This window comes from Gymnodraco acuticeps, unplaced genomic scaffold (genome assembly GCF_902827175.1).
Source record: "Gymnodraco acuticeps unplaced genomic scaffold, fGymAcu1.1, whole genome shotgun sequence".
NCBI classification, from domain to species: domain Eukaryota; kingdom Metazoa; phylum Chordata; class Actinopteri; order Perciformes; family Bathydraconidae; genus Gymnodraco; species Gymnodraco acuticeps.
Genome location: NW_022989819.1, coordinates 740,655 through 878,088, shown reverse-complemented (window position 1 = coordinate 878,088; position 137,434 = coordinate 740,655). Strand labels below are relative to the sequence as shown.

Genomic DNA, 137,434 nt, shown 5'->3' with positions numbered 1-137,434 from the left:
AGACTTTCAAAACCTTTCAATGCTCACCACTGTTTTAATCAACACTCTAGTTCAACTGCTGAAATAAACACACTGAATAATTGACACCTTGCCATGCATTTGGACATACTAAACCATAATGTGCCCTCTCAAGTGTCTACTGTACCGTGACTGAATGTACAGTATGCATTATAGATGTGTTTATAGGTATAACTACATGGTTTATGTGGTTTGTCTATTCACAAACGTTTGCCGCAAGCATTTGTGGGACATATTTGTTGTCGGGACGAGGGAGATCGCATTTTTTCAAACACATCATAATTAGCTTGAACACCTGAAGTCAATCTAGGTTGTGAGCGAGCAACTGTTTTCTCAGTTTCATCAGGAACATGTGTTTGTGATGCTTCCTCTGTTGTTGTTTTGGTCTCTAAAGTGCACATATGAGTTCCATCTAATGTTTTCAGAGAGTCCACATTCTGAACAGACTGTCCTCTAGTCTCAAAGACATTTAAAAAACAAACAAAACAGGAGTGACAGAAGGAAGGCGGGTCACACTGTGAATTTATTCTTCTGCTCTTACTGTGTTGACTGAAATATTTCCAGTCCCCTTCACTTCCGAAAAGTAACAACTTCACCTGGAAAAAATTAGTCTGCTTTAACCCAAACACATTTTAGCTGCACCTTCATATGTATAACTTCAATCCAACTACAAGACACATAAGGCTCTTCTGCTTCTGAAGAGGGAAAAATAGTTACTTGTTAAATGATTTCCTTTCATTTACGTGATGGCAAAAAGGGAGTGATCTCACTTTATGCCCATTCAGACTGGTGCCAGGGAAAATGGTTTGAATAGGCCCTCTGTTCTGCTCTCTTCTGTTCTGCTAGAAGTTGGATCCAAACCTACTTTTGTGGCTTTTGGTTAAGCTCCAAGATTTGGGCTGTGTTGTATTTCCCCCTTTTCCCCTTCTCTGTCTGATCTGAGCTGCAGACACATGCACGGTCTGTATGTTCACGCTGTTGAACATAATGCAAAGAGCAGCCGCATTTGTCACACATGTTCCATCACTCCGACTGTTGTTGACACACACCCAACAACTTCGATCTCCCGACGGGCCAGGACGTTCACAGTTTCCTCGCTGCTCTGCAGAGGGACCGTTTAGGGGCAGAGGGGGGTGGAGAGAGAGAGAGCTATCTGTCAGCATTACATACAAGGCTGTAGGGCTGAGAAAGCTCTTGGCTTTCAGGAATAGCAAATGTTGACATGCTAAACCTTTGTAAACTCGCAAGGCACTCTGAAATTGTTCCTCTCATAAACAACCTAAAGCTTTGAATGATGAAAACATATCTGGTTCATTTAAAGGGTGCAGACTTTCTTAAATGGTCTCACCCCTGCATCCATTAAATACCTTTCTTCTATGACCTCAAATCAACACATAAGCATGGCTAATTGTTGCTCAACATTTTATTGCCACAATAAGTAAAAGCATTTGTAGTTGTATTGCAAAAAAAGTAATGAAATCTTTGATTTTTATTGCATTATGCAACAATGTGTGAATTCACATTTGGCCAAAAGGAGCCAAAACATGCAATGGTCATCTGCCCAATGCAACTCGACCATACTATGAATCATCTCTCTGAATGTATCTGAAGAGATCTGGCTTTGTAACATGTGCAGATAAACATGAATGTGGTCTTCCTCCAGTTCTGAAACTGGGTTTCTTTTTCCCTCGGCCCCAATTACACCCACGATGTTGCACAAGTTGGACTTGTTCTCTGCATTCGTCATTATACAAGTCTTTTGGAAATATTGTTTTATGATCCTTGGCTTTGCAAGATAAGGAAGTACCCTGGCAACGGACCCATCAAAGTGTTCTCACAGTTGTTGTTTTTCTACCATCCCTAAGCTCCTAATGTGATTGTCATATTTAAAAAAAACTTTGATTTAGTGCGTTTTCACACCAGATGAAGAACACGTGTTGAGGACTTTTTGGTTCTGGTTTCCTCTTTCTATGTCTTTTTAAAGGAAAATAATAAATGGACAGAAATGGACAATTCTCTTTGGTGCAAAACGGTGAAATAGCTTTATCATCCATTAAAAGGGGAATAAATAAACCTCAATTCAAGTTATTTGGACTGATTTCTAACAGACACAACAGGGTGCTAAATCAATTCCTGCATCCTCCTGACTTTGATGAAGGATGCCATGCGAGTGTGTTGGTAATAGTTGGCTTAGTTAAAAATAAAACTATTCTATTCTGCACCCAGGGTACGAACATGTTAGAAGCTTGCATAAACTGAAATCCCCTACTTCTTGCTTTTAATTTGGTGTTGGCCTTATAAGGGGAATCACATTCACATGGGAACACATTGTGCTCCTCGTGAATCACTGCAATGTGCACCGTCTACACACAACATTTTGACAGCCATTATTGCACAGCAGGTTACTCCCTTCACTCTTTGACAAAGCAAAACACAATGCTCATAATGCCTGATTCTCTGTATAGCTTATGTACCCCTGTGTTAAGGATGCCTCTATAAGAACATGTGTGTGTGTATATAGTATGTATATAGGTGTGTGTGTGTGGCACCAGTTCTCTGGCACACTGCGGCCCGTCTTGGCTGAACCGATTGTTTTTGGTTCTGAGTTATGCAAGATCATGAGTCCAAATCAAGTCCAAAGCAAATTAAAAAGAAACTAGCTTGCCCCCTCCATACCAACCTCAGGGCTTTATTGATGCCAACAATCAGCCACTGTTTCCTTGTTTGGCATTTTCAGCATGAGGACAAAAACAGGACTCTTTAAACCAAAGCAGTCTGTAGCCACTGGAAGTGATTAGGCAGTATGCAACCTTACACTACTTTACTATGCAAAATGGAGCCTTATTGCTTAAACATGGTGGAGCAGGAGACATCGTTTTCTGTAGACTTTTGGTCAGCTGCTAAACACACTCCAATAATGAGAATGAGATCAGAGTGCACATGGTCAGGGTGCTGACAGAGGTGCTGAGCAAATGGATGACTCCAGGTCAAAGTCCTAGTGTGGCTAATGTTTTTTAAGAAACTAAAACAGGCCTCTACTAGCTTGCTTTCAAATATGCAGGCATTTTGTTTCCTTCCTGATGGTAGAAAAGGATCCATGACCCTGATGGACAGCTGCTGTTTGTTTTTGATTAGTGCTGGTCTGAGATGATGGAGGAGACAAAACACCTCAGGTTTCACTGAGAGAGCTTTGTCCAAACTGAAGAGCTCTAACTCTGAGGCATTTATAATATTGCTATCTTCATGATATGGGATGCCAATGGTCTGTCAATCATTCCACCACTTATGTCCAGACATGAATATCTCATCAGTGTTCAGATTGATTGTGATGTGCTTTCTGCTTCCGGCTCCGCGTGAGTGGCAGCCTTGTTACAGTGCTCCTACTCATCGCTGAGTAGTTTCTACTTTGTTATCATATTTAGATATTAAGCAACCTTTGGCTCTTTGCTAAGAATCATACATCTCCCCTCTGTGGGACGAATAAAGGCATCATGTCTGCACGGCATAACCCCATTGAAGCTGTTCAAACCTACAGATACTTCGGCATCACTATAGATGAAAACCTCTGCTTTAAACCTCATAATGACAATCTCTTAAGGAAACTGAAATTAAAACTGGGATTATTTTTTAGAAACAAGGCCTGCTTCTCCCCAAGTGCTAGGAAACGTCTTGTAGCTGCCACATGTTTGCCGCTCTTGGACTACGGGGATGTTGTGTACATGAACGCCTCAGCTCACTCCCTTCATCTGCTGGACGCTGTTTCCCATGGAGCTCTGAGGTTCATAACCAACTGTAAACCCCTCACACACAGGGGCGGCGCCAGGGGGTAGCTAGGGGGTGCTGAAGTACCCCCCAGGATTGCCAAAGCACCCCCTAAGCACCCCCAAGAAATATGTTTGTTTTTTTTTCAAAAATTATTTTTATTATTTTTATTAAATTAAATTAGAACAATTATTGATTACATCAATGCAAATGTGAAACAAACACATTTTTTTTACCAAAAACATAAAGCCAACACAGGTGATATGATTAGGCCAATGGCCAGCACCCATTCGATTTTTGACCTACCCATAGGCTAAATTACTTTGTGACACTTGAGTGACTTCCTGTTAGCGCCAAATTATTTGCTAACAGCAAAGTGAAAAATGTATCGTTTTTTAGTCCTTAAATCACTCAATCAAAACCACCTGAAAGCGAGAGGGATTCTGCACATAATAGCATAGCCTCGTGAATACAAGTAGCTTACTTCTGGGTCTCTGTGTTTCATTCAAGCTCTGCTCTGTGTGTGTGTGGCACGAGCCATTTTGTGTGCGTGCGCGAGCGAGCGAGAGAGAGAGAGGGCGCGCACCGGTGGGTATCTACCGGTATCTACTGGAGATCGTTGTGGTTAGCATCTGGTGCTAGCTAGCCAAGCTAACGGATATAAGGAGCTTTTTCAACAACAAGGTGGAGGGAGAACTATCTCCTGTCAGACTGAGAGTCTCAGATAACCTCAGCTCAGGTGAAGTAAAGGACTCTCAGTGTTTAGATAGTTAACTTTAGTCTAGTTATCTCAGTGGGTCTCAAACGGTTTGTTTGAGTGATTTGTAAAATATCTATAAAGAAATAGAAAATCTGTTTACAGTTCTGTTTCATATGGGTGTTGTTGAGAGATGTATCCATAGATCTCTTAATGTTGCTCTCAAAGTGCACCAGATTGATGCTTTTAACTTCAATATATTAAAAAAATCTTCCCGGGGAAGCATGCCCCCGGACCCCACTCGAGGAGGTGAGGTAGCACTCTACCCTGCTTACACCCAGGGCCGGCCCTGACCAATTTGCCGCCCTAGGTGAGATTCATGTTGGCACCGTTGTCATACGACTGTCCTCTGCAGTCCTCAAAGGGGATGTTAAGTTCCTCCAGCCTTTTGAGAATGAGCAATGTCAAACTTTCCCCTGTTGACTGCTCTGCCACAAGAAAGCCCAGGAAATGTTCTTTAACCTGTGGTTTGTCTTCTAGCGATACTATCCTGACAATAACAGAGTTGTTCTTTATGACTCAGATCAGGAGTGCAATCCAAAATGATGGAGAAATACTTACACGTTTTTATCTCTTCCACAATTGTGTCCAGTATTTTAGAGCTGATTGAGTCAATCAGTTCATTTTGAATTATTTTGCCCATATAATGTGTGTGACTGCCAGCTCCACTTGCCACCCTACCAACATGCTGCTTTATGACTGGATCGAATTTGGCCATAAGCTCCACTTCTTTTAAAAAGTTGCCATTGTCTGGTTGGTTTAATGTGTCTGTGGACTCCCTCAGAGCCAGGTTTCTCTCTGCTAAGGACTGAATTATTGCCACGAATCGGGTGAGAACGTCGCGCCACCTATTTCTCTCAGCCTGAGCAAGGGCCATCTCTTGCATATCTATTGTAAGCCCCCTGGCAAGACGGACGTCTAACTCCTTCCATGTTGCCAAGTTTGTGTTGTGCTCCTTGCTTTCTTCATGTACCTTGAGCAAGTGACTTGCATTTTTCCAGTCCTTTAGTCCTTCCCTATTGAGTATGTAATTTCTCTGTGAAAACATTTTGCAGCAGAAGCAGTGCAAGCTATCATTCTTTTTTGAATACATCAACCAGCTTCTTTAGATGTTTTCTCCGTTGATTAAGACTCTGTTAAAATAGTCTTGCTGACACCTTCTCCTGTCTTTTTGTTTGGGAAAGATAAAACTAGGTTTCATTTGATATGGTCCACTCTGAACAAACTCTGTCCTGTCATTATCAGTAAGAACAGATGGCCAGTCGGCAGGGTCTATTGGTGAAGCCTTTATCCCTGATGCTGTATAACTTGGCTCTGCTGAGGTGGAGGGGACAGGAGCGCTTGATGCTGTATCACTTGGCTCTGCTGAGGTGGAGGAGACAGGAGCGCTTGATGCTGTATCACTGGGCTCTGCTGAGGTGGAGGGGACAGGAGCGCTTGATGCTGTATCACTGGGCTCTGCTGAGGTGGAGGGGACAGGAGCGCTTGATGCTGTATCACTGGGCCCTGCTGAGGTGGAGGAGACAGGAGCGCTTGATGCTGTATCACTGGGCTCTGCTGAGGTGGAGGGGACAGGAGCGCTTGATGCTGTATCACTGGGCTCTGCTGAGGTGGAGGGGACAGGAGCGCTTGATGCTGTATCACTGGGCTCTGCTGAGGTGGAAGGGACAGGAGCGCTTGATGCTGCAGGGCTGGGCTCTGCTGAGGTGGTATGAGGCCCAAAACATTTCAATAGTGCATCTGGAGAGAGAAGAGAAGTATATGTGACCATCAAGAGATGCATTATATTTGCTAGACCAAATTATATTATAGAAATCAGAAAATAGGAGCAGCTCACAAAATAATTAGAATATCATGGAATATATTGCCTCCATGTAGAATTGATGCATTTATCTCTGCAAAAGGAGCCCCGACCAAGTACTGAGTACATATTTGAATAAACTTTTCAGAAGATCGAAATATCTGTATTATAAATCCTTATCTAATATTATACTAGATACAGGATTATTGATTTTCATGATCTGTAAGCTGTAATAATCACAATTAAAACAAAAAAGGTTTGAAATATTTCACTTCATGCATAATGAATCTAGAATATATGATTAATTTGTTTTATTAAATTAAAGAAAAACAGTTCTATGATATAGTTATTCTTTTAGATGCACCTGCATATTCTGCGACTTACCAGATGGCAAAGAAGCAGCTACATACATTGTAATATAGCATATTAAAGATAAAGGCTAAGGTATGCAGTATTTACAGTAGTGACAAGCATTTTAACACTGATGTAAACGTTACACTATTGATTATTGAACATACTTTAGACAGCATAAACTGTAAGGCAATACAATTAAAGGCCTACAACTATAAATTATTGAGGGGATGTAAAAGGAATAGCATTGTAATGACTATCATTATTAGCCTATTACTACAAGCAGGGCAAACATTGGCTCACCTCAACAGATATAGTAGATGATATATAGCAGGTGATGTAACTCTTTCCAAATGTCCCTGAATTTAAGGTGGGAGTAACGGTAATAATTGACGTTAACTCTAAATGTAACTATTGATTAGCAAACAAACGACCTTGCTATCGTCTAAAAGTAAGCTAGCAAGTTAAAACTGTTCCATCAACGGTAACTACAATCAATTTTTTGACTTTGTTTAATCATCATCACATTAACGTTACACAGTGGCGGATTATGTTAGTTTATTTTCGGTTTTTGGTTACTTTATTTCGGTGTTAGGGTTAGATTAGGGTTATGTTATTTAATTCTTATTTTTGCCTGATTTTACTGATTTATTATCAAAAAATTAATTATTTTAACATTTATTTGTATTATTCTAAATGACTTAGGGGGGTCCAATCTGAAGCTAAGGGGGGGACGAAATCCCCCCCCCCCGGGATTGACGCCCCTGGTGGAACCGCCGGCTGCCTTAGTAGTGTGAGATTTATTAAAGGCACATCTTTTATGTCGTAATTGCATATATATTTATTTCAATAACCATATGCTGTCTGATGCAGATGCCTATCTAAAACAAATCAGATAGTAGGCTTACTAGCTTCTACTCGCTAAAGCAACTGTAGTCAGGGATGCAAACTCATCAGGTATGAAAAAGGTGACAAGGATCCGAGCCCCCCGACCCCACGGAATATCGGCTTTAAAATTAGGAATAACAGAGGATTTTAGCAATCAGAACAACTAAAGCAGCAGGTAATAATAACAGAAACGCCAAAGAGTTACATCTAATAGAAATATATAAAAGCATTTATTTTAATTGTGTAGCAGTCAGTTTATAATTTTGGCAGCACTGTTGAGCATTTTGAAAATGTATTTTCATGCCTTAGTATTTTTATAATACTTTTCTACTTTCACTTGAGGAACATTTTGAATGCAGGACTTTTACTGTAACAGAGTATTCCTACACTCTGGTACTTCTACTTGTACTCAAGTACAAGATCTGAGTACTTCTACTTTTACTCAAGTACAAGATCTGAGTACTTCTACGTTTATTAAGTACAAGATCTGAATACTTCTACTTTTACTCAAGTACAAGATCTGAGTACTTCTACTAAAGTAGGCTACAAGATCTGAGTATACTTCTACTTTTACTCTAGTAGCCTACAATCTCTATACTTATACCACCTCTGTTTATAGCCTATGAAAAAAACTATTAGAAAACGAAGGCTAAAGCTAACGTTAGCAGATAGTGACAATGATATTGCGACAGAAAAACGTTCCAGTTCACATCACGCTCTGCCGCTCTGCTCTGAACACCTGAACGGCCCGTTCTAACAGCTGTTCACCAGCGGCTCAGTCTGTGCCACAGTGACTCCGCACAGTTAACGAACACACCGTAGATAATGTAGCTGACCCTCATCCCGGAGCAGCAGAGTTCAGCCGGCCCGACAGGCAAGAAGACTCGAGCACACAGCTCGCGCTTCGTATATTAAAAAATAACACCATGCGCGTCATGATGGCACATAACAGCTCGCGACTGCAGATTATTTCGGCGATTAGATCAAATGTAAATTATTTTGACGCAACTTTAGTTACATTTCCATGACTTTTCCAAAACTTTGGGAAAAATATTGTTTTCCATAACTTTTCCAGGGCCTGGAATTTGCATTTTGAATTTCCATGACTTTTCCAGGTTTTCAATGACCGTACGAACCCTGTATAGTTTGGCATCTGATTTAGGGGATTAAACAATACACTCATTGTATTTGTTACCTGGTGGTTACTTACTTGGTCGTCACTAGGGCACTTTTAATCGTGTTGCTGCGTGCTGCTGCACCACATATATGGCAAGCCATTTGAGTATTTATTCAATGTCCTTGATATCAGACGGCAGCGGACTACACTAGTTGGCTCTTTGATTTCACTCGTTAGATATATGGTCAAACTAGTCAGGCACTCTGCTTTACTAGTTGAATAAAACATTTCACTAGTCGCTCTTTTTCAGCCACTAGTGGCATATGGCAAGCCATTTGAGTATTTATTCAATTTCCTTGATATCAGACGGCAGCGGACTACACTAGTTGGCTCCTTGATTTCACTTGTTAGATATATGGTCAAACTAGTCAGGCACTCTGCTTTACTAGTTGAATAAAACATTTCACTAGTCGCTCTTTTTCAGCAACTAGTGGCACTTTTGTCCGACTAGTTAACACGTATGCCTTACTAGTGACGCCAGGAGCAGCACTAGTAACGCCAAAGTCCCAACGTGTAAGCTTTTTGATGAACTAGTGACCCTCTGACCGTACTAGTGACCCTAAAAGTCTTACAAGTTAACTAGTGCACTGCAAAAGCTCTGACATGTTAACTAGTCACACAAAAGAAGCACAACTAGTTAACATGTCAGAGATGTTGCAGCGCACTAGTTAACTAGTCGCACCCAGAATCACTCACTAGTTAACTAGTAAAGGCAAAATGTTCACTAGTTAACTAGTTGACGCCTCTTTTGACCTTACTAGTTAACTAGTGGGGCTCAAAATGTCTACACGTTAACTAGTGAACCCTTTGCCTTTTACTAGTTAACAAGTGAGAGAAGTTTAAATTCCACTAGTGAACTAGTGAGGCTTAAAATGTTCACTAGTAGCACTAGTGGATCCCAAATGTGCACTAGTCGCACTAGTTGCACAGAATGCTAATGAGGAGGAGGGGAAAGAACGCATCGAGGTCTCCTATTGGCCCTAAGATATAGAGCGCCACCCAGCCCAAATAGTTTATTTAAGAGCTTAAATACACTGTTTTAAAATATGACCATATTTACAAAAATATAAAACAAAAGTATTTGTGTAATTATGATCATTGTTTATCAAATTAGGTAAGAACATTGAAGACTTTCTTAAAATTAGAAAGTTGCCTTAGGACTGCAGGCAGGAATATAGATCCTCTTTAACACATGTTATTAAACTGCAATGTGAAAGGTGCTTGGATTAGATTAGCATTGTGATAACAGAGGGACATTATTGATGGATAGAAAGAGGAAGTAACGCTCTTCGGATCACAGCTTTGAGAGATCGCCGTGACTTTCGTAAATATTAGTCTTGGCAAATATGGAGAGGTTGTTTATCTTCATACGGATCTATCGTTACCCTGATTTTAAGATCTGTCCAGTGTTTCTGCTTTATTCATTTCTTGAGCACCGCTGATAAAATGTCCCACGATCACTTCCTCTACTTTTGTGTCTCGAGTACCGGTGTTCTCACACACAAGCGTGCGCACATTCGCACCAACAAAAACACACACACAAAGCGGAATATAGCAGAAGCAGAAACATGTATATTTCTAGGTAAAACACACACTGACTGACTTCCCACGGACAATATGTTAACAGTAGGCACTAAATACCCGACTGATGCACCTCACGTCTTCAAGACGTTGCTAAAAACATCGCAGAAGAACGCCCCCTCAGGCTCTCCCTCACAGAGCTGAACTGACCAATCAGAATCTGGGTCCCGCCTGCTTCATTTGCCTATGGCTGACTAGTTAACGTGTTGGCCATATGAACGGCAACTAGTTAACTAGTGGATGCATATTGCAGCATACACGTTAACTAGTGAAGGCAAAATGTTCACTAGTTAACTAGTTGAAGCCTGTTTTGGTCTTCTAAGCTGACTAGTGAGGCTCAAAATGTGCACTAGTTAACTAGTGAGGTCCAAATTGTCCACTAGTACAATTGTTTTTACCTTACTAGTTAACTAGTTACACACACTTTATCTCACTAGTTAACTAGTGAAGCCTTAGAGGAGTCACTAGTGAACTAGTGACACATATGTTTTTCTTACTAGTTAACTAGTGGAGGGCATTTATTCTCACTAGTGAGGTTATATTATAAACATGTTAGTCTTTGACCTGACATGTTGCACATTTGTCTTACATGTAAGGCCTTTCCTTCGACTAGTTTGGCTTTGTTTGCACTAGTGAGCAACTGCATGCAACTAGTTAGCTATTGATTTAACATGTATGGCTTTTTCCAGAACTAGTGGATATTTTCAGCCCACTAGTTGTGCTTTTGTTCTCTCTAGTTCAACACAATGACTTACTAGTTGACGTGTACGTGCAACTAGTTAACTAGTGAATTGTTTCAAAGTCATACATGTTGACTAGTGCATTTTTTGACACATCACTAGTAAACTAGTTGTACGTACACGTCAACTAGTAAGTCATTGTGTTGAACTAGAGAGAACAAAAGCACAACTAGTGGGCTGAAAATATCCACTAGTTCTGGAAAAAGCCATACATGTTAAATCAATAGCTAACTAGTTGCATGCAGTTGCTCACTAGTGCAAAAAAAGCCAAACTAGTTGAAGGAAAGGCCTTACATGTAAGAAAAATGTGTAACATGTCAGGTCAAAGTCTAACATGTTTATGACAAAACCTGACTAGTGAGAAAAAATACCCTCCACTAGTTAACTAGTAAGAAAAACATCTGTGTCACTAGTTTACTAGTGACTCCTCTAAGGCTTCACTAGTTAACTAGTGAGCTAAAGTGTGTGTAACTAGTTAACTAGTAAGGTAAAAACAATTGTACTAGTGCATCTAGTGGACAATTTGGACCTCACTAGTTAACTAGTGCACATTTTGAGCCTCACTAGTCAGCTTAGAAGACCAAAACAGGCTTCAACTAGTTAACTAGTGAACATTTTGCCTTCACTAGTTAACGTGTAAGCTGCAATATGTATCCACTAGTTAACTAGTTGCCGTTCATATGGCCAACACGTTAACTAGTCAGCCATAGGCAAATGAAGCAGGCGGGACCCAGATTCTGATTGGTCAGTTCAGCTCTGTGAGGGAGAGCCTGAGGGGGCGTTCTTCTGCGATGTTTTTAGCAAGGTCTTGAAGACGTGAGGTGCATCAGTCGGGTATTTAGTGCCTACTGTTAACATATTGTCCGTGGGAAGTCAGTCAGTGTGTGTTTTGCCTAGAAAAATACATGTTTCTGCTTCTGCTTTGTTCCGCTTTGTGTGTGTGTTTTTGTTGGTGCGAATGTGCGCACGCTTGTGTGTGAGAACACCGGCACTCGAGACACAAAAGTATATGATCGTGGGACATTTTATAAGCGGTGCTCATTAATAAAGCAGAAACACTGGACAGATCTTAAAATCAGGGTAACGATAGATCCGTATGAAGATAAACAACCTCTCCATATTTGCCAAGACTAATATTTACGGAAGTCACGGCGATCTCTCAAAGCTGTGATCCGAAGAGCGTTACTTCCTCTTTCTATCCATCAATAATGTCCCTCTGTTATCACAATGCTAATCTAATCCAAGCACCTTTCAAATTGCAGTTTAATAAAATGTGTTAAAGAGGATCTATATTCCTGTCTGCAGTCCTAAGGCAACTTTCTAATTTTAAGAAATTCTTCAATGTTCTTACCTAATTTGATAAACAATGATCATAATTACACAAATACTTTTGTTTTATATTTTTGTAAATATGGTCATATTTTAAAACAGTGTATTTAAGCTCTTAAATAAACTATTTGGGCTGGGTGGCGCTCTATATCTTAGGGCCAATAGGAGACCTCGATGCGTTCTTTCCCCTCCTCCTCATTAGAATTCTGTGCAACTAGTGCGACTAGTGCACATTTGGGATCCACTAGTGCTACTAGTGAACATTTTAAGCCTCACTAGTTCACTAGTGGAATTTAAACTTCTCTCACTTGTTAACTAGTAAAAGGCAAAGGGTTCACTAGTTAACGTGTAGACATTTTGAGCCCCACTAGTTAACTAGTAAGGTCAAAAGAGGCGTCAACTAGTTAACTAGTGAACATTTTGCCTTTACTAGTTAACTAGTGAGTGATTCTGGGTGCGACTAGTTAACTAGTGCGCTGCAAAATCTCTGACATGTTAACTAGTTGTGCTTCTTTTGTGTGACTAGTTAACATGTCAGAGCTTTTGCAGTGCACTAGTTAACTTGTAAGACTTTTAGGGTCACTAGTACGGTCAGAGGGCCACTAGTTAATCAAAAAGCTTACACGTTGGGACTTTGGCGTTACTAGTGCTTCTCCTGGCGTCACTAGTAAGGCATACGTGTTAACTAGTCGGACAAAAGTGCCACTAGTGGCTGAAAAAGAGCGACTAGTGAAATGTTTTATTCAACTAGTAAAGCAGAGTGCCTGACTAGTTTGACCATATATCTAACGAGTGAAATCAAAGAGCCAACTAGTGTAGTCCGCTGCCGTCTGATATCAAGGACATTGAATAAATACTCAAATGGCTTGCCATACACACACCCGCCGTGGCCTGTCTGACTGACTGACTGTCAGCTCTGCGCGCTGCGCGTTCACGTTGAGAGCAGGGAAGGGAGGGGTTGCAGCCAGAGCACGTACGGGAGTGCCGCGGGGCACGTGTGGGGATGTCTGACAAAATTACAACGCGCATTTGGGGCATTGTTGTATATATTAGAAGCTTTTAATCCAGAATTGATCGATGTTACCATGAGCCACTGTAAAAAATAAATAAATAAAAAAACTGTAAAAAACGAACTTTCAAAAGGGCACATTGCTGTCAAGAGGGCAAAACGGGCAGGTGCTCAAGCACTACCTAGAGTCTATGTGTGCACGTCTCTGACGTTACAGTACCTTTGTCTTTCTCCCGTTTGTCTACCTCCTCTTTTCTTTTCTTTCTTCCCTGGGCACCAGATAACTTTGTTCTTTTCGACATGCTAATTACCGTCTTTGTTTTCTTCTCCCGAGTCACAGCAGGTCAAAGGCGGCGGGTCAAGTGTCAGTCAGTGACACTTGACCCGCCCCCCTCGCTCCTTGAGGACATAAACAGCCTGCGGGGCTGGGGCAGTTCAACTTACCTGAATTAGGGGGGGGGGGGGGGGGGGGCACTGGGGCTCTGTACGCAATATAGACGTAGTTCTGTTAAGATAAGATAATAAGATGTACTTTGTTGATCCAAAATCGGGAAATTGTTTTATTTAAAAAAAATTAAAAAATCACAATTACATTTTTTTTTTTTTTATAAAATATATATTTCCCCCAATTGTTGGCGCCCCCCTTGATGCGCCCTTAGCATTCGCCTATACTGCCTATGCCAAGGGCCGGCCCTGCGTTACACCTATATGCCGTGAGCTGATTATCGAGCCTTCATTGTAACAGTCGCGGGTACACTGTGTGTGCGTGTGGGGAGTGTTGCAGTAGAAATGTCAACTGTAGCGCTGGTGCATTAATGGGAAACCCTTAATGTTTGAGCACCCTCTATGAAACGTCAAGCTACCCCACAGCACCCCCTAGAGAAAATCTCTGGCGCCGCCACTGCTCACACCATTGCACGCTGTACTCTTTAGTCAACTGGACATCATTATCAATGCGCAGATCACTGCACTGGTACAAACTAATCTATACTGCTATGCTTGGACTGCTGCTCCTCTACATATCCACTTACATATCACACAAACAGTAGGCTACAGCTATAGACTACGATCTCAAAATTACATCACTCTGTCCGTCCCCTCAGTACGCACGGTGCTTGGGAAAAAAAGCCATATCATACTCTGCCCCCTCGACCTGGAACACACTTCAGCAGGAACTTAAAGGTCCCATGTCATGGCCATTTCCACTGATCATAATTCCATTGTTGAGGTCTACTAGAATAGATTTATACTGTGCAATTTTCCAAACTCACATTGGTTTCGCATACAGCATCTCTGTAAAGTATGTGTATTCAGCAGTATTCACTCTCTCCACTAAACGGCTCGTTGCAGCTCTTGCCCCCCCTCCCTGTGAGCCCAGTGTGCTCCGATTGGTCGGGACCAGTCGGGACGTTGTGAATCGCGCTGAGCTCCGTGGAGGTGTTATTTCCTTGTTTAGCGATACACAGCCAAACACAGCCAAACTCACCCTGAGCACACACAAAGTCACAGCCGAAGTTAAAACAATAAGTGTGGCTTGATATTGAGTAAGAAAAAGGTTGATAAACGCTGTGAGAATGGGTCTGCAGAGATAATTTCGCCGCGATCCCAACAGTCTGTTATCAGCCTGCAGCCAGGGAGGAGAGATCAGCAGAGCTGCCTGCACTGAGTGTGTGAGGAAGTCCGTGGATTGGTCAATTTGGACCAATCAGCGGGGGCTTAACGTAACGGCTCCGCGGACGTAACGTAACGGCTCCATGGATTGGTCCATTTCGTTCCGGGGACGACATGACGTCATGATGTACCAGGAAGAATCAAATGGACAGTGACGTATCTCCAACGAGGCGTTTTGGGGAGGTATTTTCTGTTTTAGAGTTTTACTCGCTACAGGGTGTACTTTGAGGGTTTTGACTCTGCACACCGTTTACATGCATAAAAACCTTCAGAACACACAAGGGGACGGGTAATAACCGGAAAAGCATGACATGTCACCTTTAAGCTGACCAGTTTGATTTTTAAAAAGCTGGAGAAATCATCTGTGGGTGTTTGCACCTGCAATATCTGACTACTTTGTTCGATGTTTTATTTGATTGTTGCCTCTGTGTTTAGTGTCCTGTGTGTAACTTTGTGTGGTGGTGTTACCACTGAACAGGTCTCTCTTGAGAATGAGACCTTGTGTCTCAATGAGATGCACCTGTATAAATAAAGGCTAAAAAAAGGTAGGCGATTCTGAAATGTTGTACATGCAGAAAATCATGGATTCCAGAGTCTTACACACTGAGCCTAAATTGGTTCTCATGTGTTGATTTAGAGTTGAGTCAAGTCAATTTACTTTATAATATCACAACTATAGTGAAATGTCTCAACAGTAATTGGATGGATTGCCATGAGGTTTATTACAATCAAATTGTCTCCCCAAGGATAGGCTACTACTATCTGCTGACTTTTCATGTAGCGTCAACATCTGGTCATAAGATACAACACAAAGTGATAAGATTGGCAAATGTGTGTTGGAAACAAATATAGTATTTTTTATACTTGCAAAACTAATTACATTCCTATTAACCATACTTGTTGGTGTTAATTGCTAATGAGCCATTTTAAAGTCTACTCACAGAGCTGCTAGCATCAGTATTTCGTTGCTTTAGATGTCTCTGCTATGGTCTAATTGTGGAGTATGTGCAGCTGGGATAGTGAGGAATACATGGCAGTTAACTTTACAGCTTGTCTGTCTTGAACATTTCAGATACATCACCATGTGGTTAAAATATGTGTTGATGTGGCGCAGGGGTGGCCAACCCGCGGCTCTCGAGCCGCATGCGGCTCTTTGCCTAGTTTCATGCGGCTCTTCAGTTCATATCGAATTGTATGTGTGAGTTTGGGGGAGATACACTGACTCTGCACGGTGTACCGATACTTGAAAGGTACCGCGATACCTTGCCGTTAAAAACGTTACGATTCCTCCGTTTAATTAGTATCGTTACTTAAAGAATGACGGGGAAAAGTACTCCGGTGAGAAATCGCCGTTTTAATAAGAGCTGTGTGTGTTCAGCGCTCTGCTTCCACTCCCTGCACTGCAGCCGTGCCTGCAGTCCCGCCCCTCTCAACTACGCTCAAGTGCCTCCCCTCTCTCGTGCACGCGCTAGCTGCCAGAGCATGTGAGAACACGAGAAGCATGGCTGCAAGTGGGAGTGCAACTGCCGCTGCGCCTCGGCTTGTTGACAAAAAAGTCGCCAGAAGCGAAATTTGGAAGTATTTTAGCTATATCTCTGACAGTGAGGGCAAGCCTACGGACACCACGAGGCCTGTCTAAAGAAATGTATTAATTGTATTTAATACGAATTCTTGTCATTTATTTTATTTATTGTTCTCATTGTTTAAAAGTGTGTGTTATGGTTCTGGTTCTGGTGTGAAATAAAGCACAACAATTACATTTAAGACTGTTTCCCTTTTTTTAAGAAAAGTATCGAAAAAGAATCGGAATCGCAATTCTTGACTTGGTATCGAAACCAAAATGTTGGTACCGTGACAACACTAGCTACTCCTGACAGTTAAACCTGATATTTAGTAGGTCTGTTAAGTATTGAATGTTGATAATTCTGACGTAATTTGGCCGGTCAAAGTTGTTTGGGCTCGGATAAAATCGCTCCGTTACTTTCGTCCCGTGTTACTTTCGTCCCAGCTCTGCCTACGTGTGTATGTGTGGTGTCAGGTGTCAGTATGAGAGGATGACAGCGCGTCTAATTTTGATGTGGCCCAAGAGCCAATCACAATAATACCTGCAATGCAGTGAACCAATCACCTATAAATGGGGGGAAACCTATCGTTGATTAAACACTATCCAGTGTTTCCCCTACCATTGTCTTGGAGGGGCGCTGCGCCCCGCCAACGGAGCCCCGCGCGTTATATATATTTTTTAAACACCTTGAATTTCAGGGGGGGGGGGCCCTGAAATTCAAGGTGTTTAAAAAATATATATACTTTTTTTTTTTTAATTGCAAGTAATCTATAACTACTGTCACTTTTCACATTGAACATGTGCTCTTTTATTAAATAAACTAAACGCTTTCATTTTAAGTTGTAGTGTTTTTGACCCTAAGAAACACTGATGCATTAATCAATAACAATAATCCACAGCTCCTCTCTCTGCTCCAGAGGATTTAAAAAATATATATCCCAATGCCACAAAATGCAAGGACAAAGGTGTCCTTAGTTCACGCTTCGAACTGCTAATTTTGAACCGGGTTTCCTCCTAAAGTCAAAGACATGTTGTGAAGGGACATGCAGAGTGAGGGCAGGGGACGTAAAGGCCTAATGCATAATTGTTTACATTATATATTTTAGGATATGAGATCATGCAATTTCCTTTTTTGTCCTTCTGAGAGGAAGCCCGTGATTTTTTGTTTTACTGTAGGTTAGTGCAGACACCATGAATCACTCCGAGTTATCGGCCCAGAGACAGGTCGGCAGTAAAACGCTCAGTCGCACGCTGCCGCACCAACCAGAGACCCAGACAGTTGACACTGTGGGGAGCTGCTTCCTCTCGCATGTCAGAAGGAAAGAGCAAGAAACTGAGAAAGAGATAGATGAGCACAATGATGCGCAGACGGGGACTTTCCACTGCTCAGAGCGAGAAACAGCTGTGGCTGACGTCCCAGCTGGGAAGATGTTCCATAAATCGGGACAATGATTGGTTCCTTCACAGATCCGTCACGTAAAAAGACTCAATGTCAACTCATGATAGTGCCATAAACACTTGATTAGAACATTATTTAGTGTCTGTTAAACGTGTGCATATTAGCTTGATCATATTTGTCATCATTCAATGCAGCTGAATCCCACAGGTATAAGTCTCACAGTAACACAGCTGGTAACTATTTCCTGTTTACGCAGACTGCTTAGTTTGAAAAATGAAGGAAAATATCAATAACCTTAATCATTCCCCTAAGGTTGTATATTTCCCCCCAGTAGAGTTAATACAGCAAGTGTCACTCTACTTTCAGAGCAACGCATGAATAATAATTACAATTGAACTAAGAACTGTTCTTTGTTACTGTGTTATGAATAATACTTGAATTATTCATTTGTGTTATGGATTTATAATCACCACGCAAAACATCACAAAACAGATCATTTGTTTATTCTTTGACGTTCTGAACTGGCAATTTCTTTTATGAAAATACTCTGTGTATTTCCTGTACATTTCTTTAACAATTACTGGAAGCATTAGTCCTACTGATGGCGCTAAAAACAGCTGCGCAAGTGCCCTAACACGTCTATTCACACTCACTCAGGCATCGCTATTTTCGTTTCCCTGTGAGAAACAGTTACTGAAAGATAATGGTGAAAAGCTACACCTTGTATACATTTTAAAGATGTGTGTTTGTTGGTCGCTTATTGAACGGTGCTTTTATCAAGAGCATCCAAAAGTCAAAAACATTTTCTCACCAGGTGTTTTTTTGGCAGTTTATGCAAATGTATTTTAATTCTCACTCTCCTTTTTCACTAACGCCCCTATCACTTCGCTTAAGTGAGACTGATCTCTGACCCAGTGTGGTGTGAAACAAATGTGTCACCGTTTTTTTTCTACTTTCCTTCCACTACTAGAATGCTTTCACGCTGATAGCGTTGACATCTCAGGGCCACTGTCCCTCTCCCACCCCCCCCCCCCTCTCCCTCAGCTCTCCAAGGTCCCAGACGGCTGCTCTCATGTGTCGTGCAAACACACTCACTGGCTACCTTTTTCTAACACACACACAAAGACAACACATTTGGTATGTAAAGTACACATAAAGCCACATGCAAACAGATATGTGGGAATGCAAACACAAATTCAAACACATTCTCCCTCTGGATGTTTGTCTATCACACTCTCACAGATAAACATCCAGACACCCGCAAACAATGTGACAAATAGATGCAATCTGAAAAAGAGCGGCAATGCCACCCATGTTTTTTTTTTATTCAGCGCCTTAGTCATACATTTTCACACAATATTGGATGTTCCTATTATAGCTTTTGTACTTGAGAGAGTGTGAGAGAAATGCTTTCGAATTCCAAAGCTACTTTATATTCAAGAAAGGCTACCGACTTTAAATCAGACGGACAGAAATTCCCAATGGAAAAATCCAAGTGTGTGTGGCCGACTCCTGTAGCTATAATGTTCCACAGTGTCACAGCAACCAAGGCACAACATATTAGTGTAGAGAGGATATACTTCTCAGAGACATCAGATGGTGTTGGTGCCAATACAGCAGTGACAGAAATCATATAGGAGTTCTACTTTACTGAGCCAAAACTAACACGGGCCAACACCAGAGTAGATCTCCTTTCTGCTTATATATATTTGGCTCCTTATTCGTAATGAGCCCACCCCTGTTTTTAATACTTTTCTTTCCAAATGGAACAAAAAGAAAATTGAACAATCCAAAGGCCCTTACTGGCAGCTAGCGTGCAACCGGGATTAACTGAAAATAACCAAGAGTGCAAGCTGGCAAAATTGAAGCCGCTTGTCCTCTGTGTGCTGATTGGCAGTGATGCTGTAAAACTGTCAGCTGCAAGATGAAGAGACAACAGATCTGTGAAATTGAAACCGCGTCGTGGTCTAAATGTGAAACCTCTTGGGTGTAGTCTGTTATTCGGCTTTTTAGCCACTAGCCGAAGCAATGGCGCTGATCTTCGGAGGCAATGTCGAATGGTCCATTGGTCCACAGTTTGGTCTGAAATGTGGTCCCTACTCTTCGATAGGTTGGCACACGTTTTATACACATTCATGGTCCCCAGACGATAAGGACTACTGAAACTGGAGACACTGAATTTACCTCTAGCACCACCATGAGGTTGACATTTTTGTTTTTAAGTTAAATGTCTGAACAACTATTGAATGGATTGTCTTGGAGTTTTGTGCTAAAGTTGAATCCTCTTTACTTTAATTAATTCCTGTTCTTTTTATTTCAACTATCTCCACGGATCAAACTTTTTGTGACCTAAAATGACTTTTTATGAGATACAATACTATGTTTTTATAAGAACATAATATACTGTGACTTGTTTTTATTACATTTCTGTGACACTCTGTATAAACTTACTTCCTTATGAATGTTTTTCTTTATATATGACATTTTTATGACTTTACATGGCGAACTACACTTTACAATTTAATTGAGCATAGAGAAATGTGTATGACTTTTTCTGCTTACGTTTTATATGCTTTTGTTTCTGGCATATTGGTAATACCTTTGCACGATAAGTGTCTATTTGTTGAGTATGTATGCCGATACAAAATTATAGTATTTTATTTTGAAAGTATGAAAATAAATCATAGTGTAGTATATTAATATCAATTTTAAGTCAATGTATAGTTTGTCATTAATGTTAAAAGAAGACACAGCAAAGTGTATCCAAAAAAGAAGTCCATAAAATATATCGAAAATTCATTATATAGTTTGTCACAAATATCAAGTAGTTTAGTACGTAGAAGAAAATGATTAAAATTCATAGTAAGGTATGTTAAAAATATCATAACAAAAGTCATAACATAGTTTGTCAAAAAACATTTTTAAATGTCATAGTAAAGAATGTCAAAAAAATAAAAAGTCATATGTATGTCAAATGTTGTATCAAAATGTTTGACATAATATATAAATTAAAACTAAATATTACATTTTGATTATGTTATACCATTTGTATATTAATCATCTTAAATACATTTGAATACTTTCACTTTGAATAGCTAACATTTAACATAATGCTGCGTTCCCCTGTCACGTATGTATTCACGACTTTTAAGTAGCTGTTAACAAAAGAATCATAATACCTATCAACCGCCGAGCACATGCACCCATAAAATAGATGCTTGCTTTCCCAATAAATGTCATCCCACATCTCTGAACATGATTTTACATGTACCCAAAGAAAACATGGCATGCCTTCAGATAACAGTAATGTGACGGCACTAAGGTCAGACTCGTTAAATAGGCTACTTGAGGTTCGGTGGAACATCAGACACTGGGGAAGGCCTTCATCAAAGAGCCACCGCACCAGACTGCTAGTGACAATGATCCAGCAGCTGCCTCTTTAGACTCAGCTGCTCCCCAGCGACCACCCTGATGGGATGTGAGGCCTTGGGTTCTCTGAGCAACCTCTGAGGGCAGCGCTGTGGCATCAAGGGCCTTTTTTGATGGGGGTCGCTCCTAAATCTTGTCATCTCCCATCGGAATAGCTGAGAGGTTGCCCGGCTTTGACAGCTCCGGGGGGGGGGGGACAGACAAGAAACAGTCTTTGCTGTGGGTTTGTTATGTGGCCTTTCATACGAGAGCAGCTGTGTGAAGCGAGCCTGTTGCAGAGCAGATAAAGATGGCTCAATGTGAGAGGAGGGAGTGTGTGTGAGCATAAACACTGAGCAGAGGTTGCGCTTTGATGGTTGTAGTGTATGTATAACTGTGGCGGTGGTGGTCTTATCTGGTGTGGGGCTCCCAAGTGTTGACCCCCCCCCTATCTTTAAAAGGAGGTGAAGCGGGCGCACTTGCCATTCTGAAACCTTTGCAAGATTCCTCGGAGTCTTCGAGTGCTGAGATGTATGTCTGAAACAACAGTGAGGCTGGCAAAGGACTGACGGCGTGCCCACTACCCTCAACAGGATGTGGTTAGTTCTCTGTTGTTTTTTTTTATGTGACCCTTAACAAGAAGTTATTCACCTTTACCCGGTGAAGAGGAGAGTAAGAATAGTCGTGGAGAGTGACACCTCCAATGTCACATCAGCACACTTCCAGACTGAGGAGATAATACTCTATCAATCAAAGTGGCATGAAAACAGGAGGGGGGGGGCACTTCTACATAAGCTAGGCTACCCCAGGACTCCCACCAGTAACATTAACTGCCATAAAGAGTCTATAATAACTGACCAGTAGCAGCTTTTGGATCACCCTTCCCAACCACAAATGTAACTCCTTCATTTTCTTCCAATCCTTTTTCCTGTGTGATTTTCTTTTTCAGACTATTGGCAATAATGCGCCTGTAACTGTGCACTGCCTGGCCGACACCTCCCTAAAAATAGTGCCCACTCATGCTCAAGTCCCCTCGGAGAAGTACCGCACATTACCTAGGCTTGACTAGCACCTCGACAGCATCACAATCTACAGAGAATGGGAATTTTAAATAAATATTTTTTATTTAGGCATTTACATTTTCCTGTGAGCAATGGCCGCTGTATCAGACTTCAGAGTAGGCATGAATCCAGAGATATTTAATACGTTGATCACCAGCACCCTGCAGGGCTGCACCCTCTGGTGGGGTTGATGAATACAGCTTTTAACAGCATGTGTACATATGTAGTAGCAAAGTAGCAGTGAGATCAGGTGGTTAAAAATGGCAAATGTGTCAGCGGGGGTTTACATTGTTACATGGAAGCTTTGAAATACATTTGGCTGTTGCTGGTTCAAACTGTGAGCGATATGTGTTGATATATTTGCCAACTTATGGTCATAATTCCCCAATATTTTACATTTTACACATCATTTCCAGTAAGGCAGTCTGCAAAATAAGCCTGGTGGTTCAGCAAAACCTAGCCAGCATTTGAAGGCTAATTTGTGGGGAAAATAGCATTGTAGAAATAAATAAAATAGCACCATTTTAATCATGTTAATAACTTAAGAAAATGCAGTTCTCACTTACTTTAAATCTTTCTCACACGTTGTCAAGTCTCCTCATTAATGAAGCTTAGCAAGTCATCCTTTTCCGTCTCCGTTTCATTTTGATGAAAGCATTTCCTCTCAAAGCTAGTTAGCTAAAACACAGTTTGCACAGAGCTTTTCACTGCATGGTGCGTAAATGTTATGTAGCGCATTGGGAGTGTGTGTGTGTACATCACAGGTCTAAGGTAACAAACTGTAGCCCCCTCGTCCTATTGGGATCCATAACTGTTACATTTTACAAGCGGCTATAAGTCACTTCAATCACATAATTTATACATGATGATCAGTGTGGCATGACATAAATCGTCGTGATTAACGCACTTGAGCTGCCTGGAAGGCTTGAAACTGTATGCCAGGTCTCCTTCTGGCAAACTGGTATAGTAAAAGGGGTCAGCAGTTAGAGAAACATCTACCCCCTGTAGAGATTCTGTAAAAGGAGACCCAAAGTGAAATGGACATCTGAGCCAACTCCCATGCCTTGTCCATTAACTGAAAGGCCCTCTGGAACCATCTCTAAATCGGTTTTCCTGCGCTTCGAATGCACAACGCCGTCCGAGACTATCCGTGAGAGATTTTCACATTGAAAAGTCACATTATTATTGAGCCTTGTGAGTAAACGAGGCAAAATGTAGTGCAAAACATTCCCACACTGTCAAATTAATAACAAATGAGGATCAATACCCACGCCTGTTTTAGATGACAGGACATGGTTAACATTGAGATTTGACACTGAATTCAGAACATCTGTATCCTGTTATTTTGTACCACAAATAATCTCTGAATCCATCAGGTGTTATTCAAAACAAATCAAGAGACGGCAGACTGGACAGTTTGCCTTTAATAAGACTTAGAGAACTCCCACTGACCTTGTAACGCACATCAAAAATAATTGTAGCATATACACGCACCAGCATTTCAAATACACGACTCCATGAAATCTCAATGTAGAATGAGAGAAAACTTTTTCATTTTTTACATGAGAAAAGAAAACAGATTTAACTGTTTTAAGAGTGGAGTAGATTCATAGGGATTTGAACTTAAATGACTTCTGGTTACTTGATAGTGAGGGTTGCACACATTTTTACATCCAGTTCTGTGTACAATCAATCATAGCTGAGGTTTGCACAGACAGTATTACTACACACAGTAAGAAGCTGTTGCATGTGAACTTGCATTTTTAAATCTTTTCCAGATTTTTCATTTTAACTTTACAAAAACTGTTACAGGTGGCTTTTTACAGACCAGGATGCACGACACCTGGGTTTCACTTAAAGAGCCACTCAGAGCGGAGTAGCATTAAAATGACTCCCTTCATACGACTTTAATCTACAGACGAGTCCCTCCTTAGTCCATCACACAAAGTTAATTTACATTATTCACAAGAATGTACCCAGTCTTTTATATTTCTCTTTCAGTTAAATAACTAAAGAACAAAGAAAAAACACTTCAGCCTATAGTAATCATTACTCAGCTGTACTTTACTGTACAAAGTTGAGGGAATGGGTGCCACTTAAGATATTTTGCAAATGTTAACAGTGATGCACCTGTGTTGCATGCGGCAACTCCTTTCATCCCATTTAGTCTTTTGCATCCCAATGCTTGGTATGTGTTTGTTTTAGGGGCGTAGAAAAGGTTTGTCACAGGGCTCCCCATGCGAGCGTTGGCAGGGCGACGGAAAGGTCAGCGGCCATAGCGACGATCACTTCCACACTGGAGCATATCACAGGACCTCTGATGGGGACACAGAGGAAAGGGTTAAAGGTCAGCATTATATGAGGATTTATCAACACATGCTAACAGAGTAACACTGTTTGATACGAGTCTGTAAACCTCAGACCTGGTGACAATACAAAATGCTAAAGGATGTCTAACATGCTGCATGAACTCATCAACAGTGACTGTATGTTTACATGTGTGTAATGGAAAGGCTGAAAAGTTGTTTAGTCTAATGCAGCCCATGTGATGACGCTAATTGTAACATATTTATTTGACTGACAGCGCCACATGTGAGGCAAGCGCGGCCATCCTCTTCAGTCTGAACATTCAAATAAACCCTAAAATAAATTGACGACCCAAGGAATTACATTAAATCAGTCTCGCATTTCAATAAAACTTAATCGTAACCCTCATCCTAAATGTACCCCCGGGTCAAAGGCGTCTCACGTATCCAACATTTACAAGAGTGAAAATGAGAAGAGGGAACTCTTTTTATGGAAGAGTTAAGGGGGGGGGGGGTGCTGCTGGCCCCTGTGAGGGGGTTGCTTAATTGCTCCGGGGTCCTGTTTCTAACCCCTAGCTGTGTAGCACTTGTGGATAGGGTCTCCTCATCGCCTCGGCTATTCTAGGAATTCCTCACTGGGTTCAAGCCAAAGTCAGTGGGGCTGCGGAATAAAAGCTGTCCCCAGAATAAAGATATCCCGCTTCTCTCCACCCTTCCTTACACTATTTCTACCGTATCTCATCTCCAACCCCTTGGAGTGAAAATGGAGTGTCCATGCCACACCAGGGGGGACCCCCCTCTCTGGGGAGACGACCTGCACGTCCATACAGCACAAGTTCAGGTTCGCTGTCGTTGTGCCAAAGACCACAGCACTTAGTTTGGTGCCATGTCCCACAGTCTTTATTTGGTAATGTTAACATGGCCAAGCATAAAATCACCGCAGGGCAAATAAGCACACATGCCGTTTTTAAATAAGCCGGGGCTTCATCTGCTGCTTCTTTAAATTGAGTGCATATGTGTACTTGCTAAACCAGACCCTTCAACTCAAAATGTGGCTGTTAGAATACTTACAGTAAGGACACAGAATGTTATCAAGTTTTTGTGCGAATTTTGTATTTTAAATCATGTTTTGGGAATTTGCCCCTTAGTAGATCAATGAAGCCCTTTTCTGTTTTCTGAAACCTTGGCCAAAGCAAGACCCTTTCTAAGCTGTACCTTGAACAAGCTATGCCTTTATTCTCTTTGAGGCTACTGAAAGCACGTTATTAAAGTTCTGTTAGAAACTTATGCTAATCTAGTTTGACTAAAATACTGTTGCTAGATTATTATTTTTTTCAAGTTCTTTGCCAGTTCTGTAAATTTGACTTTTTTCTCCAAGTGAGGGCTGAGATCGATAACAATTTCAAGTGTAAAGCCGCTTAGCTTAGCATAAAACTGAAAACAGCTTTATTGGCCAAAATTAATTGGAAAGCAACCATACATTTAAATAATGAACATGTTACGCTGCTATAGACAGTCTTGCACTAATGTACATTCTCAAAGATATTGAAGTGACTGTTATTTTTGTAGATATTGATTGTTGTGCTTTTATTTAGGTCTTAATGTGTGCGTATGTATACATGTATCTTTGATTGTGTATATATAGGTATATACATATTTGCATAAATATTTTTTTATATATATTTGTTTTTATATTCGGGATTGTGGGAAACTGTATTTCGATGTCTCTGTCTGTTCACACAAACTGAAAGATTGACAATAAAGTTGACTTTGATGTTATTTTGAAACCTATGAACCGTGGAAAAACATAATGTTAATTATGACTTTGACATCATATTTGTATTATGGCCTGTCTTGTGTGTTGTAAAGCAGTTTGTACCTGCAACATGCTGTGGCTTCATGGGGCCGGTCTTCTTCATGAATGACTCCTCACTATCAAACGTGAGGATGGGCTCGGGGGCCATGCTGCTCTCAGAGTTATCCCGAGCTCCATTGGTGGAGTTGCCATGATTTGCGAGCTGGATGATATCTTCATAGTGGGCAGTGTCTCCTTTCGAGGACAGACCATTTTCATGTCTCGAGGGCTGGACCCCATTGACCACTTGCACTGAGGGGCTGCTGGAGAGGGGACACACAAAGCACAATATGGTTTGGGTTATGATGGGTCGGAGTGACTTATGCAACAAATGAGTCATTCCACCACGTCCCTTCACAGGAGTCTTGGAAGCTACCCCGAGATGTGTCGTTAAAATACAAAGAGTAAACACTTAGAAACTAAATATCTCCCAGTATTTCAACTGTTTACTGTGCTCTGAATCGTGTGGCTACTTGTGTGTTACCTTGAAGTTTACAACATTTCCTGCAAAGTTGATTGGGGATTTCTCTGGCACTCAAGTTGTATACTGTTCGCAGTGGTCTTGTATCAACTTGAGCACAAAGAAACGTTTAAATCCACAATAAATATCACTAGTTTACCTTTCTTTGATGTTGGTCTGTCCATTTTCTGTCTTGTTATTGGACAGGTTGACCTCTGGCTTTGGCTGATACTCAGCAGATGCTAGAGGGAAACAAAGTAAAACAGCTATTTAGCATCAGGCAATACCCTGCAGGATCAAACCTAAACTGTGTCACGCTAATGTTAAAAGGAATGAAAGGGATGCCAAATGTTCCTGGGGTATCCTTCCTGTGTGTCCCAGATCCCCCTTAACTCTGCTCTACTGAGGACATGGCTGTGGTTGGGAGAGTTTCTACACCCCTGACTGGATTAAGGCCCGCCTGCCAGGCCTCCGACCACATCAGTGGCTCGCTAATGTCTTTCTGCCACAAACAGCATATATCCCAGAGCACATTGATTCCCTTCTTCTTACTAATATCCTGTATGTGACTTGGAAGCTAATAAAAGGATGATGTGCAAGTGATATTCTTCTTTATATATTTGTGTTAAGCCTTGATACTTTTAAATCAAGGATGAAGACTTTTCTGTTTGCAGCTGCTTTGAAATTGATATACTCATAATGTAATAATTGTATTTTTTCAACAGGATGAGTGAGGGTAGAATTACATTACATTCAATATTTCATGACACCAATAAATTAATTGGCAACACAATTTGACTTAAATTAGATAGTACCAATTAATACTTCCTCCCCACTCCTTTTTTCAAAACACTGACAAAACCTTTTCCCTTCCCCCCTCCCACATGCCTCCCTTCCCAAACTGACAACACTCTCACACACTCTCTCACACACACGACAAATTGATATATTCATATCTCACACTGCACTGTAACTTTTATTCATGTACCTTTGTTATTCATGTATTATTATCTTTGCTTTTAAATGCCATTTTATCATAAGTTTCTGCTGCACTATTTCTTAATGTCTTTCATTTTGGTAAAGCACTTTAAATTGTGTTGAAAGGTGCTATATAAATAAACTAAATATGTTTTCCACAACTGGTAGTGATAGGAATTATGCCTTAGCTTCCTTATATTAACACTTGTGTCCACAGTAAATGTCTGATAACTGCAGCAGGCTGTTGCCATGATCCCACTCATTCTCTCTTACTCCCTCAGTCCCACTGCTTGGACAACAGACAACACATGGGTCCTATTGTGCAGAGAAGAAGAACTTAAACTGCAGCTGTGCAGGATATGAGGCAGTGATATCATCAAATGCTGTACCAAAAGTTCAGATGCGTGGATGACTCACATGGGAAATGAGAACAAAAGTACCTGTGATTTTGTTTATCTTAACATAAGGAAGAGATAGGAGACAATCGGCTGTTATGTGTGGGATATGAAACATTTTCATCTACAATAATTATTATAATCGATGTGCTTGCTGTAGAGTTAAACTTTTAGAAATGCACTTCTTAGTCCGGCTTCAAAGCATCCACTCTCCCCTTCACAGCGTACACACTAATGGGAAATCACTTGAGGCAATTACTGTAGACGATTGCTTCAGATGAAAGGCTTGTAGTGGGTAATGATTTCCCTCCATTACTTAAGGATTTTTCTTAAGAGGGTGGATTGGTTGCTGACTGATGCTCTTCTTACCTTTGCTGCTCTCTGCCTCTTTGTCGTTGACGTTTGTGGGAGGCGAGGACTTTGTCTCCTTCTGTGAAGATGGGGGATCATGTCAGTCATTTCCATTGTTAAGTCTAGTTTTGGCAAGTTGTTTTGGTTAAAAAAAGAAAAGACTAATGTACCTTGTCGCCTCCATCTGTCTTGCGTGTCCTCTTCATGATCTCGTCCAGACGCTGATGAATACAAAAAAGAGAGGAAGGAATAAATCTCAGGGAAATGCCACATAGAAAGAAAGCCAATAACAGAACTGTTTTGTATTTTTGCAAAACATTTTGTTCTGGGGACTCGGGACACCAAGGGATCAGGACAGATGTGTTTTAAAATGTAGAGAAAAACACTTTAAGTTGTTACAAATGTGTTATTTGAGGTCAAGTGGACTAGACTGAGCACACAAACCTTGTTTCACATTTCGTTGTGCATTGCTTCTATGAATTGAATGTAATGCACCAAGTAAAACCTGAGGCTCTTGTGTAGGTGGAGGGCTGTGTCAATAATTATGAAGCAGCATGTGTGTATTCAGCTGGAACAACAGCGTGAAGGTCCAGCAGTGAACAGTAAGGATGGAGGAGGTTGCCTACACTGTGCTTTTATCAAACGCACTGTATGCAGGTCAGTTGTATTCACAGAACGCAGAAGTTTGATGCGACCCTCATCTGAGGACACAGTTAGCTTGGGACACCATAACTGCAGCTCATAAGTGAATCATTTTGTAGATCCAAGATTCATGGACAGCTCGCATTCATGGCTTTGGCATCTAGTTGGGCTTCAAAACTGAGAACTAAAGGTTCTTCTTTGTCAAAAAATGTGCTGAGTTGTCTCTCAGGATACTTTAAACCACATGTGCCTGGTGATAACAAACTCGTTTTTTTGTCGAGTGGGCTAGTCCGTTCTGGTGGTAGCACAGTGTGGTACAGTACAAAGCAGTCTTTTGGGGCAGAGGACATGCTGTTCCTGCGGGTCTATTCCGGCTCAGAGCCAGGCTCGGGTTGGCTGAGCTAGATCTGGCACGCCTCGATAAGAGCCGCTCTCACATGGAGAGAAGATGAGGAGGGGGGAAAAGAAAGGCTTAGCCCGCATGCCAGATCTGGAGATGTGGGTGGCATACTTGAGTAGATGGTCATGAGTACACTACACACGCATATCAGCACACATCCACACCCAGATGACTGGCACAGGGAGTTCTTCATTGTTATTAGTGTTTATATATAGCTCCATGCTCGACACACAGTCTAAGCTCTATGAAATCATGGCACGCTGACAACCATTCCAGCATAAGCCAGAAACATCATTCATCTCGGTTTCAGAGAAAGGCAGACTACAGAATGAACATACCCCAGAATATAATACCTCTGATTATGTAATCCATTATTTAATAAGCTCTCCTTCTAATGGTGTGTTTCTCTGAGAGCAGTAATGAGGCAGTTTTCCCAAAAGGTTCAAATGTTTGAAAGTTGCTCTTTTTTTTTTTCATGGGTGACTTCAAAACCTTGCAGATAGACAATGATAGCAGGCCAGATGTGTTGCCCTACCTTTTTCCTCTCCAGCCTCTCCTGCTCCTCCTTCTGGAAGTGTTTCTCCCTCTCCAGACGCTGCTTCTCCGCCTCCTCCCGGGCTTTAGCTTCAGCCTCTTCTTTCTGAAGCACACAGGCGAGATTCCAACCACATTTTTAATGCCGGCAGAAGGGGGAAAAAAACTCAGCCAAAATGACATGCCTTTAACGTAACAAGGGTGTGGTTGCCCTCTGCAATTATTGTTTACAACCACAAGGGGGATATTTTCCGATACCTTCGAGCCAAAAAAGATCTATTTCCAACATTTACAGCCTGGTGAGGACAATTCAAAGCGAAACACAATACTTGAGCCTTTGCATAATTATAATCAGATCATGTTTAACCACAAATGCTATTATTATGAAAGACCACAAGGGGGTGGTAAAGCGTAAGCGCTAGATACCACAGAGATAAGACAGTGCCGGCGCTGATCATGTTACAGGATAAACAAATGCTGTGATGAACGGCCAATTCCTTTTTCAGTGGATATCAGTTTCTACTAATTAAAGTATCAATCTCCTCTGCTTCCCCGGCAACACCAACACACAGTCAATATTGTTTATAATGGCTATTTGACAAACTGAGAAATACAAAGGGCCCTTTCTTTGAAGTTACCTGCTCATTAGTCCTGAGTAATATTTGCCCTTAAAGGAATACAACATCCCGCTGACGTAGAGAATACTGGACAGGAGCAGCCTGTTCTAAACAGGTCAGAGTGAGGTGAGCAGCTGAACTGAAACGGTAAACAAGTGACTCTTAAAAACATCACTAACGTTGTTTGCCAAAGATAGCGGAGCGTATCATTCTGTGGTGTGATGGGCAAAGTGCCTTGTAATGATGTAGAAGGGAATGTGTGTTGACCTTTACTCAAAAGGTGGTAATACATGTCACAGTAGTGCTTAATGGTGCTTGTCGCTTTGAGTATGGGCTTTATGTACTTGCATTTTCCTTCTTATCTGACTAACTAGACCACTGAACCAAGTTTACACCTCACTTACAATTTGTTTCCAGCTTTCTCTGCATGCTAAATGTTGACAGTCAACAATATACCTGTTTCTGCAGGCGCAGGTTCTCCTCCTGCTCGACTTTGGCCCTCTCCTCAGCCTCCTTCTCGTCCAGCAGCTGCTGAGCTTCGTCCCTCTTTCGCTGCTCCCCGGCCATGGCGCGGGCCTCCTCCTCCCTGAGTCGATTCTCCTCTACCTCCCTCGCCATTCTCTCCTCTCTCAGGATCCTAAGGAATGTGGGCATAAAGCTGAGGTTAAGTATTTTCCACTAGATCCTGTGCCAAACCCTTCGAATGTGGTAAACAATCAAACAACAAATGTAAATGATTCCATTGACGTGTACTGATGACCTCTTTAGTTTACATCTCTGCTAAGTTGGCATTAAAGCAGAAGCCACCGGAGACCAAACCGTTTCTAGAGATGGAATCAACTGGAAGTAAGAGCGCCAACAACAGATCGCATCAGTTCTCAAGCTGTAAATAGGGACTTGCTGTGGTTAGACTCAGCCAACAGGCTATCAAATTCTTCATGCTCTCACACATCACAGCCAGTATTGAGTGAGCTCTCATTCTGACATACGTGTGCTGTGTTAGAGCATGGAGCCTTCCCGTTTAGTTTTGCACACATGTTTTCATTTTTACACGGGAAATACTTATATGTACACAGTGAGGTTTGTTTGGTAGGATAAAAAAAAGCTACAGCAGAATATTCTACATCAATAAATCTCTTTTACAAATATTTAGTTACAACCACAGCAAAGACCTTGCCCTATATTTGAGGATTATATGGCAAATGTGAATTGTAATAATGAATATTTAGTTAGTTTCTCAGAACTGTCGAGTGTAGTTAAGAGACCCAAACCGTAAGTGGGAACACAGCTTTGTAGGCCATAAAATGTAATTTATCTTTTGTAAAGTGAAAGTCATTGAAAGAGATTTGACTATGCAAAGTCAGCACTGTGTTCAGTTGTGTTTGGAGTCATATTTAAACCCGCTGACCTCTCCTTCTCCTCCTGCTCGCGGCGCTCCTGCTCCTCCCTCTCCCTCTGCTTTCGGGCCTCTCTGCGTCTCTCGGCCAGGATGCGACCCGCCTCCTCTGCGTCGTTGGTGCCTGCCATGGGCTTGGGTGATGGAGAGGGTGAAGGCGATGACGTAGAGACAGACGGAGCAGAATGGAGCGGCTCCGGTGAGGCTGCTGTGGTTGGAACTGGTGTGCCAGACACATGGGGGGAGACAGAAGCTACTCTGATGGCAGGAACCACAGGGGAGCCTAAAACAGGGGGAAATGATTGTTATACTCAGATCTTATGATGTGTAACCTAATCTAACACACGCTTTGATCCCATTATCTGTGCTTCCCTGAAACCTTCTGTCTCAAGCAACTGGAAATGGTAAACAGTCAGCCACAGCTTCAGCCTGGGTAATTACATAACAAGACTGATTAGGGCAGCCTCTTAGTGCTGTGTGTGAGAAGACACAGACCATGGAGCTGTGTGTGGCTCACTCATTATATCCCCTTTATATTCATGGCCTGCTTGATAGTCATCTTTTCCTAATGCTTCTTCAAAGAAAAACATAGATTTTCTCGAGGCTTGTTCACTTTTTCCATTAGATTCATTCATCTGGCCAGTCACAGAAAGAGACATCAAAACTCTTTTGTACTCACTCTTTCTGTGTTCAGGAGTAGAGGGCCTGCGAGGCTCCCTCACTCTCTCCAGGGGGACGGGAGAGGAGGTGCGGTGGTCTACCCTGGCAGGGGTCCTGGCTCTTTTGGGACGACTTTTAGGAGTCAACGGACTTCCACGTGTTGAGGGAGGCTTGGGAGAGGCAGCCGGGCTGGGAGAGCCGGCTCTGCCCTTAGGCGTGGCGGGGGATGAGGGTCTTTGTCTTGATAAAGGACTGGGACTGTAAGAATGATGGAAAATGTATCAACAGTTATTCTCGAATGAATTGACACCGGTTTGGTAAGTCCTCTAGATATGGGCTAAAAGGTTGTTTGACGCATGTCCTGGAGAAATATGACATCAGTACACGGGTTATTAGCAGCAAAGCTCTCAAAACATTGCGTCATCGTCCTTTAAGTGCATTCAGAGTCAGTAACCCAGCTATAGACTGGCCATGCAACACTTGGAGGGAAACATGTCCTTCACGCTGAGAGAGAGGTTTTTGTCCTCTAGCCCTTTGGCACTGAGGCCATTGCCAGCTCTGACAAGCTCTTTGTTGTCAAAGGAACTTTTCTCTCCTCTGCCATCCCTTCTGTCATGGATGTCATTTAGTTCAGTGCCCTGGGGATAGGAGAGGAAGTGACCACTCGTCTTGGGATCCTTCACTCAAGGCCTTTGCTCAAACAGTGCACGAAATATGAAGTCATTATAATGCAGACGTAAATATGGCTGACCCAGCTGTTGGACACAAACAAGCTGTGGGTCAGGGGGACGTTAGGTTAGCCTAACCGTTTGACTGTCAAATATAAAAAATACACAATATTATTCATCTGATTATTAGAATGGTTTTAAGGCTATGCAAAGTAACCAGACATACGATAATACAATACGATAATACTTTATTTGTCAGATCAAGTCTGAAATGTGACTTGCGTCACAGCAGCTCCATGTCCAACTTCAACAGACAATGATGTATAGACATTTGCAATTAATCTCACATTTGATTTACTGCACATGCAACTTTAAAAATATGGAATTGTCAGATTTTAAACTGAAATGAACTACAAGCAAAGATGAATTGTATAAATAAGTAGAAATAAACGGTATGTTTACCTTGGATCAGCTCTGTGTCTCATGCTTGGTAGAGACTGTCTCTTTTTAAGCACTTTACTGAGAGCACTTTTCTCCTTCTCATTCTCCCGTTCCTTGTCTTTCTTTTCTTTCTTGTTTTTATCCATCTGTATGACAAAAGGATGAAAAAAAAGGGTTAATACATTTTAATCTTTAAATGTGCGTTTATAAAATACATGAAATTATTATAAAAAATCAAATAAGAGAAGATACTGTACACTTTAGGTTTTTATACACTGAGTACAGGAAAAGAGGAAGTCTGACCCGGGGCCATGTTTTACTTTCTTGGCAATAGTTTCTTAACAACAATCCAACAATCTCGCTGTTAAACTTTCAGTGGGATCCAGGGGAATAGTAAAACCACTCGGAGAAACATAATGTGCTGTAATAAATGTTATGTCTGTTGAGACTCTTGATAGGTAACAGCACTTTTGTAAGTCTTAATACTGAATGAAACCACAGGGCAAAAGCTAGATAGGCAAACGTACAGGTGTGGAGCTCCGTCTGTGTTGGCGCTGGGTGATGTCGGGGGTACTGGACGTCACTCTCCAGCGGTCGGAGCAGCGGTGGTGGGGCTGGTGGGCGCACAGGGTGAGGGGACTGGCTGAGGCCGAACGAGGGCAAAGAGGAGAGTCTGTGGAGGAGAATGATGTATAATTAAAGCTTGCTCACCTCCACATATGAGCTGTATTTAAACATTTACAGTAAGACAGATATTAAGCTAACGGTCCTATCCCCTTTTTTTCTTCAACTTACTACCATCTTTGCCGTTAGTGAGGACACTGGCAGCGCTGCGGCTCCTGGCGAGGAAAGACAGCGTTGGCGTCATCAGCCGGTCCACTATACTGCTCTCCCAGGGACTCAGTGCAAGGCTACGTGCTGCAGGTAGAGAAAAGATTGATCAATGTTTTTTAATACATCTCTTTACTTGAAGTCCTCTGTTCTGATCTATGCAGGGATCTCCTTCACTACCCAGACACAGTGATTAAGTCTTAATAATATCACCAAAATGAAGTGAAAATAAATGGTTAATCCTGTTATAGCTGATATTGCAGTATATCTACAAGCCATAACGACCCAATCAAGTACAAAAGAAACCCCAATAAGACATCCCACCCAAACAGATCATAGGAGAGAGAAAGTGAGCGCAGTAAATGTGTCTACTGTAACGTACTGTTACCACCCAAGAGAGAGACTTATTTGACATGCTTGTCTAGACACTGAGTCAGCTATTTATAACCACAGCCTTGAGCATGAGAGCAAGAGCAATGGAGACGCATCAGTATTTATTTGGGGTATAAAGCTCCCTCTCTGGCTTTAGGGTGCAGAATAAAGATGATTCTGCAATGACATGGTGTGTCATTTGGGAAGAGAAGGAAGCGACAAGAGAGAAATATTATGTGTCTATCTATATTTCTCCAGCAGCACCGAGGAACAGTACCTGCTCCAGGGAGTTTTTAGAATTAATTATCTCCTGAAAATGCTGACTCACTCACTGACTTTACTTTTTCCAAGCCCCCAAGTTTCTCCTTATTTGCAGGAGTACACTGTGACCTGGTTAACTTAAGAGCTATACAAAAAAGAGCTGCACTCATCCGTAGCATGAAGAGAAGGTTGATTGAGAGAGGAACATTTGAATCAAAGAAATGTGTCAACAAGGAATCACACCCACCTCCATAATATCAACTTATATAGCATTCAAGACAATATAAAACACATGCCATAACCAGTTTGTTTGATGGAAATGAGCACAAAAGGATCCATTTGATTGCACAAAGACATGAAATGACCATAACCACACAATGAACCAACCAAAGGATAGTCAAAAAGACACCAGGACAAAATACAAAAATTGCACAAAACCCATAATGACCATGCATAACAAAAAACCAACACGTCCCAAAAAAAAGAACAAGAGGTTTGGGAAGATGAAAATGGGTCAGCTGTCAACCATCAAGCACAGGAAGGGGAAGAACTGAAAGGACAATGATGGACGGGTTCGGAGGTGCTGGCGTTGGCGGTGTGATGGACACATTAAACGGGAGGGAGGGCGTTCCAGATGTTTTTCTTACTTCTGCTGGGCGAGTTCCAGAGCGTGGCGGAGGACTTGGACAGTCGCTTGTTTATAACAGAGTCCACGTGTTTTGGCAGGTTGACCGTTGACAGTGAGCATCTGCCTAGGAAGCCAAGAGAGCGCCACACAGATGTTCACACATGGTTGAGAGGAAGAGGGGGGGAACTTCTGTGGCGTCACGTGTTATGCTCGAATGATGCCTCTACAAACATACACCCACACACTGTAAAGGGAACAGTAATTGTAATGTGAGCTTTACAGAGCAACCCCCATTCAAGCACATTCCTGTGTGCTCACTGTGTGTGTAATAACTTCCACTGCACACGGTACACCATATGTTCTCTGCAGTTAGCCTTAAGGGGAAGTCAGGCATCTATGACACAAAACGTGTCAAAGATTATTTTGAATGTTTCTAAATGCCTCAAAAGCTATGTTTTTTAAAGGGACAGTTCATCAAAAAACACACATTATCAGTTACCATTTTTGATATTTACCGAAAAACTCTATACATTATTTATATAGAATTAACAATAACAAAGAGAATGTGTTTTTTTGCAACACCTTAAATACAACTGATGTCAATGTAGTTTAGTTTTTGGTACCTGCAACTTTGGAAATGTTCCATTACAATTCATTTTCATCGTTATCAGGAGTAACAAGGGCAACTTTGTTTTCAAAAATATTAGCTCATGTCAATTTAAGAGATCTGAGCACACCAAGCAACATTTTAAGTATTATAGCTTTTATGTCATTTGTGTGCAATTTAAGGTTATTTTCAAACTCCCACTTGAAACATTAACAAAGACCTTTACCAACTTCACAAAAACACTAATTCTCAAAAACATATCCATCACACTAAAGAGAACGTTTTATGTCCACCTTTCCAAGCTATCAAGCACTAGGGGAAATAAAACTCGAAATAACCATAACATCCAAACCAGTCATTGGAAAATGAAACTCATTTGATGGTGGGGGATGTAAGCTGACAAAACCTTGAACCCTCGAGAACATCCTTGTGCAATAATCTATCCCAATTATATAACCCTTTAATACACTGCAATCAAATGAAAACTCTTCTTTATCCAAATGTCGTCAGACGTGATTCAGAGAACATCACTGTAATGGAGGTTTTGTATTAAAGCATTAACCCATCGCTTTTTCCATGTCTTCATTTAAACAGACAATAAGGCAGTAAGCTCTTTTCGGGAACTGAACCTTTCCTAAATAACATCCATAGGTCTAAAACCATTTCATCACACGCTTGTTTACTTTCATCATCCCACGGACAGCCTGCTGGTGAGGGAGGCAGAGAGAGTTTGATTAGAGTGTCGATAATTCCCCTGGCATATGGCAGAGGAGATTACATAACATAAAGTAGAAGTCAGGACTCTTCAGATTTAGCGCTTCAAGTTGGGGGGATGGCACCAAGGGCAGAAGCATCCATCAAGATTAACTGTTAAAACATATTTTCTACAGGATTACCTCACCTCTGCAGTCACTGAATTATTAGACAACATATTCAATTTATTTTTCACTTATGCGGTCAATAGTCAAGCAATGTTTAAGAAGCTACTAGCTTGCTAGGAAAGAGCTGTGGCAGCCAGACCATGGTGTCTTAAGGCAAAGGAGTGTGACTGGACAAATAATAGCCCAACAGACATATTAGGTGTACGTTAAAAATCCTACATTGCAGCGATACTAGCAGGATAACTTCCATCCACTGCCTCACATAAGCTAAATGTGTCAGATCTTCCTCAGTGATTAAAAGCAGGTCCTCCAGGTATATTTTAGGGTACTCACTTTCTTTCTGGCTGGAGTTCTGGCTCAGCGCTCCGGCCCAGGACCATCTCTGCTGGCGGATTTCTGCCCACGTCTTCTTGGTTGACCTGTGGATGGCCGCTTCATAGCGCTCCTGGAAAAGAAACGGGGACGGATATCAGTTATTTGAAATGTCTAAAGCATCAAAGGCAAGTGGGAGGAACAGCTTATCCTTCATCTTATAAAAGCCTGGATTCAAGCACCCAGTTTGGCTTATTAGGTGTCCTTGAATCCAAATCCTCTCATCTGCAACTGACCCCGATCCGCACCCATTCCAGTGAGGGATGGCATTGAAATGACACCTCTGGGTATCAAGTAGTCACTATTAATACAACAATGTCTTGTAAAAATGGATTATATTCAATAATCTGGTGTAAACTTACTTTATTCTTCTCCAGTTTTAGTTTCTGTCTCTCCTCCAGGGCAGCCCGTCGTTTTTCCGCTTTGATCCGCTGTTCCTCGAGCCTCCTGCGGCGCTCCTCCAGCTGCTGGTCCCTCAGCTGCCGGGCCTTCTCCTCCTTCTCCAGCCACTGGTTCTTTTTAGCAGCTAAGATGGGGCAGAAAAAGGTGGTCAGGAGAGTCACATTTTGTCAAAAGCGCACTGGACAAAGGAGCTCTCTCTACCCTGTCTTTTCAGAATACTGTAGGTATAGCACACAATCTCTTTGAAGGGTGTGTAACAGATGTGACTTAAAAGAGCAGTGTGAAATCTGCTGAAAGCATCTTTTGAGAGGTTGAGGGGTTTCAAGGACAATCCAGTTTGAAGCTTTCAGAATATACCCAAAGAGTCAAGTCATCTAAAGCTTTCTTAATCAAATATGTCGCCCTTCACCTGAATCGCACTTTGTGTTTGGAAAAAATAAATTAAATGACTTGACTTCTCCACAGAAAACTGCATAAAGCCAAGTGTGACAGATACAGCACTTCTGAAGTGACACTTTTATACTTCACTAATCGCATCAAGCCTCCGCGTCAGTTTCAATAAACCAAACACTTTGATATGGAAATCGTCCTGTTGTCCCTGAGCCATTCAAAGAAGGCGTAAAGGAGGCTTTTGCAGCTGCCTCTCTGTACACAACTCACCATATTTCTTTAAACTACAAAGCAAAACCTCCATGAAGAATCAGCCCCTGCAAGGAGGCGAGGCTTATTTCTCTCAAGCACTTGATGCAACAAAAGCAACTGGTTGTGGATTTCAGATGACGGTGATGGATCATTGCAGAGATGCTGGAGGCTAGCGGAGTTAACATTTATTGGGAGGCGCACAGATCGGCTATTATCTGAGGGGGGGGGGGGGTAGCTGAGTTTTACTGAGGCACTGCTTGCCAGTACCTCGCAGCAAAAAAATATATTTGCTGCAGTGCGTATCTCAGCTCATCGCAGCACAATGGCCTCAATATGAGAAAAGCCTCAACTTTACCTTCCAGTGATACAATCTTGGAAGTAGAAGGCAGTGGAAATTGCTTCATTATTTACTTGTGCTGTGATGAGAGCAGAGGGAGGAGGAAACTGCTTCCACTGCACACACATGCAATATTGAAGGTTGGGATGGATTACTGTTGTCAACATCCACAACATTTCCCTTTTTACATTTTGACACTCGCTGCTTGAATACTTGAATTGTACTCCTTCAACTTTTTCGTGAGTGCTGGTTGAAGAGAGGAAAATTAGGTAGAAATTGTTTGGGTGCTTTGGGGCTTAAGAGAGGAAGTCTAAATAATTTCAGCGCCATGTTTCATCAGTCATTTATGCATCTATACCAGGGTGTTGATAAACAGATGTCCAATCCTGAATATCTTAAACTAGCATCGCTTTAAAAATGCACTCCTCAAGTTTCTTCAGACAGTGATCAGTGCTGACAAGTAGTATCGGGACCAACTATAGTAAGATGATGAAATAGCCATAAGCAGAGTGCTGCTCTGTCCCGGGTACATTAAGTATTTATATCATCCCACTAGACTGTCAAGGCAGGAACTGTGCAGTCGCAGCCAGTTCACTGATACATGTCCTCCAAAGCTTCGCACTAATGTACCAAAATATATAAGGCTGTTTCTAATTTGACCACTTTTACGACTAAACTATTTATACCACAGGTGATCGTTGATAAGCCAAGTCTTACTGACCAGGATTTCTTTAAAGCTGATATTGTAAACACAAGCTTTGGCAGGATCTCGTCTTATATCCTGGTCTGACTGAGTGTATTAGATCCGACCCGTGCCATCTGGCGTGCCCCAGTGATCGCCCAATTAGACTGATCCACGCTGAAGTGTGTCAAACTCATCTCACTGCTGTCCAGTACAGCGCTGGATTACACAATGAGGCATTGCTCAATGTACGAGTTTAAAGAAATCTGTGTAATTGGAGGATAAACTGGATGTCATTATGATGAGTTAATTCTGTTTTATGCAGAAATATGATAATGATAGTAATAATAATAATAGATAGATAGAATCGGAGGTATGAAACCCTCTGTAAAGGTCCCATGTCATGCTTTTCCGGTTATTACCCGTCCCCTTGTGTGTTATGTAGCTTTTTATGCATGTAAACGGTGTGCAGAGTCACAAACCCTCAAAGTACACCCTGTAGCGAGTAAAACTCTAACACAGAAAAGACCTCTCTATGCTGCCCCACAACACCTCATTTTTCTTCCTGGGTATAGTAACGTAACGTAACGGCTCCGGATTCGTCCAGTCGTTACTTTACGTCCGCAGAGCCGTTACGTTAAGTCAGCGTCCATTTGGACCAATCCGCACACACTCAATCTTTTCTCAGCTGCAGCTCCGCCGATTTCTCAGCCTGAGACGGCGGGACGCGGCGAGGCTGTGAGTGAGCACACACACAAACTCCCAGCCAGGCTGCGGGTGTGTGTGTGCGCTCGGGCTGGTTTCGGGCTGGGTTTCGCTGTGTCTCGCTGGGCTCACAGGGAGGGAGGGGCAGGAGCTCCAACAAGCCGTTTAGGACAGAGAGTGAATACACATACTATACAGAGATGCTGTATGAGAAACCAATGTGAGTTTGGAACATTGAACAATATAAATCTATTCTAGTAGACCTCAACAATGGAATTATGATCAGTAGAAATGGCCATGACATGGGACCTTTAATAGTCGCAGAGCACACAGTGAAATGTGTTCTCTGCATTTAACCCATCCTAGTACCAGGAGTCTAGTACTAGGAGCAGTGGGCAGCTATTGTACATTATAATATAGAACATATAAATAATGTGACCTTAAGTGTCTCTGGAAATGTTCATATAACTTTGAGTAAACCCAATTAAACTCTATATATTATGTTTTGACTCTATTAACCATTTTTACCCAAACTCTGAGGTAAACAATAACTTTTGGAATCTATTTTAGTGAGACTACCATAGATACACAGTAGAAACATCTGTGCAAACAATTGTGAAAATACTTTAGTCAAGCCAAAGTTTAGTGTCTAAACAAGTGAACAAATACATTTTCTTTCCTATTTCAGAACATTCTGAACTGTGTGATTTTGTGTTTGGCAATATAAAGTGGTTTGGATGTAAGTTCGCAGCCAGTATAAAACTGGATGTCTTTAAACCTCCAATTTCTTCAGTTAGATAGTAATCATAGTAGCTTTGCAGCATTTGGTTCAAACGTGTTATCTTTAAACATAAAATCCAAGGAGTTCTGTGGTGGCTGCAGATGGAACATGTGGATGAAGTTGAAACGTTCAAAGTTCAATCTCCGGGCACACTTCTTTTCTTTCTGAGATTAGTCCCTATTGCTTAATAACATCATATAACATGTATGAACAGATAAATGATGGTTACGTCTATGTTTAGATGATTCATCTTACAGACACTCCAATGATGTTAAGAGAGAAAAAAGGTTGCAATTAGTGGACATTTGTATGATTAAAAAAATAAACCACCATGATGTTCATGATTTTGAAGGAAGGAACACCAAGGGGATTAAATGAATGAAACCTAGAGCTGGGCAATATTAACATAACTCAATATTGTGACTCAATTTATTTACTTTTTTTAACGTTTTAACATGTGTGTGGTCTTCTATAGAGTGCCACAGTGATGCGTCCTAAAACACGGAACTAAAACTTTTATAATTTTCTAATCATATATCTATCGATCATAAATCTATCGATTAGATTTATGATTAGAAAATTATAAAAGTAGGGTAGACATGTGGATATTATCCGGCTGAACAAAACGTGATCTGTCTCTTCAATGTGTCTCAACCACAGACCTTATTTTGAGCTATTTTCCAAAATCCTATGGAGAAATTGCATTTGTTTTTGTCGAAGGAACCGGAAGTGGTAAAATGCTAACTTACTTCCGGGTTTTAGGACGCGTCACTGTGGCACTCTATAGGGGCTCACTGATTACAGCAAGTATGCAATATCTGGTCTCTAAGCTTATATTATGAATAAGCAACAACTTCGCCTAACTAATGAATACTCGTTATTTTACCTGCTGCTTTGCTATTTAAAAAAAGGTGGTATTAAGGAGAGAGGGGGCCAAAGCATGACAATGAATGTGTTTTTTAACAAATGCATCTTACAGCAATTATGGAAAGACATTAACAAAAATACCGACATAAGCAAGTTTGGTAATTGATCCAAATATCTGTATATTGGTGCTAAGGTTTATTGCCCAACTCTAGTTATAACTACTAAACCTAATCAAACGGAGACATCCAAATGTAACACAATGATTAAAATGGGTCACCACCACCACCACCACATACATATAGGTGAGTGGCTTACCTTGTAACATGCTGAGCTCGTCTGCAGGAGGGAAAGGAGTGAGAGAGAAGGCAGAGGCAACTGTCAGACATGCAAAGCAGTGCACGACCAGCGTGTGGCCAGGTGACAAAGTGACAGCCGCGTGTTCAACAGAAAATAAAGACTTGGGCAGAGAGATGCAATATCATCTGGTGCAAAAGAGTACAGCCGTGTTAAGAAGACGCTCAAGGGAAAGGCACTAAAGGAACGTTTGCACCAATTGATATAACTACATCAATTCAAGTTGGGATCAAATGTGCTTTGCTGTGATGACTAAACAGATTTTAAAGTCATGAGATTTTCCTCACACAGCAAAAAGTTGCAAAAATAGTTCACTTTATTAACTCAATTGGATAAAATAATGTGATCTTAGTCAATGTGAGGAATATCTCCATTTAAGTGTATAAATATATGTTGGTCCAGGATACTGCAATAATGTGTCAAACAAGCATATCAAAAGCAAACATTTAGACACAGCTTATTGAAATTCAGCATCCATGTAGAAATTGGAAGCTCGCTCGTCTTGTATAACATTTGAGGTTTGGATTTTTCAGATTTCAGTCACTTTTGTGCACTAGCCCAAACTACCATTTTATTCTCTCTGTGCTATGTGTGTGCATGCCATCTGCAGCCTTTAGCAGCACAGTAGAAATACAACTGCAGCTGTAAAACAACCACTTTCACCCCAACACTAGGGGGAGCTCTCTTCCTTTTAAACACACTTCTCCTTCCACCCAAAGTTTCCACTTACCAAGATATTTGGCCTTCTCCTCTCTCCGCTCCTTGGCAAGCTTCTGCCTGTCCTCTGACTTCATGATGTCTGGGAAGAGATGGATGGGGAAGGAAAAATAAGAAGAGGATGTGTAAGAGTCATACTGCAAACTTACATCAAGTCCAATTCATTTAGCCACATCAGATCACACAGCATTTGATTTGGAATAGTTAACACATCTTTACATATCTTCATGTTTCCTAGCGGGTCAAAAACAACAGAGTACCATATGATCTGCAACACCATCACATCCTGAGAGAAATTCAATATCTGAGGATGTTTTGCCTCACCGAGTGAGATTCATGACATACTTCCATATAAATGAGCAATTAAAAAGATTAAAAAGCTCTTACAAAGAACTAAATTAAAGCCGGTTAGTTAAGCTCACCCTAATTGGAATCAGTCCTTGAGGATGACTTATGTTACCACAAAGCTACATAACTACTATGGGGTGAAAAGAGAATAGGGAATAGTATACTAGGGCTGTAAGTGTTACCACAGATACAGTATGATATCCATTGTTTGGAATACAATATAGAATCAATTCAATTCAGGGGCATACGAATACATATACCCATTTAACACATGAGCTACTTAACTCCCAGAAAGCTACTAAAATATGTTTTTAAAACGTATCTATGTTGCCTTTCCAATCGCCCTCAACTCAAAACCGACCTGAGTCCACAGTGATTCCTGCCCACCGACAAACATAAATATAAGAATACACTTTTTCTTCAAAGCTGCAAATCAGCAGGACAGAAGCTTTTAACTGTTAAATGTCACCAGTAGGAAATGCATGCCACAAGACAATGACAGGAAAGTGGCAATGTCAACATGTTCTCCACTGATGTTCAGCAAAGCATGACGTTGTGTGACTTATTCTCTGGATTGGAAAAAGGCACAAATTACAACTGCTTGGGGAAAAAATTCTTATGAAATATGATCTTATCCAAATAAAAGCTGCAGCATGTGGCAGGGCCCATATACAGTATCTCCTATGCCATATGTATGTGGGTGGGTGTATGTTTGAATGTGATATGTTATGATTGCAGGGGGGCACTTACATATATCTCTTCCCTCTGTGACATCCCTGAGGTGTGCTCACAGCTCACACATTACATTCCTACGCAATGGATCCACTCATTAGGGAACAGCAATGCAATCAAACACTGAACTGTAGCATTTCAAGAATTCAAAATGCAACCTTCGGTGATAACAGGTTCCGGTTCATTTTGACTTGACAAAGGTGAACTCTGCCTTTTGTTCACCCTCCAAAGAATATATACAAATAAATATTTACTACTAAAGTTGACACAAATATTTCATTCAGTAGAAAAAATTGCTGAAACTAGACGTGTGGAATTTGTATCCTCCACACGTCTAGTTTCAGCAAGTTTTCGAACATTTCTGAATCTTTAAAAAGTAGATTTTAATCAAAATCAGCCACAAATGTTATAACCAAAGCATGCTTTTATAAAAGTGTTTCCCCATTTATGCAAGTCCTGTAAACTATTTCAACTTATTTCTGCAGCCCAAACAAATTAAATGAGCTTGAAAAGGGTTAACTCAAAAAAACATGTATCTACCATGTTAAATCATATATGGTATATTCAGTGTATTGTACTACAACCAATAACACTGGTTACGGGCTTGATCTTTCTTGAGCCTTCATGCTTCATCATCCCCCTCAATCTTCTCAGACCAGATGTTCAACATCAAACAAAGGAACTCATCCTTCAGCGATGTCTTAGGCGTGATTCACAAACAAGAAAACAATCTGCCATGCAGCTCTCCCTAAGAAAAACCTCTGACCCACTTGATATTTATAGGACAGTGGCCCATGTGCACGGGTGTGATGTGCTCCTGTTTGTAACTCACCACCATGTTAATCATAACGTCACATGCACAAAGGTTTCGAGACAAAAACAGACTGGCCCAGTAAATACTGTGAGGTGCAGTGTTTGGGCTCCAGACTGTGCACACACTCAAAATGACAGCTCTGTGTAATTCCTCTAAATTGCAGTACAATAGGAGCAGTGCAGGGTACACTGTATAATGTGACGTACAACTCTCCTGGGCAAATTCAATAGACACGGTTAAGATATAATAAAGAAAAATATTTCTTTAATTTTCACATTTTCAATGACTCCAACAACAAGAGCAGGTTCTCATGGACACAAACAAGTCTCTGCTATCACAAAGCAATGTTTGAAATGTGGCAAAATACCTTAGCAGACCTTTCCTAGAATTTACTAATTAGGGGCAACAACGTGCTTTTAATCTTCATTATACTGCGCTGGGCTGTGTAAAACCTCACAAGTAAATCGCTTTACAATTGGAAAATGAACTTGGAAGGACAAAAGGGAAATGTAGGTCAACTTTGGAATCAGCAGAATAAGGACTTATTGCATATCTCTCTTAATTAGACCAGACAAATACAACAGTATATCATAAAAGTATTGATAGCATTCCAAACTGGAAGTATTGGGAGTTATTGGGGGGGGGGTTATCCACATCACCTCTCTCTAAGGGACTAAAGACCATGACCACACTGAATGGATTAATGGATAAAGAATAAAGGGGACAGAGAAAAGAGGCTTAAACTCCAAAACCCCTCAAACATGCTCCTTAGAGTTTGCATGGGCCGCTAGCTAGAGGCTCCAAGGACTTTAAGTGATGGCATTTTGGAAAGGCTAGGGTGCAACAGACAGGTCAAACTAAATGGACACTTGGCTAGTCATTAAGCCCACCTTTAATTACAGACCACTGTGTTGCAGTATTAGCTATCCACTTTCAGAGAAAGCTCATTTGTCCATAAACAAATTGTATTCTAGACTAAAATCTTGGAGCCCAAAGCAGAGAGTTTCTCACAGCTTCTGTTCCATGCTTTTTCTAACAACTGCAGCAACTCTTTGGATTTGGCTTCACGCCTGAAAGCATGTGGTCACTATACCTCAGATACTGAAGCATTACTTTACCTCAAGAGACCAGACCTAACTCAATCCCATTGCAGATGTAAATGCATCGTTATAAGAGCACTGCTTCTTGTCAGGCCAAATGTAGCTTGAAACTTTAAACACCTGATCTGTATCGGAGTCAAACAAGTAGAGACATTTCTATTTACCTTTAGGACTTTTCAACCTGGACATAGGAGACGCAGGTGACCCAGGTGTTCGAGGGATGACGTCAGATTTTGTCGGGGTAGTCAATCTAGGGTCTGTTTCTTTCTTAACCGGAGACTCCATTCTCTCTGTGTCCATCATCGGGGGGCTGCTCTCGCCCTCCGGGTCAGGCCTGGTTGGGTTTGTGTTGAGATCTGAGAGGGGAGCTGTTGAAAGAGAAAGACACGGAACAAAAACAAGTGAGTCAGGGTAAAAGGTGAGACAAGCGCAGAGACAGAAGCCAACCAGTCAGTCTTCATTCCTTTCACAACAAGGCCTGTGAAGTATTTTCGTGTGGGTGACGTAAACTTCCGCCATAGATGTATCAAGTGTGCGGGGTGGAGTCTGTGGCTACTAGGTGGATACAGTTTTCTTTTAGAAGTTGCTCATTTTAATAACTCACGTTAGCACTGTGACACATAATGAAACAGACCACCTCAAAATAAACAATCTAAGCTCCTGTGTTTCTGTACAATGTGTCTTTCAGTTGTTAAGCAACATTATCTGCTGCAGGGATTACATCATTTACTCAGAAGCACAAGATAATAAGCCTTAAGTCGGCCCCCTCAAACTCTACGCCTAATACCATTTTGTACTCTGCGCGACAGACTGACCTGAGCAAATGCCCTGACTCCCTGGCGGAACAAAGCACAGTGATTGCTTTTTGGCATCCTGGTGATTTTATTAAGATGAAATGAATTGATTAGTCAAATAAATCAGAGTGATCATCTTCCCAGAAATAGTCCCACTTCTTTTTGATGAAAACTACTTGATGGGAGCCTGTTCAGGTTGTTTTAATAAAAGAATAGCTGGGTTAGTTTGTTGGGACAGCAGCTTCACTCACAGCACCATGACTCACATTTGGCACGCTGCTAAACTTGAATCTCCTACTCAAACATTAGTTTGCCCAGGCTTTGACGGCCAGACAAAGGCCCTCATGGGAGGGACTCTTGGCTTTGTCCACTCAGCACTGTACCCCTGCGCTCCCTGTACACCCATGTTGGAGTACGGTTTCTTCTGCATAGTCTCTGAAGGTAAACACTGGGGCAACACGCTGTCAATTATTCAGACTTTGGCTAAAAACAACACAGACAGTAGGGGGCTGTCACACTGAGGCAGTGAACGCACGGAAGATTTACTCTTCAAATGCTGCACTACTCAACAGTTTGCATAGAAGAGAACCAATGAGCAGCGAGACCAATGCCGTGCAACTTAAAAGACAATTGAGTATAGCTTTCTATAGAGTATGCAACTGTGCCTGTTAAGCCATAAATATCTTCTTGAGAACAACATGCAAAACTTTTTTGTTTGCTCTCGAGAGAAAGATATGCTGATGCCAAATAAACTGGTCAACATCTCGCTTCGACAACTACAAAGCTTAGTAATATTCAGTGTGATATCAGGTTTCATGGCAAAACAAATGGATACTGATGAGGCTGAATTGGACGCAGCCTGATTATCAGAGGGAACAGCAGTATGAGTCTATAAACCAGTGCAGCTGGGAGACATTGTGTTTCCCCTGCCGAAGCATGCCACTATTAAACAAGCATTCCTCGGGCAGCGATGTGCTTTGACAGAGAGGGGGCATTGTTGAGGTCTCTTCATGGCAACGGGACAGCGGCCAAAACACTGCAATGACAGCGAGAGGAGGGGAGAAAGGAGGGGGAATGTAGTGAGATAAACAGAAAGCAGAGGAGGTGCAGTTCTGTAACAGGACTTTGTGGGGAGTGTGAGCAGGGGCCAGTAATGTATTCAGGAGTTACATTTGAATTAAAATAGTTTACATTTTAAAAACATCACAGCACCCAGGGTTTGCAGCTAACTCCATTAAAAAGTAATCCTGTTAAACTGCTGACATATCTTTCCATGTTACTGAGCAAATCCTTACTAAGAAAACGTTATGCTTGGGCTACTGCCCAGGTGATGCCTCATACAAGTCTTTGCTCTGTATGTATCATTTCATACCATTTATTTTTACAAATCCCTGAGGATTCCATGAAATGGAAATCCATGAGAAATCCATGAGATGAGAGAAAGTGCAGTTCTGACAGATGGGTTTTGTCTTGCTTCACATACATTCAGTGAAAGTTCCTCATGCACCGGAGAAGTCGAGCTACGGAAAATAAGCTCTCTGTCAGCACTGTGGGCGACTGGTCAGACAATCACTGTGATCTATGCTGTCAATGATGGAGAGAATGGGAATGTAACATACTCTGCTATGTTGGTGGCACTGTCTATGAATACCAATGAAACCTGAAGCTCTCTGGAGGAAAATGGGATGGGAGCTGAGGGAGAGGACTGCTGCTGCGTAGCAAGGGACCCAAACAAGGGCTGATTGATGCAGTCCCCGACTGTCTGGGCTACGAGACCGCTGGGAGAACAGAGTGTACGATACAGGAAGGAAAGTTAAATGGAAAATAATCATAGAATCTGAGCTAAATAAACTGCAAAATAAGTTGTAAATAAATCTTTAAAAGACTGCCATGAGTTTCCAAAGCCCAAGGTGAGTTCTTCAAATACACTTTATCCAACCTACAGTCCAACATCTAAAGAAAATGAACTTACTTGGATACAAAAAGCAGCAAATGATAACCTTTCAGATTCAGCAACCTGTGCATATTTGGCATTTTTGCTTGATAAACAATAATTTTTGATCATCATAAATGTTCGTAGTTATTTTCTGACGACATAATTGATTAAATATTTAACAAATCATTCCTGAATTAGTTTCAACCTCAGTCTGTACTTAAAGGTACCCTGTGAAGTGCCGGTATGTTTCACAGGCCCCAACAATGTGGCAACAAAGGCAGGGAGTAAGAAGACTGAAAGACAGAAAACAAGGGCGTAAACAAAGCACAATTTGGAATAGAAAACCGAAATTGTTTCTGGGAAAATGAATACATTCAACACATTTTCAGACCTCGACAATTACAAGATGAGGAACACAGAATGTAAACATGACTTGTTTGTTTACAGGAAACCTCCATGGAGCTACTTCAGCATAAAAGAACAAATGAGTTTGCTAAGTTTAGTGGCTCTGATTCGGGGACTTGTGCCTGCCCTGGGCTGACATAGTGATGGGGACGAGTATATTTGGAAACCTGATTACAGAATCAAGTGTACACAGTGACCTCTTACAGCAAACAAGATTGGGACATTGTCATGTGGGATTTGAGGAGAATACTTAAGTAATATTTGCACAGATTTACAGAATGCAATGACCAAATCTGTTCAGGACTCCATGAACTCTGAGGTCTGCCTGTTGTCACGTCACGGAGAAAAACACGATGAGCAATACTTCAGACAAGCTGATAACATAATCTAGTTTGCATGTAACAAAGTGTTTATGTCTGTAATCATTCTGTTTCTATTATATTCTATTTTATTTTTATTTACTTGTACTATTGTATCTGTTCTATTAGGCGCTTTCACACCGGAGTACTTTTCCCAGTATAGTTCCGATATAGTTCAGAAAATGTGCGTTCACACCAAAAAAAAACGGAACTAGAACTTAGTTCATGAGAACCTTTTCAGTCTACTTTCATGGGAGAAAAAGGTTCCCATTTCTGATTGGCTGGGCGGATTGCAAACCACGCCCCGTAAAACTCCCAAAACGTTTTGTGAAGTCGCCATTTTATTTGCTCGCATTAGCATTATTAGCATTAGCATTAGCCCAGCGCAGAAACGCAGAGAGACTAACTTATGGCAACACAAAATAAAACATGGGAGTGGTGGAGATGAGGAGGTGTCGGCGTTTCAGGCGATTTACTCGGAAGGCTTCAGTAGAAGCTGCTGGGAGTCCCAGCAGCTTCTACTGAAGCCAGTCCCCAACTCCGGGGACTTCCAGCCGGGGACTTTGGGCGGCAGTATACGCCGTAAAGTTGTTTGCGGCCTGCCAGTAAACCCAAAGCAGAAGAAGAAGAAGTGACGTCAGGGGCTTCATTTGCCTAATCCTCCCCCAGGGACTTATTCCGGTGTGAACGCGATCTGCTCTTTAGTTCATCAGAACTAAAGAGTTCTGATGAACTAAGTACGGCAAAGTACTTGGTGTGAAAGCGCCTAATGTGTTGCACTGTTGGAGGAGCCTGTGACCTAAGATTTTCATTGTCATAACTACACTGTAGCTATGTACACATGACAATAAAAGCCTTGATTATTTATTCATTTATTTAGTTATTCATTTAGTTCTTTATTTTAATATTTATAACATAACATAGGATTTCATAAAGTATTTTTTAAATAGTTTATACATTATTCAAATATAGGAATAGTAGATAGGATTACTTAAAATATAGTACCTTATATTTCATATTTTTTCCCTTTAGACCCTTGCGGTTTATTCCTAAAAATCCTTACCCTTACACACACCCCATTTTCCCTCTGCTGGTCTATGGCCTTGTAGAGGGTAACGGGGTACAGAGTCGCTTAGATAAGCGGGGGAGTGCATCTGACGAAGAGATAGGTTGTTGTGCTCCCTATCTCTGTTTCTTATCCTATATCTAATAGAACTGCTCGGGTCTTGATAGATTGAGTGAGGAAGTTCATGAGATCTTTTTAGAGAGTTATCAAGAATAACTTTTATCCAATGACCTTTCCCCTCTCTGTCTGTGTCTGTGTATTCTCTTGTTCCGATTAACCCAGCCAAATATTTTTTCTTGTTTTGTATCTATATCTACGCCGGGATCCGGAGTCGAGGCTGATCCTCTTGCTGTAGTCCTGTGTCTTGGATCCTCTATCCTGAGTTCTGGATTAAGTCGTGGACTTCGGGTCGTGGCTGAACCTGTCTCTGCGGTCCTGTCTTGGGTCTCGCCATGCTGCCTCCCTGATGGCTTCCTCAGGATTGTAGCTGACATCCTCGTGGATTAATCTTCTTATTACAGACACATGCATTTCCTAACATTCGGTCTATATGCTGTCAAATGTATTATCTCTTCGATTTACACACGGCATCTATTGCACGTCTGTCCGTACTGGGAGAGGGATCCCTCCTCTGTTGCTCTCCCTGAGGTTTCTCCCATTTTTCCCTTTAAACTGTGGGTTTTCTCTGGAAGTTTGTCCTTGTACGATGTGAGGGTCTAAGGACAGAGGGTGTCGTTTTCTCATACTGATATTCTGAACAATCTGTGCTGTTGTATTTGCTGTAAAGTGTCTCTACTGTAGGCTATTTTTATTATATGTACAGCACTTTGGCTCGACCAAAAATCGTTTATAAATGTGCTATATAAATAAAACTTGATTTGATTTGATTACAGAAACAGGGCTATAAACCTAAGTCCATTACTATATTAATACGACCCTAAGGCAGAGGGGTCTATCAGTGTAACACTTGTATCACCTTCTTTCCATATTTACACTCCAGCCTCCCAGAGGCAATAAAGAGGGGACGACTCCAGCCAAAAGCCATTAGGCCACCCTTTTGTAGCATCACTTACATTATTCATATTCATAATCCAATGCATACCTACTTCCCCAGAGACGCTTGAGTCTCCATCAAGCCTGAACATGGAAAAACACTTTGCTGGAGCTTATTGTTAGAAGGCAAAGGAGAAACACAGGACAAACACTGCTAACATTTATTTTGAGGGACTTTGAAGGTTTTCACGGTTAATTCCTTAGCTACTTCTATCACCAGCTCCAGGAAAAGGGATGTGTTAAAAAAGGTTTTACCTGAGTGGTTGCTTAATTTACTTGGCAATCCTTATTGTCAAGCTTTGTATTAGTACGAGATTGTACTAATATGAGGGTAGTAAGTAACTCAACATGTAGAGCCGCTAAAAGCAGTGATGTCATCGCATGGTTGCTTTGTTTTATCTTCCTATAGAAGAGGGGTATGCGACAGCTTTGAGCCCTCTCAAAGTGGGTCAGAGGAGGTTCAGGATCTTTCCATGCTGTGCGTGAACATTGATTGAACATCACACTGTCACCTTGCACCACTGCTTGGTTAACCCCATAATGTCTCTTTATGGGGCCCCTCTAGGTTTTAAACAAAGCCTCAGGCACTCAGTCGAGCCCTTTTAAATGCAAAAGGATACAATGGAATAAGATATATGTAAAAGTAAGCAGAAATGGTAAAGGAACCCCTGCTGAAGTGGGTGTTTGCATGCATCCATGAGCACAGTGTGGGAGCAGAATGGCAGGTTGAGAATCAGCAGGTAATTAGCACAGATTCACAGCACATTTCCCAGTGAGAAGCATGTCAGGTTAAAAATTGGTCTGCAATTTCAAATGTTGGCTTGGGAAAATACCCCAGGCTCTGCAAAGCTCATTGCACATTCACTTTCAGAGCGCAAGCACAAAGGGATATGGTACTTTACAGTTAGGCTGATGACACTGTGAGTAAAGAGCCGCGTTAAAACTGGGACAACTGGTAATTCTGCCACACAAAATGTGATTTATCTCAAATCCAATTTCACAGCATATTATTTTGTTAGAGCAGGTTATAAATAGCCACACTTCTGCCCCAGTGCCACTTCAAAAGACTTAATCACCCCCCAAACTGCAGGGAGGGCACCAGAGCCTTTGCCGTTAATTATCTTAGGAAGGGTATGAATATGTATGTCCAAGAAATAAGACATACATTTGTTTAAAGAATGCATAAGGAAGCATATACGGGAGGATATGTCCTTGGAACAGCATGAGGCAAAATAATAGGAAGCACTTTTATCGACACACAGCTATACAGACTAAAGGTTCAGACAATATAACCTGCTGCTATTTTTCTACCTGATCATTCCACCTCACAGGACACAGAGTCAGGGTAAGAAAAGCTTGTGTCTGCCACAGCACAGCAAAACACATGACTCACTGTATGACAGAACCAGCAGACTATGACACCACATTCTTATGATAGTGTGTGCACAGCTCAGGGAGGATACTTTCGGGTGAGACGAGCTCCAAAAAGCAACATCATTGTGAAACCGCTCGACACAAGAACAAGCAGTGTGAAGTAAATACAAAGAGGATTTAAAATGATCTTGATGGTATGATAGTGATGTGTCATAATGGATACAACTCACAACTGCTGCTCATTCCCAATGCAACATCCAGAGGACCGCCAATGTCTCGCCAAGATGCAGTGCAGAGTACAAAATATAGGGCATGACATTGAATATTTATGAAGCTAAGAGCTTCTCTCTTAAGCACAACCGTCTCCTACCAAAGACATGAGACGATGCTAAGTAGTGAATGCAAAGACCACCAACTAGGGCTGCTAAATTAATCGTATTTTAAATCGCGATTACGATTATGGCTTGCAACGATTACGAAAAGAACGTAATCGAAATAAAACTATTATCTTTTTATTATTACAATTTTTTTAAAAAGATGTATAATAATAATAAAAAATGTTTGGTCTTTCAGTTGAATTCTACTTAAAGTTCAGGGTAATCTACTGTTAAAAACATACTGTTCACATTTTTTTCTCCAATAAATGGATGTTTTCAAAGTCAATGAATAATTGCATTTAATAATCGCAATTACAATTATTGACCCAAATAATCGAGATTATGATTTTTGCCATAATCGAGCAGCCCTACCACCAACAAGCATAATCAGAATACCTTTGTTAGTCCCACAGAGGGGAAATGTACGTTGTTACAGCAGAAAAAAAGCCACAGACAGCTTAATGTTACATGTTACATATGGTACATGCATTAAAAAGTATTAAAGCAAAATAAAAATATAGGATATAATAAAAAATATATTAAAAATAAAAAGTTACACAATTTACAAAATACACATCCTGTAACAGTTCTTAGGATTTAGCAGCCAGGTATATATTGCACAGTTATTAACAGCATATATATATTGCACATAATTTTTTTTATAATGCAATCATTCATACTAAATGCTAAATCTAAGTAGGCCTAATCTTACAAACAATCTTGGTGAGCAGGGAGGAAATGCAGCACATTCTCTTGAAAAATGGAAATGAGGCAAACAAGAGGCGAGGAAACAGTGTGGGGACCCAGAATGGGAAATGAAAAGAGTGGAAAGGGAAAAGGGCGGCAACCCGTAAAAAGAAAAGAGGAACTCTGGAAACACACAGAGAATAGATCTGCATCTCATTTGGGATGGGCCAGAGGACGAATGAACTACCTCATCGCTTACCCCTCTAACCCGTCGCCCCTTCACCCCGTTGTGTCCCTCCTGCACCCAACGGGATGATGTAAGAGGGCAAGGGGGCCCAGACACACAGGAAGCGCAGTGTAAACAACAAGCACTGACTGTGTGCCAAACCAGGCCCTGCGTGTGTGTGTTTAAAGAGCAAAGTTTTCATTAGATGTGAAAATAACTGAGGTCTACAACTTTAGAGGGGGGCGGAGATAAACATCATTAAATTAAGCACACAAACCACACTTTAATAACACCAAGCTACTTTTAACTAGGGCTTAAAATGATCCTTTTAAATTATACATTATTCTACTCATTAGGTTTCAAAGTAGTACTTTTGATGTACAAAATGTTTTGAAAAGTGATCATGAGAGAAAGTAGACAGTTAAAATTGAACAGCTGAATAAAAAATAGAAAAGTAGACCTCACAAATCAGAAGCTGAAAGCGAAGGGCTCCAACTACTTCAATTATTAATTGCTTATCAAAATGATTGATTGATTGAAAAGCCACTGAGATGATGTTATGATACAACTGAGAAAACACATGACTTGTCTTTTGTTGGTTGGACTACTTATTTACTTGATTTAACAATATTAATACTTTGAAGAAGGTCAACAGCAACTTCCGGAATTAAAAAAGAAATCTTCAAGCATTTCTTTGTTTGATGAATAGTCCAACAACCTAAACTTTTTCAATGTACCATCGCATGAACACCACATTCAACAACATTGATTTGAACCACTCATCAGTTCTTCAAATAGTTGCACATCATTCTTTTTCAAAAGACTAATCGATTGCAGGCCGGATGAATTAAGAACGGGTCGAGGATATCTGAGTCAGACTGATGAAGCGTCTCATCGGGCTACAGCTGATTTCTGATTCATAATAAATGTCAACAGTACTTCTGCACAACAAACAACATAGTTGAAGTCACTCAGAACGACTGCATCCCTTCACTGCATGCCAATCGACCGATGAATACCGATCTCTGTCAGTGACGGCTACAGCTTCCATCCTATCACCTGGTCCGGGCTGAAACAATGCCTGGCATTTAGCTGCTGCTGCTGCTCTCTCCTGCAGCGGCGTAAGCACCGAAGCCCCCGCGCTGATGAAAGCCTCCGTTTATCTGACCTAGCAGCAGCAGCTCCCCTGGGACCCTGCTTCTGCTGCGGCTACGAACATGCTCCAACATAAATGCATACTGTAAGTATCCTAGACAGCCGGGCCAGTGGCTGTGTCAAGGACAGACACATTCAAGCTTTTCTCAATGACATCACAGGACGAAGAGGGATGTCTGGGCCGCACAAGTTGCCATTCATAACTGGAATGGGTATACAGACATACCAGACAGTCGCTCCTGGCAACCTTTTTCATATCCCCTTTGGGGGTTGGGAAGTGACAGCATGATCTAATTGTCACTGGTCTCAATGGTGGGGTTTACTGGGGCTCTATCAAGGACCAACTGTTGTCAGAATAAGATTTAAACCCTTTGATTTAAAAGTAAGGCTAGTTAGTTTCCTCAAAATATGCCGACTTTGCTTGACAAAAATAACAATGTTTCACAGATGCTTAAAAGCAACATGATCAACTGAAATATTCTGCATACAAACAATGGGATTCAATGTCCTTTGATTAGCCAGGTAAGCACTCAACCAATGATGAATGTTAAGCAATGCAACTGCAAAGCATTACTAATCCCCTATTGACCTAGTTTAATTTCGTTTTTGTACAGGACTACAGAATGTAACACTATGTTGCAAAAATGACGATAAATCTGGTGCAAAGGAGTGTGAGTGTGTGTGTGTGTGTGTGTGTGTGTGTGTGTATGTGTGTGTGTGTGTGTGTGTGTGTGTGGTCTAGCATTACTATACTTGTGGGGACCTAAATCTGTTTACATAGTCACGTGTGGGGACTCGCCGCCCTTATGGGGACAAAATGGAGGTCCCCATAAGGGGAATCATTAATTTTAGGGTGAAGACTTGGTTAGGTTTAGGATTAGGGTTAGGCATGTGTTGTTATGGTTACGGTTAGGATAAGTCTCCAGGATATGCATGTAAATCAATGTAATATCCCCTGAAGCGATGTATACGTTATGTGTGTGTGTGTATGTATGTATGTATGTATGTATGTGTGTGTGTATGTGTATGTGTATGTGTATGTGTGTGTGTGTGTGTGTGTGTGTCCGTCCTTGTCTGAGGTAGCTAACAGAGCTGTTGTTTGTCATTTTGCTTCAATATGGTTGTTTTCGTAAACATTGCCTTAAGCAAAAAAAATGAGGCCCATGCTGTAATTGTGTGTCTGTTCAACATACAATTACACCCAACAGTTATCATTAACTGGATTTGTGTCTCCCCACTCAAAAACCCAGAACCTCTCTGCTGGCTGCAGGGTCCAATCATAGGTTTCATAATCATAGGTGACTATGACGATGCCAAATGTTCACCCTCACTCCCTGAGTTCCAACCCATCGACAACAAGACATGTCCTATATGCCTTGATCTTAACATATCTTAGAAACCAGGCATATTAACTCAAATTAAATGGGTCACACAATAGATGGAGACATATGTCTATGGTACACCTGCCAGGGAATGTGTCATGAGATCAAAGTGTTAAATGCCCTTTAGCTGAACAGGGACTGGTCTAATATTAGCCGATAGGTCTGGTGACAGTAACTGTAACGCAGAGCAGCCAGACTGGGATATTTACAGACTTGGTGGAGGTGGAAGGAACAAGCGACATGGTCCAAATCCAGACTTCCCTCCTCTTGTCCTTCCTCTAATGTCCCAGGGCGAAGGGCAGTACAGCTGACTATGTTTAGGCTAAAACACTGCATGGAGGCCTTCCTTTCGTGTGACACAGTGAAGAATAAAGACAGAAAGGGTAAGGAAAACAGATTCCTCCCAAATAGCACATGTAAAGATTTCATGGGCTTCTCATGTTTTATAAAAAAAGAGCAGAGATTAGAAGTAAGAACGGCATGTTTCGCTGCTGCAGCATCTTGGATCTTGGACCAAAATCCTTTATTCTACCCTTTTCATTATTGTCCCACTGTCTCAATCTCTATTTGTATTTAATGCATTATGTAAAACTATTTCATTTGCGTAAAGTGAACAAAATAAGCCGTTCCTTTCCATGTTCCAATGATTTGAACAACCTTCACATCTATCTGGCTTCATCATGTTGTAGGGATGCTCCGATCGCCAATTTCAGGGCCGATCGCCGGAATCCGTATCGGCCGATCGATACCGATCCGATCAAGTAGGCGGGGCCTAAATGGAAGATTTAAACATCACTTTAAATCTTCCATTAAAAGTGATGTTTAAACTCAGTTAATGGGGCTCATTCACTGGAGCTTCCACAAACAACAATCAACTTAATTATTACATTCAAATGATGTACATTATTCAAGTTGACATTCACTTTGGATAATAACACGAGAGAAATGAGCGGAAGCGCTCTCTTTTCCTCTCCCTCTCCTGACAGCCTGTCAGTATCTCATGCAGCTCACTGATCCAGTAATGAGTGACCCGACAGTGAAAAATAAATATATTTATAATAACTAGTTTAGCTTGTTCCAGAGGTAGATCAAATAGCTAAGTAGGTCTAACTCTTGTGTGTTTTGCTCCGCTCACCGGTCCGGCGGGCGGAGCTGCAGGATTTCTGCTTCACACACGTTGCATTCCGCTATTTTACTGTCTTTTTCGGACACCTTGAAATACTGCCAGACCGGTGAAGCCATTTTGGCGAGCTTGTTTTGCCGCACACAGAGAAAAGTGTCATGTATTTTACGTCATGCGATCGGCATGTTTAGAGAGCACCGATCGATCGGTAGAGAGTGAGTATCGGTCGATCTCGATCGGTGACCGATCGATCGGAGCATCCCTATCATGTTGTAGTGCAGTCAATGTGTTGATCTGTTAGTTTGTCTTTGAATGAATCTGGCCATTTAAATTATTAACGGAATAGTTTGTCATTTGGGGATTTTGCTTACTCGCTTGCATGTTAAGAGTTTATTGAGAAACAAGTCATCTTAGTTTGGCATAAAGACTGGAAACAGGCAGTAACATATAGTAGGGGCCGCTCGATTATGGCAAAAATCATAATCTCGATTAATTGGGTCAATAATTCATATCACGATTATTAAAAACGATTATCTATTTACTTTGAAAACATCCATTTATTGAAAAAAGTATGTACAGTATGTTTTTAACAGTTGATTACCCTGAACTTTAAGTATAATTCAACTGAAAAACCAATTAAAAATAAATAAATAAAATAAAATCGTTTTATTTCGATTATGTTGTTTTCATAATCGTTGCAAGCCAAAATCGTAATTGCCATTAAAATATGATTAATTGAGCAGCCCTAACATCTAGCTAGCTTGGAACTGTCTAAAAGGTAACAGCATCTGCCCAACAGCACATCTTACGCTCACTTAGAACTTAAATCTCATATCCATATAAAAACCAAAGCATCCGAAAATATCCCGCTACTCTTTGAATCCCTTTCGTGCCGACTGGGCTATTCGGAGAGGTAATATGTTTTGCACCAAACACATTTGATAACACACACTTACAATAGTCCCTCAGTTCAAAGTGATCACAGGTGGTCCTTGATAAGTCAAGGCTTTCTGAATGATCTACTGTATTAAATATCAAATGGTCTTGTTATAAAGGAAAAGACCAAAGGAGCTGAAGAGATGAAAACAGGTCATACATCACTAATACATTTTTCAAACGCATTTTTTAAAAAGCCAGACACGTTCTTTGGGGAAAATCTGAAGTTACAAATGTCTTTGGCCTATTTTAGAGGCGACTGTAGCCCCCGGTCATTTTCAGTGTGACTAATTACACGTGTATATCGGTCTATAGAAAGTGAGTGAATGACTATAGTCAGCATCACAATGCATAATGAACAAGTCATAGAGAACATGAGATTCATCAGCATTTGAGCGACACGAGACAAAACGTACATTATGGCAGAACCACGCAAACATTACTCGTTGGAGCTACCATGTGGTTTGAGTTGGTTAGCGGTGGTTCAAGGGTAGACAAGTTCAACTCTAATCCTAACTTAATCCATGTTTTCAGAGTAAACACTATAGTTGTTAAAGGACCTCACACACCTCAGAAGATGCATGCACACATTGACTTCTCACAGTAGCCATTTAGTTAATAATGCAGAGGCTTGAGAGTTAGCTCACTTTGAGTGTGGGTTAATGGGAAGGCTCTCTACATTATTAGCCTTTCCAGAGTGCTGGTTTAGAGATCTAAACTACCTCATGAGAGCTCAGTGTCTGGGCGGTGTGATTTACATCATCTGGGTGCTACAAAGTGGAGCGGCACTGACATGATGCCTCCTTTATGTGGGGAGTTGAAATATGGAGAAGGCAGTTCAATCATTTGTATTCACCTGTGCATGTCACCTTCTTCTGGTGTTCGTCTGTTTCTAGTATATAACTTCAGTCTTCTCTCGTTTGCATTTCATATTTCCTCGGACTGAACAGGAAAGTAGGATCCTCCCTTATGTAGGGCTTTACATAATGATTCCGGCAATACACATATGTATGCAAAAAAGCTTGCAAATATGTGCATAATCCAATATGAAGTCTTATTTATACACAATATCATCTCGTTATAAGCACGAGTGATATGAACATGCTTGCATATCACTTGTCTGCGTTGGGTAATGGTCAGTGACATGAGTTTTAGCTCTGTATTAAAAAATATTGGATTTGAATAGAACAGTGACTATGCGTTTTATTTCCACTTTAAAATACTGAGTGAATGGGACTGCAGTTCTAGGACTGTCATCAACACAGTTTAATCTAATATGAACAGCCTAAAACCCTCAAACATCCTGAAAGCTGAAACTCAGCTCTTCAGCCCAAGTGTTTTATTTGTAATCTAATGAGCTGTAGTACAGAGGAGCCAAAACGACTGAAAAATGTGACTGTCTAAAACAGCACTGTAGTTTCAAGCAGACCACACCGCAGCAGTGATGGCATGACTTCAGTCGATTCTTTGCGACTCAGATGTTTCTTTCCCCTTCTTTCTTCAAGGTACAAGGCAAGTCCCTTCTATAAAATGTGCTGAATGTGGGCTTTGAACAAATCTGAACATGCAGGAACTGGGAAGCTCCCAGTCTCCTATACCAACAACACTGCCTGAAATGGCTTAAGACGAATAATCAATTAATCTACACAGTAAAAGAAAAGTTGAAAGGGTGTGGTAACTGTGGATTTTCAATTTGCCACTTTAATCCTTTTAGCCATGCTTGCCTTGAAAAGCCATTTGACTGACAGTCATTTCTGATTGCAGCAACAAACACTGAATTAAATGAATTATGCAGGATGGAGCCCACACATTGGTTGGTCTCCCTTTGTGTTCACCAACCAGTTATATGAATGAGATTAAAAAACAGCGGGAATAATTTGTGTGAAGATTTCTTCCATTTGACACAGAGATATTCAAATGCTAAATGTCTCTGGATAAATGTCTCGAAGCTTCAAATCTTCCAGCCCAGAGAACAGTACATCTTGTTGGCAAAACCAAGAGTGTTGCTTGACCTGTACAGAAAGACTCATATCTATAGAGTTACTGAAGGTGTGCAACAATTTTGCACTCCATGGAAGTAAATAACCCCGCTCACATTCAATTTTCATTAACATTCAGACGTCACTTACATACGAAATCTATTTCTGTAGAACCTCTCAGCAAACACTTAACCAGTGCATTGCTCATAACTAATCCTGAGCAAAAACAATGTTCGTTTGTGCCGTTATCAGGTTTCGTCACAAGTCAGTGAATCTAGGAGGACCCATGGGATCCTGCCAACTGCTTATTTACAAAAGACACACAGCCCTCTCTCCAAAAATGGGACGCGGTTGCATGTATGTGCCAGATTACATAACAAATTCTGCAGTTGAATATGTGTAGCTGTTTCTGTTCATTACAGTGAAGGCTTGAAAACAAAAGCTGCAGGATTCTCCCATATCCCACACGATAGACAACCTACACTGTGATATGTTCCCATGTCAGTCTGCTGAGGTTCTATATCCGCAATATTGCCGTGGTGAAGTATTTTTATTGTTGAAAAAAGCAAGTTTGCATAATGGCAAATTAACAATATAAAACATAGCCTCTTCTACACATCCTGATTTAAGAAATAAAAAAATATGAGCAGTGTTATATACGCCTAGAGTGTCTTATTATGTAAGAAAAGGAACATCTTAAGAAGGAAAAAGGAAAGTTTCTATTCCTCTCAGCTGGTCGCAGCTTATCTGTTCAGGTACGGAGATTAAAGAGTGCGACATAACAGAGTGGCAGAGTGGAGAGCACGGACAGAAGAAAGCCTGCATTAAGAAAAGAGGGATTAGAAGATCTTCTCCATACATCCTGACAGCAGATTTCCCCGATGCTGGGCCTGGCTCTCAGCAGCTCCAGTTAGCTTCCTCTAATGCCTGAAATGTCTTCAAAGGTGAAGAATATTCAAGAAAACATGTCTTTTAACAGAGATGTGTAGTGATGGGATGCACTCTTCCTTCCGCTTTGTAATATGTGCATAATGCCCTGGTATTGTAAAAAGTTTAAAATCTTCGTCAAGAGCAAATAATGAGATAAAGGGATATTCAGAATGTCATTATAACATAGTACAGCTGGGGGAAACACCCAGCTGGAGACAAAGGTTGATCTTTGAGGTACACACAACGAGTGTTGGAACGCTGATGACCATTTGACCACTGATAAAAACACCTTTTGACCACTGATAAAAACACCTTTTGACCACTGATAAAAACACCTTTTGACCACTGATAAAAACACCTTTTGACCACTGATAAAAACACCTTTTGACCACTGATAAAAACACCTTTTTGACCACTGATAAAAACACCTTTTGACCACTGATAAAAACACCTTTTGACCACTGATAAAAACACCTTTTGACCACTGATAAAAACACCTTTTGACCACTGATAAAAACACCTTTTGACAATTTTCAGTAAACGGTCTAGCTGACATTCTCTACATGACATGAAACAAGAGCCATGTCAGTGCCTCTGCCATGAGTCACAACACTGACAGCCCCTCCCCGCTTTATATGTTATGTTATTTAGAACATGGCTGTTTTAAAGAAATTACAGTCGACGGGTCAAGATTCCCACGAAAAGGGGTGGAGACGGTCTCTCTTGCTGCTTGATGCAGAGCCAAAACAAGCTGACCTCCCTCCACGAAGCCCCCTGTCAGCAGGAAGGAAGTTTGGTGTTGTCAGAAGGAGGAGGTCACATTGTGTGTCCTCTTCTATTTCTAGATGCTTGTCATTACACAATGCCTGCATGGAGAGTCGAACTTCTGAACCAATGTTGGGTGTAGGAACAACTTGGCAGGTTTCCACCATGGGTATTTCATTTAGTCTCAAACTGAGACATGTGTTGTTAATGGGTGGAGCAGACTTGGCATTGGCCTTGATCACAGGATCACATTTTTGTAATTGCACATATAAAACTGTAACTCAACCAGATTTGGCCGGAGTGTGAGTTAGACTTTATATTCTGCACTTTGATACTGAGCATCACATCAACATTAGTTTGTTGTTGATGCATCTCTGCACCAGCTGTATGACTGCACCTGTGCTACAACAGCCTCAGGTAAAGTAGCAGCAAAGAGGAGAGTGGAAGGGATGTAAGAGCGCCTATAACTGCATCATGTTAGTAGTGAGCTAAACATACGGAGGGGGATGGGGTGGTCAAAGTCAGATTACCTCATCTAGTGCAAATTGTGTTGTTATAACCCTGAAGGCTGAGCTCAGTGCAAAGAAATGGCAACATTTTCTGTAAGAGACAGCAATCAGTGATCAGTTTATAAACCGGTGTTCTGTTTCCTCGTCAAATCGGTCAGCAAACTGTTCTTCATCATTATTAATACTTCAGTGTCACTCAGATTAAAAGCTGATTTGAGGTTTTGGTGTTAAGCTTGTGGACAACAGCAAGGTTGCATTAGCTTTATGGTGTGTGGACTGTCTGCATCCGCACCTCCTAATGGATTATTCATAATGCATCAGATAAATGCATCCCGGAACACTCTTCATTTATCCTAACCGCAACACTGTTTATCAACCTCTCAATGAGCCAGGCAACTGTGAGTTAACTAGTAAGACACAACATGTTTGTTACAATGTGACAAAGGACATGAATGACAATGCACTCGTGTCCTCTTTTTCCAGATTCAACTATTGTTAAATGTAACTACAGTGAAATAAGACTTACATGTTGCTCCTTGTAGGGTAAGTTCCTCCATTTCGGCTGCAATATCCTCGCTTTCTGTTCTTTTGTTCATTCAAACATGCGAGTTTCGGCTCTTCCTCTCCAGCAGTGCTATCATTCCTCAGGCAGAATGGGGGAGAAACTTGGTGGAGTCGCTCCAGCTGCACCCGAAGTCCTGAACGAACCGGCAGGAAACCTGTCCAAAGCGTCCGGATAAACCAACGATACGACACAAAAAACAAAAACACAGCCAGTATCCGCCTGTTAATGGAGGCACTGGTGGCTGCCGCTGAGAGAAGTTACATAAAAAGGTGTCGAGGGGAATTTAGGAGAAAGAAAGCAGAGGAGGAGGAGTGAGGGAAGTTTCTCACTCTCCGACACACCACAGCTGATGCTCTGCTCGCACGTATGGTCCCTCACTGGCATCAGAGTCGGACTGTACCATTACCGAGAGGGGGGAGCGGGACATACCTTTAGCATACATAGTCAATACTAACTAGAATAGACATTGTGGAAGACGGTTACAGCAATTACTAACTACTGGCTTGCTTACATTATTATATTATGGAAGACTGCATTGATATAAACAGATATTGTATGTGAAAAGAATACTTGTTCCCCTCTGTTTTAATCGGTTCCTCCACACCTACAAAAGAACTACAATGCTCTCACACCCAGCCAGTTCATAGTTCACATTCATTATAAATCTTCCCCTTGAAAAGCATACATTTGACCAGTTTGCTTGTTATATTGTCTGCAACAATAGTCTAAATTGCATTAAGTAGACGTTTGTCCAGGACATCCTACACCAAGCTGTTCTTTTCAGTTTGATTTAGCATGGGAAGAAGTTGAGATGTTAGTATCTCAAAGATAAATGCATCAAATCACTGTCTGTATCCTACTTTTGTTGAAAGTTTAACATTCAAAAGTTATGCAATGTGTCAGCAGAACAAGTATTACTCTCTAGCCTACAGGCATGTTTGAAATGTATGTGTGTAATGTCTGCTGTGTGTATGTTGAAATGCTTTTAGTTTGAGTTTCCCACTCTCTACAACTGATACTCAATATGTACTGTTACTGATGTGTACATGTAACATGTTATTTCAGTATAACGAGAACACTAGATTTTCCTGTCAGCCAGGTTTGATCTTTTGTATGATGGATGTGTTAAACAAGTTACTACACCCAAGGTAAAGCTACAATTGAGTCATCAAATTAGTATTTTCTTCTCAACAGTTAAAAAGTATCACAGTGACTCTCGTCTACCACCTGTAGATTTCTTAGAGCATCTGCCGAGGTGGGGGCTGGGCCAGGGGCTGATCGGCACGCTTGAGAGGGGACACCCTGTCAAAAGGACCCCAGTGGAGCTCTTTTGTGCAGCTGTTGAGTCGTGTTCCCCCAAACCCCCAAGAGCCACCTGTCACTGCAACTGGAAAGTGGGGGATGTGGAAGGAGGTGGGGGGTTGGGTGTATCCTGGAGTGTGTGGTTGAAAGTTGTTGGCATAATTAAAACCCAAAATAGTGATTGTTTAATGTTTAAATCAAAGCCTGCGTTGGATTGTTAATTGACTTTGATCAATTCACACTATGATTCAAATCAATGTTCTTTCAAAGATCCTAGTCCCCCTAAAATAATGATGGGCTGTTGATTCAAGATCTATCTGTAATTTAATCACAGTACAGCATGGTACTTAATGTACTTTTAAAAATAGCAGTTAAAAGTACATTTCCATTCCTTTCAACTGGAAAAGATTGAAGAAGAACAGGAAGCGTCTTTGAGTGCAAACAAAAGATCGATGGCTTCATATCTTATCAAAAACTCAAGACCACACAAAAGTTTAGTTTGTTTAAAGACAAAAGAAACCAATTTATTTTTGTTGTTGTGTTTTGTTAAAAAAACAAGACAGATCATTGAGCCTAAAAGTTGTTATTTCAAGGCTAATGGTAACACGGTCAAATCTGTTGGACAAATAAATACATTGGTTGTGGTATCGTTGTTTTAATCTGTTGTATTGTGAAAAAAAAGAAAGAAGAACCAATGTGAGCTTATGATAAGAGGGCTGGAATGTGGTAAACAGTGATGTACGCATGCAGTACAGCCAATACCCATAGGAAAATAAACTTTAACTAAGAAAGATTCAACTTAGAAATTATTCTTTTGCTTCTTATTCATGATTTTGCACATATTTTAAGGAAATGCAAGAAATGCAGAGGTCATTAACATCTCCTTAACCTTTCAAGTGCTCTGCAGATGCATGTTTTTAGATCTTTTGTGCTGCATCTTAAGCAAATGCATTGAAACCCCCCATCCATTCATCCTTTTTATACTCATCTCTATATCCAGCTCTTGAGCCAACACGTGCACACACTTGCACATGAACACCTGTGCACACATGCATACTACTGTTGTGAGCTTGATGTCTTGTTTATTTTAATCTTAGGTCCATAATTATATTAGGCACAAACAATTCTGTTTACTTTCTGCAAAATATAAAAAATTCAACGCAATGAAATTCATAGCAAAATTAATGAATAAAGAAAAATGTCAACATGATTTATATAATTTTTTGAGCAGTTATACAGATCTTACACAATAAACAACTAGTTTGATTTGAAACTGGAAGGGATTTGATATGATTGAGCGGTCAAGGCAAATACCAAACCAAACATCTAATGAGTTTCTTTATAATGTATATCTTACCAAAAAGAAGATTTTTATAAAACATGTGCAAGTGTTACATAAAGCATTACTATTCAACTATGGGAGCAGGTGCTTGAGCCAGCAGTCTGATAGGAAAATGAAATGGCTCTAGATAAAAGCTTGCCTCAAAGTCTTGAACATCACCATGCTGTGCCAATGAGCCCTTCAAGGTAAGGTGGATTCAAATAAGAAAAAATAACACAGTCATCCTCCATTAGCAACATGTTAGATGTGCTGAAATGGTGCATGTGCTTTCAGAGTTTTGCAGAATGAAACAGTTTGTCATAAAGATACACATTAATGCGTCATAGGGCCTTTTGTGTCTCTTTCTACTCTAATACCCCTTGCTCCATTTATTGCTTAGAATTCAGGAAAAGTTTTATACGCCATATGTGAACCTATGTCTGTCCAGTTGTGAACCACCTGTGTGACCTCACTGCACAGGAAGTAGAGGCTCCTCTTATAACCTTCCCTCAGTGGTCAAGAAAGGTCTCGATTTTTAAGCTGCAGCTGCACTCCTCACACACATACACACTCACTCACTCACACACACACACTCACTCACTCACTCACTCACTCACTCACTCACTCACTCACTCACTCACTCACTCACTCACTCACTCACTCACTCACTCACTCACTCACTCATCTTATTAAATTGCAACTGATGGCCGTAAGCAGCTCATTCTTTGAAGAAAAAGACAGTTAATTAAGAAAACTGGGAAAGAAAGAGAAAACAAAAGTCATTACTACTAAGAGGATGTGATTGCATCAGTAAATAAACATCCACAAAACAAGGGGAACCGACTGGAGAGATAAGAAAGCAGAGGAAGAAGGCCCCAAGGAAAGGAAGAGGGAGTTTGGATCCAGTGACAGACTCTACCAGACAACTGATACCAGAGTACAGAGGGGTGCCGCTGAGGGTTTATCTGTGTAAAGATAGTATTCTCACGCCTGATGTCTCTCTTTCTTTGCATCTCATGGGTACTGAGCTGTTTGAACAGGAACCAAGTACAGGAAGTCCAACACTATGAACTAAACAGAAACCCGTTTGATTGGATGGCCAGGTGTTCAGGAGAGGAAAGAGCATTGCAATATCCTGTACCTAAATGTGGATATGCTCCCAAAAAGCAAATACACTAATGTTAAATGACTCTCATGTCACCCGTCTTTGTTTTACTGTAAAGATATTCCAATCTAATAGTTCGATTAAAGTGTGCATATTGTAGGATTGTTCTGAAGTTATTTCTGGTTACCTCTCAGTTGGTTTTGCATTCCCTCAGATGCTTACAATGCTTTAACCATATCCACAGCCACAACTTCATCCACTACCAATAGGAAAAGCCTTTGCAATTGTGCTCACAGCCATTGGCATGTCGGAGCTCCACCTCATTAAAGGGCAATGCGTAGTTTCAAAAACAGTTCTGACGGTGACCCTTCAAAAGAAAAAGGACAAGCAGCTAATCTGCACTAACAAGACTTGCTAGCATTGTTCTAGCAGCTACCAGAACATTTTTGCACCATCACTTTACAAAAGAAAAACTCTTATTGTTCTATTCCAAGGAGCATGGTCATCAACAGCTTTGCCAGTGAGTCTAGAGGTCAGCCACTGTGAATAGCAAGGGTAACCCTCAGCCTGCTAATGAAACAACAATAGCAGGAATGTTCTGAGTGTCCCTATAGAACATAGACCCAGCCTATGTTATAGACTTCTGAATACACTATCACTGCCTTTAGCAAATGGTAGCATTGAGGTAGCAAGGGTGGTGCAGCATTAGGGAAGGGTGGATACAAGGCTAATTAACTCTGATGGATTTACTGCAGAAAAATGATTATTTATACACTTGCTTCCACTATTCTAGCTAAGACACTCAGCAACGACGGGTTTGCACATAACATTTCAATGACCTGTGTTACGGTACAGTTGCTGGTTCAGTTTGTCAGGTTTCAGAAAGCAAAACACTATTTTGGTTACGTCAGTGTCTCAACTCAGCAGGGGTCAAAGGCCAACTGCACCTGTAGGGAGGCTTCAGGGTCTTATAATTAACGATCGTCAAGCCTTTTGTTTCCTAGTGTGATTAAATCACATGTCACACTGAAAAAGTGTGTGTGTAAGCACGGACAGAGAGGGAAAGACAGAGTGTGGGAGCGTTCACTGTTTCTTTGTGTTTCTCTCTAGGGTGCTGGGAAAAAGAGCAGTGTTTATTCTGAATCATATGAATTTAGACCGCCTCTCATTGTGGACTGGGATTTTGTCTTGAGCTGGGAGGTATTGATGTATTGTAAGTGTAACATCAAAGAGCCTTGTAAAATGTGTTACAGATAAAGCGCTGTATGTGGAGACTTCTTCTACATTGTTTTGTGAAGACCGGAAGATTTAATCTGATTAAGTATCTTTCATTCCACTTCTGTCTCTCATGTTGGAACTATCAAAAAACACAAGTAAAAGATCATTAACCAATTCCTCCAGCAGTTTTGTACTATATTCTGGGGGACAAATTGAAAATAATGGTCAAAACCGAAGCAGCAGAGGGTCATTATGGGTCAAGCCCCCCAATGTTTTTTTACATCCATGCCTCCATTACATCATGCATCCATAATTAAATCATTTGGGTTATTTTTCAATTGTTGTAGAGCTCCTACCAACGCCAAATGAGACATTATATTGTTCTCACATACTAAATATTACTCACACATAAACTGACTTTGATGTTCAAAAACAACTTATTTGAAAAAAAACACCGATATAATATTTGTTAAAGCAATTAAATGGCTTTTAAATAACGACATTGTTAATGTACAATTGTTTTTATTTAAGGCAATTTACAATTCCAAAATGGTATTTGCTGTGTCCGAGGAACCCATTACGTAACTGAGTCTGTTCGTGGATATGTCAGGTCTAATTTTAAGGTTAATTACTTTAAACTGCTCTCCATACTGCATTCAATGCAGACGGTAATTAACACAGCCCACCACTGCTCATAAACGCCTCTTGCACGGATCTTCCTTGACATTTTTGTCCTGGTCTCTCCAACAACAGGTGGCATTGCCAGGGGCTTATTTCGCCGTCTTGTATGAGGAATGTGATCCTGCAGACCATGACGTAATGGTCTAAAAACGTGCTATCAGTTAGAAGCAGGGCCAAAACACGTGGAGTTGGCTCCTCTCTCCGCTCACCCCCGGGGCCCCTCTCTATTCTCCTTTTTCTCGTCTCTCTCTCTCCCGCACCCCCAGCCCCTCCACCTCCCTTCTGCTCCACCGCACTCTCTGTTTATGAGTGCATGAATCGCTCCATTTCACTATACCCAACTCCCAGCCCACTACCAATCCCACAACTGCTTCAATAATAGAAGTCCCCCCTCCCTGTGCTTTCATTTCCATGACAACTCACAATGAGGATAGAGAGAGAGGGAGAGAGGGAGAGACAGAGACACACAGAGAGAGAGAGAGAGAGAGAGAGAGAGAGAGAGAGAGAGAGAGAGAGAGAGAGAGAGAGAGAGAGAGAGAGAGAGAGAGAAATAGCGGAGCTAGAAAAAGTGTGAATGAGAGGGTAGGAGTGCCTTCCCTTGACCTCTGTGTCCATTTGTAAGGAGGGAAACCTTCACCACCACAGACAAAGTTTCAGTGAGGTTAAACTGGCCAAACAAGAGAGCAGCAGCAACGCTCTGTCATCATGAGGCACCGTGCTCTAGAGCAAGCAAGTTAAATTAGAGCTTTATAGACTATAGTGCTCATAAAAGAATAATCAAAGTGCTTTACAGGGGGAAAAGGAAAGAGAAGAGGCAGATAAGAAAACAACTTCAAGTCTGCAGCCACGCCAGCAGCTTGGTGGCTTTCTCACAGATGCTTTGTTACTACGTTTCTAAACTTTCTCTGGTTATATTAAGGCAGAAAAAATGCCATGTCAACATGCTAACAGTGACAATGCTAATCTGCTCAATATATAGTTGAGCATATTAGCATACATTGGTTAATTTGCAGTAAGAATAATACGCACAGCTAGTATGTTCAAGAAATTAGACCAAGTGGGATGTGTCTGTCTGTCTGTACCAAATGTAATGGAAATCTGGCCAATGTTTTCGATACAAGAGACGATGGCACTTAAAGAGCCTGTGACACGAGTGTCCCCCATCATCCAAACCCATCAATTTGAGTAAATATTGTCCCCTTGAAAACCGTTACTGAACTGATTTTGGATATTTGTACTTTGATAACCATTAATCTGCCCTTCAATGTTGACCATTTCCTGGATCTGCTCGGGGATTCTTCAAGTCCCGCCAAATTACGTGTGACGTCATTGCGGGCACAGCGCTCCAGCTGCACCGTTCAAGATCCCAGCATCTGCATGTAAACGCACGATGGCGCACACAGCAGCAAGCTCAGACAGCGATGACAGTTTCATTTTGAACGTGTCTGAGAGCTCATATGAGTCTGACGGATCGCTTTATGTTGTATCTGTTAGAAGTTTAAGAATTAGGTGCGTCAATATGGGCGATCATACGGTCATGTAGCCAGTGGTGGAATGGGACTAAAAATCATCCCGGGACTCTCGACCGGCCCACTTCGGTACCGCTAGTAAATTGTCAACGGGGGGAGTGGGGGATGTCAGGGGCGGCGGGTGCTGTAGGTCAGGGTTGCCAACTCTCACGCATCTGGCGTGTGACACACGCTTTCACTGTCAATCTCACGCTCTCACGCTGCCCAAACTATTCTCACGCCAAAAAACAAGAATACCGAAGACTAGAAACGGTTTTGAAAACTTTTGTCAGGTAGTGATCGTCTTCTCAATAGAACATCTTTGATAATGTCTTCTGGCCAATCAGAATCAAGCTAGCTGCGGCCGCATATGTAATGATATTATATGATCGATGATCTGATTGATGATGTAATATGAATGATAAGTGCGACACGTCGGCGTTTTCTCTGCATACGGCAGTTTAAACTGTATTTCCTTTATCCTGTAATATGACTTGAGAGATTTAAACTCCGCACACTGAGTTGATCTATTTTCTATAGACGCCGGAGGCGGGCAGCGTCAGGTAAAAAAAGTTATTTAGCCTTCCCAAACCTGAGCCTCACGCGCCGCCTATGGGGGATGTGCTAGTGATTTATCCGACCGGCCCACTTCGGTACCGGCCCATCGGGATTCGTCCCGATGGCCAGTCCGCGACTGCACCCAGCCCACGTAAACTGTCAACGGGGGGAGCCTCGCTGCGGGGAAACGGTGGACCTAGTGTCCCGATCGGAGTGGGAATAATAATAATAATAATCTGTGCATTTTATCCATTAATTTCCCCAACATTGTGGTGAAAAAAACACACATTTAATCCATGTTGGTGTACTACTACAAAAAGCATCGGTTTGTTTTCTCATCAGGAAATGCACAAACAAACGATTTGTAATCATCATTCTCACGATCATTTAATGTATCATATGTTCGCCGAATTGACATGAAAGCACTAATACATGTAGTTTCATCCACTTGAGTTTACAACTACAAAAATAATCGATTTGTTTTTATATCACATCCTACGGGAGGAAATTCAGCAGCTCTCACTACCGATTTGTAATCCTAATGTAATCATCATCTTCACCACGATCATTTATGTTTATGTTCGCCGAATTGACATGAAAGCACTGACAAATATGAATATACTGTAGTCAACTTCATTAAAACGTTATTAACGTGCCTAAACTCAGTAATTCACAATTTCTACGCATGACAACACACTTTGTCCGTGTTTGGCTCTCTCGCCGCACAGTGAAGCGTTCCCGCATTGACGTCACTTCCGGCTTCCCCCAAAACATCAAAATGAGTCGAAGGAATTTCCCCGCGATGTTCGAAATTATTGATATTTAACGGAACGGTATCGCTTTTTCTTTTTTAAACTGACGGTTCGAGATTACTAGTAGCCCAATATTTCATTGCACAACAGTTGTTGGGATGCTGTCACAGGCTCTTTAAGGGAAATTCAGGGATCACTAAAGTAATTACATTGTTTGAGAATCATTCATGTCTGTATCATTTTTTAACCAAATCTTTGGTTGGTCTCTGGATGATTGAAAAGTTTGACCTACTGGCTATAATATTTTGTTAAAATCACAAAAATGTAAACGTCATAGCGGCACTAGTGGAAAAGTGAAAGGGTTACCAAACTCTTTTCCATGCTTTTCTCCACAAACTTGTATACAAATATATCCAATAGTTCTTATAGTACATACATCTGGAACAAATTGGAAGGGGGGACACAGACTAACCATAACATATTATAAAAGTGATATAATGCAATATACTTTCCACTTCTAATACATGGGTGCAAATTCATAAACTTTTGTTACCTTTGGAAAGGTCTCAATAATGCTACAAATCAAAGTTCAGCCCTCAGTGATAGAAAACATGAATTCAGTGTCCCATGGATGGGTTCTCTTCTGAGTGTCAGAAACACAACAGAGATAACAAAAAGGGTGAAAGGTCTTGAGGTCATGCTGCAGTGAAGCTTTGTCACACACACGTACACACATGCTCTTTACACATGCACACACGCATAAGATTAGTTGTTTTAATTCACCTCCCTGGATTACAGGATTAATGCTATGCCTCAGCACTTGTGAGGGAATATTTCTGTCCAGCTGTGACCATTAAAGCTGTCCATTAATTGTGTCAGTGGTGTATTGCCTTTGGCTGCTATTTAAAGGCCATTCTTTTTCAAAGGTTTAGTGGAACAAAAGAGATAACATGACATTAGTGGCTTGCAGTTTATCTCTTAAAGATAATTCCTTCCTCCTTCTGAGGGTGATAAAGATAACACAATTCCTCCGTGTCCTGAGGGAGACAAATACCGCAGCCATGTATTTGGCAAAACATTTCCTAAAAACATCTGTGAATGACAACTACTCTATGTAAACAAATCCTGACCAGTCTGAAGCCTCTGTGAGGTAATCCAAGACTAATTCATACTATTTATGTACATGTCGAAATTCCAACACAGTATCAGTGTCATCAACGCTCAGGGGAGTGACAGCAATGCAAAGAATGCTCTCATTATCTGCTCTGTGATCATATTGCACACTTGTGCTGTAGTGTCAAAAAACTGTATGGCAGGGTGAAGAATTAAAGCAAGAACATAATGAGGAGAATGGCAATGACCTATGTGTAGTAAACCTGCAGGCATTTACACATGTGAGTACACACTTCATACCGACCTCAGTATTAGACACACAGCAACCACCTTGTCAGTTAGGTTTTTATTTTACATTATGAAAGAAACATCAAAGAAGAAATGAAAAATCACTCGAAGTGGTGGTGCACTCAAGACTAGAGCCACTTTTGATGTATCAGAGTGGATATAAAAGTCTGATTCATGCTGCAACCTCACTTCTGCATTTTTCATCCAATCAAGCAAGAAATGGCTATGCGTGTTGCCGCAAGTTGAGACCAGGACAGTGGGGTGACCCGTCCTATAGGAGCTGGCAAGGAAGAGAGGATGAAATCAGTAATCCCCGGGGTTCTGGGCCTCCCTGTGTTGCGTCCTCAATCCCCCCAAGAGTCTGCCAAAATCCCCCCGACAGCAGTCCTCGTTATTTGCCTATCAGTGGCTTAGCCTCACCCCAGACAGAACAGAGAGGGATTTACTGTAGAATACAAGAGAGTACGAACAGAGAAACACTGAGGATAACACAAACAAACATTCCTTATATAGAGATACATAAATCCCCCAGCCATATGGATAAGACTAGAGAAGTTAATGTCTCTGAGAAGTTAAAACATTTATGATAATAGAATAAAAGAGAGCTGTTGTATGTTAGGATAACATTTCAATTGCTAGTGTAAACAATGAATACATAATAATAGAATACATGGAGGCGTGTGGTGCAGTGGTGTGTGCGTTAGTGTTCGGATAAGGGGAGCACAGGTTCAAACCCCACTGCAGTCAGCATGTCGTTGTGTCCCTGAGCCAGACACTTCACCCCAAATTGCTCCTGTGGGGATTGTCCACAGTATTGAGTATGAAAGTCGCTTTGGATAAAAGCGTCTAACAAGTGACATGTAATGTAATGCAACAAGGGAACTGTAGGATAACATTTCAGTTTCTAGTGTGAACAATGACAAGACACTGTAACCTTGACAGTCCTCTCACTATTATAAATAGATCAGTTTCCTACATGAGCCATGTTGACACTGACTCAGTGGCGTGCACCATTATGTCTGATCAAAGCTAAAAGTTTGCATCCTATTAGCCGGACAATCCTAAAGCTATTGTGTTATAAAGCTCATTAGAAAAAGGGGGACTCAGGGGGTTGCACTCACATTACATTAAATTATCTGAATTAGGAAATGAGTTTAAAGTGTCAGCATGCTGCTTGTATTGTAGCTGTAAGGCACTGTGACTCACACTTAACGTAGCACGTTAGCATGCCAAACATGACCACAGAAGAGAGCCATGTGAATACCATGAATGAGTATCTAACTTAGTTTTAATCAGAGAGGAAGAAGGAATCAGAAGTTACGATATCTGCTGTCGTTTTTAAGAGAAACACATGCAGCAGCCAGTCAGTAACACATGAGTATATTAAAACACTCTAATGTCTGATCATTTACACTTTGCTTACCATTAGCATGTAGAAACTGGAACAACCTTTCCAATGTCATGTATCCAGAGGATATTTCTTGTAGTATTCATCACAAGATTAATTTACAACATAAATAACAAGGTGGCAGGGTAGTGGCGTGAAGAGACAGGGTAATGCCAAATTGAATTTAGTTGATAATATCAGACTATTAATTTCCTGTCTGTCACCTTCCAAGGACGGAGGAGGGCGCCTCGCATGATTTATTGGCTCTATACCTTCGGATTTGTTCAGCGTTCTAGATTATTTCAGAGGTACTTTAGGATTTTCCTCTTCACTGTGAGAATCCTGACAGTATTCTTTCCAAAATGTTTTGGGAGACTTTTGTTTTAGGACCTGATGCTCAATGAATTCATTTCAAATGTCATTAATCCAATAACACAACAAAGGGGAAATGGCTGTTTTAAATTATAGTTGGAGCTGCTGTCGTTTAAGGCCCTGTCACACTGTCCCGAAATTGACACCCGATGGACACACGAATATGGAATTGTGAATTTCGCACGATGATGGCCCCGAACCACACACGAAGGCAACATTTACATTACATTTAAGACATACAACTGCAATGAAAGTACCAAAAACAATTGTGTTACAGTACTATGATACTGTACTGATATCTTCAGACTTTGTTCTTTACTTTATCCGTCGTTATATGTAGAAAATATTACGTTTTCTCCGTAATGTTGTTTCCATAACAACAACAACTTCCTGTCAACTGTCCTTCAAAATAATATATTATATCCTTTTTAGTTTCACAGAACACAAATTGGGTTATTTACATAATATATTTACATGATTTTGTTGTGCAAATAAAACAACCCGATGGACACACGATAAAGGAAATGTTCAAATTCGGCTGTGATCGTAGCAACATCGGGTCATTCGTGAGGGCATCTTAAGCCTTCGTATGACCGCCGGTGGAGTTTCTCAGGCTCCGGCAGCAACTTCGTGAGCGGTGGCAAAATCTTTGGCATGCCAAAAAATTGCCGAAGGACCTTGCGAAGGTTCATTTTCGTGTTGAATTCGTGTGTCAATTTTTCCCTTCGTAAGGCCATCTTGAGGGCATCGTGTTATCATCGGTGCCATCGGGCATTCGCCCCGATCAGAGTGAGGGCCAGTAGCGTGGCGTGGGGGAAAATGTAGGGGAAGCCCATTTTTTGGGTCGGGGGGCGGTCAATAACGTAACCAGATGAGTGATTACAGCGCCCGGTATCATTTTACACACATTTGTATCACACAGATGCAGGACTTGCACACGCCTGTTATCTAACCGACAGGTCCGCACGCACTGTCCAGCTGAAACTCTCTTCTTATTAATTTAAGCATTTTACTTATTAATGTATGCAGACAATCACACAATCTATGTGATTTTTGGATTTACCGTGCCTCTCAATTGCCCGTGACAGGTTGGCAAGGTCGATGAATCCTGAAGTTGCCCAAGTATTGTTCAGGGAGCACGAATCCTTGTCAAAAAGAAGACATGGCCAGCCAAATAGACGCTGAAGTTTAGCGCTTCCAGTTAGCCACTCCGTGCGGACATAATTGTCCTCATTGAACGTCCGATTCTCTCCCTTTTTCCTCTGCGTACACACAGCTCGAGTGCGGGCATTGGCCTGTCATCTGATTTAATTTTTAGTTGCTGCTGTAGCGGAAGTTTAGTAAAGTTATGTTTGATTAAGTACGCCAAATCTCCACCCTCCATAATGCTTCATTTGCTTGATAATTTCTAACGGCGGTGATGACAGTTACAGTATTAAAACTGATGTTGATGTGATTTGATTGGATGGCAGTGTCCAATCAAATCGCCAGCCGCCAGCCGTCCCTGAAGGGAAGCTAGAGGCGGCTGGCTTCCCTTGGCATGGCCCTGACCAATCACAGGTTGGCAGGGGCATCACGTGGGCCTCATCTGATTGGTCAATCCCTCCATTTTTTTTCACCAAAGGAAGCCAGATTCGGCTGGCCTCCTCTCGCAACAGTGAGTGCAATCTACTGTTTCACCATAACATCTAGAGGGGCGCTGTTTGTTTCACTCTTTGTAAAATACTCAATGAGAATGGGGGAGAGACGGGCCGGCAGCAACACACAGTAAAGGAGAATTATCGAAACAAAACAAAGTGTTTTTATTTATTTATTTAAATTATAAATACAATCCGAAAAAACAGAGGAAGCCTGGCTTCCCTTGGCCTCCGGGAGAAAACGCCACTGGTGAGGGCGAATGCCCGATGGCACCGATGATAACACGAAGATGACACGATTTGACAAGATGTCCTCACGAGTGCCTTACGAAGTTGCCGCTTACTAAGTTGCTGCCGGAGCCTGAGAAACTCCACCGGCGGGCATACGATGGCTTAAGATGCCCTCACGAATGGCCCGATGTTGCTACGATCACAGCCGAATTTGAACATTTCCTTTATCGTGTGTCCATCGGGTGTCAATTTCGGGACAGTGTGACAGGGCCTTTACAGGCTGCAACACACTGCAGCTGTTTTTAATAACTTTCTTGACGGCATGGAGGTTATCAAACATATACACATATACTTTACCATTCAGATGCATAGGTTATATACAATACATGTGAACACATCCATTAAAAGACTGTTACACCAGAAAATTATGACTAAGACATTACAAATGACTAACATTGTGATTAGAAGCCAGGCCCAGTCTCTCAATGAAGTCATGTTCCTATTGACAAAGCGCTAGTGCTGACAACGAGCCTTGGTTGAATTTATCAAAATACTGAACATCCTCTTATCTCACACAGGACCACTGAGATTACTAGGCAATAATGATACACTGGAAAAAGTGTGTCTTTTTTAAAATAGGTGTGAAATGTTTTTGCTGACAGCTCAATCCCACAACATTTTGATCCTGCCCTTTCCCTCCTCTTTTATTACCATTTCTTACATTACTTAAGCCCAACTCGTGAATCCTTAAGCCTAAATTCAACACTTTTACCTTGAAGTGAGGAGTAGTACAAATGATTTATCACACACACACACACACACACACACACACACACACACACACACACACACACACACACACACACACACACACACACACACACACACACACACACACACACACACACACACACACACACACACACACACACACACACACACACACACACACACACACACACACACACACACACACACACACACACACACACACACACACACACACAAAGCCTGTGTTGCTGTTTCTAAGGAGATGTCAACATTGTGAAAACAGATGAGGGAACATGTGTGGAATTTTAAGACTGGTCACCGCTTCGTCACTCCTCCCAACCTACATGACTCTGCGCCCACTGAAACAAATGTAGATAACAAGCCAGTCCAACAGATTTTAAGTTCCTGTTTATTGTGCATGAATACTAACAGGATGTACAAACAATCAGTTTCAATCAACCCCAGACATTTGACTTAAATAAAATATTAAAATCTTACGCACAAGTTTTCTGTAACACAGAGTAAAATAGCATCAACAGGCACCGTTAAGACATATTTATCATGTTTTTTGCAGATAAATAAATACTCTTCAAGACAGCTGCTTTAAAAAAGGCATAATAAAATCCCACTTTTGAAAGCCCTGCAAAAATATGAAATATTGGAAATATCTGAAATGAAAGGGAAGAATTTGATATGCACTAAAACGGCAAGAATTAGTCCGTCTCTTTTTAAGAAATGACATTCACAGTTCAACAACATGACTACAATCTATCCTGCTTTACATCCCTGTATGTCTCTCATCCTCCAGATGAAACAGGGCCAGCCCGTCAATAAATCTGTCCTTTGATGTTCAGCAGCCATTAAAGAAGAGTGTCCTCACTGTCCTCATTGTGTGTGCTGAGCTGTGTCTTCCTCCGAGCTCTGATGGCGGCCCAGATTCGACACAGCATGCCACCTCTGAAAAAGCAATTTTGGACAAAATGAAAAACAGTGTGACAAGCGTGCCATGTCTAACACCACCGGGGCTTTTTGATGAAACTCAAACTAACGAGGTAGACTGCATCTTTTCTATGACACCATCTCTGGGTGAAATCCCCTCTTACATTTCTGCATGGAAAGATAGAGTGAGGGTGATGTGTGGCGGCAGCTCACCTTATTCCACAGTACATCAAGTCATCCCTGGAGGCCATGAAAAGGAGACAGTCCAAGGTGAACTCATGAGAGAGCAACTATAAAACAGGATCGGACAGGTTTGGATTAATCATGTGTAAATGACTAACACCTAGGAGTAAAGAAAAGGGCTTATTTTAAATTGAGTTTACCTTATTTATAGTGTATTTATCTACAGGGACAGACTCGAGCCAGCGCACCAAAGCCCTCACTTCTGGATTTGAGCCTTTCCGTTTAGCCAATCCACCGTCTATAATGTAAACAGATGACAAACATTCAGACTTGCTGGTGCCAATTACAATATCTTATGGTGTTAATGTTACAAACTATAGAAGCACTTGTCATTTTTCTGCACGCAGAATCTAAAATCATTATCCAAACTGCCATGTCAAGTTTGATCACATTAGCTGCCGGTCTTAATGTGATCAAACTTGACGCCTCCGACAAGAACCAGTCAGGCAGAAATCATCCAGCGCCTGAAGCTGAGGTGTGGTGGGGATTCACTGGTACAAGTGTTGAGAAACAGTAATGGGAATCACTGAGTGTATTGATAATCCAAAGAGGGCTTGGTCCCTTGATGCAATACTGGTCATGCTTCAGCTTGCGCAGTTAATCGTCTGACCTTACGCTGAGCCCTTACGCTGAGCCCTTACCAACCAGATAACGACTCCTTACATTAATGGCGCACGACTTAAGAAACACAAAACAGTAAAATGACTCAACTTTTGTAAATTTTACAAGCAGGGGAATCATAACACACATGCTGACTTAAGATGGTTGACATGGATGTTTGACCTAGATAAAATCAATAAATATTCTTGAATGTTTTTTAAGAATGTGATGTACTAGATTGGTATGTTTGTATTGACTTAAGTCAAAGCTATTGGCAGAACATGATTTAACAGCCATTAAAAAGATTGGATAATTCGTTCAAGCCCATTTTATATATTAGATATTGATTGGGTATATTACAAAACTGCTGTCTTTTAGTAAAAATTCCCTTTTTGTGCTTTCATCAACATGGATAGGTTTCCTGTGTGGAACATTTCCATGAGAAAACACTGGCAATAAACATACATGTGAATATCAAAACTAAGATACAGACTTGATTTCGCCAATTAAATCAACAAATTCGCTTCTCTTTTCTTAACAGAATGTGTATTAGTGTAGAGTAGTTGTATTACCGCGTCTCCTTTAGCCATAACCGTCTCAACATACATAACAAAAACTTTACCTTCAGTGGCAGCTGCTTTCATCAGTGCATCCATCTGTTCCTGCTTCCTCCTGACAGAGTTCCTCAGTAGCTCCTGATACTCACTCTCCTTCTCATGCAGCTGACTCAGCAGTCTGAAACAAAAACATCCATCATTACTCAGCAGAAAGCAGTGCCAGCCTAACATCACAATAATCACTGTGTTTCGCTTAATAGAGAAGACGGTGTTGGAGGCATTTTTTTTAAATGGTCAATAGCCTGCATTTATAAAAAACACACACACACACACACACACACACACACACACACACACACACACACACACACACACACACACACACACACACACACACACACACACACACACACACACACACACACACACACACACACACACACACACACACACACACACACACACACACACACACACACACACACACACACACACACACACACACACACACACACACACACACACACACACACACACACTGCAGGGGCTGTGGATTTAACCATTGACATTCTGATTGGTGGATAACTACTCTACCAACTGAGCCACGGCGGCCATTGTATATTTCCACAACAAAAACGAATAAATGTACAATCCAAATGTCAGTTTATGTAGCCTTTTAATGCTACAGAATAGATGTACATTATGATAATACAAACTGCTATTCACAGCTCGTGGAAGTCTTTAAAAAAAAAATCAAAACACATGTATACAATTTAGCCTTTTAGGAAGCAAATTCCTGCTTTGTGCTGCACTTTCTCAATGCATTGCGATGCATTTTAACCTGTCATCTGATTGTGTGTTGAATTTGCATTATCCTCCTTTTAATGCACAATTTCATCGTTGTACCTTTAATCTAAAGGTATTTTTTATATGTCTACTCTTTGCTATTTTTCTTTGTTTTTATGTATTTTACTGGTACACATGATGTATCACTTGTATATAGACTCTTATGGCACTACTTCTATTCTATTTTATTGTATTTACTTCCACTATTTTATCTGTTTTATTGTGTTGCACTGTTGGAGCAACATCTCTCAAATCAACTCAATTGATGCAGCATGTAACAAGAACATAACATCTTATACATTTAGAAAACACCTGAAAGCTACCTGCTGGTCTCTATCCGCATGTCTCTCAGTTTCTCACTGAGGGGACAGTTGCTGTTGAGGACCAGGTCTGTTGGGGAGTCGGGGCTTGCAGTAGGCAGAATCTTATAAATGGAGGCTGTTGTCTGCTGCATGTCTGGTGGGGCCCACACCTGGTCTGGGACAATGACTACAGGAGTGTCTGGGTCAGCAGGATGCTCCTCAGAAGTGCTGTCTTCAGTCTCAAAGGAGGACTGCAGCTGGATTTTCAGCTCTGAGAGGTGGGAGGAATGGAAGAGGGACAGATGATGAGTAAATAAAAACTACTAAACTCACACAGTATAAGATGAAGGACTACCTGGTAGCAGCACAGTGATGGCGTCCTGCACCGCCTGTCTCAGCAGATTGTCCAGAGCAAACATCCAGTGAGGCTTCACCTGCTGTTGTCTCAACACCTTCTTCACCTGGAAACAGAGCAGGAAGTTCAACATGATTGAAATGTAACTTAGTCTATAGCTCACAGGAGTGTAATCACCATTGTTGACTCTGAAGGAACTTACTGCATCTTGGAAGCTAAACAGCACCGCCTGCAGGCCGTTCAGTGACACTACAGCAGCCAGCAGGGTGGCTCTGAGGCGCAGCAGGCTGCTGGTCAGCTGCTTCCTGTCCGGGGAGCGGATGTTGTCTCCCAGGCAGTGAACGAGCTCAGTGATCTGATCTGCAGTCAGCGATGATCCCTCGCCATGCTTGAAACAGAAATAAAATGTTGGAAACACAAATTCTTCATGCCATAATACAATACCACCTGCGTGCTTTCCATAAAGCACAATAAAACAGCATTAGCACAGAACACCATTAAAATGGCATCAAAAAAGTTAATTTGGAGACAAATAAATATTCCATAGTCATGGCTGGGAATTTATAAAAAAATTGCTTATTTCATGTTTTTATGATTTTTTTAATTTGCTTAATAGGTTTTAAGATGTTAGCCTTTTTATAAGTATGATATTTAAATTAATATAATAACTCCCTGCTATTATCTCTTCAATTTACACAACAGAGTATTTTAGGTTATTCTTTGACATAAAACAAAAGTGAGAGAAACCGCCTAAGCTTACAATTTTCTTGCTGTATTTGTTCTGGGGGACATAACAGCTCTGGAAATATGGAAAACAAATGCCACTCCCAATGTTAAATAAAAAGGCAGAAATGCCCTCAGGCTAAAGATTATTAACTCACGAGCCAACTCTTATACTAACCCGAATTGATGGATCACACCAAGGTTTCATATTTTGGCGTTTTTGGCTATGCGAATATTGCCAAGTCTGGACAATTTGTGTAATATCCAAATAAGATCATATCCAGAGATTCTCATTTACACAGGAATGTCATTGCCGATTACACAGGAATTTAATTATGAGTGAACCAATAATGGTTCTAACACTAAGAATTGTTTGAACCGTTTTTTGGAATTTGTTTATTTAATCTTGTTAAATGAATTTAAAAGCTGAAAGAGAAACTAAATATTAGTGAGATACCCTATACTTCATAGCCTAGGACATCCTATGTAGTGTATATGTTATGAAGGAAGCCATGAAGGTTATATATTTGACAATGTTTTGTCTCTTGTTTTTGTGACTTTACTTTACCCACCTGGGGCACAGACTCCTGTATATGAGAGACAACATGGCTGATGTAGTCTGTGAGGACTCGGTGTAGTGTGGCTCTCCTTTCGCTGTCCTTCCTCAGCATAAAAAGACCAACGTTCTCCTCTGTGGTGGCTGGACTGCCCATGTCTAATGGAGAGTCTTCTGGTATTCTGGACAGAAGGGGGCAATACAATAAATCAACAGATTAAGATAGTTATGTATCTAGTGAAATAGAAATCACACTAAAAAGAAATGAAGATAAGACATTGATGATTCATTATGTAAGTTAAACATTGTCTTTTGTAGACTGTGGCATTCGATACAGTGGCATTACACCCTTTTGACGCCTACACAGGATGTTGCCTCACAAGACTATATAACTGTAACCTTTATGTGGTTTGCCCCTGATCTAAGATCCTGTAAGACAATTGTTGACGTAGAGATAGTACATTTTTTATTTTTCTGTTGAGCAATAATGTTACTCACGACAGAAAGCTGTTGATACTCTCAGAGGTTTCAATTACTCTGAGGGGGAGTTGGTGCATCCTGAGGTCAAGGGAACAGGACAGGTCAATCGAACCCGAGTACGAATCTGTGTCCTCCACAAAGATGGAGATAGGTACAGACAAGCTGCGCTGGTAGTCAGCTGCAAAACCAGACAAGATTGTGGTTAGATATGAGTTCAAGATATCTGACATTAACCAGGTTACAACATAAATGTCAACAAACATGTATAATGACAAAGCGTTTCGTAATGGGAACAAAGAAAGTGAGATAAACTGGCTGATGAAGAACTGACAATATATGTGAGAAAGAAAAGCAGTAAGTGAGTGTTAAGTCTCTCACCAGCAGAAAGGTATTCTTTAGGTTGTGAATCCTCCGGGGTCCTGGCCTTCTTCCTGGGGCACGACCTGAGGAAAGTGTCATTCAGCAGCTCTGCGGCCGTAGCTCTGTAGTCGGGGTCCGGTAGGAAACATTTTATCATGAAGGCCTTCGCCTTGTCTGACATGCACTCTGGCACCTTGGGGTGGATCTTGAACATGCCCACCTTGAAGGGATAATGTACATGTTACTGACAGAGTTTGATCAAATGTCATTAATACTTAAAAGATTTGTTTTATGTTTATTTAAACGACAATAAGTTATTTGTATTTGTTGTCCTGTGTGTCCTGGCTCTGTAAGGCTTTACTGATGCTGTGTTCACGCAACAGTAATTACAAAATTCCGACATCCGAAAAGCACTCACGTAAACAAGTCTTCATTTTGACTGGGACCTTTTTACGCAAACTCGTAACTTTATAACTTAATTGGTAATAAATAATATGGAAGTACCAACAAAACAACTCGTATCAAATATTACAACAGAAAAACCCAAATGTATGTAATATAATTTATGCCGATTTCAATGGTTATTGTGGCATTTACATCGTCATGCTAACATGTTAATGTTTAACATTATCACCATTTGAGTTTAATCTGTTAGCATGCTAGCATTTGCCAATTAGCTCTAAACAAAGTCAATTCACATTTTGACCTGATGATGGTGCTAGATAAAAAGCAGTCATAGTCATTACAACTCATCCTCCTGGTGAGATTAAAGTATACACCATCCATCCAGTTCAGTCAAACACCATCATGTGGGACTTTTTCCTGAAAGCCTGGCTAGCATGTAGAGCTATATATATGTATAACCATCAACCTAAAATACAACTTTCTCTTATTTACCTTGAACATGGCTGCCTGCGGACTTCCCAACTCATGAAAGGGTGGTTTGCCCGTTGCCATTTCTATAATAGTGCACCCCAGGGACCAGATATCAGCCGGCTTCCCATAACCCCGAGGCCCCTGGTCTATAATCTCTGGGGCCATGTACTGCAGAGTTCCTGAAAATAATCATAAAGGTGATCAAAATGCAACCACTGTTATCAGTCCACAGATAAAATGACAGTATATCCTTCTGATTGAGTTAAAAGTAGAGAGCATCTTACCAGCAAAGGTCTCAGTGCAGGGGTTAATCCCTGCTAACCGCTTGGAGGTTCCAAAGTCAGAGATCTTTAACACTCCACTATAAGTGTTGATCAATACATTGTCACCCTGCAGCAAAGACAAAAAGCCCACATGATTTTACTCAAATACAAACATATTAGACAATAAAACAAGGATGACATTGTTGGCCATTTGTCCGCAGAAGTCCCATGGTGCTCCGCTCACCTTAATGTCTCTGTGGACTATCTGATTGTCATGAAGGTATTTAAGCCCCTCTAGGATCTGCTTGGTGTAGAAGATGATGGTGGCTTCATTGTCTTTCAGGGGACCCCATTTGGAGCGGAGAAGAGATGACAAACTTCCTACAAGCAGTAAATATCATGTTAATTAAGCCGATTCATACTTTCTCACATCTACATGAAGGCAGTGAAGGGAATAAACATCATTTCTTCTGTTTGTGCTGGTAAATGCAATATTCTGTTTTGGTTGAATACGTTAATTCTCAGCAACATGTGGCAATATCAATCATGCCATAGTCTGCAGAGATTTTTCTTCAATGAGCAGGATGTGGGAAACTGCCCACTTTCTTAAAACTGGCTTCCAGTTGATATTACACAATCACAACTCCACTGAACACAAGAGAGACACTCAACTTCCTTAAAACGGACTGGAATAAGGGCATCATCCTGTTACAGGGTCACACAAATACTAGGGAAATACAACTTGAAAGAAGGGGCGGGTTTTCCTTTTGTTGGCACTTTTTCAGGAAGCAGAGCATGACTTCTTTGTAAGTCTATTTTCATTCCAGGGAAAGTATCAACATTGTTTCATCCGGTGACACAAATTGACTTATGTATAACTATTAGTTTGTAGATCAAATGAAAACAGTTCAACACTGATGTATAAGTCTGGGCCTCTTTGGGAAATTGAAAAGTGAATGTGGAAAAATGTAAAAGACATGAGTAAGTATTAGCAGAAGTGAATGCATACAAATAAAACAGAATTTTATTAAATTATCACATGTGTAAAGTTGGTCTTCAGGTTTTTAATGTTTTCATGTAGCCAAATATTAGCTTAAGACAGCATCAGTCAGTTCTAGTGACTTTCCTGTTTTTTGATACAATATGTTAAGTCTCATACTGCAAGGTGTGTGTGTTTAACTTTTAATTTGAACATCTTATTTTATATATATTTATAGCCAGTGTGTGTGTGTGTGTGTGTGTGTGTGTGTGTGTGTGTGTGTGTGTGTGTGTGTGTGTGTGTGTGTGTGTGTGTGTGTGTGTGTGTGTGTGTGGATTTGGCCAATGGTATCCAGTAATGGACAGTTACCCTCTACTGCTCTTTGAAGCCAAAAGTGTACATTTCAGGATTCATACCTCCAGGTACTTCGTCCATGAAGATCTTGATGAAACCATCCTGACTGACAGAGCCCAGGTACTGGACAATATTTCTGTGTTTTAGCCTCTTGTGCAGAGCTATCTCCTCGTGGAGGGGCTGGGAGTACCTGGAAAATAACAAAGCATGATAAGTGGAACAGTGAGGTAAAAAGTTGAACTATGATTTTTAGATTTTTTACTGTATAAATAATGGTCAAGGGCAGTTTCACTTCTCTAACTAAAGCCTATAGATTAGGGATAACGATATTATCCCAATACACACTTGAATAATAATGCCATCAGTCAAATGTTTCTTCAACTTTGTTTAGTGTGTGTTTTTGTCTTTTTGGCAAATGAATAACAAAGTAGGAATGTAAGGAGGCGGAGAGTGTGCATTATTTCCCTTTTTTAGTGTCATGGTGAGGTCAATACCGGTATGTCTCAACACTCCTTATCTGTTAACCTCTGCCCCTACTCATTTGACACAATATTTCTCAATTTGGTTTTTTGCCAAGACCACAGCTTTATAAAGACAAACAAATATTGTGTTGTGTCTTTGATGCAAATGCTTGAAAAGTTATTTACATATTTTCATATGACACCGCAGTGCAGCCTTTGTGTAGATGAGGAAGAGGAACATACAAAGAATGAAAAGTCGGAAAACTCATAAATCTCCCCTAAGATTCGTAAAAAGCACTGGGGATCCATAGCATGCCAGTGAGGAGTTTCTCTGCCAAATCATTTCCCTTTAAGGAAAAAACCTTCTTGTGAGAAAAAGTGCAGCTTAAAGTCTGCCAGAAAGGGACGACTAGAGGAAAAACAGTAAAAGTATTGTTTTCTCATACGTGCTGTCCTTCTCAGGGATTTCCTTGATGGCGATGCGCACTTGGTTGCTCAGGTCTCTCCCAGCATACACCACACCGTACGTCCCTTTACCCAGAAGCACCTTGTCGCCATTCTCATTGGTCTCGTAGACAAACTGTTGATAGGAGTGAAGACAGCATGAATCAGAAAGTATGAGCATCAGGAGAGATTTGAGGAGTTTCACACGCAGGATAGAGAAATGTGAAGAGAACAGATGTTTCATTCAGGGAATTCTGGTATGTTTCTAACTTGTTGAGGCAACTGAGCCCTAAAATAGAGAGGACTCTGCGTAAGAGGAATTGAGGACTGTGACTGACCTCTAGTACTCCCTCTGCTACATGGTTCAGGTCCTGAGCGGGGTCTTCAGCCTGCTGCAGCAGAGAGTTCACCAGCTCGCAGAAACTAGTGACAGAAAAGTGTGAGGAGGCATTTATGTAGATGAGAAGCTCTTATGTGGTTAAAAAGGAAAGAAACACCAACAACATCCAACATGCCCTGAGACTTCCAAAGAAGTTACCCATGAAAGTTACACCCGATATGTGGAAGTAAACATAATGAATAGAATCGACTTTCACAGGCTTTGACCACAGTTCAATGATTTACAAGTGTGGCCTTTTTGTTTATATAGTATACAAAAGCATACATGCACAAGTGCGAGCGACGATATACACAGTCCTGACACATTTTCAAACGGTTGCCTTGATCAACAGCTGCAGGTGACATTCTTCATATATAGTCTATGGTGGAGGCAATGGCAGTGAAAAAGAAGACTAGCAATAAATCATGAATCTGTACAATGCAAAATGTACAATACTTTTAACAGTTGGCTTTGCAGATGTTCTATGAGGAAGGAAATGTACCAAGCCTTACAGGTGTTGTTTAGCGGAAACCTTAAAAAGGGCATTTTTAAGGGATCAGTTGACCAAAATCTCAATAAAGGAAGCATTCAGCTCTGCAGAAAGCTTCAGTTTGACTTCCCTTTTTTTGGAAGAGACTTCCGAGGGAAAATATCTACAGTCCTAAATGAACCAGGATATTGTATGAGGAGTTCTCTGAGGTCACTCCGTTATATTAATGTGGCAGTTAAGTTTTAGCAGTGGGTCGCCCGAAACTGAATCTATCAACAGAGGTTAGACATTTTTTTATTTTTAGTTGGCTTTGACTCTTTAAGTCAGAGAGAAAAATATGTGAAAGGGGATTTCCAAGAGTAAAATAAAGGAAACATGACTCATTCAATGTTATTGCATTAAACTCATCACGTTACGCAACCTACTGTACCTTAGTCTGCAAAGGTGAATTACCTATTTGTGACGTCTGATAATGTTCCTGTACCCTGTAATGATGGGCTGTTTCTCTCTATTCAGCCCGTCAGTTGGTCGGTGAGCAAGTCATTCGCATTGCCTCACTTCACACACTCTGACCGGCTGTTTCTTTACCAATGTTTTAGTGACTCACCCTTTGCAGTGAAGCTCGGAGGGGAAGCAGAGCTGGAAGTCATCTGAGTTGTAGTGGACATACAGGAAGCAGCTCCGCTCATCAATCTTTGAAGCACTTAAGAGGGGGAAAAGCAAATAAGGATTTGAAACATTTATACTCCCTTATTCAATTGTTTAGGATATGCACTGCAGAGCAAAAACATAGAAGTGTGCTAACCGTAACCGCTTAAAATCCCTTTTCTGAACCAGCAGCTAATGTTTGCAATACAGAGGGTATCTGTTTTGATTAAACAGACTCACCATGGATTCATTCAGTAAATGCTGATGAGTAAGGCCCTTCACAAAAGAAAAACATGTTTTTCTCGTTTTTTCCCCAAACATTTACAATCTGATAAGGTTGTTTGTTTGGTGTTCTTTAGTGACCCAGCAGCTGACTGTTTTGGGTATTTGCTGAAAACAGCCCGAGTGGCAAATCGGCAGACAATACAAGGCCAAAGTACACAGCGGCAGTGATCAGTAGCCAGAGGGAAATCAAAGGACTATACGAACAACAAGGAGGCAAAGCCTGCCTCTATATCAACAGAGCAGAAATCTGACAGACAGCCAAGGTTTCCCAGACAACCTTTGTGTTGAGGGCTTCGCTGCAGGCTTGAACACACCCAGAACTCAGAGCAGATATTTGAGAGATGTTAGCACATGCTGAACCGCACTTTACCTCACTCCCCGAATTGCAGAGGCTGGGAACGTCCACTGGTGTAAGCCTTTCTGTGGAATCAAGTAGGAAGGACACAGATTGTTGACTGCTGAAACACATCCATAGCTTTTATTTGCATGCATGAGAAATACAAGAGAGGGAAAGTAAACGGTCCTGAGGTATGAAGTAGGTCATTTTTCCCACACAGTGACGTCCATTGAACACACCCACACACTCATCCTATTAAACATTCACTGGGTCATGAATCAGTGTGAGACTTGCTTTCACAATACCATTTATTTTGAATTCTGTTTGTATTGCAGGAAATATGTATCCAGATAAGAGTGTGGTTCTAACAGAGGGTCAACATACCTTTAAGGGAGTGACGTGTCTCAACTGGACAGTGCAGCTGTCATCCTCCTCGCTCACACACACAATAGCTGGTTGGAGGATTTTACTGGGCTCCATAATGAGCACCTGAAAAGCAACACATTCAGATTATGTTACCAATATTTTAAATAACCAAAAAACAATCATTTATTTCTTTTTAGAGGTCAACATTTTCTCTCTTTTGACATGTTTTCTCTTTCTTTATCCATTCATTACAGCACTGAGTGTTGACCTTAAGATTAAATGGACAGAAGGTGGAGGAGAAGTTTGATGTTTATCGTTACAGTAAGGGTCAACGTTATCAGTGTGGTCTTACTGGGCAGCGGCCTGTGGAGTCGGTGGGTTTACAGGTTTGCAAAAGCAGCTCCATCCAGAAGTCCAACGTTTCCTGTTTAGGAGATTTCACCTCAGGAAGCTTGGCAAACTGACGGTACAGGATATACGTCTCCATGATGGATGCCACATACCTGAAAGAAGTATTAAACTAATTAATCAACAAAAACATAATATGGCTATAAGACCAAAATCCCTCTGAATGGTTTCTTATTCACAGGGATTCTGATTTTTTAATCCAACAATGTACATGATTACCACTAATCCAGAATGAAAGCCTCACCATACAGGAGCATTGAGTCTGTAAAGTTTATCAGAGGCCATGATGACTTTCCGATGTTCGTTAGCGAGGATGTTTGCCCCAAGGTAGAAGCCGACATCCCAGTAATCCTTCATCTTCTCCAAACTGCCCTTTCTACCGAGCAGAGTGCTTAGAGTCACGCCTGAACACCAGCACAGAGCAAAACAATTCATTAACAAATTCATACGAAATAACGATTATATTTAGAAACTAAAAGGCTTATACTGTATGTGTATTAACAGATGACAGCTGCCCTGTCCAACTATAAGTCATTCTCTGGGGTGCCGAGCAGGTATACAAAAAAAAGGCAATAGTGATTTAACACTACACACATTCTAAATGATACATGAACAAATAAATAAATGAATTAATGTATTGGGAAATTGACATGAAATAAGCTTTTCAATGATTGGTTTTCTCCATATTTCATTGTATCTTAAACATTTAAAATCCAGCCTGAATTGTGGACTCTCACATTAAAATAATGGATTGCATCATAACTAAGTAGAAGGGTAATACACCTACAGCATAAAGTGTAATGTGCAAGTAGTATAAACTCATTGACACAATAAATCCTTAGACCATAAACTTGTATTGCCGCAATATTTGATCAAAGCCGATATTTGTCATTGATTCTATCTGATAAAGAAAGCAGAAAGGAGTAGCACCTATTTTGCGCAGTTCAATAGAAGTGTCAAATTCATGTCCAGCTGCCATCAGGAGGACCACGTTGTTGATGGCCGAGTGAAGAGTTGGCTCTGTCTCAAACCCTTTTCCATACCTGACAAATGATACAAAAAGAGCAATAACGGATTATAATAGAACACTGCCAGATAGGGGGAATCAGTTACACCAAAACAGTAATGCAACATAAACAGTAAACACATGTAAGTACTTTTAAGTGGAGTATGTAGTAAAGAACAGAAAGCAGTTTGTAATATGCACCAACACAAAGCGGTTGTACCAATAGCAGGCCTGGTCTCTGCTGCGCTCATCAGTGAAACCAGAGCTCATGAACATGTCTTTGAAGATCCTTCCACACAGGCAGTAGATGTCTGACGCCACTTTCACCCCTGAATCCACAATGGGTAGAATTGCATCCAAAGCCTTGGCGCGATCTCCAGGGAGATTCCTCCTGAAATATTTGTTGATATCAGCTGTGATAAGCTTGAACAAAATCCCTCATATCTACTATTCATACAAGACAAATACAAGCTACAGGCTGGGAATGGTACAAAATGGTTGTATCTAAACAAGAGCAGAGACTATAATACTATACTAAAACTAACTATAAATGCAATGGGGGCTTTATGGGTACCTGTTTAGAGCAAAGATGTAGTTAAACTTGATATTCTGATGTCTGGCTACCAGACACATGGGTAGGTCATTCAGAGTCTCCACCAGTTTGATTATGGCATCGTAGTCCTGAGAGGGTGCAGAATTACAATGCATTATTGAACATGCTTCTAATTACATTTAATAATGTATATGACTACTAGATTTATCAACAATAACCATTGAAACCTTAATTGTGGTCTACATCAGTGATTCTCAAATGGGGGTACGCGGACCCCTGTGGGTACGTTGGGGTACTGCAGGGGGTACGTGAGATTTAAAAAATAAAAAAAAGGTTAGTTAAAAAAATAATCTTAGTAAAATAAGTTAAATAGAAAACACAATTTTATATAAAACATTCCTAGAACCACCAAGGGGGTCCTCATATAAACATGTCAAATGTGTGTATTGTATTTTATAGTTTTTCACAATAACATATTACTTAAATTGAAAAACTCCTTGGAAAAAGTGTTACGTTATTTTTTTTCATGCATAAAATGAAAATATCCTTAGTTTGTTGTAATGCATACCACGAAGGAGTTAATACATCACACACTGAGGGAACATCACTATATTGTAATTATTTATATAGGCTTTTTCGATCAAAAATGTTCGGGATCGGTCAGGGGGTACTTGGCTGAGAAAATGTTTCAAAGGGGGTACATTACTGAAAAAGGTTTGAGAAGCACTGATCTACATCACACCTGACATGCAATCTGATCATGTGTTTTGGTCATATCTGATTACTTTTAAGGGAAACATTGCTGATTTTGAACCAGATGTGTAGTTTCTACTGTTGCAATGTGGATAGTTAATGTGCATGTATAGAGGGTTCAGCTAGCATGATACTGGCAACTGGAGTTACCCGCTCATTTGCCAGCTCGAATGCCCTTAACATTAATATTTTCACCACGAAACACTGGTTTTTATTGTGTTTTAAGCAAAAATTCCTTAAATGTAGTAAATTAATCAGTTAATGATCCATAAATCCCAAACGTGTTCTGGTCTGGTTACGTGAAGGTGTGCAGTTTTGATATTCACTGAATCTTCAATATTAGGATAATCGTTCTTTTTCTCAAACAATTGTAATATGACATTTTTGGCCTTGAAATTAATAGATTTCTCAAACTAAATCATTTGAAAGATGACTAAAGAAATAGAATAACTGGTTGTAGCCCATAAGCTTTTACACACCCCATGTCAGAGCATTTACTAATATGCACACGTAAACCGTGCAGTCTATGACGTAAACACACACCTGATTGTCTCTGTAGGACAACAGCAGGTTGGTGACTATATCAGGGGTGAGCAGCTCGACACTGTCCAAGCGTTTCTGGATGCGGCTCAGCTCCTCACTCAGGGCTTGGCCACTAAACCGCTCCCGTGCCATACGGATCTCGTGCCTGATCGACTCCCGGAAGTACTCACTGTCAGCACAAGAGGAGAAAACATTTTAATGTACAAATCTACAAATGCATGTGCAATCTGAGACCATGAAGTTTTTGGTGAAGCACACAATGGTAGACGAAGCCCTGCTGTGTGTATCTGACCTGGACTGAATGTGCACATTGTTCAGCAGATGCACCAGTCTGTCCACCATCGGAGTCAGCAGGGGCTCCAGCTGGAAACTAGGCTGCATCAACTCATTGATACCGTTCATCATGGCAGCATCACAGGCAAACACTTTTCCCTGAGGGGACACTACGTAAGGGAGGAACGTGTAGCTTCCACACTGCTCCTAAAGGGAACAAATACACAATCATGCAGGGTTCAATACACACTAGGGGATCATGGATGTGTTTTTGCTTTTGATGCTTAAGGTTTCATTTCATTTGACTCTATGAAAACAATGGATTTGGTTGTGATTTCAAATGCCTTTATCATCAACACAGTATTGTTCTATCAAATCTCTTTTCATCTATAACATTTCATGAATTACATGATTTCCTTTAGAGGTATTAACTGTTTTTTACATAACTGTGATTAAGTGCCATTGGCCTGAAAACAAACTGAAAGTCATGTAAACATTCATTTGAACATTAGTCACCTTCATTGTTAGGAAATAGTGATGGTCATTTCTCAATAATTTTAAACACAAAACCATTCATCGATTAGCCATAAAGTAGAATCAGCAGAATGATGAATAATTACATTATTTATTAGTTGCAGCCATGTCCAGATCAACACACTTAGGTGAGTTTAGGGCAAAAATCTATTATGTGTCTCTGTTGGCTCCCATTATCTCACACTCATTAACTAATAATGAAAGACTCTCCTCAAGCACCTCTTTAAGTGGTGCGTAGTATGCCACACATTATCAGTTATTATTCCAAGATCAATATTAACTATTTTACACAGTGTACCTGATTTTTTTTTGGAAGGGCCGTTTGTAATCCATTGATCACGCCCTGGTGAAATCATCACATTGATTCACAACACAAATGCAAAGAATGTGTTGCCATTAAGGTACCTTAACAGCCGATAGATCACTGTCTTGCTTGTAACAATACAGTATTATGTTATTGTTCATGCTGAAACTTTCTCTCACTCCCAGGTGGTAGAACAGGGAGGGCTGGCAGAAAGTGTCACTCATCTCCACCACTGCTACATCTGGGGGGGATTAAACAGGACGGGTTAGTCAACGGGGTTGGCCTAGTGCTTAAATTACCCCGCAGTCAGCATGCCTGCACTTGCCTGCGTTGTAGAAACTATCCAGGATGTCCGTGGTGCCCAGGGATATTCTCTCAAATGGGATTGTTTTGAAAACTGCCTGTGCGTCCGCGCAAGCTTCCTTCAGACATTTCAGGGATAAGTTCTCCTCAGTCTGCGGCACGGACGCGTGCTCGTTCAAGATGTATGCCACGGAGACAGCCCTGGTCCGACTGCGTGGGGAAACGATCGGTCTAACGGAGCCGCTGGCACTCAGCTCTATAGCCAGAGAGTCCTGCCACAAACTTCCAGCAGACACCCACACTGGATCTTTCCTCTTCAGCTCGCGCAGGCTCATTCTCCTGCGCTCCGTTGTGTACATGTTGTCACTTATCCCGCAGCTGGAACTCAATGCATGAACTTTGTAGTGTCAACCTCCATTAGAAATCTAACAACACGGTTGCTTGTTCTTGTAATTCCCCAGGTGTGTCAACGCCCCCGCTCACAGCACATATCCACTACCATTCCCGGACTCTTCCCCACTCGACCCGCCCTCCTCTCCTCCCCTGCTGACATTTTCAGACTGACACTGAACGCCACACAAGCCTCGACTCTCGCATGACCCCTGCTGTGAAAAGCTGTTATTCAATTCCGATGGTTACAGGTGAACACTGATGGGATGGTTGCTGTGTCCCAACAATAATGCAACATGTTAAAGATAATTATTTATAATGTCTTCTTGCATATCAATAATAAAAAAACCTGTCTTGATCCGTTAAAAAAAAAAATCAAGTTAGAGATGCAGAAAGACAAGCGGACTGGCTGGGTTGGGGGGGGGGGGGAGAAAAAACATGTTATTTTGTCATTTCTCTTGCTTCTTCTTCTGTTGACCTGTCTGATTTTCCAAGTAATTCCCTTCAAACAAAACTATTATATATATATTTAATATTAATATTAATATTAAATATTTACTTTAATCCGAGGAAAGCTTGGAGTTCAGTTCCAAGCCCCGACCCAGCTGCGCTAAACAAAAAGTAGATATGCTGAAAGAAAGTTTTCCACTAAATGTTGAATCACAATGGGCTCACAAAGTGCTTAGTCTTAATGTTTGGTAATCTTACATTACAATTCTTGACATATAACATGGAAATCTATCTGATGAGGTGTCTACATTAAAACTCCAGACAATCCAAATTTTCACGATCTTTATTCAAAGTACATAGATGGAAATTTACTATGAATGCTGTCGGCTTCAAAAATTAAAAAAAATTAAAACAGGGAGTCTGTAAATCCACACAGTATTGGTGAAAGGAAACACAACTGAATCAACGAGTTTCCCCCTGCTCTACAAAGCAAAAAAGGCAACATCATTACAAGAATGTCTGTAATGTGTTTACTGACAATAAGCAATGCTTATGTGACATGAATCTAGAGTACACATTCCACGTATCGTACATTGATATATACAGCCTGGACAAAGACAAGAGATCAGTCTTCTGCTAAACTTTGTACGAGTGCTGTGATCCAAAAATATAAAATTAACTTTTTTTATTTAGCAAGAATCTTTATCTGGCACTGAGCACTTTGTGAGCGCTGTCAGATGTGAGATCAGTAACGCTTACACAGATATTACACAAACAACCTGAGAATAGGAAGTCTTCTCTGAGACAGTTGTGGCAGGTTTAAGCAACAGTTCGGTAATTACAGAATATACAAACCAGCCTTGTTCCATTATTGAAATAAAGTCCAACATTTACCGGTTCCATTCATTGTTCCATTCCCTGCAAAAACAGCCATTTGCTGAACACTAATGGAGATGTTATCGACCCTTAATGAACTGGACAAATGGGTTCTTGAGAACAATTTACTCATCAAGGCCCTCATCATCATCTTCCTCCTCTTCCTCCTTGGTGTCCACCTCGGTTGTGTCTGAGAACTCGTGCAGGAGGACGTACTCGCGGCTGCTGAAGCCAAACTTGATAACGTCTTTTTCTTTGAGCTCGTAATAGCGTTGACCTTCGATGCGCTGGTTGTTCAGGTAGGTGCCGTTGCCGGAACCCAAGTCAATGATGTAAGGCCTCACCCTGCGGCCACTGGTGCCGTCTGCACGTGTAAACGGCATCAGCCTGCAGAGAAACAGACAGGAAGGAAGACCAGTTTAATGCAGAGGAGCTCTAAATGATACAGATTGAAATAGGAGATTTATAGCACAGCAAAGTCAAAAAACACAGCTGATAATTGTTACTCTTACCTATACTGGAAGACTGCATGCTGCTTGGAACAGGAAGGGTGGTCAATGGCGATATCAGCTATTTTTCTCTGCCGCCCCAACAAATAGGCACTCTGTCTGTGAATGTACATGACTGGAAGGGGTTCGTCGTTCTTGAAAGGGTACAGTCGCCATCTGCGCTTGGGAATGCGAGCCTCAGGTGGCTCATTGTACTTGATCACCTCCCCCCGGAATGTGTTGGTATCTTCCGTTAAAGCCCCGGACAGTCCGAAGTTGGGCTTTTCTTTGTCAGGAGGCGGGTCATCTGGGTCTTCAACCCCTCCTTCAGACTGTCCAAAATCCTGTTCTTGGTTTTCTTCACGCCGCTGGCGGTTTTCTCTGCGCCGCTCATCGTGTTGCCGTCTTTCATCTTGTTGAGAGCCAAGTGCTTCTTGCTCTTGCTGTCTGTCTCTGCCACGGTCTCTCTCTCGCGGTATGTCTATTTCCCGCGGTCTGTCCGTTTCCCGTGGTCTGTCTGTTTCCCACCTGCTCCGCCTTTCTTCTGGCTGCTCATTTCTCCTCCTCCTATCCTCCCCACTGGTCCGTGGCTCATCCTGCTCCTGTGAGATTATTTGTAAATCGACAGTTAGAGCAGGTAATCATGAGTTGACTTGCCTTCAATAACCACGTGTAGTCATTCTTCATTTGCGAATGTGGTAGCTATGCTATCGGGCCAATTCAACCACATGATGGCTCTCAATGTAGCGAGCAGAAACAAGTTTGAACTACAAAAACATTCAATTGTTACAGTTTAAAAAAAAAAAAAGTGTATTTGTTTATTTTTATCAAGTAGAAATAGCCATTGAAATAATATAATTTAAATGAGCGAGCCAGTGAGAAGTGCTGTCTGCCGTAGGAACATAGTTGACATACTCTTAGGTACTATGCCAATACTGAAGCAGCTGTTTAAGGTGCAAATATAAGATAAACACTGGTAGCCTCCACTTGTATGTGCCACATGGAGAGAAAAGTGGAGTAACTTAAACCTCTGAATCAAGAAATATCCAATGATAAAAGCTATATGGCATGTTTCTAATAATGTAGGACCTAATCACCCGCTTTATTTTGACATCAGCACCACGTTGTGGAGGAGTGCGACTTCTTCTGTTTCTGGTGGATCTGCTTCCTCGTCTGACGGGAGAAGTCTCTCTTCTAACTGGTGAACGGTCTCTTGTCCTGGCGGGAGACCTACACGAAGAACACAAAAAAAGGCCCTAAATTAACTTTGTAAAGACGTTTACATAGCAAACTAACAAATTATTGCCGTTCAGATGCAGCTAATATGTGCTAACGCGTTAGCTGCGTTTGTTCGGTAGGCAAAACATCTTTAAACTCACTGGCGAACGCGTATGTCGTGTCTGTCAAGGTAATACAATGACTTAAAATCGAAAATACCTGCTGGTTCTTCTCCTCTGTGGACTGGAGTGGCCGCTGGATCTGGACCGGGAGCGGCGTGTTCTCTGTGGCCTAACGGGGCTCACCTGCTCCTGCTTTATCTTAACTTTGGGCTCCCGCTCCGGGGACTCCCTTCTCCTGTGTCGCTTTTCTTTGGTCATTCTAATGTATGTAGACTAATCCAACCGTTGTGTAACTAATCTCACATCACCGTTCGCCCAACAGCATGTAACAAAACAAACAAAAGCAAACTCAAAAACGTAGCGATTACAAAACTTCGACTATTATGCTCAATTTGGAAACTTCCGTTTCCCGTGGTGTACCGAGAAATGACGTCGACGTGATGACTTACAGGGCTCGATTTTGGTTCCGTATGACTCAGTCTATCATTTACGTACGGTCACGGTAACATCTTAAATAAAGCTGGTGTTGTGTAAAATGACAGGTCGAAATATTAACATTTTTTACAACGAGTATTTCTATTAAAACAGTGATCTCCCTTAAAAACATAAACAAGTCGTAAAACGGGCGTATAATTTATGTCACACCAAGTACAGCCTTTCTTCTAATTAATGTTTGTCCTAAATATTATAAACGAAGATTGTGTTTCTGAACCAAACCGCTGATCCCAACCGGACAAATCAAAATGTAACACCGATACGCTGTTGTCATAACAACGCAAACAATGAGCATTGTATTAGCAACCGCACAACGGTATTTCTGTAAGTGAAGCTCACAGCAAGACATTTATGATTTAGTGAATAACTTCATTATTTTTGTATAGTTGACAGAATGATTCCACCTTCCGAGTCTCTCCTGAAATACGACAATGCTGTTTTGGTAAGCAAAAGCACAGACAGAAAATCACCAAAGGTAAGTTTAACCAGAAATCCGAGTTTAGACCTTACCTGGCTAAAATAATGTTGGATTGAGGATTAAAGTGGTGCAGGTATAGAGGGGAAATACTCAGTCAGAAAGTGATGAAAAGTATGATTGTGTTACACACGTTGTATATTGTTTTTAGAAGTTTGGTGTAGCAGGGCTGCCAACACTCACGCATTGAGCGTGAGAGTCACGCAATTAACCCATATCTCACGCACTCACGCCACACTTGCCTTTCCTCACGCTAAGTTTTCGTCCAAAATAAATGTATATAAATATAAAAATAAAGTGAAGGAACATTAAACCGAGCGGTCTTCTGGCTTAGTTCAGTAAAGTTGGAAGGATATTGGGAGATTCTGATTTCACGGATCAATAACTCATGAACAAAACATTATTCAGACACAAATGACGTCTCCTAAGTACCGTGGTAAGGTTGACAACGAACTACAATCACATTTTGATAAAAAAAAAAAAGCCAATACGCGCCGTCCTCCGAGCTGGACACATTACATTGGTCTCTATCCGCAGCCGGAGAAGAAACGAGTGCTCAGGGACCGTCTGCAAAGTGCAACTCCGAAAAAAGAGAATACAATAATATTCAATCACTGTTACAGCTTATTTCTACCAAACTCACCACACACATCAATAGTCTCCTGTGTGTCATACTACAGCAAGGACTTTGGAAGAATATGCTTTTGAATAATTTGGGGGAATATTTATAATGTAAATCTTCAATAACTATGCTATCATCTTAAATAGCTTTACTATTATACAGTATATTTCTACCAAACTCACTATTTGCATTGTTGTTGTTAGCATCTGGTTAGCTTAGCGGATATTAAAAGCTGTTTCTAAAACAAGGAAAGGGAGAGCTCTGTCCTGTCAGACTGAGAGATAACTACAGCTCAGTGAGGTAAGGGACTCTGTTTAGATAGTTAACTTTAGTCTAGTTATCTCAGTGGGTCTCAAACGGTTTGGTCACCATTTATGAGAATAAATGAAAAACAGTGATGAAATACTATGACAGTAAAACAAGAATACAGTTTAAAAGGGGAGTGATTAGTAAAATATCCATAAAGAAAAAGAAAATCTGTTTACAGTTCTGTTTGTGTTGAGAGATGTATCCTTAAATTCATTTTGCTCTCAAAGTGCACCAGGTTGATGCATTTAACTTCAATATTTAAAAAAAAAATCTTCCCGGGGGAGCATGCCCCCGGACACCCCTAGAGGAGGAGGTGAGGTGAGGTGAGGACCCCCCCCCACTTATAAAATAGCACCTCTGCTTACACCTATATGCCATTTGATATGCTGTGAGCTGATTATCGAGCCTTCATTGTAAGACTCGCGGGTACACTGTGTATGTAGCGCCCGGTACATTAATGGGAAACCCTAGTTTGTACATGTTCAATACATTTGTAACACTGTACACATGAACGTTTCTTTTTTCGGTTCACCAAAAAAAAAATCTCACTCCAAGCTGAACTCAAATGTTGGCAGCCCTGGGTGTAGTCTGAACTTGGCTTAAAAATAAATATGAAATAAGATCAATCGTGTATTGTAGGCTATTCATAATGTACTATTTTTTCGTTTATTTAAAAGTGGATTTAAATCTGAAACAGGAAAAATATTATATTGATCACTCATTCACATTACACCAGCTAGTATTTTGTATGTGTGGCAACATCAGCAAGAATACTACTGTTATCTCTTTGCTTTTAATGCACGACCAAGAAAATGTATTGGTTATTTTCAAAACATGATTTTATTGAGAAATGTAACGTTTAATGCAACTTACATTTTGTTCACCACAGGGACGGCCTTTGAGAGTAAGCCCTCAGCAGCCTGCTGACTCTAGCCCTGTTCCCCAACCCCCAAAACCAAAACCAGTCTCCGCTGATGCCACCAAGCAGGAAAATGATGAGACCCTCAATGCCATCCTTCCACCCAGGTATTGCTTTTCCCCTCAACATGTTTTGCTTAACAAGCTCAAACCATGCTTTCATTAATCCAAACTTCTACCATTACAGGGAATGGATGGAGGGAAACCAATTGTGGGTTCAACAAGTATCCAGTGCACCTTGTACAAGAGCAGATGTTATTCACCTAGAGGAACTGCTGGACATCAAGATGCAGCAGAGGCAGGCCAGACAGACAGGAATCTGCCCCGTCCGCAGGGAGCTCTTCTCCCAGTGCTTTGGTAAGAAAGAATCTGAGATGTTGGTGACTACTGAGGTTATAATAATAGATGTATACAATGCCTTACACACAGAGAGTAAGGCCAAGAATGTTATCTAGGTTTTCATACAACGCTGGATGTATATCCCTTTGTAGTCTTACTTCTGATGGAACAATGTTCTTATTATCAAATGAAGGCAGTTTTCACTCACAACATTAACTTCACCGTCTGATTTTCCAACTTTCTTTTAAGATGAGCTAATCAGACAGGTGACCATCAATTGTGCCGAGAGGGGTCTGCTTCTGTTGAGGGTCAGAGATGAGATTCAAATGACTATGGCCGCCTACCAGACACTGTATGAGAGCAGCGTGGCTTTTGGAATGAGGAAAGCACTGCAGGCTGAGCAGGGCAAGGACGACATGGAGAGAAGAGTAAGGACATTTAATTATTTGTTATGACTTACAACTGCCAAGACAATAAGGGGCACAAAGACCCCCACATCTGAGTTTTGCAACATGCAATAAGAGATTTAGTAGTTTTCCACTGATCTCAAGCCACAGGAACAGCTCAGTAAAGTATCCAGCAGAGGGCACCATTTCACTTTAAGAGTTATTGTGAAATAAGGACGGCGGTAGAGCTCTCGAAATATTTTATTCTGGAACAAAAATTACAATTGTTTCTTTTCCCATACCCTAGATCTCTGAACTGGGAGATGAGAAACAAGAGTTAAAGAAGCAACTGAATGAGGAGAAAGCTAAAAGCGATTCCATTGAAAGGAGAGAAAATGAGATGCGACAGGTGGAGGAAAAGAAGCACAGTGAAGAGATTCAGTTCCTGAAGAGAACCAACCAGCAGCTCAAGGTATGGTTTATTAATACAACAAGAAAAGCACCTTCTTTAGATTTAACACGGATAGTAGCCGTGTTGCCTGTTTTCAGAATTGACATTTTTCTTTCTATTTAGAACCAACTGGAAGGGATCATTACGCCAAAGAAGTAACTCCGCCAAACAAGATGCGTTACCATTTCCCAGTACACAATGTTAGTGAAAGTGTCTTTTGTCTTGTTTCTATGATCAATTCAAGTAAACAGAAGTGAGTGTCATTAGCACGTTTTTTATTACAGCATGACATGACACGTACAGCTTTCTTTAACATCAAGAGAGTATTACACCTGTCCTGTAAATGATGAATGAAATGTCATTCAAAAACAGGTCTGGGCTGAAGGGGAGAAGGAGTTTCAAAAGGCAAGATAAAAACAGTCATCAAGACAAGGCAGCAAGTGACCGCTTGATACAGACCTTTTAATGCTAAGTTAGCATTCCACCTTCTGTTAACTCCACACTTTCAAAAAAAACTTGGCTTTTGGCAAGTTTAAATAAAGATTTGTACAAATGTGTTCCACGACGCCAGTCTAGTGCTTTCTTCTTTTGGCCTTCTGGCCTTCTGTGGCAGATGCTGGGGCCTTTCTGTCCTTGTTCTTGTTTTTCACATTGGCTGTTTCGTAATAGCGCACGCCAATTTTCTTCCCCTTCTGAGCACGGTCAATCGCTCTTCTCTGTAGAAAGGGATAAAGATAAAGGAAAAAAATGAGCTTTTCAACTCCAATCCTGTCTCATCAGTAAGACAAATCCTTCACCTACCGCGTCGACACAGAAAGATCTGTTTGACGTCAGAGAGAATAAACACTGAATACCTGTTTAGACGTCAGTTTTTGGACTTGGTTAGACCTCTCTTCCTCCTCAGATCTCCTCTTCTTGCTTCTCTGGATTACAGCTGAATTCAAACAAACATTGACAAGTCAGTTGAGTGCCTGGATGGATCACAATGTCCGCTTTCATACCAAGTACTTTGCCGTACTTAGTTCCCAGCACTTAGAGCAGATCGCGTTCACACCGGAATAAGTTCCCTGAGGGAAGATTACGCAAATTAAGCCGCTGACGTCACTTCTTCTGCTTTGGGTTTACTGGCAGGCCGCAAACAACTTCACGGCGTATACTGCCGCCCAAAGTCCCCGGCCGGAAGTCCCCGGAGTTGGGGACTTCCGAGTAAATCGCCAGAACGCCGACACCTCCTCCTCATCACTCCACCGCTCCCATGTTTTTTTTTGTGTTGCCATAAGTTAGTCTCTCTCCGTTGGTGCGCAGGGCTAATGCTAATGCTAATAATGCTAATGCCAGCAAATACAATGGCGGCTTCACAAACCTTTTCAGAGTTTTATGGGGCGTGGTTTGCAATCTGCCCAGCCAATCAGAAATTGGAACTTTTTTCTCCCCGGGAAAGTACCACCTCTCTAGCAGGGACTGAAAAGGCGGGAGAAGTTCTCATGAAATAAGTTCTCTTTTTGGTGTGAACGCAAAATCCCAGGAACTATCGGAACTAAACGGGAAAAGTACTCCGGTGTGAAAGTGCCTAATGTCAGCCTGACCAGCCCGATTTGTATGGCTTCTATATTTTCTATTTTGTTCACATGAATGTTCCTTTGGACCCGAACAACAAATGTCATACTTCTGATAAAAGCACGACATCAGCACCATACAGAGTCATACATGTGGATAGAATACCATGAATCTGTGCTGCAGCTTGTTTTTCCTTGATGTCTGCGAATGCTTTTTCTGCAAGTGCCTTGGGTATCCTGCGCAGAGAAGAAGAAACAAGTGGATCATTAGCCAACAGAGCAAACAGTTTACTCCTGTTGGTATGTTGGAAATCAGAGTGGTTCAATATGGCGCAGAGTGTCTATGCACGGTGTTCTTCAGTGTGCCGGCTGGAATTCAACAGCAGATCAAATAACATATTAGTGTGCCAAAGTTGAGCAACAAAAAAGTTAAGGTGACGACTGCTAGTCCTCAGGGGTTTAGCGGCTGGTTAAAACGGCCAACTAACCATCTCTCGGTCTGGCAACTTCATGTTTAAAATTAGGGCAATACAGAAAATAAATAAATAATGTGAGTGTAGTCTTACCGGATTGATGAGAAGCACTTGTTTTGGGCCCGGTCCAGGAAATGCTTGTACTTGTTGATCTTTTCATCCAGCTGACGGATCGTCGCGCGTGGCTTCTTCTTTGCGTCTGTCTTGTCGGTCGGAGCGGTCGAGGGCTCTGGGGCCTCAGTCTCTCCATCGGCTGGTTCCACACTGGTCCCGTCTTTCCCTTCTTCTTTCTCTTTCCCTTCTTCTTCTTCTTCTTCCTCCTCCTCCTCCTCTTCACTGTCTCCCTCTCCTTCCCCGTCAGAGCCTGAGAGGTCAGACAGTCCCAGGTCAGGCATCTCCACAGGAACCAAGTCTTCTTCATTGAACTCTGGGGCCACGTTGATCTTCCCGAAGTTCTGTTTCACACTAGAGATAATCTTCTGGACCCGCTCCTTCTGTCTCTGCTTCTTTTCGTCCTGTTCCTCCGGGACGGCTGCAGGATTGTCTGTCTGTTCCTCCATCACCACCTCTACTGCCTCTGAGGGGCCTTCAACTGGCACTGGCGCCTTGCCCTAGAGAAATTCAGAAACACAACACAGGTCAACAATATAAGGCAGAGTCGAAATGTTGTTCACTGATAAACCACAGGTGGAGAATTCAGTAAAGTCTCACCTCGTGTTCCTCATCAACACCTGGGGGTTTTACAAAGAAGGGGATACGTCCTCTCTGCCAATCGTTCAACACCATTTTGGCGACTGTGGAGATGTCCGGCTCGCCGCCCTGTAGAATAACGGGAATATATTGATTTAGTTTAGGACTAAAAACAGACTTTTACATTTGCTATTCAGCTTAAAATAAACCATTTGTATTAAATAAGGATTCACTGTTGGACTTCCTAAACATTTACACTTTTTAATATAGCAGAGGAAACATTTGTTGAATATCCACAAATGCTTTAACTGAATGTATGACTCATACTGATAACCAAGTCTTGTTGATAACCATATTCACGTTTTTCATGAAAAACATTACGTACGAGATTAACAGCCGTAAGTACAGACAGTTAATGTTCTGCAAGCAAGGCAAATGAAAGGAACATGCACACCTTCATAAGTTTCCCGGTGCGGAAGGCCAGCTTCTCCAGGAAGTCTTCAGCAGAGTTCCAGGTGGGGATGCGGTACGTCTTCTGAATGTATTCTGGCTTAGCCCGCTCCAACACTGCCCCGATGTGCTCCTCCGGGACTTTGATCTTCTCCACTTGAACCTTTGTGAAGAGGGAAAAGACAAAAAGATGTGAAAAAGATGGACCTGCAACGTTTCATTTACGGGGACTGCATGGCCTCCATGTTAAACCCAATAACTGGAAAAGGCATCTGGAGGATCAGATTAAAGCGTCATCTAAACAAGCTTATTAAAACCAAGCTGTCCAAAAAGCCAGATCTAAAGCAATGTTGACATTTCGTCTGATCAGATGTTACAATTTGTTCAGTGTTATTAGGAAAACAATTGAAATTGAATTCACCTCACTTGTATTCTAGTGATAGCATAAGTATAAAACAAGGCAAATATCACGATACCATGGTAAACAAAAACATAAGGGAGACTTACAACTCCTTTCAGGACGATATCAGACTCGCTGTCTTCTGACGGATAGACGACACCAGGACAGTCAATGAGGAAGATGCGTCTCATCAGAGTGATGTACTGCCACACCTAAAAAAGGAAGGAGATTAATGTTATCTGTAGAATCTAAATATTTCCGCTTCACATGCCATGTTCAATAATGTGTGATTTGACTTGATCTTGTTGGTATTTAATGATATAAAAAGAAAGTCAACTATTCAGATAAGAGAAGCAAAACATTATTTATCTTTTGATGGAGCTCAGCAGAGACTGTTAGACTTCCTTTTTTTGTCTTATGTTACAAACATAACCTTTTCCACTATTGGTTCATCAAAAGGACGGTAATGAAACTTCCTACTGAAACATAAACACATATCAGGTATAACAAAAGGGAGCGTGAGGGTCACAGCGGTGGTGCGGATCATCAGGCTGTTAAAAAGCGTTGACTGCGAGGTGAGAATCAAAGACGAGGTGAGAGATGTTGTTTCAGCTATAAATAATAACCAAGAAGGAGGAAACACATATTTTCACCTCACACGACCTTGGAGCCAAAGCTTGTCTCACCTTTCCACTCACATAACGCCTTTTTGCACCAATACCTTTTTCTAGTAGCGTTTATGTACTCTTTTCATATTCTTAGTCTTTACATTGTCGTGAGTGTAAAGTCAAACCTGAGTTTCTTTCTTATCATTATTTCTCTTTACTCGGCACATATTCCATTGGTCACTTTGCACGGTTGCATGTCAGAGGTCTGCTTGGCTGAGATGACACTCACCTTGGTCTCTCCAGCGAGGGGAGCCACATTGCAGACTTTCTTAGACCGCAGGGTGTTGATGACCGAGCTCTTTCCCACATTAGGGTAGCCAATGAAACCCACACTAATCTGTTTCTTGTCAGTGTGGAGCTGTGGGAGACAAAGAAAGTCAGAAGGTTGTGTTTCCATTGAAGTCATTTTAGATGGGGCTTTGTTGCCATTTGCAATAAACCAAGTGAACTTGTCACGAGTCCAGAGCTGCAATGTAGTTCGTTCAAAACACAAAGGATATCTTAAAAAGGGTTTCTTATGTAAACACAACAATCACGCAACCTTCTAAAACAAGGGATATTTGTTCCTATCCCTGGAGGCAAACCCTAAACGCTGTTTTGGAACAGGCTCTTTTACTTTGTTGTCTCACGAATTCTGGGTGAATGTGGTGCGACAGAGCACACTGTATGTTACCTCAAATTACACGAATATAAAACCCTTTTCATTTTAAAGCCCCACTTTCACAAATCCGTTCCATTCCTTAGCCACTGCGTCATATCTCTTGTTCAGGTCAAGAACACCTTTATTAATGTCTGTTTATCATCATCATCATCATCATCATCATCATCATCATCATCATCATCATCATCATCATCATCATCATCATCATCAGGTAACTAAACTCAAACGTAATGAGGGTTTTGAAAATGTGAAAATAGGATGTTTATGACGTGAGAATAAAAGCAGCTTTGTTATAAAAATGTCCTTACTGAGGAGCTCTGAATTATCATATGAATTGTAATTATAGTCACATCGAAATAATAAATAATACTTTATAATATAATAAAATAAAATAAGGACTACAGAGAAGAAAACCCAAACACTATCATACAAAATGAAAGCAAGTAAAATAAACAATAGATTACAAAAGCAAACACATAGTTCTGTTGCACTTCAAATGATTCCACTGACTGAAAAATAAGATCAGGGACAAAAAGCCAGAACGATAAATTGTATCTGGGGTTGTTATTGAAGCAGTACATGTGTATCTGCTCTTGACTAATCACAGATATGTTTTGAAAGTGACGCATTAGCTTACCTTGCCAAACTGCCGGAGCAGCTGGATGAGGGAGCCTTTACCAAACGAGTTGGTGAGGCTGGCATGGAAAGCCAGAGTGGGGTACTCTTGGGATAACAGGGCCACCCACCGTTTCTGGTTTCAAATTGAATGGAGAAAAACAAAACGCACATAAGAAAACCGACACAAATCACTGCCACTTAAATGGGAACCAAATATGAACATGCTGCACATTTCTTACCGTGACCCAGGTGGGGATGAGGTCACACTTGTTTAGAACGAAGATCAGATGTTTCCAGGATTTCTCTTTCTTCATGTAATTCTCGATGCTTTTAGAGCGTGTTCCCATGGGGTCTCTGGCATCCAGCACTTGGATGACGACATCAGAAGAGTCGATTACCTATATAAGTAAAAACAGAGAGGAATGCAGAATGACCCTTCGGTAGACACGCCGAACATTGACACAATTCAAAGAGCTGGAACGAGGATGGAAACAATACCTTATAAAGTTCTCCCCAGATCCTCTTGGACTGACCCTTTTTGAAGATTTCATCGCGTACCTCCGTCCTGTTGCAGAAATAAGGCGGAATTAAGCATTTCTAGCTTCAAGTATGACAATTCAACAACTGTGATTATAGTCAGTAGAGTGTATTAATGATTAGCTGCAAGGATTATTAAGTCAACAGAGAAACATATTGCTAACTCATTTGGTAATCTTTGAATTAGAAAATTGGTTTTCAGCTCCTCAAAATGTTCTGCTCTTGGACTTACAAGAGACATAACCTCAGACTTCAAGACACTGGGATGGGCAGGGGTCACTATTTTCTAACATTAGATTAATTAATAATGAACATAATTGTTAGTTGCATAACATGTTATTCGTAGCATCTTCTGAGGCTCTTACCGGACCCCTGTGTCCTCGACCACCAGGTCTTTGTCCTTGTCCTCACTGTAGGTCAGGCCCGAGGACTCAGCCTTCTCCACGAGATCCTTCATGTCCCCCACCATCAGACTGGGCCTCTTCCTCTGAGCCTTGGGCCCAAATGTGGTCTCAAAATTCTCCGTGTCTAGAATGTGCACCTTGGAGTTCTGCAGGTGTAGAAACAAAAACAAAGATTAGACTGTTTATTTTAATCAAACAGTAAGCCTAGAGAGAGCCCCAGTTCAAATAGTTGTGTTCAAGATTAGGAAAAAGGATTTAAAACGGTATTTTATTCATGGTTTTTCTTATCATTTCCCCCTTCACAATACAGCTACACTGCATATTTAGCCTAGAGTAGGATTACATTCAAATGAATAGTCAGATATGATGTCTTTAAAGTAAACTACTAAAGTTAGGACATTACCAATATATAGTCTTACTTATATATTATAATGTCCCTTCCTGTGGTGGATAATATCTGTGGAGGCTTTGTGATTTGAGGGTTTGGGCAACCTGTGTTCTTCGACAGCATGAATGAAAAGCAAATGTGACCACAAGTGATTTATGGATTGCAAAAGTGATACTTGACACATACAGTAATGTTGTATGTAAACTAGGGGTGTAACGGTTCACAAACATTTCGGTTCGGTACGTACCTCGGTTTTTAGGTCACGGTTCGGTTCGGTACGTTTTCGGTACAGCAGAACCAATTATCACAAAACATAAAATATATATATATTTTTTTTAATTATTATTAAACTGTGAATAATGTATTCACTCAAATAAATACAAAATATAATAAAATAAACATTAAGGTGCAGCATTTCGATGAACTGAAATAATCTGTATTTGAACTTTACTGTACTAATACTCACAAAACATAAACTATTAGTTTTGGGTTTTTAATTATTATTAAACTGTGAATAATGTATTCACTCAAATAAATACAAAATATAATAAAATGAACATTAAGGTGCAGCATTTCGATGAACTGAAATAATCTGTATTTGAACTGTACTACATAAGCAGCCACTTTGACATTAGGACTTGCTTGTCATTGTATTTTCATGTTGTTTAAAGAAAGATGAACTTGTCCACATTGCTTGCTGAAAGGGCAGATCTGCTGGCACTAACAATGTCTCCTGCTGTGGAGAACACCCTCTCTCTAGGGACAGAGGTAGCAGATACAGCCAGGTAGCGCTATGCTAACATGGCAACATAAGGATATTTGGCATTTGTAATAGCTTTGGCTCGGTCTGAACTCTCTGCGAGTGGTGGAGGCTTACATGCTAGCGGGAGTTGGGTTTGCACTTCAGTCTTTTTTCTTTTGGTACCGGTGATATTCACGTTCGGGTGATGCCTTTTCAAATGAGTGTGCAAGTTTGATGTATTGCCAGCCGCGTAACCAATGTTAGTTGAACTATGCTGACAAACAGCTTTGGTTCGGTCCACCTGTCTTTGTCCGTCATCCTTGTACGTAACTGCGAAACCAAAATGTTCCCAAACCGGAGACTTCAATGATGCTGGAGGATTTTCGAGCTCAACTGTATCTGCGTTCGCCATTTCGACAGTTCCTCAAATTACTGACTACATTTGAACGCATCCCTCTGACCAGCTCTCATAGTATGCCTCTCGTCCGATGACTTGCTCGCTCTATGACGCGTTGAACCCAATGTGAGCAAATTACTCTGAATGCTGCGACGCAGCACCTGAGATTACTTCCAAGAAGTTGTTCACATTCTCAATTGTTTACGTTTAACGTTATATTCGTTCGGTACACTTCGGTACACACCTGTACCGAACCGAAGGGCCCGTACCGAATCATTTCGGTACGGGTACCATTACACCCCTAATGTAAACACATAAGCTAGAGGAAAGGTAATAGCCTATGTTACAACCAATTGTTTTACACAGTCAAAGTTATGCAGTGGTTCCAGGGAATTCAAGCAGTATCAAAAAGCAACTAAAGTAAACAGAACACCAAGGTATGCAACAACTAAGCCAAGGAAACAGCCGAGCATGTGCCAGGAGGGATTATGTGTTCCAATGATTTTGATCAGAAGTTACGGCTTGATTGCAACACATCCATGAGGGGTGAACGGGGACCAATGGGTTCGTCAAAAACACTAGTGGTAAAAGTTTAGGTTGGCCTCACTATCAGCCCAGATCCATTACCGGTTATTTGAAAAACATTTCCCCAAACGCCCCACAAACTCTGTTTTCGTAATAAATTCTGGCCAATCAAATGTCGGACATCCAGATTGAAAAACATTGCTTTCACTTACCTAGTAATGTTATATCAAAGTGTTAACGGAAAGAACACACCTGGGTGTAACTAATGATAAGACGGTGATTGCAATATGACATGTGCTATTATGGCTACTTGTCCATCAATCATTAGACATACATGCTAAAGAAAGAAATCTGAATCCCAGAGGAATAACTCAATTCCATGAGGAGCTACAGTGTATATCAAAACTAAAAAGACTGAAACAGACCCCATATGTTGGAGAAAACAAGATTACGTGTTTGATTATGGGATGGAAAAGTAAAAGGATGGCAAACTACAACTCTCCAGCGCCAAGCACAGAGCCAGAACACTCACAGGGTCAGAGTAGAGCAGTCAGAATTGAATTAGGATTAGAATGAGAGTTCATGTATATCACACCTCATTACATTCCTAGAAATAAGCCATGGAGTAAAACAGAGGCACGATTCTCTTTTGAACCGAATAATTGAATCCAGGTGTTTATTTCGACTTTAAAAGCCAGTATATGTACAATAAAATGTATAAAGCGTGCTAATTCACACACACAAAAATGCACATACTATGCAAATATTTCCTTCTTAACAGTAAATACAGCATTCTGCCCTTTATACTCACATGGGCTTTGACTCTATCATGCAGGAGAGACATGGGGAGTCTGCTCTGTCTCATCACCACCCGATATGGATCCTTCTTGATTTTCCCCATCTCTTCTTGGAACTTCTGGAGGGATGACTGCTTGATCACACGAGTATTTGCTGAAATAAGAAACAGATTTGAATTTTCTCTTCACAATCACTGATGAGATTTACAAGGTATTTAACGTTTTCAAATAAGTGATCCGTTACAAGAACATCACATTGAAAGGATAATTAGGTCTGGGTTTGAAGCAGCCGTCAGCTGCCTAAGCACAGCTCAAAAACACTGGTGGAAAGGAACATAAACTCTGACACAGCACCGCTAGCTTTTAGCTTGGCTGTCACTATAAAGAAATCGACGAGTCGCTGGAAGTGCAATGGAAGAGAGGCTACCAACACTTTACAGAATCCATCTTTCTGTAAAATGATTAATAGAAATCTCATCAAGCTTATAGTGCTATAGCAACTAGTTGGGAGCCTCGTAACACTAACATTTATGTTATTATTAATCACTTTTAGAAACATTGGATGATATGAAGCCAAAGTCAAAATATGGAAATGCACCGAAGAGAAACTTTGAGTTATCCACAAAGCCAGACGGAGCAAATACAATATACTGACAAATGGCAAAGAGAATACTGCTGTAACATACGACACAATACACAACAGTTGAGAGTGTGAACTTACTAAACCATTTGATGTTCGGTTCCACTCTGGCCACAGTGCCTGGAGCCACTGTGGACTGGTACGATAGAGGTCGGATGACTTGTCCACGGTCATTACTGGGAACAGAACATCATTGTCAGTGGGAATATTATTGTTATGTATCTGGCACTTACACAATCTGCCTATAAACATCTCACAAGAATAATGCACAAGTGATTACCATCGTTTCTTCTGCCTGTACATATTCAGACGTTTGATGGTGGCTCGGTCCCTCATGTTGTTGCCTCCAGCCCCTTTGACTCGATCTGTGGAATACATGTAGAGTTAGAGAGATCTATTCAACAACAAAAACATTCAATCTATTTATGTACGCCAGAGATATTTGGGACGCAGTGATGTAAAGTAACTAAGTTGATTTACTCAAGTACTGTTTTAGTACAATTTTTGAGGGACTTGGCTTGGGTATTTAAATGTTTTGCTACTTTGTACTTCTACCCAACTACAATTCAGAAGTGAATCGTGTACTTTGACACTACATTTATTTAATATCTTTAGTTACTACAGATTTAAGTTAATTATGTGAATTATAATCAACCTTCAAATAGGACTTTAGTTCCACCTGGAGTCAATTCTACCCTGCAGTATACTAAGTCATTCAAACTAGCTGCACCTTTAATAACACTTTAATGCATCAATAATTATAATCAAAACATACATTATATTATTCTGAAACTGGCCAATCTGTACAATTGTGGTGCTTTAAGTATATTTTGATGCTAACATTTTTCTACTTTTACTAGAGTAACATTTTGATTGCAGCACTTGTAACAGAGTATTCCTACACTCAGGACAGTACTTCTACTTTAGTACATGATCTGAGTACTTCTCCCACCTCTGTTGTGAATACATCTTATGGCTAGACCATTTCATGAGCAGCATAGAAGGAAATGTACCTTTAAGAATGAGTTTGCACGGACTACTTTAACGCAGATGTATATCTCTGTAGTTAACGTTAAGCTGTGTCATGCTTTACCATATGATTTAAAAAAGGGCTGTAGGAACATGTTTAGGTTTAAGAAAATGATAAAAGAAAGAATCATTTGACATTATGAAGATGCCAGGTAACCTGTTTGGCTGATGGTAGATTGTTGTGTTGACTTTTTATTGTGATTTTGGTTTGGAGTATTTGAAGCAGCTGTGACCTACCATTGATTTTTATTTTTATTTATCATCTTTGAATAAGGGGCAGGTCAAATAATATGTCTTCTCCATGCTCCTTTCCATCATGGGCTACACAACTGCTTAAAGTGTGCATGTGTTGTTGTATGAAGTGTACGTGTGTAGTTTCATAATAATCAACATGAGTGGAATTAACTAATAATACATGAGTTAATAATAGCAGCTTTTTCAAGTCCACTTGACACAAACCCCACTGAAGTGAAATAATCCAGTATCACATTTAAAAGGCCTCACGTTAACTGGTGACTCGTTTCTATAGCAAGTTATCTTTCAGACAACATGAATTATGCGTTTACATTTGACTCATTGTACTCTAAATATCAGCGACTACTTTAAAAAAAAGGATACTACCCGTTTTGTGTGTATTTTAAAGAGCATTATTTCACCCAGCTAGCAGCAATTAGCATTAGCTGTAAACAAACTCACCAGGGTTGCTGCTGGACGTCGAGGTGTTTATGGAGCTTTTCCCCTTGAATCCGGGCTTCACCATGTTGACGGTTTAGTCGGCAAAGCCTACACCGAAAATAAAATGAAAAGAAAACACAACGGTGTTTGAAAGCTGAGTTTTAGTTGCTGTTATTCCCTGCAGCTCGACACTGAACACCGCACACGTGTTGTTACGATGAAACAGGAAGGACGTCATCAAAGGAGCGACGGCTCACCAACAAGAGGAAAAAAGAAGAACAAATAATCAGACAGTTTATATTATGAATATTTATTTCATTTAGTTGTTTTTCAATGTATTTGTAATCTCTTCGTTTGATTTAATGTATATTAACCTGTGTCTATTTAATTTTAGATATATTTCTGTATACTGTACTCTTCTTAACTGATTAAAAACGGTTTTATCAGAGAGCTCCACTGTTATAACTGCATAAAAAGGCCTTTTGTGAAATTCGAATTGATATGAATAGCTTCACGTTTAGTATGTTATATTATATTGTGTTCTGAATTTAATGTAGCATTTCTGTAATTGTAGATGGAAATGATAGATTGTAAAATTACTTGCACAAGAATGCACTAAGCCAGGGGTGTTTAAGACTATATAAAAATACTTATATCATTATTTAATATATATAAAATAATGTATTATATTATATTATTGCCTCTGCATTGGATTATTATCGGATAGGGTAATAATAACTTCATAATTAACTACGTCTGAAAGCAGAAGTCTAGGGCAAATACCTGCAAGTCTCTTCAGTGTGCACGTCACAAAATGATTTAAAAAGAAAAGCCAAATTCTGGAGAAAAAAAAAGTCTAAATAAAAAAAAAGAAGTGACATTTTGGGGGGGAAAAGTAACATTTTGAAAAAAAAGGTAAATTCTGAGAAAAAGGCATGAGATGCATCGTGAGACATGTAGTTTATGGGCAACGTGGTTCTGTAAATCGGCATGTAACCGTATAATAAACATACAATATTCTTTGCAAGCTCTTGTGGGGCCGCATGAAATTAAGTCACGGGCCGGATTTGGCCCCCGGGCCTTAAGTTTGACACCCCTGCTCTAAATAAACGTGCTGTTAAGGTGTCTATAGGGAAATAGCAGGTTAATGTAACAGAAGCTGGAGCTCAATTACTGCCCTTTTATGATTTCCTAGTGCCATACTATTTGAATTCCAGAAGAGGGTGCAATACAATACATATTAGGGTATTATCATGTGCATAGAAATGGCCAATTTGGTCCCCACCGCTTTTTAAAAGTATAACTTATAAATATTCTGGGGGAGGATCCCGATCCCCCCATATATGGAGGACGTAACTAAGTATAAATAAATATATGCATAAATAAATATAAATAATAAATAAAAACATGAATAAATAAATAAATACGGCAATAAATACAGGAATAAGAAAATAGACGAATAAATAAATGTGGAAATAAATACAGGAATAAATAAATATGGAAACAAATAAATGAATGTATGGATAAATACATACAAGTTGAGAATAAAACCTAACACACATTATTATAAATCTTTAATACATTTCTACATTTACGTTCACCTACATGTATTTCTGTGTTCGTAATGAGGTAGGCGGTCTTAACCAGTCTGAAGCATGTTCAACGAAAAATAAACACTTCCCCTGGTGGGTTTACTACCCTGATAACATCTGTTTAAGGTATAAAAGCTTTTCCATCAAGGATTTTTTTTAAATTGTACTTCATTCTTATTTTCATTTCTTTATGTTTTTATGTTTAGTTAAAAAAAATCATATTAAATATCTTAATATCTTGTTTTCCAAGTTAGTTTATATGATTATATTATGTATTATTTTATTAATTTCCTTATCATTTTATTTTATTATTTTAATTCTTATAATTATAATTGTATTGTTTTCGTTTTTGTATTATTTTATTATTATTGTTTTTAATATTATGTATTTAAATATTATTAATATTTTATCAATATGAATGATTATTTAATTATTCATTGTTTATGTATTGACATTTTATTTATTTATTCATTGTATTTTTACTTGTCACTTCTTTATTATAATTTTGTGTGAATTTATTTCATTTATTATTATTATTTATTATAATTGTATTTATTATAATTTTTTGTTATAATTTATATTTTATTTAAGTCCCCCGGCAGCCCCTCCTCACGGAAGGGGGGCGGTCCTCCGAAGGTGTCGTCCCTGTAAGGCTGGCAGCCCCAAAGACTCATTGTTTATTGATTTTTTAAAATCTATTTCTATTATTATTATTTTTCGATAATTATTATTCTTTATTTTAATTATGTTTTACTTTATTTTTAATATACATTTAATATACATGCTCATATTACGCAATACTGTGGGCAGCCCCTTGTCTCAGGGGGCTTTAAGGTTTATACAGAAAATGAACACGCCGGAAATGTCCAGTGAAACTGGTAGGTTTTTATGGAATGCCATTTAAGCCAAAATTAAATAAATGAATAAATACATACATAATTAAATAAATACATATATATATAAATATGCCTATGAAATAAATTCTGAAATAAATAAATGAGGCAATAAATATGTAGCCTATACATGTACATTTAAATACACATTTATTTATTTCAAGGGATTTTTATTTCATAATGACACATTTATTTATTTCAAGAGACTTTTATTTCATAATGACACATTTATTTATTTCAAGAGACTCGTATTTCATAATGACATATTTATTTATTTCAGATGACTTGTATTTCATAATGACGCATGTATTTATTTCACAGTGACTTGTATTTCATGATGAGACATTTCCATTCCTTATATGCAAATGAACGGGGCGTGGTTAGCTCACAGATCCAGACCAAAGCAACAGCACCACAACACTGACTCAATAGCTTTTGTTTCACACTCCAGTACTCTTAAGTGGTTTGCAAACTGCCAATAAACCAAACCAGTTCAAGATCCATTCTTGTGCTTTTCTGGTGCTTAACTGGTTCTTCTCTGGTCTTATCTGGTCTTATCTGGGAGCAACCGCTCTGACAGCTCTCTCTAGTCTCTACTGGGAAACAGCTAAAAGTCCTTCTGGAGGTAAGCAACGCTACACAATTACACCCAGTCTGAGAGTAAAATATTTCTCGAAGGTTCGTTTTGCTTTCTTTCAACGTTAAGTTAATGTTAACGTAACCTTACGTTGGCTAGGAGGCTATTGTTACGAGCTAGCTGTCTTAGCTAAGAACAGTTAGCAGCTAACGTTTTCTGCAGTTTGTGTTGCCCCTGAAAAACGTGATGTAGTTATTTAAGGGTATGTTAAATTAATGTTATTTTACAAGTTGAGAGAGTTAAGTTGTGTTTAAAATCGTCAATGTAATGCACGTTAGAGGTTTTTAGTTGGACATGAAGTTAGCTAACGTTAGCTAACTCTACCAGGTTAGCATGTTAAGCTGTACTTTCTGTGGCAGCTAGCTTAATGCAAAGAGGGGTTTTGTGCTTCATTGCAAACTTTTCTTTGTTAATCTACCTGAAACTGTAGGGACAGTTTGTTTCTACTCAACTATACAGACCATTGTTGAGGAGATGCAAAACATACTGTACATGAGTTGGGTCCAACATATACCTTGAGTAATGTTACTTTGCTGCTAAAAATGAAACATCATTATCAGATGAGGACATCACCAAGGTGTGGGAGTCTGTCAGGGGATTTGATCTGTTCCCTGCATGTCCTAAACACTGCTCTGGTATTACTTATCTTGTAAAATGTAAGTCCCGCTCTTGTCATCATTCAGGCTTTGCATTTGAACTCCTATGACTGGTTGCGGACTTGAAGGGAACGACTTCCTGGCCTTCCTGACATCCAGGAAAAAGGTGAGATTCTAATACATTTGAATGCCAAAAGCAAGTTATTGTTTTTAACTTTTTAAATATGATTGTTTTGGGGCATTTCAGTTTTATTCGACAGAGGCAGTAGATATCTATGGAAACAGTGGAGAGGGAGGAGATGATATGCAGCAAAAGGCCCAGCCGGATGGTTGCTGCTCCGTGTGGAATGTGTTCTATCAGGTAAAGCACTTTGGTACCCAGTTATTTATGGTATTGAGTTTGAATTTAGCTTTTGGAATGTAATTTCCAACAGTGCATTGTAAAGACTGAAAGATGTAAAGCTTGACATGATTTCGTCTTTTACTTAAGAAGATGTTTGTCCTCCTGTGTTGTCTTATTTCCTTATCTTTCTTTCAGGTGTAACATCTACCAATGGTTGTACATGACAGAGACCTCCTCCACCTCTTTGCTGTCTTACTAGTCAATCCTTCTGATCAGGTCCTTTCCTAAATAGTGGTAAGTTTTACAGTTCAGTGTACGTTCAATTAGCAACTTAATGCTTTACCGCTGTTGAATAAATCCTATATTGCTAGTCATTTTATTAAAACTATGATTTGTAAACTTTTTGATTCCAATTACAATAATATTTTTGTTATAATTGTAAAACATATCTTAACATCCATCAGCAATCAATACAACACATGATCCAACACTAAATAGAAGAAATCTGGACATATTTCTTTTGATACAGCAGCATGTTTTGGGACTGCTCATTGATGTCATCAAGAGCCATTGAGTCTACCTTTTGTAGTCGGCCTCTTAGAATGTTTATCATTTATTTGTATCTTAACATTCCTATAATAATTACTTTTTTTATTGTTGATATTGTTTTGTTCTTTATTTTTGTTGTGAGAATCACTTTGCAATTATTGTGTAAGTGCTATATAAATAGTTATACTAATATTATTGTTGTTACCATCATTACTATTATTAATAATAGAATAATCCTGTTGGACCTGTCTGCTGCATTCGACACGGTGAATCATCAGATCCTCCTTCGCACTCTCCAAAAACTTGGAGTTTCAGGCTCTGCACTTTCCCTCCTCACCTCATATCTGAAAGACCGTACCTACAGGGTGACTTGGAGAGGGTCTGAGTCCGACCCTTGTCAATTAACTACGGGGGTCCCTCAGGGCTCTGTTCTTGGTCCCCTCCTCTTCTCCCTGTACACAAACTCGCTCGGATCAGTCATTAGCCCGCATGGTTTTTCTTACCACTGCTACGCTGATGACACCCAATTAATTCTGTCCTTTCCCCGCTCAGAGACCCAGGTCGTCGCACGCATCTCTGCTTGTCTAGCTGACATCTCTCAGTGGATGTCTGCTCATCACCTCAAACTCAACCTTGACAAGACTGAGCTGCTCTTCCTTCCGGGAAAAGATTGTCCCACTCTTGACCTAACAATCAACATCGGCACCTCAGTTGTTTCCCCGACTCAGACTGCAAGGAATCTGGGTGTGACCCTAGATAACAACCTGTCCTTCACTGCAAACATCGCTGCTACAACCCGTTGCTGCAGATACACGCTTTACAACATCAGGAAGATACGTCCCCAGCTGACACAGAAAGCGACTCAGGTTCTGGTCCAGGCTCTCGTCATCTCACGCCTAGACTACTGCAACTCCCTCCTGGCTGGTCTACCTGCATGTGCCATCCGACCTCTGCAGCTCATCCAGAATGCAGCGGCTCGTCTGGTCTTCAACCTTCCTACATTTTCCCACACTACTCCGCTCCTACGCTCGCTTCACTGGCTTCCGGTAACTGCTAGAATCCACTTCAAGACACTGGTACTTGCTTACCATGCTGCGAATGGATCTGGCCCTTCGTACATCCAGGACATGGTTAAACCGTACACCCCAGCGCGTGCACTACGCTCTGCATCAGCCAAACGACTCGCTGCGCCCTCGCTGCGAGGGGGACCCAAGTTCCCAACGGTGAAAACACGTGGGTTTGCTGTCCTGGCTCCAGGATGGTGGAATGAGCTCCCCATTGACATCAGGACGGCAGATAGCTTGCACATCTTCCGGCGCAAACTGAAAACTCATCTCTTTCGACTCCACTTCGAGCGATAGAACTATTAACGAAGCACTTTTATACTAATAAAGGACTGGCTTTTCTAAAGCCAGTTGAGTAGCACTTGAAATGTTTTTGCTCTATGAACCTGATGTACTTATATGATTCTGTTTTCTTCAAGTTGTATTTTGTTGGACGAACGCACTTATTGTAAGTCGCTTTGGATAAAAGCGTCAGCTAAATGCAATGTAATGTAATGTAATAATGTCTTCTTTGTTTTAATTATTTATCGCTGCAGAAAGGATCATGCCAGCCCACATCAAACACCTGATCAAGAACTTGTGAATCTCACTGCTGCGGACACCTGTGTGATATTCCACTCTGACTGGAACCCTGAAAATGACCTGCAGGTACGATATATATATCTGCTCTGTCTGTCCTAAAGATAGTTCAATAGGGCTACAACAACAACAACAACAACTACAGTCTTTCCGTTTATTCCCTCGGTTCTTTAAGTGTATATTATTTTCCCATTTAATGCTTAAAAACGTTGAACAGCAGCTGCACATGATGCTCTTTTGACCCCTCTTTTAATTTTTTATTTCAGGCTCAAGCTCGGTGTCATCGTTTTGGCCAGCCTAAGGTGGTGAAGGTGTACCGTCTGATCACTAGAAACTATGAGAGGGAAATGCTGGATAAAGCTAGTCTGAAGCTCGGGCTGGACCGTGCCGTCCTGCAGAGCATGAGTGGGAACAAAGAAGGCAACAACAACGGGGTGAGAAAAAGAAAATCTGTCATATTTCTAGATGCCAAGTCATTTTTGGGTCAGTCGCTGTTGCAGTACGCTTAGTTTATTTTCGAAAAGAGTTTTCTAAATCCACTTGTGTAAATGTCTCTCTGCGTCGCCTTTAGCCGGTCCAGCAGTTCTCCAAGAAGGAGATCGAGGACCTGCTGAGGAAAGGAGCCTACGCCGCCATCATGGACGAGAACGACGAAGGCAATCGCTTCTACTAGGAGGACATCGACCAGATCCTGCAGCGAAGAGCCACCATCATCACCATCACCAGGTATGTTCTTAGCAGCATTAGCCACTTGCGCTTTGTGAGACACCAATGTACTTGGTTATTTGAAATGTAATATTGATGATGTAATAATTAAAACTAGGGATGGGTACCGAGCCCCAGTATTAACGGGGCCCCGGGGCTGAATTATTAAAGACCGTGGTACCGTTAACGTCCAACGTTATCGATCTTTTTATCGGTACTGGAGACATTTAAAAAATAGATGTCATATGTATTATATCTACATAAACATTATGTCGCAGTCTTACTGTCGCCAACTCCGTTTCTAATATGCAATAAGACTACAAAGTGCGTCTGATTTATTTTCGATCTTTCCAATCCAGACGAGAGATCTCTCTCCCCTGTCGGTGTGCGAGGGGGTGGGGCAGTTTACACACAGAACTTGCTACATGCATGCAACACACACACACACACACACGCACGCACACAAACACATGGCGGAGAGAACTAAGCGCCCCGAGGGTAGTTGTGTTACCCGTCTTGAGCATGGATGTATAATAAGAACTGGATACAGCGTCGGAGGAGGGGCCTCGTTCTTTCCTATGAGAGCTGCTCATTGGCGCATGAAGTCAAAATGGCCCAACTTTTGAGAGAGCGAAACGTCACAGATTACCCGTCATGCCTGGCTGTCAGAGCAGAAGAACCCGTTTGTGCGCTCACAGAGCATGCACCCCTTAGCCCCGCCCCCCGAGCACACACTTTCGGCTCACTAGAAAGAATGGAGAGAGAGAATAAATCTAGATTCGGCTTTTAGTGCATTTTACAACTTTAAGGACTTAATGATTCTAGGGCTATACAATAGTTCATACTGGGTAGTTTATTTAGTTTCAAAAAAATTATCCACCGATTTACAGACGTCTCTTTCCCCATGTTAGTCTATGGGAAAAAGTATTTCTGGGCCGGTCGACATCACAGACTGATAAGGAAATTGTAGTACCGCCGTTTCCTCAGAGTCCGGCGCACTTCCTGGGGGCTTGGTCTTGAGGTGGAAAATGCTTGTTGCCAAAAGTGGAATAAGAGTTTAGCATGTAAGGGCGGTAACACGAGCTATTTGTCTAAACATTTAGCAAAAGTGCTCCACATTCAGACGGAGGAATGCACCGGGTTCGACTGTCTTTCTAGTAGCTCTGTAGCCCCATCCACGAGTAACGTTTCCACGTCAGGTATATATTATGTATGCTAGCAGCAACACACAGAGTTAACTCAATGATACAAACATGGGTTAATGATTAGAGGTAACTGAGTTATTTATTTTGTTAAAGTTACAGCTATTCTGTTTGCAGTTCTATCATCACATAATTGAATACGATTTGTTAAAACATTGTTGTTTCTTATTTTCAGTTTGCTTCAAGCAGTGGCTGTACGAGGAAGACGTGGAGGACCAAGAAATGCTGGCCAGATTGGCAAAGACCGGAAGATACATAACAGAGAAGATAATGGATATTAACAAGAAAAAGAAAAAAAATGTTTATAATTTCTTTGTTGCTGTTTACATTTTGAATTATATTTGTTTTTAAATCAAATGCATCTATTTTAGATGATATATTTATTTAGATGTAGGTTTTTTTTGTAATATTATTGTATTAAGTATAATTTATTAAATACAAATACTGTTATGAACACTATACAATGTCTTTATCTTGATAGTTACCAGAATACATTGTATATTTAATACTAACATAAGCTGGTGATAGATAAATGCTGGTCTGCTGGTATGCCAGCAGACAAATATTTATAAAGAAAGAAACAGAAGGGAGGAAATGATGATAGCTAGACTTAGAATAAATCACACAGCATTGAATGGTACGCTGCATGTCATGGGGAAAAGTAACAGTGACAAGTGTAGGAACTGTGGAGTTAAAGAAAATGTGGAACATCTATAAAGCTGAAAGAGAAAAACTAAAGGATAACGTTTTAGAGGCAGAGAGGGAATGGAGTGTGGTTGGTATTTTGGGAACAAAAGGAGAGGGAGAAAGAGCTACCAGAAAGGCACTGTTTACCTTTAGTGAAACTGGGGTAGGTACAATTATCTAACATTAGGTCAGGAAAGATCATAGATAGTTGTTTTGTTTTATTTATTATGTTTTTTATTTATTTATTTTTGGATTAGATCATAGATACGTCCATGAGTTAAGAGATGGAATGATATGATGATTCACACTCATGTACAGTAGGTGGCGGTATGCACCTTAAAGTTGTTTGCAATCCGCCAAAAAACCGAGAGAAGAAGAAGTCAACTGGTTTGCCAACGGACAATTTACACCGAAGCGAACATTTCTGGCGGGTGAAATTTAGAATATCAGATTACATGCGATGTCTGACTGAGAATTTAGAAGTTTGCCTTCTTTTGCATTCTCCATTTTCTTCCTCTTCTCGAGTAGTCAGTGTGGTGCTGTTGCTTTGGTCTGGGTCTCTGGATCTGTGAGCTAACCACGCCCCGTTCATTTGCATATAAGGAATGGAAATGTCTCATCATGAAATACAAGTCACCTGAAATAAATAAATATGTCATTATGAAATACGAGTCTCTTGAAATAAATAAATATGTCATTATGAAATAAAAGTCTCTTGAAATAAATAAATGTGTCATTATGAAATAAAAGTCCCATGAAATAAATAAATGTGTATTTAAATGTACATGTATACATATTTATTGCCTCATTTATTTATTTCATAATTTATTTCATAGGCATATTTATATATATGTATTTATTAAATTATGTATGTATTTATTTAATTTTGGCTTAAATGGCATTCCATAGATTTCGCCTGTTTGGGGATTTTATATCCAGTTTACTTAGTTTTAACATTGCTTTGTATGTCGGGGGCGGGAGATTCATGTGATTGGTTGTTGGTCGCAAAAAATCCCCACGATTTCAGACACGCCCACCTCCAAGATTTTCAAGATTTTTTTAACGCTGCTGTGTGGACGGCCGTAACCATCATGCAACGCATTAGCAAGACGTTGATCGCAACTGCGCAGGTCTCGCTTGTCTCAAACAAGCCTAGGTTACGTTCCGATAATCCAAAAATCAGCTCCTAAATTCTAACCTTATCTCCTATTCCTTGACCTCTGAGTGAAACGTCACGGGGTTAAGGGATAGTGGATAGGAGAATTCAAAAGGACTTAGGAGAAGAGACCGCGGTACTTTAGAGAATCCGAATGCACTTTCACTATCCGACGTGTTTATGCAACACACTCTCACTCCCTAAGCGTCCAATAACGACGTTTGGTCAGTGTCCGTGGCGTCCAGTTGTGACGCTCCTAGGCTCCTTCAGCGTCATAAAGTGACGCAAATAGCTTTCAACTGATTGCAATGTATTCCCATCTGCGGCGGGATTTGACGCTCATGGAAGCACGGCATTCGTTTGTGTCGGCTGCCCTTAAAGGCAATGTGAGCGTCCATTCCCATTGGATAACGGAGAATTGTACACCCGGAAGTAAGTATTCCCCTTACTGTCGATTGAGTTTACAGTGATATCTGCACTACTCATCGACTAAAAAACACCAGATTATCCTTGTTAATTACACAACATTGATTGGTTTAAATTGTGTGCAATGCTTTTGTATTTTTCCCCTTCGATTCGGAGAAACAAATATTTTTTCGGAGTAAAGGATGGCAGAAGACACTACACTACCCAGAATCCCCAGCTATCGTTTGGACTACACCATGTGCTCTGTTTGACAAACCCGTTTTTTTTCACCATTCATTCCAATGGCTGGCGTCTATGTCACGTGATCTTCAAATTTCTCCCTGCAGAAAAATAAAACATGGCTGAACTTCGTTGTATTCTCGGTGGAAAATGCCTATTTTAAAGTTAGTTTGGCCATTAAAATGCGTTTTGATGTCATTTGATGCGAGAAATATGAGTTGTTATTTCAGATTATGTGTGCAGTGGATGTACATGATCTTTAGTTTGCTAATTATTACGAAGATTACTTCAGGAAATCGCGACGTTTTCATTGTTACCAAGGTGGTTGCTAGGGACGCTGCTATCGATATTATTTCTGTTATGTTGTGTAACTGTTTAATGGTGTTATCTTTATTGCTACCCCCTTCCCCGTCAATGTATAGTGTTGATCCACAGCGCAAACATATTAGTTTAACAAAATCCGCATCTAAAGATACGTTATTTCCCCCTGTGCAATTCCAATCTCACATCTCACAGCACATCGTCATTAACAAATACCGGAAACAGACCGAAAACATTTAAAAAAAAAAAAAAAATACTTTATTCCGAGTGTGCTTGATTTTCTCTTTGAAATTCATCACATAACGGCATTGTAATACACGGTTCGGCTGCATTAAATATTACATATCTGCCGTAGTTCTGTATTTATAGAGCCCTGATGAGAAGACTTCTAGACAAACATGAGGAACTGAAAACGTGACGTGGGTCATAAATATATCAGCAATTAAACAACATCTTACATTTCTTTTCACACAATACGTCTCCTTGCAGTATCAACACTAATTCGGCTGACTTTTATATTTGATCCAATTGGTAGATAGGCTGTATTTACACCATAAAGGTGCACAGCTGATATAAAGGGACACCTAGTGGTTAAAGCATGTTATTGAATTTCATTATTTTTACATTACATTGCATTTAGCTGACGCTTTTGTCCAAAGCGACTTACAATAAGTACATTCGACCAGGAAGACACAACCTTGAAGAAAACAGAATCATATAAGTATATCAGGTTTCATAGAGCCAAACATTTCAAGTGCTACTCAACTGGCTTTAGGTAATCCAGTCCTTTATTGGTATAAAGGACTTTTTTTATTATTAGATATTAATAGGATCCCTATAAAGTATATTCATTACTCGTTATTCTCTACTAATAGTTCACTAAAGACTGTATATAATTACTATTTTGCACATCCCTTTCAAGATTTCAAGATTTTCTAAGGTTTATTGACATATCATATAGGCCTACACAACTATGGTGTAGTTCTTCATTGAATGAAAAACTTGGGTCGCAGGTTCCTCAATAGCGCATTACAAGACATCTATCAATATTTGTGCATACCTCCAGCAATGTTAACTATGTTGAAGCACTTATTTTAACTGATATTATTAGGGCCGGGACTTTAACGCGTTAATTAAGATTAATTAATTACACAAAAATTAACGCGTTAAAAAAATTAACGCATTTTAATCGCACTTATTTTTGCACCGCGGAACGTTTCTCACTGGATGAGTTTCAGGCGTACCGATTATACTGGAGCACCAACTAACGTTCATGACTTCAGACAACAACAAACCACAGTGAACAACAGTGGGAAATGTTGTTTTAAAAAACGGACGGATGGAAGCGTCGATAAGAGCACGGTTGTGTGCAAATTATGCAAAAAGGAATTCGCATATCACCGCAGCACATCAAGCCTCAAGTATCACCTCAATGCAAAACATATAGCAGCTAGCGTGGACGTTAGCCTCTTTTATCGCGTTCACACAAAAAAGAGCCGGTACTAAAATTAGTTCATGAGAACCTTTTTACCCCCACGAAAGTCCCTGCTAGAGAGCAGAGAGCTGCTAGAGAGCAGGGACTTTCGTACGGCTCTCTTGTGAGAAAAGAGCTATATTTCTGATTGGCTGGGCGGATTGCAAACCACGCCCCGTAAAACTCCCAAAAAGTTTTGTGAAGCCGCCATTTCATTATCCTCGCATTAGCATTATTAGCATTAGCCCAGCGCAGAAACGCAGAGAGACTAACTTATGGCAACACAAAATAAAACATGGGAGCGGTGGAGATGAGGAGGTGTTGGCGTTCTGGCGATTTACTCGGAAGGCTGCTGGGACTCCCAGCAGCTTCTACTGAAGCCAGTCCCCAACTCCGGGGACTTCCGGCCGGGGACTTTGGGCGGCAGTATACGCCGTGAAGTGGTTTGCGGCCTGCCAGTAAACCCAAAGCAGAAGAAGAAGAAGAAGTGACGTCAGCCGCTTCATTTGCCTAATCCACCCCCAGGTTCAAAGAGTTCTCATGAACTAAATTCTCATGAACCTTTGTGGGAAAAGTACTGCGGTGTGAATGCGCCTAATGGTATACTAAAATCCATGTGAAAAAAAATTGCTTCTCACTGTTCTTAGGTCAAATATGTATATGCGATTAAAAATGCGATTAATTTCGATTAATTAATTACAAAGCCTCTAATTAATTAGATTAATTTTTTTAATCGAGTCCCGGCCCTAGATATTATACATCATGTATTATACTCTTATAAGATGTATGTAGATATTTCATCTCCGGCCTTGTCAGGTATTGAACAATCAATACATAAAGAACACAGAATTGTTCAATATAAAACACAGAATTTGTGTGATTATACTAAATGATTTACAAATAAACACCACTGCATAATGTACAACTGTAACACATGCTGATGTAACGCAAATGTTTCCAACCTGGGATCAATAAATTATATCTTATCTTAAGCTGATCGATGGCTACTGCCATATTTGCAAAATTTGCCTCTGAACCTTGACAAGTGCATGTTTCAGGCTTATCAATTAATGTAATGTAATGTAATGTTATCTATTAACAACAGGAGGGGTCAAAAACATAAGACCAGCTGTTAAATAAAGCTCTTCTGACCTTAGCTGGCATGTGTGTATATATATATATTAATGCTGCCCATTATGGGCACAAGCAATTTTCACCCATTTATTAATTATATGTTTTACATTTGAGTGTTTCCTATCCCCTAAACCTCCAGGGATGTACACAGTTTAATACTGGCAACTTCTTATTATGGGAAATACGAAAACGTCTTTTAAAACTACAACTCCCAGTAGAGACGTGCCATAGATAGAGAGCATGTTGCGAAACAGAATAGCCAGCATGTGTAGTTCTGGGGACGGGGTGGGGGAGGGGGGGACGCGGTGGACCCGTTCAAATCCAGTTTTGGACAGTCTGAAGTGGTTCCATCCCATTTCAAGTGCTGTTCGAGAATCGGCGTAACCCTCGGAGCACACTCACCAATCACAGAGCTTGAGGACTATCACGGGGTTTGTCAAACAGAGCACATGGTGTAGTCCAAACGATAGCTGGGGATTCTGGGTAGTGTAGTGTTTTCTGCCATCCTTTACTCAGAAAAAATATTTGTTTCTCCGAATCGAAGGGGAAAAATACAAAAGCATTGCACACAATTTAAACCAATCAATGTTGTGTAATTAACAAGGATAATCTGGTGTTTTTTAGTCGATGAGTAGTGCAGATATCACTGTAAAATCAATCGACAGTAAGGGGAATACTTACTTCCGGGTGTACAATTCTCCGTTATCCAATGGGAATGGACGCTCACATTGCCTTTAAGGGCAGCCGACACAAACGAATGCCGTGCTTCCCTGAGCGTCAAATACCGCCGCAGATGGGAATACATTGCAATCAGTTGAACGCTATTTGCGTCCCTTTATGACGCTGAAGGAGCCTAGGAGCGTCACAACTGGACGCCATGGACACTGACCAAACGTCGTTGTTGGACGCTTAGGGAGTGAGAGTGTGTTGGTTTATGATGCGCCAGCGGACGTCATGAATGTGCGTCTGCTGCTGTGGGGAAACTATGGAAACTACAGTTTTCTATACTGCGGACTACAACATCGATGTTTAATAAGAACGAGGGACTACTGTAAACTCATCTAGAGACTCTGCACCGTGCTCTGATGCTGTTGTTTTATGCTTTATGAACGTGGACAACAGAGAAACATATTCTTCATGACCAAAGTTGGAATTGAAATAAAAAAGGAAAGTGAAACTTATGCTCGTCACCCTCTCCCTCCGGTCCACATTAACACAAATGATCCCAATACGTATGATTGTATGAACTATGAAAATATCTTAAAATCAATACAAATGTATTTATTATAAACGTTAGTCCTTAACATCTATCACTGTGTATCACCATTCAAACATCTTTTAAAAGTTGAACAAACCCCACACAGCTCAGAAAAGACTGTGAAATGTTAACTTTATTTGATCATTTCAGTAAAAACTAACGTTCATATTTCTCTTTTTGATTATAATACTGATGAACGTTCAGAAAAAAGCACTTTGGCAACTTACCACATACGTTTTAAAATGCTTAATAAGCACCGTAACTTTCATGATATAGTTTCTCGGTCATAATCGGTTGTTTCCGTGAACGGCCGACTGTTGAGTGACGGCAAATGCTGCGGCTGCAATGCATTGTGGGGCAGCATTTTCTCCTCTCCTTTCGGTTAGGGAGGTCCAGTGGTTAAGCTAAAGGAGGTTATAAAGGAAGTTTGAAACCTCCTTTCCTTTCATTTGGAGAATTGGAACGGCACTTATCATGGCTGCCAGTGACGTACTTCTGGGTCATTTCACTCCGTCAGGAAGGTTCCTAAGCTAAATGGACTATTGGAATGCAACCCTAGTGTCTGTCCACACGAGACAGCTCCGTTTAGCTCCAACCGCTGGAGAAGCTGCAGTACATTATGCAGGAGCATGTAGGCCTACGTGGCGCTGTAACACACGGAGCCGTTTGACCCTCCAGAGCGTTGCGTATGCCGTTCTATCCACCTTGGGACCCGTTATCGTTACCGTAGTCGTTTAGTGCCGTATTCTGTCGTCCTAAGCCTCATCCCAATACCCCTCCTCGACTCCTCTCTTCCCCTCCTCCTGGACTTGACCCGGAAATCGATCAAGACACGCCATTTTGAAGGATGTCCCAATAGCTGAAATGCACACGGAGGAGTCGAGGAGGGGCGCGGGAGGAGACGAAAGGGAGGATACACGCGAGCAGACTATGCGGAAGTGTTTTCACTACTCGCGTATAAAAGCCCCGCCCCCACCTTCACAGCTGGTCGATTTCAACAGAGGAAAACCGACAACTGGAAGATGAGTGGAAAAGCGTCACATAAATGTATAAGTGCTCACAGCTCCGTGGGAATTATTATGTGCAATTCATTTCTAAAAGGCTTTCACATTACTATAATTATATTTTTATTTAAATGTAGGCTACATTTTACACCAAAACGGAACACAAAAGCAGGACCAACCATCTTTGAATTCCTTGACTAACAAGAGAAAGATTAATTCATTTAAATACATATTTAACCAGAAATGGGCCGGTTCTAAGGGGTTATTCAGTTAAGCCCGATGAGAGGGGATACAGCTGTGCACATGTCATCATTAACAGACGTCGTTTAAAAGTGACGTTTGAGTGAACGAGGACATCCCAATTAATATCTGAGGACTCCTCTGTCCTCGCGTCACCTCCTCGTGTCTCTCGCTCACATCTTACGGAGGCGGAGCTAAGACGCAAGGAAGGGAAGCGAGTGAGGGAAAGGAGGGGTCAAGGAGGGGTATTGGGATGAGGCTCTAGTGTGGCCGAATGGTCTATATGACACAAAACGGTAACGGAAACGACCGTTATCGTCCTCGTGTGGCCGGGGCCTTAGTTGTCCCCAGCATTTTTTCTAACAAAAGGTGCATTCACACCGCAGTACTTTTCCCACAAAGGTTCATGAGAACTTAGTTCATGAGAACTCTTTTGTCGCGTTCACACCAAAAAGAGCCGGTACTAAAATTAGTTCATGAGAACCTTTTTACCCCCACGAAAGTCCCTGCTAGAGAGCAGGGACTTTCGTGCGGCTCTCTTGTGAGAAAATAGCTATATTTCTGATTGGCTGGGCGGATTGCAAACCACGCCCCGTAAAACTCCCAAAAAGTTTTGTGAAGCCGCCATTTTATTATCCTCGCATTAGCATTATTAGCATTAGCATTAGCCCAGCGCAGAAACACAGAGAGACTAACTTATGGCAACACAAAATAAAACATGGGAGCGGTGGAGATGAGGAGGTGTCGGCGTTCTGGCGATTTACTCGGAAGGCTTCAGTAGAAGCTGCTGGGACTCCCAGCAGCTTCTACTGAAGCCAGTCCCCAACTCCGGGGACTTCCGTCCGGGGACTTTGGGCGGCAGTATACGCCGTGAAGTGGTTTGCGGCCTGCCAGTAAACCCAAAGCAGAAGAAGAAGAAGTGACGTCAGGGGCTTCATTTGCCTAATCCACCCTCAGGGATTTATTTCGGTGTGAACGCGATCTGTACTTAGTTCATGAGAACTAAAGAGTTCTCATGAACTAAGTTCTCATGAACCTTTATGGGAAAAGTACTGCGGTGTGAATGCTTCTCATGTGACATGATCATTTGCCAGTATCTCCTGCGGTATACCTAATCTGCAATGTTGAATTCACCACCTGTATGGCTGCTTTTTAGTCATTTGAAGTGAATAATTAGACTTGGAAAGGTGAATGTGTTTTGTATGATTAAAGGTTGGTTAAATAAACGTGTGTTGACTTCATTAGCAGGGCTGTGGCAGGGTTTTTAGCAATGCTAAAGTCATGATTCCAAGTTTCTCCTATTCACCAGGTCTCTTAAACCTATTGTTTTTTTTTTCAAGTTCAAATTGACTTGATTTTCTGTTATTCTGCCAAAATGAGAATGCACATATTTATTCAAAGCCTGTTTCACACTACAATGACATTCTGGTTGGAAAATACTGTTTTATCTTCAGTCGACCAAAAAGTTTAAAGATGTGACCCAGTATCCACAGCTGGTTACAGCCCTCCTAAAGAATTCCAAAATAGTCAAATCACAACTATAAATAGATATTGTAGATATCTAAAGGACAGAAACTCAAAAATGATTTCACCCTGGCTGGGAGGCAAACTCCAGAAGGCTAGGTGAAAAACCCAATGATTTTTGATTAACGCAGAACTGATGCAGGCCTTCAGAAGGCCTGTTTGACACCATAAAGTATGAAAGGCTACTAGTTTAGATGATGCTGCTTTTATAGTGTGTACGATATGTTACACAAGTGTGGCTCAGAACCAAGGTAGGCAAGTTCATATAGAGACTCCGGTCTGGAGAGGCGCCATCCAGTATTCAGTTTATACAGCAGGGAGACCAAGGAATGTTCTCTGTTCATTTTCATACAGATGAAATTGGAACTGACCTCATCAGCATTTCGCTACGATTAATTATTTTTTTTAATCTGAAAGGATTTTTTCCTCTTTATGCTGAAATATATGCAGACGAAAAGAAATAAAATAAAACAAAAATAAATGTTTACACTCCATCCAAACATTTCTTCCATACATTTACAATAGAAAGGTCCATCTAGCAAAGTATATTCATGCAGACAGGGGAGAAACAAATGCTGTCAAATTATTTGTATTTCAAGCCAACTTCAATTAAACACAAAGTCGTATGGTTGCAGCTGCGGACACAGATTGGGGACCCTTCCAAATGTACCATTCTTAATATATTTCCTTAAAACCCAACTTTTTTGTGGCGGGATCCCTTTCTGTTCCTTGAAGAGCGTTATGTTAAGTTGTAGAGCCATGTCATAAAGTGACTTCTAATTCAGACTTTCTTATAAAAACCTTAACACTAGTTTAATAATTTGTAGTACAATTCTGAAATTAAGATGTCTTCCTGTTGGCCTAAGGAAAGGTAGTTTCCCCCCATAAAAAGCCATCACCAGTTATACCCTCTTAAATCAGAAGAAGCACTATACACTATGGTCTTTGCCATTCTTTCATCAGAATGAATGCAAGTTATATTTTGTGTGTCTTCGCATCTGTGGTCCGTGGTCGTGCATTTTATAGCTGCGGAACAATCAGGTTGGCTGAACTTCATGTTACCTTAATTTGCATGAAAGCACGTCGCCACCACCACAGAATTTGCATGCAGGAATGCAACAGAACAAGGATGGACCATGTATCTGCCATTGGTGACGGACCGACAACATTTATGATGAATTAATTAACTTTGTCTCTGCTCTTTGGTCTGGCGTGGAACATGGCAGGTAGAGCTTGTTTTTAAACTGCATGGGGAGCCAATCTTTGAAGTCACAGCATTAATTCTTCAGGTAGATATTCCGTCAGCCGATCATTCACCGTTAGTGTGACGGCTCAGGAGTGCGGCGTCAACAGTAAGCACTACGCCTGTGTTGTGGCAGAAGCTTGCACTGATTGATACTTCAGTCCCAGTATGGGCCTTACATATTTAGGTTTTTTTCAAGATAAGAAAATACTTGTGATGTCCATTGTATGAAATACTGACCCATTCTTTCACATTGATAAATGAAAAGGAGATGTTTCAAATTTAGAACAGGGAAAAGGGCTAACACTTGCTAGAACAAGCTATTATTCAAATATATAATGAAAAAAATGAATAAATGTCACTTTGATCCTATTGAAATAAAACAAATCTAGCAAAAATATGTTTACTAAATGGAAAAATCATGAAAATCTAACGAGCAAACAGTTACACATTTACTGTGTATTGAACAACCACATCACTCAAAAAAGTATACTGTTTCATCATAAACAATCCAATTAAGCAAATCCTCCGCTGTTGCTTGCATGGTTATTATTTGCTGTGGCAGAGGTTCTTGGCTTTAAAAGTGCCCACCCCATAACTTGGAGAGAAATACCCGATGCAAAGAATTTCAGTAAAGGTAATAGAGTTCAACAAAATGTTTTATCTACAATTTACAGTGAGACGGGAATAAATAAAATGTGGATAGTGTCACGAATGCTGTTTCACAAGTCAGTGGCAGTGTGTTGAAGCTCTACACAACTGTTCATGTGAATGTGTGCATTTGTGAGTTTGAGCATAATATTTCAGCCTGGCTCACTTGCCGTGTCTCTGTTTTGAATCAAAATTGGAACACCAGCTAGACGACGGAGAGCAGCCTGCAGCCGGCCTGACAAAACAAAAAGAGAAAAATTGACCAAGGTCTGAAGGTCGCTCCTCCTTCTAGCCTTACTGTTTAGGAGGTTTGAGAAGTAAACCTTCATTTCTGCTGTGAGTGCTTTACTGATGGGCTACTGAAGTGCAGAAGGCTGAGGGTCACTGTTTTGTCATGAGCCATTTTCATCAAGTTATTCTGTACTTAGACAGGGGTCACTGCTTCAAAAGGTGTTTGATAATGCTGAAACATATTACATCTCCATTTTAGATGGACACAAGACAGTTTACAGCAATGTTAGCAGTTCAGACCTTAGCAACAGCAGTGCTCTTAGCTAACACAAGCATGCTAACATGCTTTAAATGACAGTGCTATCATGAAGCTGTTAATCAAGTACAATGTTCACCAATTTCACTATCTCAGTTTTGCGTGGTAGCATGCACTTAGCACAATATAAAGCAGAGGCTGGTAGAGATATCATTATCTGCAGGCTGAAGTTCTGATTTAGTGATGGGACTAGAGAGGGTATAAGGAATACCAAAGAGATAACAAATCTTCCCGAAGGTGACACAACAGTCTGTATAATATTTATTGGCAGTCCATCCAATTGTGATCAGGACACCTAGCTAAAACCCCAACATGTCAAAATCATTTTGGCACTAGAAGTTAGGAAATCACCTAAGTATTAAATCATGGCAAATAGTAAATTATTACTGCTCAAGGGCACCACGGCAGGACCCAGGACCTCTCCAAGTAGCAGTCCACACTCCATATTTAGTACTGGTCGGGGACTTGAACCGGCTCACAGTCCAAGCCCCTACTGACTGAGCCACTGCCGGACTAATATCAAGACAATACATGTGCATTTCTTGTTGTCACGACATTTGGAAATACTAATCTTATTACAAATGATGGATTGTTTTGTTTCTAACGGAACTTTCTCCCATCAGAAAGCACTGAAGCACTGAAGGACTCTTGCCAGGAGCTCCTGTCCAGATAGCACCCGCACCTCATTTGTATAAAGAGATACTATTGCCAGTTTCAAGAACGGATTAGACAGATTTCAAATTACATTGTGGCAAAAGAGGGAATGAAGTGAGAACCATGAATCATAAAACAAATGAAAACCACACCTGGAAAAACCCAGCTGGAGATGAAATTATGGCATATGATGTTCTTCAACAGAATATGTATCTCAAATGCGCAATATCCTCTGTGTTTATTTTCACCAAATCTTCCACGTATTTAGTTCACAGCTTGTCGTGGCCTCAAGTTTCACACCACATAAATCACAGCATAATCTGTTGGCAAGGACCTTCGGGAGGCGTTCTCTAAACTCTCTATTGAATGGTGTTTATGAGTTCTAATCTGTGGCATGTAAACAACCATTTTAGGTATAGATAGGACGCAATAAGGTGAAAATAGATTTGAAAGTGTGTTCATTACAGGATTTACACTCACTGAACTTGGCTCACAGGTCAGTTTCCACTTGTTTAATCAATGACCTTCAGTTTGAGATGTACTATCAATGTGAAACCAAAATATTTACTTATTTGTAATGTCACTGGGAACCTCTAAATTGTTAAAAAGTAGGAAAACATTTGCAATTTTTAAGGTGGACATTTCTGATTTGGAAGAAATTCATGAACAGTAACTTAATATTTGTTTTATAGTTCATGTTAGTAGTTTGTGTGTGTGGGAGTGCGTGTGTGTATGTGTGTGTGTGGGTGTGAAATGTAGTGAGGAAATCAGTTCAACCATTCCACAAAACAAAATCGGTGTCAAGAAGTAGCTTATTTTTGGCGATTCAGTGCTGCGCATGCAGGGATCCTTGAAGTACCCCAATGTGCGTTGACTTGCGAAGGCCCGTTTATCGTTTATCTTTAATTTATTTGGATTTCTGGTAATTCATGGTTTAACAAGAAGTTGTTTGGTTACCTACAAAAAATGTTTTCACTTAAGGTTAGTATTTTGCCTGATAAGATTTATATCTTTTGAGAAACATGTGGGAACAATTACAGGGAAATAGGCCTGAAAGTTCGAAATAACTGGGATTTGAAACAGCTTTAGGGGCCTCTATTACAGTAAACCACAGTGCACGAGTGACCTAACAGAGACAAGCTTGTGTCCTATAGTTTCCATGGCAACAGAGCATCAACGAAGAGTTCTCCCTCACCTTAAAAGAGCGAAATTGAAGCCTGTCTTTCTTCTTGGTGCCTAATATAATCTTGTGGCCTGAAATGTCATATACAATTCTCCAAGAAAGGCATGAATACAAGTTATCCCACTGTGTTAAACAAAACAATGAAATAACATTCCGATAAGATAAATATGTGTCAAGCTTTTCTCAGAAACTTAACACTAATCTTTAGTGAAATGCATGATTGCTTCTCTGCCTGCAATCTTGATGTAACAAACAGCTTGGTTGCTGCTCAAGCACTTGCTCAAAGAAGCTGGCAGCAGGTCTGTCTTTAGTTCAACCAAGACAAACACAGTCCAGAGATGAGCTGCCATGGAGTTCAGGCCCCTCTTTGCACCGTGCCTCTGCATCTGGTCCGCAGCACAAGCTTCACCTTGCCAACATAGGGTGTTCGTGCACAACGTTTGGACCTCTACTACACTTTGAGTGTCAGGAACTGGACCGTGGTGCGGCTATGATGTCAACTTGAAGGGTCATCTAAAAATAAGTGTTGCATGGCAAGTTTCAGGTGGGCTGTGTGCCATGGTGCTTCTTGCCAACAATCTTCTCCAGTTGAATTGAAATAGTGTTCACCGGAGGTGGGCACCACCTCTCCTCTCTCTGCTTGTTTTTGTGTGGCTCACCAAGGCAGCTTGTCTCTAACGTTTATCTGCTGCCCTTTCAATTAGATAGGGACAACAGAGAAGCCTATTTTGACAGAGGTCTGTGTCACCTCAAGGCTATGGTTGCCACTGCTGAGGTCATGCCATGAAAGGGAAATGGAGAAGTACTGTTTCCCCTGACCACTCTGAAACACAAGTGATTACACTGACTGATCTGTCCAAGGGACCCTGGTTGTTGAGGATCAAAGGCCTCTGGTAGACCACCTTCAACTTCTCTTGGCAGTAGACTTGGCCTGTCGAGGGATGAGAGAGTCTGAGAAAAGAGGCAGAAGCCCAGTGCCTCTCGTTCCCATCCTGATCTTCGTGAGAACAGGCTTTTTGTGAGGAACCTCCTATGCTTCTAATGTGATTTTTTTTAAAGCATTCAATGTCACATCAAATATAATATAGCCTTGCAATTACTTTGGTACACACTAAGAAGACTCGGATTGGTCGCCATAGTTAAACAATTGGTCTCTGTGGTCTTAACACCCTGGTAGGTCTTCCTGGGCTCATGTGAAATCTGGATAAACAAATTGGGACCAGGCACAGAAACGGCAGAACAAAGTCAGAGAAACTGCACCCACATATCAAACCAATAATAATAATAATAATAAATTATATTTCTATAGCGCTTTTCTTGAACCCAA

At 40.8% G+C, this 137,434-nt stretch overlaps 5 protein-coding genes and 1 long non-coding RNA gene across 13 annotated transcripts; 2 read left to right on the top strand and 4 right to left on the bottom strand.

Annotated features, from left to right (window-relative positions):
• Positions 1–23,922: 23,922 nt before the first annotated feature.
• Positions 23,923–64,640, bottom strand: map7d1a (MAP7 domain containing 1a). 6 transcript variants are annotated; one of them, XM_034232932.1, is made up of 19 exons: positions 64,235–64,640; positions 46,817–47,020; positions 43,672–43,740; positions 42,903–42,923; positions 38,534–38,697; positions 38,133–38,244; positions 36,331–36,435; positions 35,015–35,137; positions 34,747–34,892; positions 34,241–34,365; positions 33,130–33,368; positions 32,463–32,733; positions 31,511–31,691; positions 30,439–30,543; positions 29,032–29,082; positions 28,880–28,940; positions 27,298–27,379; positions 26,702–26,937; positions 23,923–24,833 (listed from the first exon to the last, which is right to left on the bottom strand). In XM_034232932.1, the coding sequence occupies exons 1-19, from the start codon at positions 64,302–64,304 to the stop codon at positions 24,823–24,825; spliced, it is 2,376 nt and encodes a 791-aa protein (XP_034088823.1). In that variant the 5' UTR covers positions 64,305–64,640; the 3' UTR covers positions 23,923–24,822. The 6 variants fall into 6 exon arrangements, with proteins under 6 accessions (XP_034088823.1, XP_034088830.1, XP_034088818.1 ...); XM_034232939.1 differs by having other exon boundaries at positions 26,702–26,940; positions 28,880–28,937; XM_034232927.1 differs by having other exon boundaries at positions 26,702–26,940; positions 64,235–64,639.
• Positions 64,641–78,907: 14,267 nt separating this feature from the next.
• On the bottom strand, positions 78,908–95,524 carry si:ch211-1i11.3 (mitogen-activated protein kinase kinase kinase 5). The gene is made up of 28 exons (XM_034232916.1): positions 95,060–95,524; positions 94,836–94,975; positions 93,916–94,103; positions 93,624–93,792; positions 92,349–92,455; positions 91,995–92,165; positions 91,699–91,811; positions 91,013–91,172; positions 90,713–90,863; positions 90,379–90,483; positions 90,028–90,077; positions 89,332–89,427; positions 88,194–88,278; positions 87,858–87,991; positions 87,013–87,140; positions 85,862–85,998; positions 85,639–85,744; positions 85,376–85,533; positions 84,497–84,698; positions 84,137–84,296; positions 83,655–83,820; positions 82,562–82,747; positions 82,360–82,465; positions 82,026–82,275; positions 80,922–81,034; positions 79,840–79,937; positions 79,670–79,746; positions 78,908–79,474 (listed from the first exon to the last, which is right to left on the bottom strand). The coding sequence occupies exons 1-28, from the start codon at positions 95,394–95,396 to the stop codon at positions 79,378–79,380; spliced, it is 3,990 nt and encodes a 1,329-aa protein (XP_034088807.1). The 5' UTR covers positions 95,397–95,524; the 3' UTR covers positions 78,908–79,377.
• A 680-nt stretch (positions 95,525–96,204) lies between these two features.
• On the bottom strand, positions 96,205–99,017 carry snip1 (Smad nuclear interacting protein). The gene is made up of 4 exons (XM_034232879.1): positions 98,679–99,017; positions 98,339–98,471; positions 97,266–97,843; positions 96,205–97,140 (listed from the first exon to the last, which is right to left on the bottom strand). The coding sequence occupies exons 1-4, from the start codon at positions 98,837–98,839 to the stop codon at positions 96,879–96,881; spliced, it is 1,134 nt and encodes a 377-aa protein (XP_034088770.1). The 5' UTR covers positions 98,840–99,017; the 3' UTR covers positions 96,205–96,878.
• Positions 99,018–99,068: 51 nt separating this feature from the next.
• dnali1 (dynein, axonemal, light intermediate chain 1) lies at positions 99,069–103,133 on the top strand. Of its 3 annotated transcripts, XM_034232903.1 has the most exons (6): positions 99,069–99,551; positions 101,372–101,508; positions 101,588–101,757; positions 101,989–102,167; positions 102,433–102,597; positions 102,700–103,133. In XM_034232903.1, exons 1-6 carry the CDS (start codon positions 99,471–99,473, stop codon positions 102,733–102,735), a joined length of 768 nt encoding a protein of 255 aa, XP_034088794.1. In that variant the 5' UTR covers positions 99,069–99,470; the 3' UTR covers positions 102,736–103,133. The 3 variants fall into 3 exon arrangements, with proteins under 3 accessions (XP_034088794.1, XP_034088785.1, XP_034088781.1); XM_034232894.1 differs by having other exon boundaries at positions 99,069–99,518; positions 102,433–103,133; XM_034232890.1 differs by having other exon boundaries at positions 102,433–103,133.
• Positions 102,831–114,491, bottom strand: gnl2 (guanine nucleotide binding protein-like 2 (nucleolar)). Its single transcript, XM_034232869.1, has 16 exons — positions 114,248–114,491; positions 112,803–112,887; positions 112,604–112,698; positions 111,897–112,036; positions 108,995–109,179; positions 108,591–108,657; positions 108,332–108,490; positions 108,112–108,225; positions 107,043–107,171; positions 106,253–106,357; positions 105,750–105,908; positions 105,317–105,424; positions 104,699–105,216; positions 104,299–104,369; positions 103,431–103,510; positions 102,831–103,292 (listed from the first exon to the last, which is right to left on the bottom strand). Exons 1-16 carry the CDS (start codon positions 114,309–114,311, stop codon positions 103,149–103,151), a joined length of 2,223 nt encoding a protein of 740 aa, XP_034088760.1. The 5' UTR covers positions 114,312–114,491; the 3' UTR covers positions 102,831–103,148.
• A 2,539-nt stretch (positions 114,492–117,030) lies between these two features.
• On the top strand, positions 117,031–123,677 carry LOC117557419. The gene is made up of 8 exons (XR_004570710.1): positions 117,031–117,336; positions 118,032–118,110; positions 118,192–118,305; positions 118,483–118,581; positions 120,437–120,548; positions 120,746–120,913; positions 121,051–121,205; positions 122,562–123,677. It is a non-coding gene; the product is annotated as an uncharacterized LOC117557419 (long non-coding RNA).
• Positions 123,678–137,434: the final 13,757 nt, after the last annotated feature.

Bases quoted from the DNA above. Each gene is read 5' to 3' on its own strand.
- si:ch211-1i11.3 (XM_034232916.1), bottom strand. From the start codon at position 95,396: ATGTACACAACGGAGCGCAGGAGAATGAGCCTGCGCGAGCTGAAGAGG. The intron at 90,864-91,012 runs GTGAGGCTTTCA...TACTTCTTTCAG, and splicing joins AGACTCAATGCTCCTGTATG to GTATGTGGCATCCATCATGG. The intron at 84,699-85,375 runs GTAAATAAGAGA...TATCCCTTCAAG, and splicing joins CGCAGGCAGCCATGTTCAAG to GTGGGCATGTTCAAGATCCA.
- gnl2 (XM_034232869.1), bottom strand. From the start codon at position 114,311: ATGGTGAAGCCCGGATTCAAGGGGAAAAGCTCCATAAACACCTCGACG. The intron at 109,180-111,896 runs GTGAGTATAAAG...CTACACCTGCAG, and splicing joins ATGATAGAGTCAAAGCCCAT to AACTCCAAGGTGCACATTCT. The intron at 108,658-108,994 runs GTAAGAGCCTCA...TTTCTGCAACAG, and splicing joins GTCGAGGACACAGGGGTCCG to GACGGAGGTACGCGATGAAA.
- dnali1 (XM_034232890.1), top strand. From the start codon at position 99,471: ATGATTCCACCTTCCGAGTCTCTCCTGAAATACGACAATGCTGTTTTG. The intron at 99,552-101,371 runs GTAAGTTTAACC...TGTTCACCACAG, and splicing joins CAGACAGAAAATCACCAAAG to GGACGGCCTTTGAGAGTAAG. The intron at 101,509-101,587 runs GTATTGCTTTTC...CTACCATTACAG, and splicing joins AATGCCATCCTTCCACCCAG to GGAATGGATGGAGGGAAACC.
- map7d1a (XM_034232927.1), bottom strand. From the start codon at position 64,304: ATGAACAAAAGAACAGAAAGCGAGGATATTGCAGCCGAAATGGAGGAA. The intron at 35,138-36,330 runs GTAAGAAAAACA...CTCTACCTGCAG, and splicing joins CTGGAACTCGCCCAGCAGAA to CACGTAGCCTTGCACTGAGT. The intron at 33,369-34,240 runs GTAAACATACCG...TCATTCTTACAG, and splicing joins AGACACAGAGCTGATCCAAG to TCCCAGTCCTTTATCAAGAC.
- snip1 (XM_034232879.1), bottom strand. From the start codon at position 98,839: ATGACCAAAGAAAAGCGACACAGGAGAAGGGAGTCCCCGGAGCGGGAG. The intron at 97,844-98,338 runs GTGATTAGGTCC...ATAATCTCACAG, and splicing joins CTGATGTCAAAATAAAGCGG to GAGCAGGATGAGCCACGGAC. The intron at 97,141-97,265 runs GTAAGAGTAACA...GTTTCTCTGCAG, and splicing joins CATGCAGTCTTCCAGTATAG to GCTGATGCCGTTTACACGTG.